The sequence below is a fragment of the Heterodontus francisci genome, chromosome 2, assembly GCF_036365525.1.
Source record: "Heterodontus francisci isolate sHetFra1 chromosome 2, sHetFra1.hap1, whole genome shotgun sequence".
Classification (NCBI taxonomy): domain Eukaryota; kingdom Metazoa; phylum Chordata; class Chondrichthyes; order Heterodontiformes; family Heterodontidae; genus Heterodontus; species Heterodontus francisci.
The window spans coordinates 218,807,904-218,951,139 of record NC_090372.1 but is presented as its reverse complement, the minus strand read 5'-3'; the positions used below and the strand labels follow the sequence as shown (position 1 = coordinate 218,951,139).

The window sequence follows — 143,236 nt, the reverse complement described above, 5'->3', positions numbered from 1 at the left end:
CTGCAATGTCGGAGGGTCAGTACTGAGAGAGCGCTGCACTGACAGAGAGTCAGTACTGAAGGAGTGCTGCACTGTCGGAGGGTCAGTACTGAGGGAGCGCTGTACTGTCAGAGGGTCAGTACTGAGGGAGTGCTGCACTGTCGGAAGGTCAGTACTGAGGGAGCGCTGCACTGTCGGAGGGTCAGTACTGAGGGAGTGCTGCACTGTCAGAGGGTCAGTACTGAGGGAGTGCTGCACTGTCGGAAGGTCAGTACTGAGGGAGCGCTGCACTGTCAGAGGGTCAGTACTGAGGGAGTGCTGCACAGTCGGAGGGTCAGTACTAAGAGTGTGCTGCACTGTCAGAGGGTCAGTACTGAGGGAGTGCTGCACTGTCGGAAGGTCAGTAGTGAGGGAGCGCTGCACTGTCAGAGGTTCAGTACTGAGGGAGTGCTCCACTGTCGGAGGGTCAGTACTGAGGGAGTGCTGCACTGTCGGAAGGTCAGTACTGAGGGAGTGCTGCACTGTCGGAGGGTCAGTACTGAGAGAGTGCTGCACTGTCGGAGGGTCTGTACTGAGGGATCAGTGCACTGTTGGAGGGTCAGTACTGAGGGAGTGCTGCACTGTCGGAGGGTCAGTACTGAGAGAGTGCTGCACTGTCGGAGGGTCAGTACTGAGGGAGTGCTGCACTGTCGGAGGGTCAGTACTGAGGGAGCGCCGCACTGTCGGAGGGTCAGTACTGAGGGAGCGCTGCACTGTCGGAGGGTCAGTACTGAGGGAGAACTGCACTGTCGGAGGGTCTGTACTGAGGGATCAGTGCACTGTTGGAGGGTCAGTACTAAGAGAGTGCTGCACTGTCGGAGGGTCAGTACTGAGAGAGTGCTGCACTGTCGGAGGGTCGGTACTGAGGGATCAGTGCACTGTTGGAGGGTCAGTACTGAGGGAGTGCTGCACTGTCGGTGGGTCAGTACTAAGAGAGTGCTGCACTGTCGGAGGGTCAGTACTGAGAGAGTGCTGCACTGTCGGAGGGTCGGTGCTGAGGGATCAGTGCACTGTCGGAGGGTCAATACTAAGAGAGTGCTGCACTGTTGGAGGGTCGGTACTGAGGGATCAGTGCACTGTTGGAGGGTCGGTACTGAGGGAGAGCTGCACTGTCGGAGGGTCGGTACTGAGGGAGTGCTGCACTGCCGGAGGGTCGGTACTGAGGTAGTGCTGCACTGTCTGAGGGTCAGTACTGAGAGAGTGCTGCACTGTCGGAGGGTCAGTACTGAGGGAGTGCTGCACTGTCAGAGGGTCAGTACTAAGAGAGTGCTGCACTGTCGGAGGGTCAGTACTGAGGGAGTGCTGCACTGTCAGAGGGTCAGTACTAAGGGAGTGCTGCCCTGTCGGAAGGTCAGTACTGAGGGAGTGCTGCACTGTCAGAGGGTCAGTACTAAGAGAGTGCTGCACTGTCGGAGGGTCAGTACTGAGGGAGCGCTGCACTATCGTAGGGTCGGTACTGAGGGAGTGCCGCAATGACCGAGGGTCATTACTGAGGGAGTGCTGCACTGTCGGAGGGACTGTACTGAGGGAGCACGGCACTGTCGAAGGATCAGTACTGAGGGAGTGCTGCACTGTCGGAGGGTCAGTCCTGAGGGAGCACTGCACTGTCGGAGGATCAGTACTGAGGGAGCACTGCACGGTCGGAGGATCAGTACTGAGTGAGTGCTGCACTGTCGGAGGGTCAGTCCTGAGGGAGCACTGCACTGTCGAAGGATCAGTACTGAGGGAGTGCTGCACTGTCGGAGGGTCAGTCCTGAGGGAGCACTGCACTGTCGGAGGATCAGTACTGAGGGAGTGCTGCACTGTCAGAGGGTCAGTACTGAGGGAGTGCTGCACTGCCGGAGGGTCGGTACTGAGGTAGTGCTGCACTGTCTGAGGGTCAGTACTGAGAGAGTGCTGCACTGTCGGAGGGTCAGTACTGAGGGAGAGGTGCACTGTGGGAGGGTCAGTACTGAGGGAAAACTGCACTGTCGGAGGGGCAGTACTAAGAGAGTGCTGCACTGTGGAAGGGTCAGTACTGAGGGACCACTGCAATGTCGGAGGGTCAGTACTGAGAGAGCGCTGCACTGACAGAGAGTCAGTACTGAAGGAGTGCTGCACTGTCGGAGGGTCAGTACTGAGGGAGCGCTGTACTGTCAGAGGGTCAGTACTGAGGGAGTGCTGCACTGTCGGAAGGTCAGTACTGAGGGAGCGCTGCACTGTCGGAGGGTCAGTACTGAGGGAGTGCTGCACTGTCAGAGGGTCAGTACTGAGGGAGTGCTGCACTGTCGGAAGGTCAGTACTGAGGGAGCGCTGCACTGTCAGAGGGTCAGTACTGAGGGAGTGCTGCACTGTCGGAGGGTCAGTACTAAGAGAGTGCTGCACTGTCAGAGGGTCAGTACTGAGGGAGTGCTGCACTGTCGGAAGGTCAGTAGTGAGGGAGCGCTGCACTGTCAGAGGTTCAGTACTGAGGGAGTGCTCCACTGTCGGAGGGTCAGTACTGAGGGAGTGCTGCACTGTCGGAGGGTCAGTACTGAGGGAGTGCTGCACTGTCGGAGGGTCAGTACTGAGAGAGTGCTGCACTGTCGGAGGGTCTGTACTGAGGGATCAGTGCACTGTTGGAGGGTCAGTACTGAGGGAGTGCTGCACTGTCGGAGGGTCAGTACTGAGAGAGTGCTGCACTGTCGGAGGGTCAGTACTGAGGGAGTGCTGCACTGTCGGAGGGTCAGTACTGAGGGAGCGCCGCACTGTCGGAGGGTCAGTACTGAGGGAGCGCTGCACTGTCGGAGGGTCAGTACTGAGGGAGAACTGCACTGTCGGAGGGTCTGTACTGAGGGATCAGTGCACTGTTGGAGGGTCAGTACTAAGAGAGTGCTGCACTGTCGGAGGGTCAGTACTGAGAGAGTGCTGCACTGTCGGAGGGTCGGTACTGAGGGATCAGTGCACTGTTGGAGGGTCAGTACTGAGGGAGTGCTGCACTGTCGGAGGGTCAGTACTAAGAGAGTGCTGCACTGTCGGAGGGTCAGTACTGAGAGAGTGCTGCACTGTCGGAGGGTCAGTACTGAGAGAGTGCTGCACTGTCGGAGGGTCGGTGCTGAGGGATCAGTGCACTGTCGGAGGGTCAATACTAAGAGAGTGCTGCACTGTTGGAGGGTCGGTACTGAGGGATCAGTGCACTGTTGGAGGGTCGGTACTGAGGGAGAGCTGCACTGTCGGAGGGTCGGTACTGAGCGAGTGCTGCACTGTCAGAGGGTCAGTACTAAGAGAGTGCTGCACTGTCGGAGGGTCAGTACTGAGGGAGTGCTGCACTGTCAGAGGGTCAGTACTAAGAGAGTGCTGCACTGTCGGAGGGTCAGTACTGAGGGAGTGCTGCACTGTCAGAGGGTCAGTACTAAGGGAGTGCTGCCCTGTCGGAAGGTCAGTACTGAGGGAGTGCTGCACTGTCAGAGGGTCAGTACTAAGAGAGTGCTGCACTGTCGGAGGGTCAGTACTGCGAGAGTGCTGCACTGTCGGAGGGTCGGTACTGAGGGAGTGCTGCACTGTCGAAGGGTCAGTACTGAGGGAGTGCTGCACTGTCGGAGGGTCAGGACTGAGGGAGTGCTGCACTGTTGGAGGGTCAGTTCTGAGAGAGCGCTGCACTGTCGGAGGGTCGGTACTGAGGTAGTGCTGCACTGTCGGAGGGTCAGTACTGAGGGATCAGTGCACTTTTGGAGGGTCAGTACTGAGGGAGCGCTGCACTATCGGAGGGTCACTACTGAGGGAGCGCTGCACTATCGTAGGGTCGGTACTGAGGGAGTGCCGCAATGTCCGAGGGTCGGTACTGAGGTAGTGCTGCACTGTCTGAGGGTCAGTACTGAGAGAGTGCTGCACTGTCGGAGGGTCAGTACTGAGGGAGAGGTGCACTGTGGGAGGGTCAGTACTGAGGGAAAACTGCACTGTCGGAGGGGCAGTACTGAGATAGTGCTGCACTGTTGAAGGGTCAGTACTGAGGGACCTTTGCAATGTCGGAAGGTCAGTACTGAGAGAGCGCTGCACTGACAGAGAGTCAGTACTGAAGGAGTGCTGCACTGTCGGAGGGTCAGTACTGAGGGAGCGCTGCACTGTCAGAGGGTCAGTACTGAGGGAGTGCTGCACTGTCGGAAGGTCAGTACTGAGGGAGCGCTGCACTGTCGGAGGGTCAGTACTGAGGGAGTGCTGCACTGTCAGAGGGTCAGTACTGAGGGAGTGCTGCACTGTCGGAAGGTCAGTACTGAGGGAGCGCTGCACTGTCAGAGGGTCAGTACTGAGGGAGTGCTGCACTGTCGGAGGGTTAGTACTAAGAGAGTGCTGCACTGTCAGAGGGTCAGTACTGAGGGAGTGCTGCACTGTCGGAAGGTCAGTACTGAGGGAGCGCTGCACTGTCAGAGGTTCAGTACTGAGGGAGTGCTCCACTGTCGGAGGGTCAGTACTGAGAAAGTGCTGCACTGTCAGAGGGTCAGTACTGAGGGAGTGCTGCACTGTCGGAGGGTCAGTACTGAGGGAGTGCTGCACTGTCGGAGGGTCAGTACTGAAGGAGTGCTGCACTGTCGGAGGGACAGTACTGAGAGAGTGCTGCACTGTCGGAGGATCTGTACTGAGGGATCAGTGCACTGTTGGAGGGTCAGTACTGAGGGAGTGCTGCACTGCCGGAGGATCAGTACTGAGAGAGTGCTGCACTGTCGGAGGGTCAGTACTGAGGGAGTGCTGCACTGTCGGAGGGTCAGTACTGAGGGAGCGCCGCACTGTCGGAGGGTCAGTACTGAGGGAGCGCTGCACTGTCGGAGGGTCAGTACTGAGGGAGAACTGCACTGTTGGAGGGTCTGTACTGAGGGATCAGTGCACTGTTGGAGGGTCAGTACTAAGAGAGTGCTGCACTGTCGGAGGGTCAGTACTGAGAGAGTGCTGCACTGTCGGAGGGTCGGTACTGAGGGATCAGTGCACTGTTGGAGGGTGTACTGAGGGAGTGCTGCACTTTCGGAGGGTCAGTACTAAGAGAGTGCTGCACTGTCGGAGGGTCAGTACTGAGAGAGTGCTGCACTGTCGGAGGGTCGGTGCTGAGGGATCAGTGCACTGTCGGAGGGTCAGTACTAAGAGAGTGCTGCACTGTTGGAGGGTCGGTACTGAGGGAGTGCTGCACTGTCGGAGGGTCGGTACTGAGGGAGTGCTGCACTGTCGGAGGGTCGGTACTGAGGGAGTGCTGCACTGTCGGAGGGTCAGTACTGAGGGAGTGCTGCACTGTCAGAGGGTCAGTACTAAGGGAGTGCTGCACTGTCGGAAGGTCAGTACTGAGGGAGTGCTGCACTGTCAGAGGGTCAGTACTAAGGGAGTGCTGCACTGTCGGAAGGTCAGTACTGAGGGAGTGCTGCACTGTCAGAGGATCAGTACTAAGAGAGTGCTGCACTGTCGGAGGGTCAGTACTAAGAGAGTGCTGCACTGTCGGAGGGTCAGTACTGAGGGAGTGCTGCACTGTCAGAGGGTCAGTACTAAGAGAGTGCTGCACTGTCGGAGGGTCAGTACTGAGGGAGTGCTGCACTGTCAGAGGGTCAGTACTAAGAGAGTGCTGCACTGTCGGAGGGTCAGTACTGAGGGAGTGCTGCACTGTCAGAGGGTCAGTACTAAGGGAGTGCTGCACTGTCGGAAGGTCAGTACTGAGGGAGTGCTGCACTGTCAGAGGATCAGTACTAAGAGAGTGCTGCACTGTCGGAGGGTCAGTACTGAGAGAGTGCTGCACTGTCGGAGGGTCGGTACTGAGGGAGTGCTGCACTGTCGGAGGGTCAGTACTGAGGGAGTGCTGCACTGTCGGAGGGTCAGTACTGAGAGAGTGCTGCACTGTCGGAGGGTCGGTACTGAGGGAGTGCTGCACTGTCGGAGGGTCAGTACTGAGGGAGCGCTGCACTGTCGGAGGGTCAGTACTGAGGGAGCGCTGCACTGCCGGAGGGTCGGTACTGAGGTAGTGCTGCACTGTCTGAGGGTCAGTACTGAGGGATCAGTGCACTGTTGGAGGGTCAGTACTGAGGGAGCGCTGCACTGTCGGAGGGTCAGTACTAAGAGAGTGCTGCACTGTCGGAGGGTCGGTGCTGAGGGATCAGTGCACTGTCGGAGGGCCAGTACTAAGAGAGTGCTGCACTGTTGAGGGTCGGTACTGAGGGATCAGTGCACTGTTGGAGGGTCAGTACTGAGGGAGTGCTGCACTGTCGGAGGGTCGGTACTGAGGGAGTGCTGCACTGTCAGAGGGTCAGTACTAAGAGAGTGCTGCCCTGTCGGAGGGTCAGTACTGAGGGAGTGCTGCACTGTCAGAGGGTCAGTACTAAGAGAGTGCTGCACTGTCGGAGGGTCAGTACTGAGGGAGTGCTGCACTGTCAGAGGTTCAGTACTGAGAGAGTGCTGCACTGTCGGAGGGTCGGTACTGAGGGAGTGCTGCACTGTCGGAGGGTCAGTACTGAGGGAGCGCTGCACTGTTGGAGGGTCAGTACTGAGGGAGCGCTGCACTGTCGGAGGGTCGGTACTGAGGTAGTGCTGCACTGTCGGAGGGTCAGTACTGAGGGATCAGTGCACTTTTGGAGGGTCAGTACTGAGGGAGCGCTGCACTATCGGAGGGTCAGTACTGAGGGAGCGCTGCACTGTTGGAGGGTCAGTACTGAGGGAGCGCTGCACTATCGGAGGGTCGGTACTGAGGGAGTGCTGCACTGTCGGAGGGTCAGTACTGAGGGATCAGTGCACTGTTGGAGGGTCAGTACTGAGGGAGCGCTGCACTGTCGGAGGGTCAGTACTGAGGGATCACTTCACTGTTGGAGGGTCAGTACTGAGGGAGCGCTGCACTGTCGGAGGGTCAGTACTGAGGGATCACTTCACTGTTGGAGGGTCAGTACTGAGGGATCACTTCACTGTTGGAGGGTCAGTACTGAGGGAGCGCTGCACTGTCGGAGGGTCAGTACTGAGGGATCACTTCACTGTTGGAGGGTCAGTACTGAGGGAGCGCTGCACTGTTGGAGGGTCAGTACTGAGGGAGCGCTGCACTGTCGGAGGGTTGGTACTGAGGGATCACTTCACTGTCGGAGGGTCAGTACTGAGGGATCACTTCACTGTTGGAGGGTCAGTACTGAGGGATCAGTGCACTGTTGGAGGGTCAGTACTGAGGGATCAGTGCACTGTTGGAGGGTCAGTACTGAGGGAGCGCTGCACTGTCGGAGGGTTGGTACTGAGGGATCACTTCACTGTCGGAGGGTCAGTACTGAGGGATCACTTCACTGTTGGAGGGTCAGTACTGAGGGAGCGCTGCACTGTCGGAGGGTCGGTACTGAGGGATCACTTCACTGTTGGAGGGTCAGTACTGAGGGAGCTTCCTACACTGCAACAGTGATTGCATTTCATTCATGTTCTTCAGTAACTGGGAACTGTTTTGTGATATTCAGTGTTGATGAAAGGTTTGGAATAGTGAAGGAAAGCTGCAATAAACTGCAATCTGAAATCCTTCTCTACTCAATCCCCAGGTCGCCATCAAGGTCATCCCGATCTCTCAGACATTTCAGCAGTCTCGACGTTGCCTTTCCCGGGAGATCAATGCTCTGCAGACAACCTACAAACATCCCAATGTGGTAGGATGTATGAGCTTTATCTTGGAGCAGATTAATGTCCTCTGTCCCCCTACTCCTGCCCTTCCCCTGATGGCTCAGACCACCCAGTCTGGTTCGACATCGCCAGAGATAGTGACATGCTTCAGACCCTCCTGAATCCTGAGCAGGAGGAGGTGATCCAGGCTGCACTGTGTCCTTGGGTTAATGATCCTGAGGGATGGGGAAGGAGATATACCAATGCAAGAATAAAAACAGAAAGTGCAGGAAATACTCAGCAGGTCTGGCAGCATCTGTGGAGAGAGAAACCGAGTTAATGTTTAAGGTCAGTGACATTTCTGATGCTAGTTCTGATGAAAGGTCACTGACCTGAAACGTTAACTCTGCTTCTCTCTCCACAGATGCTGCCAGACCCGCTGAGTATTTCCTGCACTTTCTGTTTTTATTTCAGATTTCCAGCATCCGCAGTATCAATGCAAGTCTCGTCCTTGGCCTCTGTGGCCAGAGCATCCCCCTCTCCCCACCCACCTCCCCTCCCCCTCCCACTGGGACAGTCAATAATTCACCTGCCAGCCAACTCCGAATCTACAGACATGGGAATGTCCCAAGCTGCTGCCTCTGGCTTGTACGAGTCAGACCATCACTGTTAGGATCCAGACAGAACTTGGGGGGGGGGTGGGGGGGAGGGGGGGAGTGGGAAATGATCAACATTTCCCCTCATGCAGTAACAACTCCAGCACCCCATTGGAAAGGGCTCACAGGCCACTGGGCGTAGGGTGTGCGATGCCCCCATGGTCAAACAGTCCACCTGCAGTGAGTCGTTGGCTCCTGTGTGACTGTACGCCAGAGGGAATCAGCATCTTCAGCAAGCTGGGTGGGAGGTCAGGATCTTTTAGACGGATATAAAGAGATTTACTTTCCCTCCCTCTCTACCTATCTCCCTCTCTACCTACCTCCCTCTCTCCCCCTCTCTCCTCCCTCTCTCCCCTCCCTTCCTCTCTCCCTCCATCCTTCTCTCTATCCCCTCCCTCCCCCTCTCTCTCTCTCTCTCCCTCTCTCCCCTCCCTAACTCTCTCCCTCCCTCCCTCTCTCTCTCTCTCCTCTCCCTCCCTCCTCTCCCTCCCTCTCTCTCCCCTCTCTCCCTCCCTCTCTTCCTCCTCTCCCTCCCTCTCCCTCTCTCTCTCATCTCCCTCCCTCTATCTCTATCCCCACCCTCTCTCTCTCCCCTCTCTCCGCCCTCTCCCTCCCTCTCTTCCTCCTCTCCCTTCCTCCTCTCCTTCCCTCTCTCCCTCTCTTTCTCTTCCCTTCCTCTCTCTCTCCCTCTCTCCCCTCGACAGATCCAGCTGTATGAAACATTCCACTCTTCATCCCGCCTGTACCTGATACTGGAGCTGGCATCTAAAGGTGATCTGCTGGAACACATTAACCGAACCTCCAATAAGAAGATGGCGCTGGGGCTACAGGAGGCCGAGGCCAAGCAGCTTTTCCACCAGCTGGTGGGAGCCGTCTCCCACTGTCACACCAAACACATTGTGCACAGGTAAAGGGGGATCAGCGGGACTCCCTCCCCACAGCAGCTCCCCACTATATCCCTGACCCCTCCATGACCCCCTCCTCAAACCCTCCATCGTCCCAACCCCACTGTGCTCTCCTAAATCCACCCTGCACTCCCCCTATCCCAACCTCAACTTCTCCCCACGCCAGCAAAGTGTTGGAAGGTGTCATCGACAGTGCTATCAAGCAGCACTTGCTTAGCAATAACCTGCTTAGTGACGTTCAGTTTGGGTTCCACCAGGGCCACTCAGCTCCTGACCTCATTACAAACATGGACAAAGAGCTGAACTCAAGAGGTGAGATGAGAGTGACTGCCCTTGACATCAAGGCAGCATTTGACCGAGCCCTAGCAAATCTGGAGTCAATGGGAATCAGGGGGAAAACTCTCCACTGGTTGGAGTCATACATAGCGCAAAGGAAGATGGTTGTGTTTGTTGGAGGTCAATCATCTGAGCTCCAGGACATCACTGCACCTAGTGTCCTAGGCCCAACCATCTTTAGCTGCTTCATCGATGATCTTCCTTCAATCATAAGGTCAGAAGTGGGGATATTCGCTGATGATTGCACAATGTTCAGCACCATTCGTGACTCCTCAGATACTGAAGCAGTCCGTGTAGAAATGCAGCAAGACCTGGACAATATCCAGGCTTGGGCTGAAAAGTGGCAAGTAACATTCGCACCACACAAGTGCCAGGCATGACCATCTGCAACAAGAGAGAATCTAACCATCTCCCCTTGACATTCAACGGCATTACCATCGCTGAATCCCCCACTATCAACATCCTAGGGGCTACCATTGACCAGAAACTGAACTGGAGTAGCCATATAAATACTGTGGCTACAAGAGCAGGTCAGAAGCTGGGAATTCTGCAGTGAGAACTCACCTCCTGTCTCCCCAAAGCCTGTCCACAATCTACAAGGCACAAGTCAGGAGTGTGATGGAATACTCTCCACTTGTCTGGATGGGTGCAGCTCCAATAACACTCAAGAAGCTCCATCCAGGACAAAGCAGCCCGCTTGATTGGCACCCCATCTACAAACATTCACTCCCTCCACCACTGATGCACAGTGGCAGCAGTGTGTACCATCTACAGGATGCACTGCAGCAATGCACCAAGGCTCCTTAGACAGCACCTTCCAAACCCGCAATCTCTACCAACTGGAAGGACAAGGGCAGCAAATACATGGGAACACCACCACCTGCAAGTTCCCCTCCAAGTCACACAAAGTTCCGAAGAAGGGTCACTGATCCGAAACGTTAACTCTGCTTCTCTTTCCACAGATGCTGCCAGACCTGCTGAGTGGTTCCAGCATTTCTTGTTTTTATTTCTGACTTGGAACTATATCGCCGCTCATTCACTGTCGCTGGGACAAAATCCTGGAACTCCCTTCCGAACAGCACTGTGGATTAAAGCCTGGCTCGGGTATAAAATTAAAACCCGACCTGGGCCTGACCCGACAACAACCAACCCGGGCCCGAGTCCTTTAATTTTTTTAAATGCCCGATCTGACCCGAAAATAACAAACATATTTTTGAAACAGAGAAAGATCATAGACTAAAACAAAAACAATATGGAAGAAAGCTCAACCCGAGCCGAGCCGGATGCTGGATGCTAAATACAGACCCAATCCGACCCGAACCCGACACATGTAGACAGGTTTGGTCGGGTTCAGGTCGGGTGGCCAGGCTTTACTATGGGTGTACTGACCTCACATGGACTGCAGCGGTTCAAGATGGCAGCTCACCACCACCTTCTCGAGGGCAATTAGGGATGGGCAATAAATGCTGGCCTGGCCCTATCCCATCAAATGAATATAAAAACTATGCCCCCAATCCCTCCACCCACACCCTACCCACTCTCCCCCCACTCTCTCACCTGCCCTCCCCCAGCCTCACCCCACTCTCACTCTGAGAGAGTATCGACAGGATGACAAGGTATAATCGTCGCCACTTTCCCTCGGAATGTTAAAACCCAGCCTCTGGTCCCAGCCAGACTACCATCGGTTCTGGACAGGCCGGTATCACAAGCTGCCAGAGACCAACCAAGCATAACTCTCCCTCCCCTCTCCCACATTCCCTCTCACTTGTGCCAGGCTCATCACTTTACTCTGTATCTAACCCCGTGTTGTACCTGTCCTGGGTGTGTTTGATGGGGACAGTGTAGAGGGAGCTTTACTCTGTATCTAACCCCGTTTTTTTTTTTTTTTTTTTTTTTTTTTTTTTTTTTTGATGGGGACAGTGTAGAGGGAGCTTTACTCTGTATCTAACCCCTGTACTGTACCTGTCCTGGGAGTGTTTGATGGGGACAGTGTAAAGGGAGCTTTACTCTGTAGCTAACCCCCGTTTTTTTTTTTTTTTTTTTTTTTTTTTTTTTTTTACAAGGTGACCTTTATACCCCAGGCCCCTTTTATATTTTTCACATCGAGGGGGCCTTTATCCCTCAGGCCCCCTTTATGTACATATTTACAGTTTTAAAATAACTTTATTAAAAACAGAAATAAACAAAAAAACTCAAATTAAAATGCCATTCTCGGCGTCGACAATGCACTCCAGTCCCTGCGGTGCCCACCGGTCGCGGAAGGCCTCAAGCGTACCGGCGGACACCGCATGCTCCTTTTCCAGGGACACCCGGGCGCGAACGTAACCGCGGAAGAGGGGCAGGCAATCGGGGAGGACGGACCCCCCGACGGCCCGCAACCTGGACCTGTGAATTGCCACCTTGGCCAGGCCCAGGAGCAGACCGACGAGGAGATCCTCCTCCCGGCCCGAGCCCCTCCGCACCGGGTGCCCAAAGATCAGGAGCGTGGGACTGAAGTGCAGCCAGAATTTGAGGAGCAGCCCCTTCAGATACTCAAATAGGGGCTGCAACCTCGCACACTCCGTATAAATGTGGAACACGGACTCGTCCAGGCCGCAGAAAGTACAGGTGGCCTGGGAGTCCGTGAACCTACTTAAAAGCCTATTGCACGGGACTGCTCTGTGCAGCACCCTCCACCCCAGGTCCCCGATGTAAAGGGGGAAGACTCCCGCGTAGAGAGACCTCCATCGGGGTTTCCCCTCGCCGCCAGATGGCAACGCGGACCGCCAGGGCGTGTCCGGCCGGCTGACGAGGGCGAGGAAGTGGAGAGTGTGCAGGAACAGCCCGTACAGGAAACCCCTCCGCGCCGATTGGAATGGCACGGAGGGCATTTCCGAGAGGCGGCTCGGGTTGTGCGGGACCGGCTCCCGAGGAGGGTTTCGGGGCCTGGGTCCGATGAGCAGTTCCGGCCGAGCGGGGGTCAACTCGGCTGGGATCGCTCCGCACTCCCGAGCCCCCTCGCCACCCGCAGTGAGGGGCGCCCCGGGGGTTTCGGCTACTCCTCCGCCCGCCGGACCGTCCCCGGAGTCGGCCGCCCGGACAGCCGAGGCGCTCTCCTCCGCCGGCGGGGGAGCGCCCTGACTGGAGGCGACCATGTTCCAGACTCGGAAAAGATCCCGGTAAAAGACAGGCAACTCCCTCAGAGAGGCGCGGCTAACGGACTCCACCGGGAGCTGCGTGTCGTCTTGAAGGCAGTGACACTGGCGGAAAAAATACGTCGCCAGCGCACACCATCTGGGTGGACGCTCGACGTACAGGTATCTCTGCAGGGTCCGAAGGCGGAGAGTCGCAGCCTGGGTGCGGACGCACACCAGCGACTGACCGCCCTCCTCGATCGGGAGACTCAGGACCGCGGCAGAGACCCAGTGTTTCCTCTTGCCCCAGAAGAAATCGACGAGTTTCTTCTGGATCTTGGTGGCAAATACAGGGGGCGGGGCCAAAGTGACCAACCGGTACCACAGCATGGAGGCCACCAGTTGGTTTATGACCAACGCTCGGCCCCTGTAGGAAAGCACTCGGAGCAGTCCTGTCCAGCGCCCCAGCCGAGCGGTGACTTTCGCCTCCAACTCCTGCCAGTTTGCCGGCCAGGCTTCCTCAGCGGGGCTAAGGTGGACTCCCAGATAGAGGAGGTGCGTGGTGCTCCACGCAAAAGGTGTCATCTCCTCCGGCAGGGAGTCCACCCGCCACTGACCAACCAGGAGTCCGGAACATTTCTCCCAATTGATCCTCGCGGAGGACGCGGCAGAAAAGGTCTGCTGGCAGTCGCGCATCCTCCGCAAGTCAACGGGATCTGTGATTGCGAGGAGCACGTCGTCGGCGTAAGCCGAGAGGACGACCCGCATGGCCGGCTCGCGCAGAGCCAATCCCGTCAACCTCCTGCGAAGCAGGCACAGGAAGGGCTCCACGCAGATGGTATACAATTGGCCGGACATGGGGCACCCCTGACGCACTCCTCTCCCAAATCGAAGGGGCGCCGTCAAGGACCCGTTAACTTTGACTAGACACTCTGCGGCGGCGTATAAAAGTCGGACCCGGGCCACGAAATGCGGCCCGAGTCCGAAAGCGCGCAGAGTCCCGAAAAGGTAATCGTGATCCACCCTGTCGAACGCCTTCTCCTGATCGAGGGAGAGAAAGGCGACCGACTGACCAGTCCTCTGGGAAAGATGGATCAGGTCCCGGACCAGGTGGATGTTGTCCTGGATGGACCGGCCCGGGACCGTGTAGGACTGGTCGGGGTGGATCATGTGGGCCAGCACGGAGCCCAGGCGGGTAGACATAGCCCGGGCAAAGATCTTATAATCCGTGCTGAGGAGGGAGACCGGACGCCAGTTTTTAAGCAGGCGGAGATCGCCCCTCTTCGGCAGCAGGACGATGACCGCCCTGCGCCACGAGAGGGGCATCTCCCCGGTCGCCAGGCTTTCCCCCAGGACCCGCGCGTAATCGTCCCCCAGGACGTCCCAGAACGCCCTGAGGAACTCCACGGTCAACCCATCCAGCCCTGGGGATTTGCCCCTCGAGAGCTGGTGGAGGGCGCCAGTCAGCTCCGCCAACGTGAGCGGAGCCTCCAATCCTTCGGCGCCCTCCGGGCTGACCTGCGGCAGGTCCTCCCACAAAACTCTGCGCGCATCCTCGCTGGACGGATCCGGAGAGAACAACGCACTGTAATACGTCCGGACCAGGAGGCCCATTCCCTCCGGATCCGTGATGGAGGATCCGTCGTCGGCCAGCAGCTCAACGAGCTGCTTACGGACCCCCCGCCATTTTTCCAGCGAGTAGAAGAAGGGTGAGGCGCGGTCCAAATCTTCCAGGATCTGGATCCGCGACCTCACGTACGCGCCTCGGGACCCTATGAGCTGCAGGTTCCTCAGCGCGCCCTTCTTCTCTTTGTACGCCTGCCACAGGGCCGGGTCCGCGACGGCATGACCGAGGCGGGATTCCAAGTCGAGCACCTCCCTCTCAAGGCGCCCGACCTCGGCTTCCCGCCTCTTGGTCGACCCCTTCGCATACTCCTGACAGAAGACGCGGATGTGAGTCTTGCCCACATCCCACCATAGCCTCAAGGAGGGGAAGCCCCCCTGCTTCCTTCTCCAGTCGGCCCAGAATCGACAGAACGAGTCCCGAAATCGCACGTCCTCCAGCAGCCGGTTGTTAAAGTGCCAGTAGGCAGACCCCGCCCGCGTGCGGAGCGGAGTGAACTCCGCCCACACCAGGCGGTGGTCCGAGCACGGCACCAGCCGCATGGAGGCCGCCGAGACGCGGGAGACCTGTGAAAAGTAGAGACGGTCGATTCGCGACCCTCCTCCTCCAGACCTCCATGTGAAGGCGCTGGAGTCGGGATGGAGATTCCGCCAGACGTCCACCAAGTTAAGGGAGCTGATCAGTCCCCTCAACTTCTCCACCGACGCTTGGCCGTGCTGGGGACCGGAGCGATCCCCCACCTCGAGGGTGCAGTTAAAATCCCCCCCGAGGACGATGCACTCGCCGCTATCGATGGAGCTCAAGAGAGCAGACACTTCTTCAAAGAAGCGCGCTTGCAACGCGCCGGGCCTGGGCGCGTACACGTTCACAAAGTGGAGCGGCATGCTACCCAGGCAAACGGCGAGGTGGCGCAAGCGGCCCGGCACTAGCTCCTTGACCCCCAAGATCTCCGGCTGAAAAGTCGGGGCCAACAAGATAGCCACCCCACTAGAAATAGGGGTGACATGACTCATGTAGACCCCACCCTGCCACTCCAGGAGCCAGGTGGCTTCGTCTCCCGGAACGGTGTGGGTTTCCTGCAGAAAGCTCACCGCGTATCTCCCTTCCCTAAGGACTGAGAGATTGTGAAATCTGCGGTGAGACCCCCTGCTGCCGTTGATGTTGAGGCTGGCTAAGGTTATCTTCATGTCAAAGGTACTTAAAACCCGTCACCAACACCTCACTGTGAGGAGGGAGTGGAAGTGCACCTGGCCCTCCACTCCCCCAGCAACCCATTGAGGAACACATTAAAACGGCGCCTCTCAAACAGTTTCACGCCCGCGCGCTTGCCCGCTTTCTTAAGGGCGGCACGGACGGACTGGATGATCAGCGCCAGATTCGACCAACGGCTGAGGGCCAGCTGAACTTTATTGCGGCAACCCCTGCAGACCGCGAGGAAGTCCCGGAGTTCCGCCGTGGGGATGAGGAGAGATTCGGTGGGAGGCACAAGGGACTCCACCACCTCACTGGCGATGGAATCAAGGTCATCCTCCGTGCCCCACACCGAATCCCCATCCTCCTCCGGGTCATCACCGCCAGGGGCCGACACATCCACCACACACTGTGGGGCGGACGTCCCGGCCGCGCCAGATGGTCCTGCCTCCGTCATGATCCCACCCCGAGGATCGATGGTGGAGGAGTCCTCTCTGGGTTCTACTGTGAAACTGGAGCCTGTGGGCGCCAGCAGTTCAGGACCCCCCTCCACCCCCGTCCCCAGGCAAATGAGTGGTCCAGGGGAGACATAAGATCCCGACTCCGGAAATCCAGCCGGAGCCGAGACCGGAGGCAGAGAGAGGAGGCCATCTCCCGCTCCGACAGCACCCACAGGCCCAGCAGATGGGGCAGCATTCTCGGTTATAACCGGGTCGGGTGTCTCCTGGTTGGTGGAGGGCTCCAGCTGGGAGGGCCGACCCTCTGGGGCCTCGCCCTCCCTCCCTCTCAGGGCACCCGACCCATTGGCACTGGCAGAATGGGCGGCGTCCCCAGGCTCCCCCACCACAAGCAGGGCTCCACTGGCTTCCCCCGGAGGGGCCACATGTACAGGTGTCTCCCCCTCCACTCCATCCTGAGGAATAGGGAGCTCCTGCCCGGACTTTGTAGCCTTGGTGGTGGCGGTAGGGGAAACCTGGGGACCCGAAACAGGAGACAGCTCCCCTCCAACAGATGGGCCCTGCGCCTCAGGGCCCCTCGTTACCTCTGTGGAGGGGTGCCTTCTCCTCTTTTTCCCACTAGGGCGCAGAGGCTCAGAGACCTCCATGTCATCAGAGGCCTCCGCCTCCGCACCCTCCTTTTTTTTAGTCACCCTGGGCCTGAGCCCAGCCCTGGGACAGGTGGATTCCGTGAGAACGGGCTTTGGGCTGAGCTCAGGCTCGGGTTGTGTCAATGTGTCCAGGGGACGCACCTCTTGATGTTTCTTTTTCCTCCGCGTCTTCCTTTCACTTGGACGGGCACTCCACTCCCCGCCGGAGGCTGTGAAAACCACAGCCTCCAGAAGCGACTGAGCGGTGTCTGTTGGATGTGTGGGGGGAGTGGGAGGAGGTGCTGTGGAACCACCCTGGGCCGCCGAGGTGGAGCTGGCGGCCGGGAGGTTGGGGCAGTTCTTACGAACATGCCCCACCCCCTTGCAGACGTGGCACCGCGCCCCGTCCGAGGTCCAAAAGACACGGTAGGCCGTCCCCTGGAACTCCACATTAAATTGGCCTTCCGAGTACTCCTCCCGCGCCAGCTGCATAAATAACTGGCGTCGGAAGGAGTAGACATGTTGGAGGCTGTGTTCCCGAAGACCAAGCCGGACTGGGGTTGTGGTGCAGGTGGGGAAGGAGGAGCTCACTGGGAATAAAGGGCGGGACGTTTGATAACATTATCCGCTGCGCAGTGGCCCCTAGAGGGTCCACCGGCAGGAAAGTCCCACCCACAGTGAGCCCTTTATTCAGGGCCAGGGACACGGCCCGCTCGGTCTTCAGGAAGAACACAGCTTTCCTGTACATTGTTGAGGCTGCCACAATGGCCGAGGGGCCGACAACCTCGGCCATTGCCTTCACACAGGCCTCTATAGACATATTGGGGTGGGGATAGCTCTTTACCCCATGGCTCGATGTAATTAATTTAAAAGGTGACGGGGTCACACGGGTGGCCACCGAGGCTACAGCCGCATAGTTATGAGAGGGCCCCGCCACCAGTGATGATGGGCTTGCCATGGCTCAAGAGCCAAACCCACCCCCAAATTGCAGGCAAGCAAACAAACAAACAAACTGTAAACAAAGTGGAGTGGGAGTAGAGGAGAATAGGGGTAGGAAGGTAAAGGAAAAGGGGAGGATAGGTGACTGAGGCGACTGAGTGGAGGAAGGGAGAGAAAGGCTGAAAAGGATATTTGATCCAACTGTCAGTTGGAGCACCTTTGTAACAATTAGTCCAAAACTGTTTGTTGTCTTCCAGTTGGGGGAGGCTTCTTCGCCCGGGATGGCTGGAGCCGCCCGGTACTCTCCTCTTCTGCTTTTAACAAAAAAAGTCTTCACCCGGGCAACTCCAGCTGTCCCGAGCAGGCAGTTGGGGTGGGGAGGGAGCTCCTTGTGTGCAAGCACCAATACAAATACAGGGGCCCCCTACTGGATTGGGCAGCCCCACCCAAGTCTTCCGGCCTCTTCTCCCTCCCCCAAACAGTCCAAACTTAAGAGTTCTTCAGGTGCCCTGACACCCACCTCTCCAAAACAATTGCAGCCTTCCTTGATGGTTTCTCTCCACTCTGCATTCACCTCTCTCCACTTTCTCCAATTACTCCAGTCTCCTCTCCCCAGTTTCTGCAGTCTCCAGTCTCCAGTTGCTGCAGCACAGGTGCAGCTGCTCCCCCTGATTGCTGGCAGGAAGGGCTCCAAATTGCCCAGCCAATCCCAGTGCTGTACCTGTCCTGGGAGTGTTTGATGGGGACAGTGTAGAGGGAGCTTTACTCTGTATCTAACCCCGTTTTTTTTTTTCTCTTTTTTTTTAGTCAATTCTGGCTCTGTCTGATCAGTACATGTGGAGAGAACGTTCCTTTGTATCGAACAAGTGCTGTGTCTAGACTGGGAGTGTTTGTTGGGACAGTGTAGATGGAACTTTATTCTTTATCTAAATCATCCTGTACCTGTCCTGGAAGCATTTGAAGGGCTGTTTAGAGGAAGCTTTACTCTGTATGTAACCCTTTTTTTTTTCTTTTCTTTACTTTTTTTTTCTTTTTTTTCCTTTTTTATCTAACCCCCGTGCTGTACCTGTCCTGGGAGTGTTTGATGGGGACAGTGTAGAGGGAGCTTTAATCTGTATCTAACCCCATGCTGTACCTGTCCTGGGAGTGTTTGATGGGGGACAGTGTAGAGGGAGCTTTACTCTGTATCTAACCCCGTGTTGTACCTGTCCTGGGAGTGTTTGATGGGACAATGAGTCCCTGAAGTGAAAAGAATCACATTCACAGGTGCTCAGGTCTCTCAATTTGAAGAGAACATAAGAACATAAGAAATAGGAGCAGGAGTAGGCCATTTGGCCCCTCAAGCCTGCCCCACCATTCAATAAGATCATGGCTGATCTGCCCCAGACCTCAACTCCTCTTTCGTGCCAGCTCCTCATAGCCCTCAACTCCCCGATATTTCAAAAATCTATCCAGCTCCTCTTTAAATACACGCAGTGATCTAGCCTCCACAACTCTCTGGGGTAGAAAATTCCAGACATTCACTACCCTCCTCTGAGAGAAGAAATCCTTCGCATCTCAGTTTTAAATGAGTGTCCCCTTATTCTGTAACTATGTCCCCTAGTTCGAGATTCCCCCACTAGTGGAAACATCTTCTCAACATCTACCCTGTCAAGCCCCCTCAGAATCCTGTACGTTTCAATAAGATCACCCTCATTCTTCTAAACTCTAATGAATAAAGGCCTAATTTGTTTAGCCGTTCTTGATAAGTCAACCCCTTCATCCCAGGAATCAGCCAAATGAATCTTTTTTGAACTGCCTCCAATGCCAGTATATCCTTTCTTAAATACGGGCACCAAAACTGTACACAGTACTCCAGGTGTGGCCTCACCAACACACTGTACATTTGTAACAAGACTTCCCTATTTTTAAACTCCAACCCCCTAGCAATAAAGGCCAAAATTCCATTTGCCTTCTTAATTACTTGCTGCACTTGCATGCTAACTTTTTGTGTTTCATGCACAAGAACACGCAGATCCCTCTGTGCCGCACCTTTTTGGAGTCTGTCTCCATTTAAATAACAGTCAGCCTTTTGATTTTTCCTACCAAAGTGCATGACCTCACACGTTCCTACATTAAACTCCATCTGCCAAGTTTTTGCCCACTTACTCAACCTATCTATATCCCCTTGCAGATTCCTTATGTCCTCATCACAACATGCCCTCCCACCTATTTTTGTTTCGTCAGCAAATTTGGATATATTACACTCTGCCCCCTCCTCTAAGTCATTAATATAGATAGTAAATAATTGAGGCCCTCGGACTGATCCTTGTGGCACTCGACTAGTTACGTCTTTCCAACCTGAAAAAGACCCATTAATCCCAACTCTCTGTTTTCTGTGTGTTAACCAATCCTCAATCCTCTCATTACCCCCAATACCGTGAGCTCCTATCTTATGCAATAATCTTTTATGTGGCACCTTATCGAATGCCTTCTGGAAATCTAAATACACTACATCTACCGGTTCCCCTTTATCAACTCTGCTTGTTATATCCTCAAAGAACTCCAGTAAATTTGTCAAACATGATTTTCCTTTCACAAAACCATGTTGACTCTGTTTGATTGCCTTAAGATTTTCTAAATGTCCTGCTATTTCTTCCTTAATAATGGACTCTAGCATTTTCCCAATGACCGATGTTAGGTTGACTGGCCTATAGTTTCCTGCTTTTTGTCTCCCTCCCTTCTTGAACAGGGGCGTCACATTAGCGGTTTTCCAATCTGCTGGGACCCTCCCGGAATCCAATGAGTTCTGGAATATTTCAACCAATGCCTCCACTATCTCTGCAGCCACTTCCTTTAAAACCCTTGGATGCAGGCCATCAGGTCCTGGCGACTTGTCTGCCTTTAGTCCCATTAGTTTGTCACATACTTTGTCCCTTGTGATAGAGACTGTTAAAGATCTTTCCTCCCATTAGCTCCTTGCTTATCTGATATCTGTGGGATGTTTATAGTGTCATAGAGTCATACAGCACTGAAACAGGCCCTTCAGCCCACCGAGTCTGTGCCGACCAACAACCACCCATTTATACTAATCCTACATTAATCCCATATTCCCTACCACATCCCCACAATTCTCCTACCACTGACCTACACTAGGGGCAATTTACAATGGCCAATTTACCTATCAACCTGCAAGTCTTTGGCTGTGGGAGGAAACTGGAGCATCCGGCGGAAACCCACGCGGTCACAGGGAGAACTTGCAAACTCCGCACAGGCAATACCCAGAACTGAACCCGGGTCGCTGGATCTGTGAGGCTGCGGTGCTAACCACTGTGCCACTGTGCCCTCATAGAGTGAAGACTGATGCAAAATATTGGTTTAAATTATCTGCCATTTCCCTGTTCCTGGTTATCAATTCTCCAGTCACATCCTCCAAGGGCCCCACACTTACTTTAGCTGCTCTCTTTCTTCTTATATACCCGTAGAAGCTCTTGCTGTTTGTTTTTATATATCTTGCCAATTTATTTTCATATTCAATTTTCTCCCTCTTTATTAGCTTTTTAGTCATCCACTGCTGTTTCCTAAAAAATGACCAATCTTCTGGCCTACTGCTAATTTTCGCCACTTTGTATCCCTTAGTTTTTGATTGGATACTCTCCTTGACCACCTTTGTTAACCACGGGTGGTTCATCCTTCTCATCGAGTCCTTCTTTTTGACTGGGATAAATTTTTGCTGAGCGTTATGAAATATCTGCTTAAATGTCTGCCACTGCTCATCCACTGACCTTCCCCTTAGTCTATTTTCCCAGCCTGCTTTAGACAACTCTTTCTTCATACCTCTGTAATTGTCCTTGTTTAAGTTGAGGACACTGGTTTGAGAACCCAGCTGCTCGCCCTCGAACTGAATGTGAAATTCTAGCATGTTGTGATCGCTACCCCCTAGAGGCTCCTTAACTACGATATTTCATTAATCCTACCTCATTACACATTACTAGATCTAAAATAGCCTGTTCCCTGGTAGGTTCTGCAACGTATTGCTCTAAGTAACAATCCCTGATGCACTCTACAAATTCCTCTTCCATGTTACCTCTGCCAATCTGACTTGTCCAGTCTATATGTAGATTAAAATCACCCATGACAATTGTAGCGCCCTTCTTACACGCCTCTGTTATTTCTCGATTTATGCTTTGTCCTAACGAGACGTTGCAAGGATTTGATGTTGTTGTGTAATATATGCTGAAAAAATTCTTTCACAGAGATCTGAAATGTGAAAATATCTTACTTGATGAAGGAGGATCCTTAAAGCTGACAGGTGAGAGAATGTAAACTGAGCTATTAATAGAATATTGATCAGGACAGCACGGCATGGGCCTGAGTTTTGTGTGGCTATTCTGACACTGAGACTGGCTGATACGGGCACAAAGGGTCACAGGGTGAACTAGCCACAAGCCCCGAGAACGTGCACCGAATCGACAACGTGAGTACAACATAAGACTGATATTTGGCAGATGAGATTGCGGAAACGTGGGTGTGAGTGATGTAAGCACGGTTTCTACATCTTGCTGATTTCTATGTTATCTTCCATGATGGACCGGCCGCCCACATTCACACCCCTTCTCAACGGGTTGTACGTTTCTGCTTCCAACACTCAACGCAATAAAACCCAAAGTCACATTTCTGTTTTCTCAGGTAGATGTAAACAATTCCATGGCCACTATTTCGAAGACGAGCAGGGGAGTTCTCCCTGGTGTCCTGGCCAATATTTATCCATCAAACACCATCACTAAAAAACAGATTATCCAGTCATTATCATGTTGCTGGTCGTGGGATCTTGCTGTGCAGAAATTGGCTGCCGCAATTCCTACTTTATAACAGTGACTACGCTTCAAAAGTACTTCATTGGCTGTCAAGTGCTTTGAGACACCCTGAGGTTGTGAAAGGTGCTATAGAAATGCAATTTCTTCCTCTCTTTAGTAAATTTTGTTCAATGATGGTTAAATTGTCCTGCTTTTCTTTCGAATAGTCGCCATGCAAAAGGTGGAAGCTCCAACAGTGCAGCACTCCCTCAATACTGACCCTCTGACAGTGCAGCACTGCCTCAGTACTGACCCTCCAACAGTGCAGCACTCCCTCAATACTGACCCTCCGACAGTGCAGCACTCCCTCAGTACTGACCCTCTGACAATGCAGCGCTCCTTCTGTACTGACCCTCTGACAGTGCGGCATTCCCTCAGTACTGACCCTCCGACAGTGCAGCACTCCCTCAGTACTGACCCTCTGACAATGCAGCGCTCCTTCTGTACTGACCCTCTGACAGTGCGGCATTCCCTCAGTACTGACCCTCTGACAGTGCAGCATTCCCTCAGTACTGTATTGGGAATGTCAGCCTGGATTTTGTGCTCATGTCTCAGGAGTGGGACTTAAATCCACAAACATCTGACTCAGAGACGAGAGAGACTGTGTCCCCACTGAGCCATGATGGAGATTAGTAACGTGTTTTTGAGGGAACTGAGTGGAACTGTGGATCAGCCACTGGTCTTTCACCTGTTGGACCTGACTTCAAGTCCAACTGATAGGATGAAAACCTGCTGTCATTAAAAGCTTGACCTGAGTTAGAGGAATTTCAATGTCGTTCTTGCAAGATTTGCATTTGTAGCATCAAACTGCCTCACTTTGTTACTGATATGTCTAAGAATGTCGGTTTGGGAAATGGGAAAGATGTCAATGTGGTGGGGCCTGATTTGAAATGTTTAAGTTGTGTTAAAATGTTGCCCATATAGTCAGGAGTTTATTGGGGAGTTTTGTTCTGTATGTGGCTGTCTTCTGACTCTGGTGGGTTCGATGCTCACACTGGGTTCATGAAGCGGAAATCAACATCACTGCCCCTCAAAGAGCATCTGAAAACTATATACACAATGTGCATTTATTTAGCGCCTCTCAAGGTGGTTCACAGGAGTGTTATCAGACAAAATTCGATACTGAGCCACATAAGGCGATATTCGGGTAGATGATCAAAGGCTTGTTTTAAGGAGTGTCTTTAAGGAGGAAAGCGAGTTGGAGAAGGGGCAGGGAGGGAATTCTGGAGCTTAGAGCCTTGGCAGGCACTGATACGGCCACCAATGGTGACGTGATTAAAATCGGGGATGCTCACAAAGCCAGAATTAGAGGAACGCAGAGATCTCAGAGGGTTGGGGACTGGAGGAGATTACAGAGATAGGGAGGGGCGAGGCCATGGAGGGATTTGAAAACAAAGATGAGAATTTTTAAATCGAGGCATTGTTGGACCGGGAGCCAGTGTAGGTCAGCGAGCACAGGCGGGGGATGGGGGAACGGGGGTGTCGGAAGCCTTTTTGGAAAAGATGACGGATGAAATTCTATTTGAACAAGAACGCAAGATGGATTAGCTGGGACTCGGTACCCGTTACACACAAACCCCATTAAGAGAAATGCATAGGAATGTTGGATGGGGGTGGGGAAGGGGGTGAGGGGGGGAACATCCAGAACAGGGGGGCTCATCAACTCCCATTCAAGTTGAATTCAACCCACACTATCATTCACTGGGAATCCTGTCATTATTAACTGGATTTCCTCTGTGACTGTGTTGTGTCTGTCACGGGAATCCCATTCCTGGGGTCCCTCTCTCAGTCAATATCGCCCCCTCCCCTCACCCACTCTGTTCTATTTCTGTCACTAATCGTACTGCAGTTGTCGCCCCTCAGATTTCGGTTTGGCCACCAGGTGCCGGAAGAACGGTCTGATGAGCACCTTCTGTGGCTCGATGCCATACACAGCACCAGAGATCCTCCAGGGCCAGAAGTACAAAGGGGAACATGCCGATATATGGAGCATGTAAGAGCAGGGAAACACATCCCAACTTAACTGTTAACCCTCGCGTTCCCCTATCCTCTCTCCCCCTCTCGCACACCACCTGCCCCAAAGTCTCAATTACAAACTTTCTCACTTCGGCATTGTATCTCGTCTGCATGTTGTCGCGGGATCGTGAGCTTTCTGCATTATATCCAGTTTGTATGTAGTTGCTGGGTTCCTGTTACCATGCTCTGCTCACCTGCGGAATTAGCTGCCCAACAGCTGAAAACTCTTCCGTCCAACACTGAAGTCTTTGTTGCCTTCCTCCTTTACAGCTTTTTGAGTTGATGTGTTTTTCTCTCTCTCCCACCCCAGGGGTGTTATTCTGTACGCCATGGTGACTGGAAAACTTCCATTTAATCAATTTCAGCCGAGTAAACTATTGGAGGAGATAAAAAGTGGCATACTTTTCCATGAGCGTTTGTCAATAGGTAACTAACTCCCTGCTTAAACCCTTTGATTATTTTTAAATGGACTAGTCTCATGGCACTAACCATGACGAGTTACAGCCAAAGGGGCGCATTCTCCCTCTCCATTGTGGTAACTTTAGCAGAAACCCCATCCACAAGTCCTGAGGAAATTCCCAGGTGAAGCAGGGTTTAGAGAGATGGGAATATTTGAACCAGGACACACAAACATAATTGAGTCCCCATTTTAAACGTGCGCTTTCTCTCCTTGCTTATCTCCATCATTAATTCCTTTGTCCACATTTTTAATGGAAATTGTCTATGTCAACTTGTCACGCTGTGATTACATCCTCCCACCTGTGGTGGTGCTGCATTGCCTGTACTGGCAGGAAGCTGTAATTAGACTCTGACCAGTTCACATGGAGAGTTTCTATTATGCATGTGGACATATAATTTATGATTTATGAAAAACTTAATAGGTGTAAGACTTTTGATTTTTTTAATTCATTCTCAGGATGTGAGCGTTGCTGGAAATGCCCATTTATTGCCCATCCCTAACTGGCCTTAACTGAGTGGCTTGTTGAGCTACTTCAGAGGGCAGTTGAGTGGTGTGGGTCTGGAGTCACATGTAGTCCTCAAGAATAGCTGCTGATTGGCTGGAGCGCTCCCTGGTTGTCCAATACCCCGGGTGGGGGGAGGTTCTGTGCACAGACACACTGTGTTCTTTGGCAGTTTAATGTGTTTTTAAGTAGAGCTGCACTCATTTCACTTTGGGAAAACTGGGTGCAATCCAGCTCGCTCTATATAAAAAAGAAGCCTGTGACTGAACAGTGACCCCCAAAAGAATCAGCCAGAACCTTTAGTGAACTCAATGGGTATAAATGGAGCTCCATGTAACCACAGCAATGCAGGAGTGGCACAACAGCAGAAACTCTGATTTGCAAAAAAAGGGTTGAACGCCATTACAAGGGCCATCCGACTAATAACTAGTGGGCATGGGAGGCTACTGCCAGGAACTCATATGTGCATCAAGGAGCAACAGAAACTGCAGCGATATATGAAGGAGTCCGTTCTAAAGGAAGATTGCTAGGTGGGAAATGAGGGTGCAGAATACACAGTCCACCATGGATGGAAGACAATGAACTAATCAAAGATGGAATACTGCATCCAGTTCTGGTCACCACACTTTGGGAAGGATGTGAGGGTCCTTGAGAGGGTGCAGAGGAGATTTACCAGAATGGTTCCAGGGATGGGGGATTTTAGTTACAAGGATAGATTGTAAATACTGGGTTTGTTCTCCTCAGAACAAAGGAGATTGAGGGGAGATTTAATAGAAGTGTACAAAATTATGACGGGCTTAGATAAATTAGACAAGGAAACACTGTTCCCATTAACAAATGGTACAAGGACTAGGCAACACAGATTGAATGTTTTGGGCAAATGATGTTCGGGGAATATGAGGAAGCACTTTTTTACACAGTGGGTGGGAATGACTTGGAACTTGCTGCCCACGAGGGCGGTGAAAGCGGAGACGATCAATGACTTCAGGAGGAAGTTGGATGGATGGTCACCTGAGAGAAATAGACTTGCAGGGCTATGGGGATTAAGCCAGGGAGTGGGATTGACTGACTGCATAGGTCTGTGGAGAGTGAGCATGGTCTCAATAGGCTGAATGGCCTCCTTCTATACCATAAATGACTATATGGCTTTCCTTCAGGTCTTTTGGATATTTAAGAAGCTGAACATTTGGGATGTTTCACAGATATTTGGACAGTCAGTGGCACTGGGCCATGTCACTCTATACCTTAGACACGCCAAAACTCTACCAGGCTCTCCTGTTGCTGCAGTGAAGTAAACAACATGTTCAACAGGGCTTCTGTGACCCTTGTTGTTCAGCGAGCGGCCCGAGACTCACCAGGTCTCCTGCGGTTTATCGCAAACAAACCATCAGCATAGATGCCAGGCTAGATGCAAATGACAATAGCTAACTGACCATATTTACCTCCTTGCTGAGGCATTGGCTGCTCACACAGTGCTCCCCAGTGAGGTTGTGGTAGCTCGACCACTTGTGGTAGTCACGGTGCCTGCCAATATAGGAACAGGAGCAGGCCATTCAGCCCCTTGAGCCTGTTCCGTCATTCTATTGGATCGTGGGCTGATCTGTACCTCAACCCCATTGCTCCAAATCCCGACATCCTTACACAACAAAATTCAGTTTCAATTGAGCCCCAGCATTCATGGCTTTTCGTGGGAGAGAGCTCCAGATTTCCACTACCCTTGATGTGAAGAAGTGCTTCCCGACATCACTCCCAAATGGCCCGGCTCGAATTTTAAGGTTCTGCCCCCTTTGATCTGGACTCCCCCCACCAGAGGAAATAGTTTCTGTCTCCCTATTAAATCATTTTATTATTTTAAACACCTCGATCAAATCACCCCTCGACCTTCTAAACTCAAACGAATACGAGCTAAAGTTTATGCAACCTATCCTTATAACTTAACCCTCTGAGCCCCAGATCCTGGCAGCAAGTCCTGCTAATGTTACCCCGACAGCCTGAGAATCCTGTTCACATCCAGTATGTCCAGCAATGTGAGACTTCTCCACCTCTCCTCTGTACCAGATCTCCTCTACTGTTAACTTTTGTACTGGCAGCTGTTAACGTGAATTGGTTTGGAAGGCGAGCATCAACAGATTTGGAAGTTTGCCTTTAATTAGTAATTAACGAATCCTTAATAAGCCAAAGGCACAATAAAGAAGGCCCCAGTGTGAGATAATTCAGTTTACAGATACACAAATCACTAAAAATAGCAATGAAGCTTAATAAGGCCATAAAAAAGGAAACAATGCACTGGGGTTCATTTCTAGAGGGATAGAATTGAAAGTCTGAAATGTTCTGTTAAACTTGTGCAGAACCTTGATGAGACCACAATAATAAAGCAGAAAATGCTGGAAATACTCAGCATGTCTGGCAGTATCTACAGAGAGTGAAACTAAGTAAATATTACAGATCAATGACATTTCTGACGCAAATTCTGATGAAGGGTCACTGACCTGAAACGTTAACTCTGCTTCTCTCTCCACAGATGCTGCCAGACCTGCTGAGTATTTCCGGCACTTTCTGTTTTTTATTTCAGATTTCCAGCATCCGCAGTATTTTGCTTTCGTCTTGGTGAGACCGCACTTGGAGCACTGAACAGTCTGCTCTCCATATTATAAAAAGGATATAGAGGCACTGGAGAGGGTGCAAAAAAAAATAGATTTACTAGGATGATACTGAGAGGTTATAACTGTCAGGAAAGATTGAACCGGCTGGGGTTTTCTCTAGAAAAGGGAAAACTGTGGTGCTGATCTGATGAAAGGTCTTGAAAATTATGAAAGGGTTTGATAGAGATGTTTTCATTTGTGGGGAGGACCAGAACTAGTTTAGTTTAGTTTAGAGATACAGCACTGAAACAGGCCCTTCGGCCCACCGAGTCTGTGCCGACCATCAACCACCCATTTATACTAATCCTACACTAATCCCATATTTCTACCACATCCCCACCTGTCCCTATATTTCCCTACCACCTACCTATACTAGTGACAATTTATAATGGCCAATTTACCTACCAACCTACAAGTCTTTTGGCTTGTGGGAGGAAACCGGAGCACCCGGAGAAAACCCACGCAGACACAAGTAGAACTTGCAAACTCCACACAGGCAGTACCCAGAATTGAACCCGGGTCACTGGAGCTGTGAGGCTGCGGTGCTAACCACTGCGCCACTGTGCCGCCCTTAGAGGCCATTAATATAAGATAGTCACTAATAAATCCAATAGGGAATTCAAGGAGAAATTTCTTGACCCAGAGAGTGGTGAGAATGTGGAATTCACTATCACAAGGAGTGGTTGCAGCAAATAGCATAGGTATCTTTAAGGGGAAGCTAGATAAACCGACAAGGGAGAAAGGAACAGAAGGATAATTTGATGGGATGAGTTGATGAAGGGTGGGAGAAGGCTCGTGTGGAGCATAAACACCGGCAATGTTCCCTTTAAAAATTACGTCGCTGTGCATGGCTAGTTTTAAAAAATGTGCAGTCCCTTTAAATTCTTATGCCCACCATGCACGGGCAGTATTTAAATGGAACACAGCCTGTGCAGTAGCTTCCAGGTGGTTTTTTAAGTCCATGCTGTTCTAAACAGAGCCGGGTCCTTGAGCCTACCTGAGTAACTGAGGATCTTTAAGATAAGGATCGTGCTCGTAGCTCTCCTCTGAACTTTCTTCCAAGGGCCTCTCTGACACCCACCATGTGAAGGCATCAAACTGGATGCAGTGCAACCTAGAACAATATCCTTTTATTTGTACTGAATGGTTCTGTTAATACTTCCTAGTTTGCTCTCTCCGAGTGATTGAAGGAAATGTATGTACAAACACATAATGTTAACACAACAGATCAAAAAACCTTTCATTTATTCATCTTGTAAAGCATTTAATCTCTTGTTTGACAAAGCCTGCCAGGACCTGATTAGTAAGATGCTAAAATGGAAACCGTCAGCCCGCCTTGCACTCAGCGAGATTCTCACACATCCCTGGATGCTGCCTGCCGCATCCATCCTCTTCCAGAAGGTCAGGTTCTTCATGGCCGGTTCCTCGGAGAAGCAACACAGAGAAACGACTGCCAAAGGTTTGCATGTTTGCTTGCTACTCTTGCTGCTTGAGGAAAGCTGGCTTCCCCCCCCCCCCCCACCCCGTGCTCGCTGACCCACATTGGCTCCCTGTCTGGCAATGCCTCCAATCTAAAATTCTCATCCTTGTTTTCAAATTCCCACCTCCCTGTCTCCGTTATCTCCGCCAGCCCCACAACCCTCCAAGATCTCTGCGCTCCTCCAGTTCTGGCCTCTTGAGCATCCCCGATTTTAATCACTCCACCGTCGGTGGCCGTGCCTTCAGCGGATAAAGCTATCCTAAACCTATCTTTCCTCCTTTAAGACACTCCTGAAAATCTACATCTTTGACCAAGCTTGAGGTCATCTGGCATAATCTTTCCTTATTGGGCTACAGAAGGACTTGAAAAATGAAAAACATCGATGCATTGCCAGGCCATGAGCCTCTGTAGGCCAGTGAGCACAGGGATGACGGGTGAACGGGACTTTGCTGAGTTAGGACAAGGGCAGCAGAATGTTTGAACCAAGTTCGGTTTTTCCCCGAGAATCCGACAGCTTCATGGTCTTTACAATTAAATTTTTTGATGAAGTTACAGAGAAGGTTGATGAAGGGAATGCGGTGGATGTTGTCTATATGGATTTTAAGAAAGCATTTGATAAGGTACTACATAAACGTCTGGTTAACAAAATTGAGGCTCATGGAATAGGAGGGTCAGTGTCCAATTGGATAAAAAAATTGGCTTAAGGACAGAAAATAGCGAGCAGTAGTAAATGGTTGCTTTTCAGACTGGAGGATGGTAGACAGTGGTCAAGGGTCAGTGCTGGGACCACTGCTTTTTTGCTGTATGTAAATGACTTGTATCTTGAAATACAGAGTAGAACACGTGGCAGATGGAATTTAATACTGACAAGTGTGAGGTGATGCATTTTGGTAGAAGGGATAGGGAGAGGCAATATAGACTTCATTGCACAGTTCTAAAGAGTGTGTAGGAACAGAGGGACCTGGGGGTGCATGTGCATCGATCTTTGAAGGTGGCAGAACAAATTGAGAGAGTGGTTAGTAAAGTATATGGGATCTTGGGCTTCATAAATAGAGGCATTGAGTACAAAAGCAGGGAAGTTATGTTGAACCTCTATAACGCTCTGGTTAGGCCCCAATTGGAGTATTGCATCCAGTTCTGGTCACCACACTTCAGGAAGGATGTGAGGGTCCTTGAGATTTTGCAGAGGAGATTTACCAGAATGGTTCCAGTGATGGGGGATTTTAGTTTCAAGGTTAGGTTGGAAAAGCTGGGGTTATTCTCCCTGGAGTAAAGGAGATTGAGGGGAGATTTGATAGAGGTGTACAAGATTATGACAGGCTTCGATAAGTTAGATAAGGAAAAATTGTTCCCATTAACTGATGGTACAAGGATTAGGGGACACAGATGGAAGGTTTTGGGCTAAAGATGCAGGGGGAATATGAGGAAGAACTTTTTTATGCAGCGAGGTAATGACCTGGAACTCGCTGCCCATGAGGGTGGTGGAAGCAAAGACAATGATTTCAAAAGGAAACTGGATGGGCACTTGAAGGATCACTATCCCCAGGTATGTTCTGTCCAACAGGCAGGACAGACCCACCAGAGGTGGCAGCACAGTGGTATACAGTAGGGAGGGAGTTGCCCTGGGAGCCCTCAACATCAGCTCCGGACCCCATGTAGTCTCATGGCATCAGATCAAACATGGGCAAGGAGACCTCCTGCTGATTACCACCTACAGCCCTCCCTCAGCTGATGACTCAGTACTCCTCCATGTTGAACACCAGTTGGAGGAAGCACTGAGGGTGGCAAGGGCATAGAATGTACTCTGGGTGGGGGACTTCAATGTCCATCACCAGGAGTGGCTCAGTAGCACAACTACTGACTGAGCTGGCCGAGTACTAAAGGACATAGCTGCTAGACTGGGTATGCGGCCCAGGTGGTGAGGGAACCAACAAGAGGGAAAAATATACTTGACCTCGTCCTCACCAATCTGCCTGCTGCAGATGCATCTGTCCATGACTATATTGGTAGGAGTGACCACCGCACAGTCCTTGTGGAGACGAAGTCCCGCCTTCACATTGAGGATACCCTCCATCGTGTTGTGTGGCACGACCACCGTGCTAAATGGGATAGATTTCAAACAGATCTAGCATTGCAAAACTGGGCATCCATGAGGCGCTGTGGGCCATCAGCAGCAGCAGAATTGTACTCAACCACAATCTATAACCTCATGGCCAGGCATATCCCCCACTCTACCATTACCATCAAGCCAGGAGACCAACCCTGGTTCAATGAAGAGTGCAGGAGGGCATGCCAGGAGCAGCACCAGGCATATCTAAAAATGAGGTGTCAACCTGGTGAAGCTACAATCCAGGACTATCTGCGTGCCAAACTGCGTAAGCAGCATGCGATAGACAGAACTAAGCGATCCCATAACTTACGGATCAGATCTAAGCTCTGCAGTCCTGCCACATCCAGCCATGAATGGTGGTGGACAATTAAACAACTAACTGGAGGAGGTGGCTCCACAAATATCCCCATCCTCAATGATGGAGGAGCCCAGCACATCAGTGCAAAAGATAAGGCTGAAGCATTTGCAATAACCTTCAGCCAGAAGTGCCGAGTTGATGATCCATCTCAGCCTCCTCCTGAAGTCCCCAGCATCACAGATGCCAGACTTCAGCCAATTCGATTCACTCCACGTGATATCAAGAAACGACTGAAGACACTGGATACTGCAAAGGCTACGGGCCCTGACGATATTCTGGCAATAGTACTGAAGACCTGTGCTCCAGAACTTGCTGCGTCCCTAGCCAAGCTGTTCCAGTACAGCTACAACACTGGCATCTACCCAGCAATGTGGAAAATTGCCCAGGTATGTCCTGTACACAAAAAGCAAGACAAGTCCAACCCCATTACTGCCCCATCAGTCTACTTCAATCATCAGTAAAGTGATGGAAGGTGTCATCGACAGTGCTATCAAGCGGCACTTGCTTAGCAATAACCTGCTCAGTGACGCTCAGTTTGGCTTCCGCCAGGGCCACTCAGCTCCTGACCTCATTACAGCCTTGGTTCAAACATGGCCAAAAGAGCTGAACTCCAGAGGTGAGGTGAGAGTGACTGCTCTTGACATCAAGGCAGCATTTGACAGACTTTGGCATCAAGGAGCCCTAGCAAAACTGGAGTCAATGAGAATCAGGAGAAAAACTCTCTGCTGGTTGGAGTCATACCTAACGCAAAGGAAGATGGTTGTGGTTGTTGGAGATCAATTATCTGAGCTCCAGGACATCATTGCAGGAGTTCCTCAGGGTAGTGTCCTAGGCCCAACCATCTTCAACTGCATCATCAATGACCTTCCTTCAATCATAAGGTCAGAACTGGGGATGTTCGCTGATGATTGCACGATGTTCAGCACCATTCGCGACTCCTCAAATACTGAAGCAGTCTGTGTAGAAATTCTGCAAGACCTGGACAATATCCAGGCTTGGGCAGATAAGTGGCTAGTAACATTTGTGCCACACAAATGCCAGGCAATGACCATCTCCAACAAGAGAAAATCTAAACATCTCCCCTTGACATTCAATGGCATTACCATTGCTGAATCCCCCACTATCAACATCCTAGGGGCTACCATTGACCAGAAACTGAACTGGAGTAGCCATATAAATACCGTGGCTACAAGAGCAGGTCAGAGGCTAGGAATCCTGCAGCAAATAATTCACTTCCTGACTCCCCAAAACCTGTCTACCATCTACAAGGCACAAGTCAGGAGTGTGATGGAATACTCTCCACTTGCCTGGATGGGTGCAGCTCCAACAACACTCAAGAAGCTCGACACCATCCAGGACAAAGCAGCCCGCTTGATTGGCGCTTCATCCACAAACATTCACTCCCTCCACCACCGACACACAGTGGCAGCAGTATGTACCATCTACAAGATGCACTGCAGCAACGCACCAAGGCTCCTAAGACAGCACCTTCCAAACCCCCGACCTCTACCAACTAGAAGGACAAGGGCAGCAAATACTTGGGAACACCACCACCCCCAGTTCACCTCCAAGTCTCACACCATCCTGACTTGGAACTATATCGCTGTTCCTTCACTCTCACTGGGTCAAGATCCTGGAACTCCCTTCCTAACAGCACTGTGGGTTTACCTACCCCACATGGACTGCAGCGATTCACGAAGGCAGCTCACCACCACCTTCTCATGGCAATTAGGGATGGGCAATAAATGCTGGCCTGGCCAGTGACACCCACATCCCATGAATGAATAAAAAAAACTAAACTTGCTGGGCTATGTGGATCGAGAGGGGGAGTGGGACTGACTGACTCTGAGGAGAGCCAGCATGGACCTGATGGGCCAAATGGCCTCCTTCTATGCCATAAATGACTCTATGACCATGTACCAGCTTTTTAATATTTTCCAGCAGTGATCCCTGAATAATTAGAAGCTGGAAACCAGTCTAAATCTCCCCATAGCAGTGACACAGAGTTAATCACTCAGTGTTCTTGCCCTCCATCAGCATCCAGCGTCCATGCCAATGGTCATTGGGTACAGATGGGATCGAGCTTGCCAACCAACACAAGCCGACAGACATCAAGTGGCCACTTGGGCGAGACGCAAGAGCACGATCATCCAAGCACAACAGCACAGAAAAATTCCATTTGGCTAGTTGTGCAGGTGCTGCCTCTTTGAAAGAGCTATCCAATTCATCCCACTTCCCTGAGGATAACGAGAATTTCTTTTTAACGCAGCCAATTGTTGTGATTTGGAATTCATTGCCTAACGGAATGATGGAAACCGATTCAATAGTACCTTTCAAAAGGGAATTGGATAAATAATTGAAGGGAAAGCATTTTGCAGGACTATGGGGAAAGAACGAAGTAGTGGAACAAACAGCTGGTATAGACATGATGGGCTGAATGGCCTCCTTCTGTGCTGTAAGATTCTCTGATAAACATACCCAGACCAGTGGAAATTCCAACACAGAGGGTGTAACAATATCCATTAGCGTGTGCATGACTCTTTCTTGGGATCTTCTTGACATTGATTACACCCTTCAGTGCAGTCCATGTGGTCTTTGACTTTGGTCCAATAGAACAGTTGTTTGTTGGGTGTGGCTGAGGGTTCTCCCTCCTGCAGTGCAAGCAACTGGCCTCCACCTCCCCTACAGCAGCACAGTTAGAATCAGGAACTGAGCACATGGGCCAGTTCTCAAACATCTCTGTAGCCCAACCAGTGCAGCACGCTGGAATTGACCTCCAACACCACTCACCAACTCCTCCTTCAAACCAGTTTATTTTCACTGAACATTAATGCAAGTTTTTAAAAAACCCGACACGTATTTAATCATGACCTCAGGATGTGTTTTACAAGCATTGAAGCATTGCTTTTGAAGTGCCATCACTGTTGTAATGTAGGGAATGTGACAGCCAATTTGTGCACAGCAAGCTCCCACCAATAGCAATGAGGAAAAATGCACTGTTCATCTTAAAAAAGTGCCATAGGATCTTTTATGTCCATCTAAGAGGATGATGGGGCCTCAATTTAATGCCTCATCTGAAAGACGGCACTGCCAACCGTGCAGCACTCACTCAGTACTGCACTGGAGTGTCAGCCTTGATCACGTGTGCAAGTTTAACACTATAAGGAATGTCAGAAATAAGTCAGGATTAATGTTGTACCAATAAAAGGACAGACAGCACAACGGGGAGCTGCTGGTGCTCCTAGTTTGCAGACAATGACTTGCTCCCAGCTTGCTTCTGGGAGGTGCACAAGGGTCACAATGAATGATACAAACACCTCCTCCCCTACACCCAGCTTCAGACTCTACCCCACGTCCAATCCTCCCCTCCTCCAAATAATGGTGAAGGTTGCAACTATGTGGGAATTACTGTATTTTATTAACGTGGTAGAACATTCAGGTATGAAGATAGATTGGAGAAGTTGGGTCTGTTTTCCTTGGAGAAGGCTGAGAAGTGATTTGATAGAGGTATTCAAAATCATGAGGGGTCTGGGCAGAGGATATAGGGTACAACTGTTCCTAATCATGAAAGGATCGAGAACGAGACGGCACAGATGTAAAGTCATTTCCAAAAGAGGCAACAGCAGTATGAGGAAAACCTTTTCATGCAGTGAGTGGTTAAGGTCTGGAATGCACTGCCTGAGAGTGTGGTGGAGGCAGGTTCAATTGAAGCATTCAAAGGGAATTAAACTGCTATCTGAAAAGGATAAACGTGCAGGATTACAGGGAGAAGGTGGCGGAGTGGCACGAGGGGAATTGCTCATTCGGAGAGCCGGTGCAGACATGATGGGCTGAATGGCCTCCTTCTGCACTGTAACAATTCTGTGACTTCAGAGTGCCAAAATCCACAGCAACATCATGTAACTGAAGCCATGATTTGCTTTTAATTGTTCTTTGGGATGTGGGCATCGCTGGCTACACCCATCCCTAATTGCCCTTGAGAAGGTGGTGGTGAGCTGCCTTCTTGAACCGCTGCAGTCCATTTGGGGTAGGTACACCCACAGTGCTGTTAGGGAGTTCCAGGATTTTGACCCAGCGACAGTGAAGGAACAGTGATATAGTTCCAAGTCGGGATGGTGTGTGAGTTGGAGGGGAACTTGCAGGTGGCTGCAGCCCTTGTCCTTCTAGGTGGTAGAGGTCGCGGGTTTGGAAGGTGCTGTCTAAGGAGCCTTGGCGAGTTGCTGCAGTGCATCTTGTAGATGGTGCACACTGCTGCCACTGTGCGTCGGTGGTGGAGGGAGTGAATGTTTAGGTTTAAGATGTGCTTCTGTTACAAAGTGTTTTGTCTCTGCAGGAGGAAACCAGCCTGTAGCAAGAAGCCCAAAGGGAAAGAAAGTTTTCATCATCTGCGACTCGAGTGCAAACAAACTGAAACTCAAAATGGCGGCTGCGAGGCGGATCTGTCCTGGCAGCAATTCACCCCAGCTCAGGCAGGATGACTCCACAAGACCCCCGTCTCGCAAGCACCCACCCAGCATCGGTGACAACTCAGCCAAGCTCTTCACCCACATGCCAAGACCGCCGACTGATTCAAAACCTGCCCACAGCTTTAAGAGACCCGTATCGGCCTCTTTGCAGAACCCGGAGCGGGCCAGGAAACTCCTGGGCTCACAGGACTGGGTTCGCTGCCTCCACCTCTCCAAATCCAGCCAGCGAATCACCCCAATCACAGAGTTCCTGCCACACCGCCTGGAAGGATTATAAACTGGGAGCTGCTCCAGGCCTGCGTTCTTTCTCTCTTTGATTAGCTTTAAACAAATCCACTGGCGTTTACCAATTCTTGTATCAAGAAGTTGTTGATCAATAAAAAGCAAGAAATGGCAGCCAGCCGATGCCAAAGATTCGAGGGTTCATTTCCAGCTTCAGCTGGCAGGCTTGTGCTCCAAAAGGCTGCACCAGCCGTCTCCAGGCTTAATACAGCTCCGTCCGAAACCCTGAACTGGTGTGCAGTCCCCACCGTCTACAGTGGGCATGTGTGAATGGGATGTGCCTGCTATATATCGATGGTCAGTATAATGGGGAGGCATGAATGTTGGTGAGACTGCAAATAGCTTTATTTGGACTGCAGTCAGTACTTGGGTAATCCCAACCAGTTAAAGTGGATTAGAAGGGTTTAAGCACACAAAAGGTGACCGAACATTAACCGTTATTTGCTTATACTTTTCTCTTGCATTCATTCAGGGCATCTTAAATGAGGTGTGACTTGTGCGTAAACACAACTGTTTCTACCCAAAATAAACAGAGCTCTTCAAATGCTACAACTGACAAATACATCCTGCTCACCGCTTTCTGTCCATTTTAATTGTAGGCATGTTAAGTGGTGAGGACTGTAGATCACGTGATGCTTCTGAAGAGTTTGATACTTGTTCGGAACAGATCACAAACCCAGCACAAAGCATCTCTCAATCAGCTTCAGATTTCAAATTTAAAACAAGGCGTTTCATTTTATTTGGGCAGGGGATAGGAAGGGAACATTCATCATTGTCCATTACTGGAGGAGTAAACCGGCTCGTGTGTTTCTCAGCTAAGACACGAAAAGATGCCGAAACGCACTGACAGGAGAGATACCCTTCACTCCTCAGAACCTTCATTCTTTATTGATGGGGGTGGTGGTGAAGAAGAGTGTTTATACTGACAGTATAGCTGCGATCAAATCGGGGAAATCGGACCAATATCCTGCCAGTTTGCAGGCATTACCTGTGAATTATTCTCAGGTGCCACATCTGTTGAGGGATAAAGGTTTACCTGCAATTCGGGATTGGCACTAAATGCTGACCTTGCCAGCAACACCAATATCCCAAGAACAAACATAAAACATTGCCTTAAGAAGGGGTGCTAGATCGATTGCTCGGATGAGAGGGCTGTCCTATAAGGAGAGATTGAGTAGACTGGGCCGATATTCCCTGGAGTTTAGAAAATTGAGAGATAATATTGAAATGTAGAAGATTCTTAGATGGCTTGACAGGGTAGACACTGGGTTGGGGAATCTAGAACTAGGAGGGGTCATAGTCTCAGGATAAGGGGTTGGCCATTTAGGACTGAGATGAGGAGAAATCTCTGCACTCAGAGGGTTGTGAAATTTTTCAAATTCTCTCCTGTTAAGGGTTGTGGATGCTCAGTCGTTGAGTATATTTAAAATTGAGATAGACAGATTTTTGGACACCAGGTCAATGAAGGGATATGGGGAGTGGGTGGGAAAGTGGAGTGGAGGTAAAGGTCATCCATGATTGCATTGAATAGTGCAGCAGGTTCAAGGGGCTGAATGGCCTACTCGTACATCAACAAAGTCCTTTTTAAAAGGAGTCAGGACTGAATGTCATTGGGAATGATGGCAGAGAATGAGAGACTGCTGTGGTGGCCAAGAGGATTACTTTATTCACAGTTATCAACAAAGTTCAGCAATTCCCAGAGAAACCTGTAACGGGCATGGTGGCCTCAAAGGGACATCAGGCGTCAGCCTACCAGATTTTAAAGGGAAGAGACAGGCTGCTTAACCGGTCAACGAAAGAAAAACAAGCGGACATCTCTGTGACACCTTTCATGACCTCAGGACATCCCAAAGCACATTGCAGCCAATGAATTACTTTTGAAGTGGAGTTACAGTTGTAAAATAGGAAAAAAGGCAGCCAATCCCACACAGCTAAATCCCACAAACAGTAATCAGTAATGACCAGATAATCAGTTTATTAGTGATGTCAGTTGAGGGATAAATATTGACCGGGACATCAGGAATAACTCCCCTGCTCTTCTTCAAATAGTGCCAAGGGATCTTTCATTCATGTGACAGGACGGATGGGGCCTCGATTTTAAAGATGGCACCGCTGACAGTGCATCTCTCCCTCAGTACTGCACTGGGAGTGCTAGTCTGGACTATGTGCTCAGGTCTCGAGTGAGGTTTGAATGCATGTCCTCCTGACTCAGAGGAATGCTACCCACTCAGCAATGGATGACAAAGAATCAGAAGGGGACTGGGGTGGGAAGGAGTGCGATCAGCCATTCAAAGACCACTATTGACCCACAAGAGTTCAGACTGGTACACTTGCGGGAATGGTGGTGGGCGGGGGGGGGGGTTGTAGTTTGGGGGGGGATGGTGGGTGGAGGTCGGCAGTGCTGGTGTTAGTTCAGACAGCACTGCAGTTTGGTGGCAATTCAGATGGCTCGCAGTCTCTCAGCATGCACCAGCACAGAGATGGTCGTAGGGAGAGGAGAGCAGAGGGGTCCTGCACTCCATCCGAGATGGCCATGAGGACATGGGATCGTTCCTCCATATCCTGCAGTCTCCATTCATTGAATACCTTCCATCTTTCCTCTGCCAAATCTCCACACACTCTGTTCTCCCATGAGGGGACAGACGAGCGGGTTCCTCCCAGTCCTGGCTCAGCTGTGAGGAGGTGCATGGGGTGGTCTGACAGGGAATTCCTAATGGGGTAGGGCTGTGTCTCTTTGCCAAGGCATCACAGTGGGTACTGGAGAAGGGCTGGTGCGATCCCAAGTGCTACCATACACGACCATGTCACTTTGTGAAAATACTTACAAACACCAGACGCCTGCTAACTGAACTGCAGTGAATAAAGGATCACATAGCACTCTTCAGATGAAGCTTTGCAAATGCTATACACTCAGCCCAGGCCATTACATCACCTCTCCAGTCCCTCTGGGCTTTCCCCTCGCACTCTCCTCCCATGCTCTCTCCCCCCCACCCTACTCTTCAGTAACTCTTCTTTTTCCTTTGCAATCCGCTCCTGCTCTTCATCGTCCTGCTGCCTCAGCTTCCCTTCTATCTCCTCCGGAATCTCCACCTCCAGCAGATTCTCCATTCCAGCCTCGGGCTCATCGGAGATCAACACCTGGGTAAAGGGAACACAATCATCTGATGGTCACCAGCATCATGTGGTACAGCTCAGTGGGCAACACTTCCACCTCGGCGTCAGAAGGTTCGAGTCCCATTCCAGAGCCTTGAGTACACAATCCAAACTTACACTCCCAGTGCAGTATTGAGGGAATGCTGCACTGTCAGAGGTGCCATCTTTCAGATGTGATGTCAAACCAAGGCCCTGTCTGCCCTCTCGGTTGGGTGTAAAAGGGTCCACGGTATCCTGACCAGTATCAAACAACATCACTCAAACAAATTATCTGGTCACTATCACATTGCTATCTGTGGGATCTTGCTGTGTGCAAATTGGCTGCTGTGTCATTATACTTCAAAAGTACTTAATTGGCTTTAAGGAGCTTTGGGATGTCCTGAGACTGTGAAAGGCTCTATAGAAATGCAAGTTCCTTCATTTAATGTGTTGGTCTTTCTGTATTTATTAATTAGGGGTTGAGTTATTTTCAGCCTATGCGGAAAGCCAGCCCTACCTCCGTGGCTCAGAAAGGTGAGGCAACTCTCTGCATGGCAGCAGGGGGAGCCAGTGGTTTGATCCGTGCTCTGTGCCAAGTTAACTGATCGCTGCAGGATAGCACTGGGTCATGCTGCAAATTTAGTCTAGGGGTGCCTGTATTCAGGGAATTAGCCACGATTTCACTGCTGATCTTCGCCAGCCGAAACCACGTGCGTTTGCACATCCAGTGAGTGCAGGATCAAGCTTGATTGACCCCGCCCGGCCCTTGCTATCTTCAAATATCCTGCCGTGTGCTGCTGCCTAGACTAGTGAAGAATGGTCAAAATGATAGATTCACAACCCTCTGAGTGAAGAAATTCCTCCTCATCTCAGTCCTAAATGGCTGACCCCTTATTCCGAGACTGTGACCCCATGTTCTAGATTCTCTGTCAAGCCCCTTAAGTGTTTCAGATGTTTCAAGTGAAGTGTAGTCACTGTTGCAACATAGGAAATGCAGCGGCCAATTTGCACACAGCAATGAAATAAACCGTTAGTGGTATCGGCTGACATATATACGTTTGTCAGGACACTGGGGAGAGAATTAACCTGTTCTTCCAAGTGGAGAGGGGGCTCAGGCCCACAATTATGTGTCTGAGGTATGAATGCCATGCACTGAGTCATGGCTGACAGAACAGCTGCTTGGGTGAATGCCAACAACAGCCGCTATGTTTGGAACTGTATCCCAGCTGCAGTCAGCATCATCAGAACAGGAAGCCAGGGAGGGGGAGAACAATTCCCCCACCACCACCACCCCTCACGTCTCCTTCACCACCCACCAGCATCCCCCCCCCCCGAGTGAAACTCTGCAAGACCCGTACCTCAATCAGCTTCTCACACGCAGCACCAACGTCCGGCTCCTTCTCCCACTTGTGCAACTCTCGCAGGATCACATAGGCATTCTTCTCCTTCACCATCTTACGCCCATTTCTCGTCGCCGTAAGCTAGGAAGGAAAGTAAGTGGTGGTTTATCCGGAGATACCAAGAGACAGACGCTCCAAAACAACTCCGTGCATCTTCCGATCACATGGAGGAACAGATGGAATACTTTGGGAGATAACACTTTAATTGCACTTGTAAAGGTGAAAGGAATATTATCTTATTTGGTCACAGCATCAAACTCTCCCAGCGCAGGTACAGCACGGGGGTTAGATTAAAAAAAAACTGGGTTAGATACAGAGTAAAGCTCCCTCTTTTTCTTCTACCTTTCCACCCCTACTCCCACTCCCCATCATACTGTTTAAAGTTTTTCAAAAAAAACCTGTCATTTGCTTTGTTTCTTATGGGTGGGCGTGGCTCTTTGAACCCATGGCAAGCCCTTCTGTACCGGCCGCACGTATGCTGCTGTGGCTGCTCCTGTTGCCCCGTCACCATTTGAGCTGATAACATCAAAGCATGGGGTCAAGACCTACATCCACCCGAACATGATAATAGAGGCATGTGTAAAAGCAACAGCCGAGGCTCTTGGCCCCTTGGCCAAATGTATGGGAAGGCTGTGTTTTTCCTGAAGACCGAGCGGGCGGTGTCTCTGGCCCTGAACAAGGGGCTCACCGTGGGCAGGATCCTTCTGCCAGGGGACCCCTGGGGGGCCAGCGCGCAGCAGGTCACCTTGCCAAATGTCCCGCCCTTCATTCCTGGCGAGCGCCTCCTCCCCCACCTGCACTATCTGGGGGAGGTAAAGACGGGGCTCACCCCAGTCCTGTTTGATCTTCAGGAGAACAGCCTCCAGCGTGTATACTCCTTCCACCGCCAGCTCTTTATGCACAACATCCACCTGATCCGGGACCTGATCCATCTTTCCCAGAGGACTGGTCTTTCGGTTGCCTTTCTCTCCCTCGATCAGGAAAAGGCATTCGACAGGGTGGATCACGAATATCTTTTTGGGACTTGACACACGTTCCGACTCGGGCCGCATTTTGTGGCCCGGGTACAACTTTTATACGCCTCCACAGAGTGTCTGGTCAAAGTTAACGGGTCCTCGACGGCACTCCTTTGCTTTGGGAGAGCAGTGCATCAGGGATGTCCAATGTCCAGCCAATTGTATACCAAATGCGTGGAGCCATTCCTGTGCCTGCTTCGGAGGAGGTTGACTGGATTGGCTCTGCGCGGGCCAAGCATGCGGGTCGTCCTCTTGGCTTACACCGACGACGTGCTCCTCACGGTCACAGATCCCATTGACTTGCGAAGGATGTGCGACTGCCAGCAGACCTTTTCTGCTAAATCCTCCGCGAGTATCAATTGGGAGAAACGTTCCTGACTCCCTGGTGTGTCAGTGGCGGGTGGACTCCCTGCCGGAGGAGTTGACACCTTTTGTGTGGAGAACCACGCAGGCTCCTCTATCTGGGAGTCCACCTTAGCCCCGCTGAAGAAGCCTGGCCGCCAAATTGGTAGACGTTGGGCGAAAGTCACCACTCGGCTGGGACATTGGACAGGACTGCTCAGAGTGCTTTCCTACAGGACCTGAACACTGGTCATAAACCAACTGGTGGCCTCGATGCTGTGGTACCGGTTGGTCACTTTGGCCCCGCCCCCTGCATTTGCCACCAAGATCCAGAAGAAGCTCATCGATTTCTTCTGGGGCAAGAGGAAACACAGGGTCTCTGCCGCGGTCCTGTGTCTCCCGATTGAGGGGGGCGGCCAGTCGCTGGTGTGCATCTGCACCCAGGCTGCAACTCTCCGCCTTCAGACCTCGCAGAGATACCTGTACGTCGAGCATCCTCCCAGATGGTGTGCGCTGACAACGTATTTTTTCCGCCAATGTCATTGCCTTCAAGACGACACACAGCCCCTGGCGTAGATCGTTAGCCGCGCCTCTCTGAGGGAGTTGCCTGTCTTTTACCGGGATCTATTCCGAGTCTGGAACATGGTCGCCTCCAGTCAGGGCGCTCCCCTGCCAGCGGAGGAGAGCACCACGGCTGTCCGGGCAGCCGGCTATGGGGACGGACCGACGGCGGAGGAATAGCCGAAGCCCGAGATGCCCCTCACTGCGGGTGACGAGGGGGCTCGGGAGTGCGGAGCGCTCCCGGCCGAGCTAACGCCCGCTCGGACAGAACTGCACATTGGACCAGGCCCCGAAACCCTTCTCGGGAGCCGGTCCCACACAACCTGAGCCACCTCTTGGAAATGCCCTCCATGCCATTCCACTCGGCGTGGAGGAGTTTCCTGTACGGGCTGCTCCTGCACACTCTCCACCTCCTCGCCCTCATCAGCCGGCCGGACACGCCCTGGCGGTACGTGCTGCCATCTGGCGGCGAGGGGACTCCCCGATGGAGGTCTCTCTACACAGGAGTCTGCCCCCTTTACATCGGGGACCTGGGGTGGAGGGTGCGGCACAGGGCAGTCCCGTGCAATCAACTTTTAAGTAGGTTCATGGACTCCCAGGCTGCCTGTAATTTCTACAGTCTAGACGAGTCCATGTTCCACGTTTAAATGGAGTGTGTGAAGTTGCAGTCCCTGTTTGGGTATTTGAAGGGGCTGCTCCTCAAGTTCTAGTTGCGCTTCAGCCCCATGCTCCTGATCTTTGGGCACCCAGTGCGGAGGGGCGTGGGTCAGGAGGAGGATCCCCTTGTCGGTCTGCTCCAGGGCCCGCCCAAGGTGGCAATTCACAGGTCCAGGCTGCGGGCCATCGGGGGGGTCCGTCCACCCTGATTGCCTGCCCCTCTTCCGTGGTTAGGTTCGTGCCGGGGCGTCCCTGGAGAAGGAGCATGTGCTGTCCACCAGTTCGCTTGAGGCCTTCCACGTCCGGTGGGCACCGCAGGGGCTGGAGTGCATCATTGATGCTGAAAATACTATTTTAACTTGAGTTTCTGTTTTATTTATTCAATTTTAATAAAGTTATTTATTTAAAATGTATATAAAGGGGGCCTGGGAATAAATGCCCCCACAAGCAAAATAAAAGGAGCCTTGGCCACCAAGAAGAAAAAAAACGGGTTAGATGCAGAGTAAAGCTCCCTCTTCGTGTGCAGTGTGGGTATGCATTGTTGGAGCATATCTCCTTCCCTCACACTATTGTGCAGTCTCTCCGAGAAAGATGATCATTTATTCTGAGTAAAGGAATTCTTTGGGCTGCAGACTTGTATTCACCAGTTTAAAGCTACCCAAACTCTTCCAGAGCCAGTGGAATCCAAGTTTACTTTCGCCTTTTTGATTATCGGTCTGTCCTCTGAATGTTAGTCTTGGTTTAAAATAGATCCCGCCCTTTAAAATATGTTCAGGAAAGATTACAATTGACAGCTTTTCAAGTTTATGGGGTTCCTTATTCTGTAAGTGTAGAGGTGTGACAACTGGCATTTGCCCCCTTGGGCTGGGGAGGGTGGTGGGGGGGGTGGGTGGGGGGGCGTTGAAGCCAGTCGAAATTTCCACAAATCATGCAATAAAATCAGCTGTATGTGTAGGAGGATTGTGCACGGCTGCGATGCCCAAAATGCTCGGGTAGCCGAGATTCACACCTGGACATTTTTGGGCATTTGCACATGAACAAATCACAACAATAAGCAATCTAACATTGGTTTGCATTCTCGCACCAACCTGACTTTATCATGGACTTTTAGATTTGTGTTTTGAAACTCGTAGATTGAATGAGAGAAACACACTATAGGTTGGACTGAATCTCCTGGTATATGCACTCTTACCCTGATTAACAGAATTTGTCTGGAGATTTTGTAGGTTCTTAGTAGTAATCATATTTCTATCTAACGTACAGGAACAGCTGCCAAAAAAGCCTTAATTCAATTTACCGTTTGTTTAATGTACTTTTATGTACTCATTCTAGAGGTATCAGTGAGCTGCCTGTGGCTTGGGCAAGCCAGCTCCTGTGAGAGTCAACACCTTCAGGAGCTGTCCCCCAGTGAGAGTCAGCACCTTCAGGAACTGTCCCCCAGTGAGAGTCAGCACCTTCAGGAACTGTCCCCCAGTGAGAGTCAGCACCTTCAGGAACTGTCCCCCAGTGAGAATCAGCACCTTCAGGAGCTGTACCCCAGTGAGATTCAGCACCTTCAGGAGCTGTACCCCAGTGAGATTCAGCACCTTCAGGAGCTGTACCCCAGTGAGAATCAGCACCTTCAGGAGCTGTACCCCAGTGAGAATCAGCACCTTCAGGAGCTGTACCCCAGTGAGAATCAGCACTTTCAGGAGCTGTACCCCAGTGAGAATCAGCACCTTCAGGAGCTGTACCCCAGTGAGAATCAGCACCTTCAGGAGCTGTACCCCAGTGATAGTCAGCCCCTTCAGGAACTGTACCCCAGTGAGAATCAGCACCTTCAGGAGCTGTACCCCAGTGAGAATCAGCACCTTCAGGAGCTGTACCCCAGTGAGAATCAGCACCTTCAGGAGCTGTACCCCAGTGAGAATCAGCACTTTCAGGAGCTGTACCCCAGTGAGAATCAGCACCTTCAGGAGCTGTACCCCAGTGAGAATCAGCACTTTCAGGAGCTGTACCCCAGTGAGAATCAGCACCTTCAGGAGCTGTACCCCAGTGAGAATCAGCACCTTCAGGAGCTGTACCCCAGTGAGAATCAGCACTTTCAGGAGCTGTACCCCAGTGAGAATCAGCACCTTCAGGAGCTGTCCCCCAGTGAGAATCAGCACCTTCAGGAGCTGTCCCCCAGTGAGAATCAGCACCTTCAGGAGCTGTACCCCAGTGAGAATCAGCACCTTCAGGAGCTGTAGCCCAGTGAGAGTCAGCACCTTCAGGAGCTGTACCCCAGTGAGAATCAGCACCTTCAGGAGCTGTACCCCAGTGAGAATCAGCACCTTCAGGAGCTGTCCCCCAGTGAGAATCAGCACCTTCAAGAACTGTCCCCCAGTGAGAGTCAGCACCTTCAGGAACTGTCCCCCAGTGAGAGTCAGCACCTTCAAGAACTGTCCCCCAGTGAGAGTCAGCACCTTCAGGAACTGTCCCCCAGTGAGAGTCAGCACCTTCAGGAACTGTCCCCCAGTGAGATTCAGCACCTTCAGGAACTGTACCCCAGTGAGAGTCAGCACCTTCAGGAGCTGTACCCCAGTGAGAATCAGCACCTTCAGGAGCTGTACCCCAGTGAGAATCAGCACCTTCAGGAGCTGTCCCCCAGTGAGAATCAGCACCTTCAGGAGCTGTACCCCAGTGAGAATCAGCACCTTCAGGAGCTGTCCCCCAGTGAGAGTCATCACCTTCAGGAACTGTCCCCCAGTGAGAGTCAGCACCTTCAGGAACTGTATCCCAGTGAGAGTCAGCACCTTCAGCAACTGTCCCCCAGTGAGAGTCAGCACCTTCAGGAACTGTCCCCCAGTGAGAATCAGCACCTTCAGGAGCTGTACCCCAGTGAGAGTCAGCACCTTCAGGAACTGTCCCCCAGTGAGAATCAGCACCTTCAGGAACTGTACCCCAGTGAGAATCAGCACCTTCAGGAACTGTATCCCAGTGAGAGTCAGCACCTTCAGGAACTGTATCCCAGTGAGAGTCAGCACCTTCAGCAACTGTCCCCCAGTGAGAGTCAGCACCTTCAGGAACTGTATCCCAGTGAGAGTCAGCACCTTCAGGAACTGTATCCCAGTGAGAGTCATCACCTTCAGGAACTGTCCCCCAGTGAGAGTCAGCACCTTCAAGAACTGTATCCCAGTGAGAGTCAGCACCTTCAGGAACTGTATCCCAGTGAGAGTCAGCACCTTCAGGATCTGCCCCCCCAGTGAGAGTCAGCACCTTCAGGAACTGTATCCCAGTGAGAATCAGCACCTTCAGGAATTGGCTTCCGATTTCCCTACAACAAAAGCTTCAAAAATGTACGTTTTGTCTGTGAAATACTTTGTGACGTCCTCAGGTTGTAAATAAAGCTTTATAATTTCAAACCTTTCTTTCTATCTACGCTAGCCAGCAGATACATACTAGGTTGATGGCCTCGAGGAGCATTTTGCGGATGTCTGGATCTTTCTCCCGCTGCTTGTCCTCTGGCAGGTACTGCAGGTCCACAGGCAGCCCTACATCATGACAGAGAGAGAAGCGAAAGGTCAGCAGGGGGATATCAGTTCTCACTACATGCAATCAAATCATTACTGAGAATCTGGGCGGACAGTTCAAATGTCGTCAGCTGACCTGGGCTACTCTCTGAACTTTCCCACTGTCTGCGCCCCCTTGACCATCTCCAAAGGCCCATCAGGGGCAGTCAAGATCCCGGCCTTCTACTGAAATGCAGCTCACGGGTGGCAACACCATCCCCCTTTCCAAAACCACCGATACATTTCACCATCTGTCCTGCCCAAAGCACTGCCATGGCGTCCATTACCTTCTTCTCGATGCCTTCTCCTCCTTCCAGCACCTCATCTTGTTCCAACCCTCTTGTCACTCCTTCAAAATCCTTGCCCTCCATCATCCTCCCATGCGTTATTCACCAAGATATCCTCCTTCCTTTCCTCTATCAGCCTCAACACTGAGAAACTCCTCATCCTCCATGACTTCATTCATCTTCTTCCCTCCTCTCGCTCTCTCCCCGACGTCACTGACCTCCTGCTTTCTTCAAACCTCTCCCTCTGTTTAAACACTTACCAGGGCGGCACAGTGGCGCAGTGGTTAGCACCGCAGCCTCACAGCTCCAGTGACCCGGGTTCAATTCTGGGTACTGCCTGTGTGGAGTTTGCAAGTTCTCCCTGTGTCTGCGTGGGTTTCCTCCGGGTGCTCCGGTTTCCTCCCACATGCCAAAAGACTTGCAGGTTGATAGGCGAATTGGCCATTATAAATTGCCCCTAGTATAGGTAGGTGGTAGGGAAAATATAGGACAGGTGGGGATGTGGTAGGAATATGGAATTAGTGTAGGATTAGTATAAATGGGTGGTTGATGGTCGGCACAGACTCGGTGGGCCGAAGGGCCTGTTTCAGTGCTGTATTTCTAACTAACATTCGCAATTGTGCACACCCTGCCCCACTGTCTCCTGTGGCTTCCCTCCTCCCAAGTTCTTGCTCACTGACACGGCCATGTCTTAATTACTTCCTCGTGTCTTTCACTATTCACATCCCCCTACCCCCTTTCTAAGACCACTTCCTTCACTGTCCGTCCCTGGAATAAACTCTGCCCCAAATCTCTTCCAACTGCAACTTTTAAACCTCAACTGTCTAGACTTTAACCCTCCATTCATCACAATAATTCTGCAGCTGTCAATCTGATTAAACACTGTGTCAAGGTACGCCATGGCAGTACTTTGGGCAGGACAGGTGGTGAAATGTGTCGGTGGTTTTGGAAAGGGGGATGGTGTTGCCAACCGTGAGCTGAGTTTCAGTCGAAGGCCGGGATCTTGACTGCCAGTGATGGGCCTTAGGAGCCGTTGTGGCCAGTCAAACTGTTACTCTCTCCCATCGCAGGCAATCCCCCTACTGCAACACCCAACTTCACTCCCTCAAATCCAAGGGGTGCAGACTCGAGTGTAACTATTTTAACCATCCACCACCAGATCCAACTGGTCCAAATTGTGCTAATGGGCCACAATCTCCTCCACCAGGATTATCCAAGAGCAAAGATAACCCCTAGTACCTTTTCTCCAACACCAAATATCATCTTAAACACCCCTCCCACACCAACAATAAGTGCGAGAAGCTCATTGACTTCTTTATCACTAAGATTGAGGTTGTCCATTCAGCTGCCTCTGCTGCGCCCTCCCTTCCTCTTCTGCATCAAGGCAAATCTCCCAATGCTTCCCCACCACCTCCCTGCTATGTCTTCTCATGCCCCGCCAGAGTTCATCTTGCCCATGAGACCCATCCCCTGCTCCCTTGACCCCCATTCCCACAAATCGGCAGATCACCAACTTCCGTTCCCGGCTCCTCCCTCCACGTCAGCTGACATTGTAAATGGTTCCCTCTCATTTTGGGAAAAAAAACCCTTCTAAAAATTAACACTCCTGAGCCCTCTGTCCTTGCAAACTAATGGCCAAACTCCAACCTCCCTTCCCCTCTCTAAAGTCCTTGAACATGTTGTCAGCCAACAAATCCATGCCCATCTTCCCCGCAACTCCATGTTTGAAATCTCTCCAATCAGGTTTCTGTCCCTTAATTAATCCAGAGGTAAAATTTCATGGTGTAAATCTGATGATTTTGTTTCCTAGATCACGGATCCTCATTAGCTCTGTGCCAGGAACCCCAGAAGCAGCAACTTGCTCAAGGGCCTCTCTCATCTGGCAATTCTGTGGCCTGGTACAGATTCAAAAAAGCCTTCTATAACTATTAATTAAGATGTTACAAATGCTGATTGTGAACACACATCTGTCACACTTTGTTGTGGATTTAAAGTGATCTATTAAATGCTGCATGCTGGAACCTGAAACTGATGAACGTATTCCAATTCGCAAAGGTCGCTGACCACGCAGCAATTAAGCTCTGGATGACCCGAGGGGTTAGGGGTTTGTGCACAGAATCACAAATGACGATGCCCTTCACAGTTGAACAGCATGTTGCCATTTGGTGTCTTGGCTCACAAAGGAAAAATGTCTACTTGAGTCAGACATCACTGCCCCCAGTTACGAGTCAGTGCCTTCAGAGAAGGGCGGGAATAAAATAAAATTTGTCCAACTCAGAATTGCTCTTTGGGCGGGTGACCGTAAACTCCGTCTCCGCCAGCACAAAGCTTTCAAAATCTCTTCTGGTGCTAACACCACATGCCCCGTTCCTCCCTACCTTCCATTTCATCTTCGCTCAACTCCTCAGGACCAGCCAGCGGCAGCAACAGGAATGGAAGAATGTCGACTTCGCTGCCAAGCAACCACTGGTGATATGCTATGGGAGGGAGACAAAGAAAGACAGGATCACTGAACAGCACCGTTGGTCCATGCAGGAGGCAAGCGAGCTCTACTCAAATAACCAGGACCCATTTTAGCGCCAGCAAATCTACAGCAGGAGTCTTCCACCACGACACCCCTTCAATTCGAGGAACCAAGTAGCTCATCTGAAAGACAGCATCGCTGACAATCCAGCAGTCCCTCCAGATCGCACACGCTGGAGACTGTGCTCCCTTACAGAGTCATTTACGGCATAGGAGGAGGCCATTCGACCCATCGAGTCCATGCCAGCTCTCCACGAGCAATCCAGTCAGTCCCATTCCCCCGCTCTATCTCCGTGGCCCTGCAAGTTTATTTCCTTCAAGCGCCCGTCCAACTTCCTTCTAAAATCATTGATCATCTCTGCTTCCACCACCCTTGTGGGCAGCGAATTCCAGGTCGTTGCACCCGCTGCATAAAAAAGTTCTTCCTCATATTCCCCTCGCATATCTTCCTCAAAACCTTCAATCTGTGTCCCCTAGTCCTTGTACCATCAGTTAATGGGAACAGTTTTTCCTTGTCTAACTTACCTAAGCCTGTCATAATCTTGTACATTTCTATTAAATCTCCCCTCAATCTCTTTTGCTCCAAGAAGAATAACTCCAGATTTCCAACCTAACCTTGTAACTAAAATCCCCCATTCAAGGAACCATTCTGGTAAATCTCCTCTGCACCCTCACAAAGGCCCTCACATCCTTCCTAAAGTGTGATGACTATAACTGGATGCAATACTCCAGTTGGGGCCTAACCAGAACTTTATAAAGGTTCAGCATAACCTCCCTGCTTTTGTACTCGATGCCCCTATTAATGAAGCTCAAGATCCCATATGCTTTACTAACCACACTCTCAATATGTCCTGCCACCTTCAAAGATCGATGCACATGCACCCCCAGGTCCCTTTGTTCCTGCACACTCTTTACAACTGTGCCATTAAGTCTGTATTGCCTCACCCTATCCCTTCAGCCAAAATGCATCACCTCACACTTGTCTGTGTTAAGTTCCATCCGCCCATTCTGCTAGCTATGTCCTGTTACAGGCAGTTCGTATCAGCCTCAATGTTGCCACTGTTCCAAGTTTGGTGTCATTGGCAAATTTTGAAATTCCACTGTGTATTCCAAGATCCAAGTTATTTATATATAGCCAAAAATAAAAAGCAGTGGTCCCAGCACTGATCCTTGGGGAACATGATTGTCTACCATCCTCCAGTCTGAAAAACAACCATTTACTACAACTCACTGTTTTCGGTGCTTAAGCCAATTTTTTTATCCAAGCTGACACTGACCTTCCTATTCCACGAGCCTCAGTTTTGTTAACCAGACTTTTATGTGGTACTTTGTCAAACGCATTCTTAAAACCCATATAAACAACATCTATTACATTTCCTTCATCAACCTTCTCTGTTACCTTATCGAAAAATTCAATTAGATAAGCCAAACACAATCTGTCTTTTACAAATCCATGCCGGCTCTCCTTAATTAACACAAACCTCTCCAAGTGGATGTTGATTTGTTTCCCCGAGTATTGTTTTTAAAACCTTACCCACTACTGATGTTAAACTAAGTGGCCTGTAGTTGTGCGGACTGTCCTTACACCCTTTCTTGAAGAAGGGTGTCACATTTGCCACTCTCCAATCCTCTGGCACCTCCCCCATATCCAGGGAAGATTGCAAGATTTTGGCAAGCCCTTCCGCTATTTCCATCCCCACTTCCTTTAGCAACCTGGGATGCAAGCCACCCGGACCAGGAGACTTAACTACCCAAAGCATAGCCAGCCTTTTTAGTACATCCTGCCTATCAATTTGTACCTCATCCATTAACTACACCATCTCCACTTCTTTCGAGAGCACAAGATTTATTTTATTTTTTAATTTGGGACCGGACAGGTCTCTCAGTTATACAGTTGTGTTCCCGTGATGATGACTGAGGAGATCAGATAAAGTGAGAGGGTGGAATCATGGAAGAGTTGGGAGCTCCAAGTGCAGAGAGGACCTCCACTTACAGAGCACCTTAATGATGTCTCTGAGAAACATCCCTAAGCAGAGGGTGCCAGCACTTTTGAAGGACTACTCAATTAGTCCCACTCCCCTGCTCTTTCCCTGCAGTCCTGCAAATACCTCCTTTCTGAGTATTTATCCATTTCCCTTTTAAAAGTTATTATTGAATCAGCTTCCTTTCAGGCAGAGGAGGATTTCCTTATGTTCTTCTATGTAATCCACTAGCCCCAGGTACAGGAACACAGGAAACTCTGCCCCAGTTCTCTTATGGATCTCAACACCCTGCCCTTCCACAGCTCTTCATCTGAAAAGGCTGAGTGCAGCATGCAGTGTTACAGCACCAGCAGAACTCCACAAAGGCCAGTCATCAGGCCGAATTGAGAGTGGGGAAGGGCAGCACGACTGGGTTTACATACTTTTCAGGATTGATGCCCACATATACCCACTATGCCACCAGACTGCTCTGTGCTTCAGCTGTCACTCAGTGGGTAGCACTCTCACCTGAGTGATCAGGTGGTGGTTTCAGGTCTCATTCAAGAAATTGGAACACAAGTTTCAGACTGACACTCACAGCATGGTGCCGAGGGAGTGCTGCACTGGCGGAGGGTCAGCGCTGAGGGAGTGCTGCACTGGCGGAGGGTCAGCTCCGAGGGAGCGCTGCCCTGCCGCAGGGTCAGCGCTGAGGGAGCGCTGCCCTGGCGGAGGGTCAGCTCTGAGGGAGCGCTGCCCTGGCGGAGGGTCAGCGCTGAGGGAGCGCTGCCCTGGCGGAGGGTCAGCGCTGAGGGAGCGCTGCCCTGGCGGAGGGTCAGCGCTGAGGGAGCGCTGCCCTGGCGGAGGGTCAGCGCTGAGGGAGCGCTGCCCCGTAAGAGGCGCAGTGCAGGAGGAGCACTGCACTGTCAGACGAGCAAGCTCCCACAAGCAGAAATATGATAATGACCAGATTATTTGTTTTTGTGATATTAATTCAGGGGTAAATATTGACCTGGACACCCAGGGAGAACTACCTGATCTCCTGGGCACCGACTTGAAAAGTTCATTTGCTGTAAAGTGCTTTGGGACATCCTGAGGTACTGAAAGGCGATACAGAAATGCAAGTTCTGTCTTTTCACATTGCCTCACAGCCAGTCGAACTTCGGTCCGTTACCTGCCCCCTCCTTGGACAGGGTGCATGGGGGCTAACACTGTGCCACTGACTGAGATCAACACAGACTGCATATTGAACCTGGAGACTTCCCAATCACAATATATTGTGAACCTTGTGTTCACCTTGACAGATGTCTTCACCCCAGTGTTTACACAGCCCAAGTTACTCTCTCTGCACCGAGCCCAGGTTTGGAAGGACACAGGAATATGAAGGGGGCCTCTCAGTCCCCTTGAGCAAGTTCCATCATTCAGCTCGGTATCTTAACTCCATCTTCCTGCCTTGGCCACAACCTATCACGTAATGCTGGTGGGTTTAGAGAGCTCAGATACACATTGAAGGCGTGCAGCCTTTACATCTCCCAAGTGACACTGCCAACCAGCTCCCATCAGCAAGGTGGGATACTCACAATGGTCAAAGCAGCAATTGCGGAGCGTGCCGACAACTCCTCCTCTCCGCACACTGGAATCCTCGTACTGTGTGTAGGGAAGAAGTCGCTGAATAACACATCTGTGGGACAAGGAACAAATCACAGAGTTTGGCATGGGGAAGCTGGAATAGGACTCACCACATGTAATAACAGCTCCATGTGACTCACCTCTCCACCAATAAACTCTCCACAAAATATCCGTATGCCTCACTGATGAGGAACTGGGCAGTCTGATTAGTTTTTGTGTTCATCTCGGTAAAGGATGAAGTGCTGAGAGATATTCCCTACGTGACATTCGATTTCACAGAGTTTATGGTCAGGTTACATACAGAGTAAAGCCCCTTCTACACTGTTCCCATCAAACACTCCCAGGACAGGTACACACACTTCTCGGAAGCTTCTGGAGCTGGCGAGGTGCCGCGACGCCCCTCCTTGTCGAATTGCCGAGCTGATTTCACACTTTGTTGGAGATGCACTGGTTAATTCAGGGACAGGTGTGGGAGGAGGCAAGGTGGCCGCTTCTTCGGCCAAGGTTCAGAGTTCATGGACCCCGTCACTCACCACCACACCTCCATCTCTGTCGTCGTCATCTTGGTCCACACAGCAGGGCACGGAGGAGAGGGGCGCAGACCCGAGACGCAAGCAAAATCCTTTGCTGACACCCCTCTCCCAGCGCTGCAGACCCCCCCCCGCCCCCACTCCCGCCAGCACGCCCACCCCCAACAAGACGACAATACTTGTTTCTCAAACACGTTTGGCGCGCACTTCAAAATGGCAGCACGAGGAATCGCCTTGTATAAAGACTGCGATTTCCCCCAGCGCCCTTCTGCCCACGTCCGGGCATCTGAAAAGTGCTACACAGCCAATAAAGTAACTTTTTTTTTTAAATCGAAAAAAAAAGCGGGGTTAGATACAGGGTAAAACTCCCTCTACACTGTTCCCATCAAACACTCCCAGGACAGGTACAGCACGCGGTTAGATACTCCGAAAGAACAATTCCCTCAGTTTCATTCCCCTGCTTTCTCTCCGTAACCCTGCACATTCTCCCTTTTCATATAACTGTCTAATTCCCTTCTGAAAAAGAAAAAAAAACGGGGTTAGATACAGAGTAAAACTCCATTTATACTAGGGTTGGTCAACTGTTTTGGGCGGAGGGCTGCATTGCGATTTCAGCTCGGCCCGGTGTTTGGGGGGGGTGAGAAATTTTCAAAAGATAAAGGCATTAAAAATTTATCTTACTAATAAAAACAACAAATGCACATTTTTGTGAAGAAACTTTAAATGAGAAGACTGATTTATTGAAGTTCTTTCTTGTCGTTATACTGAAAACTGGTTTAGTGACATACCTGGTATTGTTTTTGCTTTAATAAGTAATCAATCTCTGTCCACACACTTGATGTAACAATGCAGAGTATTCCAGATAGATCTCTCTTTCCCCGTGCTGTGTGTTTATGTCTCATTGTCTCTTCCCTCCCCACTCCCCTTGGACTTTTTTTCATTCATTCGTGGGATGTGGGCATCGCTGGCTAGTCCAGCAGTTATTGCCCATCCCTAATTGCCCTTGACAAGGTGGTGGTGAGCTGCCTTCTTGAACCGCTGCAGTCCACGTGGGGTAGGTATACCTTCAGTGCTGTTAGGGAGGGAGTTCCAGGATTTTGACCCAGCGACAGTGAAGGAACGGCGATATAGTTCCAAGCCAGGATGGTGTGTGACTTGGAGGGGAACTTGCAGGCGGTGGTGTTCCCACACATCATCTGCCCTTGTCCTTCTAGGTGGTAGAGATTGCGGGTTTGGAAGCTGCTGTCTAAGGAGCCTTGGTGCGTTGCTGCAGTGCATCTTGTAGACGGTACACACTGCTGCCACTGTGTGTTGGTGAAGGGAGAGAATGTTTGTGGATGGGGTGCCAATCAAGTGGACTGCTTTGTCCTGGGGGACACAGATTGAAAGCTTTGTGCAAAAGATGCAGGGGGAATATGAGGAAGCACTTTTTTACGCAGTGGTAGTAATGGCCTGGAACTCACTGCCCACGAGGATGGTGGAAGTGGAGACGATCAATGACTTCAAGAGAAAGTTGGATGGCCACCTGAGAGAAATAGACTTTCAGGGTTGCAGGGCTATGGGGATAGAGCCAGGGAGTGGGACCGACTGCATACCTCCGTGGAGAGCTGGCATGGGCTCGATGGACTGAATGGCCTCTTTTTGTGCCGTAAGTAAATGACTTGGACTCTCTCGCCCCCATCTCTCCAGTGTCCGTCCCCCTCTCCGCTCTCTGTCTCCCCCCCTGCCCCCCCCTCTCTTCCCTCTCTATCCTCCTCTCTCTCTATCTGTCCCCCCTTTCTCTCTCTCTGTTCCCCCTCCTGTCCCTGTCTCTCCCACTCTCTCTCACACAGTTGCAGAGAGTGGAACGCTCTTTTAGAATATTTGGAAAAGTCAGTTCTTTTAAAAACATCGGCCTGTCAGTTTCACAGGTGACAGCCACTGACATCGGGAACAGCTGTTTTCCAACAGACTCGGGGTTTTCCAGCCAGCTTTTAAAAAAAAAGGCATAAGCCGCCGGAAAACCCCGAGTCTGTTGGGAAACAGCTGCTCCCGATGTCAGTGGCTATCACCTGTGAAACTGACAGCGTAATAGTTTAAAAGCCGGACTGACAATGGGAAATTTCTTATCTCCAGTCATGGTGAGGATGAGGAACGGCCCCGGGAATAGTTTACACCCGCGGGCCAGAAGGAAACGTTTGGTTGGCCGGACCCTGACCTGCGGGCCGTATGTTGGACAACCCTGCTCTACACTGTCCCCATTAAACACTCCCAAGACAGATACAGCACGGGGTTATATACAGAGTAAAGCTCCCTCACAGCTCTTAACAGCCAAACACCGATTGAAATCACAGTGCACAGCCTGACCTTCACAAAACGCCAACCCACTGCATAGTAGAATCAGGCCGGAGGATGCCATTCGGCCCATCGTTCCTGTGCTGGCTCTTTCAAAGAGCTATCCAATTCGTCCCACTCCCCTGCACATCTTCCCCCCCCCTCCCCCCATCCCAATAAGTATTTATTTTGAAAGTTCCTATCGAACCTGCTTCCACCGCCCCTTCAGGCAGTACTTTCTAGATCACAACAACTCGCTGTGTAAAAAAACACTTCCATCTCTTAGCCCCTCTGGTTCTTTTAACTTAAATCTGTGTCCTCTGGTTACCGGCCCTCATTTCGGTGGAAATAGTTTCTCCTTATTTACTCTATCAAAACCCTTCTTGATTTTGAATGCCTCTGTCAAATCACCCCCTTCACCTTCTCTGCTCTAAGGAGAGCAATCCCAGTTTCACCAGTCTCTCCGCATAACTGAAGTCCCTCATCCCTGGTACCATTCTGGTAAATCACCTCTCCACCCTCTCCAAGGCCTTGACATTCTTCCCAAAGAGTGGGGCCCAGAATTGGGGAGGCGGTGGCATAGTGGTAGTGTCACTGGACTAGTAATCCAAAGCCCTGGCTAATGCTCTGGGGACATGGGTTCAAATCCCAGCACAGCAAATGGTGAAATTTGAACTCAAGTAATAAATCTGGAATTAAAAAGCTAGTCTAACGATGACCATGAAACCATTATCAATTGTCGTAAAAAACCCATCTGGTTTACGGAAAGAAATCTGCCGTCCTTACCTGGTCTGGCCAACGTGTGACTCCAGACCCACAGCAATGTGGTTGACTCTGAAATGGCCTGGCAAGCCACTCAGTTCAAGGGCAATTAGGGATGGGCAATAAATGCTGGCCTAGCCAGCGACGCCCACATCCCATAAATGAATTTTAAAAAGGAAGCAAAACTTCATCTAAGCCATAACCAGTTTTTTCAAAGAGACTTGGGTGCCCTTGTTCATGAGTCACTAAAAGCTAATATGTAGGTGCAGCAAGCAATTAAGAAGACAAATGATATGTTGACCTTCATTGCAAGGGGGTTTGAGTACAGGAGTAAAGATGTCTTGCTGCAACTGGATAGTGCCTTGGTGAGACTGCACCTGGAGTATCATGTACAGTTTTGGTCTCCTTATCCAAGGAAGAATATATTTGCCACAGAGGGAGTGCAATGGAGATTCACCAGACTTTTGTTTTTATATTTCTTCGAGGGATGTGGACATTGCTGGCTAGGCCAACATTAATTGCCCATCCCTAATTGCGCTCGGGTTGTAGGTACACCCACAGTGCTGTTAGGAAGGGAGTTCCAGGATTTTGACCCAGCGACAGTGAAGGAACGGCGATATAGTTCCAAGTCAGGATGGTGTGTGACTTGGAGGGGAACTTGCAGGTGGTGGTGTCCCCATATATTTGCTGCCCTTGTCCTTCTAGTTGGTAGAAGTGCATCTTGTAGATGGTACACACTGCTGCCACTGTGCGTCGGCGGTGGAGGGAGTGAATGTTTGTAGATGGGGTGCCAATCAAGTGGGCTGCTTTGTCCTGGATGGTGTCAAGCTTCTTGAGTGTTGTTGGAGCTGCACCCATCCAGGCAAGTGGAGACTATTCCATCACACTCCTGACTTGTGCCTTGTAGATGGTGGAGAGGCTTTGGGGAGTCAGGAGGCGAGTTACTCGTTACAGAATTCCCAGCCTCTGACCTGCTCTTGTAGCCACAGCATTTATATGGCTGGTCCAGTTCAGTTTCTGGTAAATGGTGACCCCTAGGATGTTGACAGTGGGGGTTTCAGCGATGGTAATGCCAAGGGGAGATGGTTAGATTCTCTCTTGTTTGAGATGGCATTGCCTGGCAGTTGCGCGGCGCAAATGTTACTTGCCACTTATCAGCCCAGGCCTGGATGTTGTCCAGGTCTTGCTGCATATGGACCTGGGTTGCTTCAGTATCTGAGGGGTCACGAATGGTGTACATTGCACAATCGTCAGCGAACATCCCCACTTCTGACCTTATGATTGAAGGAAGGTCATTGATGAAGCAGCTGAAGATGGTTGGGCCTAGGACATTACCCTGAGGAACTCCTGCAGTGATGTCCTGGAGCTCAGATGATTGACTCTAACAAACACAACCATCTTCCTTTGCGTTAGGTATGACACCAACCAGCGGAGGGTTTTCCCCGATTCCCATTGACCTCAGTTTTGCTAGGGCTCCTTGATGCCATACTCAGTCAAATCCTGCCTTGATGTCAAGGACAGTCACTCTCACCTCACCTCTCGAGTTCAGCTCTTTTGTCCATGTTTGAACCAAGGCTGTGATGAGGTCAGGAGCTGAGTGGCTATGGTGGAACCCAAACTGAGCGTCACTGAGCAGGTTATTGCTAAGCAGGTGCCGCTTGATGGCACTGTTGATGACACCTTCCGTCACTTTACTGATGATTGAGAGTAGGCCGATGGGACGGTAATTGGCCGGGTTGGATTTGTCCTGCTTTTTGTGTACAGGACATACTTGGGTAATTTTCCACATTGCTGGGTAGAAGACAATGTTGTAGCTGTACTGAAACAGCTTGGCTAGGGGCACAGCAAGTTCTGGAGCACAGGTCCTCAGTACTATTGCCAGAATCTTGTCAGGGCCCGTAGGCTTTGCAGTATCCAGTGCCTTAGTCGTTTCTTGATATCACGTGGAGTGAATCGAATTGGCTGAAGTCTGAGATCCTGAGGACTTCAGGAGGAGGCCGAGATGGATCATCAACTAGGTGCTTCGGGCTGAAGATGGATGCAAATGCTTCAGCCTTGTCTTTTGCACTGATGTGCTGGGCTCCCCCCAACGTAGAGGATGGTGACATTTGAGGAGCCTCCTCTACCTGTCAGTTGTTTAATAATTGTTCTCCCCAATTCACGTCTGGATGTGGCAGGGCTATAGAGCTTAGATCTGATCCGTTGGTTGTGGAATTGCTTAGCTCTATCACATGCTTCTTCTGCTGTTTGGCATGCAAGTAGTCCTGGGCTGTAGCTTCATCAGGCTGACACCTCATTTCGAGGTATGCCTGGTGTTGCTCCTGGCATGCCCTCCTAGACTCTTCATTGAACCAGGGTTGGTCTCTCGGCTTGATTGTAATGGTAGAGTGGGGGATATGCCGGGCCATGAGGTTACAGGTTATGGTTGAATACAATTCTGCTGCTGCTGATGGCCCACAGTTTTGAGTTGCTAGATCTGTTTGAAATCTATCCCATTTAGCACGGTGGTAGTGCCACACAACACGATGGCGGGTATCCTCAATGTGAAGATGGGACTTTGTCTCCACATGGACTATGCGGTGGTCATTCCTAACAATGCTGTCATGGACGGATGCATCCGCGATAGATAGATTGGTGAAGGCGTGGTCAAATAGGTTTTTCCCTCTTGTTGGTTCCCCCACCACCTGCCACCGACCCAGTCCAGCAGCTATGTCCTTTAGAACTCGGCCAGCTCGGTCTGTGGTGGTGCTACCGAGCCACTCTTGGTGATGGACATCGAAGTCCCCCACCCAGAATACATTCTGTGCCCTTGCTACCCTCAGTGCTTCTTCTAATTGGTGTTCAACATGGTGAAGCGCTAATTCATTAGCTAAGGTGGGGGGGTGGTAGGTGATAATCAGCAGGAGGTTTCTTTGTCCATGTTTAACCTGATGCCATGAGACATCATGGGGTGGGGAGTCAATGTTGGGGACTCCCAAAGCAACTCCATCCCGACACTATATCACTGTGCCGCCACCTCTGGTGAGTCTGGACATACCCAGGGATGGTGATGGTGGTGTCTAATAAGACTAATGCTTGGGATGGCAGGATTGTCTCATGAGAGATTGAGGAGACTGGGCCTGAATTTATAAGAGTCTTGAAGAATGAGAAGGGATTTCACTGAAACCTACAAAATTCTTAAAGGGCGTGACAGGGTAGACTGAGATAGGATGTTTCCCCTGGCTGAGAGTCTAGAACCATGGACATAGTCTCAGAATAAGGGGTAGGCTATTTAAGACTGAGACGAGGAGAAATTTTTTTACTCAGAGGTTGGTGAATCTTTGGCATTCTCTACCCCAGAAGGCTGTGAGAGCTCAATTATTGAGTATGTTCAAGACAAAAAAATAGATGACTGCATACTAATGGCATCCAGAGATATGGGGATAGTGGGGAAAAATGGCGTAGAGGCAGATGATCAGCCATGATCTATCTAAATGGTGAGCAGGCTCAACAGGTCGAATATCCTACTCCTGCTCCCATTTCCTATGTTCACAAAGATTTAGCATAATTTCCCGGCTTTTGTATTCTATGCATCTGCTAATAAAGCAAAGATCCCCATATACTTTATTAACAGCCTTATCGATGTATCCCGTCACCTTCAAAGATTTATGGAGGTGAACCCCAGGATTCCCTGTTCCTGCAGCTCCATTAAAATTGTTAATACTGCTTTTAGTCAGAACTAGTTTGTATATTGAGGGAACGTGTAATGCAGCAGACCTGTCCTTATCCAGTATGAACTGCCTGGTTTCCGGTAACTGTGTCAGATTAGATAGCAGTGGCCCCAGGTAGTGGAGTTCCACCTTGTTGTTATAACTGTCTGCGCAGAAGATGTCTACGATCTTCGCCAAGCCCGGGCCCTCGTCCTGAATGGCACGGAACACGTCCCCACACGTGTCCTTATTCCGCGAGAGGTTGGACAAGATCGAACAGATCTGGTCAGAGAAGTCATACTCAGGGTCCAAGAGGCTCTCCAGCAGTGCGGGGACGAGGTTGACATCCTGCACCAGAGGCCTGTGTGTCATCTCGTCGGCAGACAGATTGACCAGGGCGTAGTAGCAGTCCTTCACCACGGCCCGAGAAGTGTCCTTGGTCAGCGTCAGCAAGGCCCGCAGGATGTCCACACTCTCTCCCAGGAACCTGCGGCCGTCCTTGCTCCCCGTCAGGCCCAGCACGCACTCGGTGGTCTGACCTTTGACGTCCACCCGCGTCTCGAGGGTCAGAAACCCCAGCAGCTCCTGGGCCTGCTCTTCATCCAGCATGGCGGCTGTCTGTAGCTAGTCTCTGGCAGGGCAACACAAAGAACAACAAATGAGACACCGTGCAGTCCACAGGGTGAAGAGAAAGAGCAAATTTTCATTTCTATAGCAACCTCAGGCAGTCCCAATGCGGTTTGCAGCCAATGAAGGACTTTTTGAAGTGTCGTCACTGTTGCAATGCAGCCAATTTGAGCACAGCAAGATCCCACAGACAGCAATGTGACAATGAGCAGATAATCTGTTTGTGGGACGTTAATTGAGAGATAAATACAGAGAATTCCCCTGCTCCTTCCTTGAATAGATGGGATCTTTCACGTGCGCCAGCGAGACTTGCTCCCCCGGCCCGGCTCCCAACTCTCTCCCCACCCTCACGCCTACCTCCAGCCTCTCCTCCCCGTCTCACCCCCGCGAACCTGCGGAGCCTCAGGCCACACCGGAAGCACCGCCCAGTTTTCAGTGATTGACACCCCAGACTGACCAATAGGAAAGCGGATCGGCTGCTGTAAACGACGCATGCGTGAGGCGGACACGCGGTCCAGCCGGAAGTGACCGCCAGGCATTGTGGGATTTGTAGTTCTGCTCGGCAAGGATTTCCCCAATGGCTGCGGCAGGGAATTTGGGCGGGAGTGGGGCGTGGGATGGGATGTTGGCCCAGGGCCTGGGGGCAGCATTGGGGTGGGGCCTGCCTGTACACCGGGAACCCCAAATTTCAGAGCAAAACCCCAAATTCTGCCATGACTCCTCAGCCACATGCTGTCCAGCAGTAGTCACTGGACAAAGTCTCTCCAAGATGTACAGACAATGTCTCCTGAATGGAGACACAGGGCTGGGATCCACTATGATATTTCATAGAATAGTTACAGCACAGAAGGAGGCCATTTGGCCCATCGTGTCTGTGCCGGCTCTCTGCAACACGAGCAACTCATCTGGTCCCACTTCCCCACCTTTTCCCCATGGCCCTGCAAAAAATTTTGCTTCAGACAATTATCTAATTCCCTTTTGAGAGCCTCGATTAAATATACCGACACCACAGTCTCTGTCAGTGCGTTCCAGATCCTAACCACTTGCTGCATAAAAAGGGTTTTCCTCATGTTGTTGTTGCTTCTTTTGTGAATTATTGCCCTGTATCCTTTGGCCAATGGGGACAGTTTCTCCCTAATATAAAATAAAAAGAAGAAATGCTGGAAATACTCAGCAGGTCTGGCAGCATCTGTGGAGAGAGAAGCAGAGTTAATGTTTCAGGTCAGTGACCCTTCATCAGAAAAATTTCTCCCTATCTGTCCAGCCTATGAAGACCTATCAATTTTTTAAAAATTCATTTCATGGGACTTGGGCATTGCTGGCTAGGACAGTATTTATTGCCCATCCTTAATTGCCTATGAGAAGGTGGTAGTGAGCTGTCTTCTTGAACCGCTGCAGTCCATGTGGGGTGGGGTGGGGACACCCACAGTGCTGTTAGGAAGGGAGTTCCAGGATTTTGGCCTGCCGACAGTGAAGAAACGGCGATATAGTTATAAGTCAGGATGATGTGTGGCTTGGAGGGGAGCTTGTTGGTGTTCCCACACATCTGCTGCCCTTGTCCTAGGTGGAAGAAGTTGCGGGTTTAGAAGGTGCTGTCGAAGGAGGGGTGGTGAGTTGCTGCAGTGCATCTTGTAGATGGTACATACTGTGTGCTGGTGGAGGAGGGAGTGAATGTTGAAAGTGGTGGATGGGGTGCCAGTCAAGCAGGCTGCTTTGTTCTGGATGGTGTTGAGCTTCCTGAGCTTGGAGCTGCACCCATCCAGGCAAGTGGAGAGTATTCCATCACACTGTGCCTTGTAAATGGTGGACAGCATTGGGGAGTCAGGAGGTGAGTTACTCAGCGCAGAATCCCCAGCCTCTGACCTGCTCTTGCAGCCACAGCATTTATATGGCTGGTCCAGTTCAGTTTCTGGTCAATGGTAACTCTCCCCAGGATGTTGATCATGGGGAATTCAGCAATCATAATACCATTGAATGTCAAAGGGAGATGGTTAGATTCTCTTTTGTTGAAGATGGTCACTTGTGTGGCATGAATGTAACTTGCCATTTATCAGCCCAAGCCTGGTTGTTGTCCAGGTCTTGCTGCATATGTACACTGTTTGCTTCAGTATATGAGGAGTTGCGAATCTCCTCTGAATCTTCTCGTCTCCAAGGAGACAAGCCCCAGCTTCTCCAATCCATCCATGGAATTGAAGTTCCTCATCCCTGGAACTATTCTTCTGTATCTTTTCTACATGCTTTCTAAAGCCTTAACATCCTTCCTAAAGTGTGAATCTCAGAACTGATATTGGGGATTATTCCTGCATATTCTGCAATTGTTATGGGAATTAATCCTGGACATTCTGCCTAATATTGGAGATTATTCCTGCATATTCTGCATTGTTGTTGGGAATTAATCCTGGATATTCACTAATATAGATATGATTCCTGGATAATCTACGTATGAATTAGGAGCAGGAGTAGGCCACTCGGACCCTCGAGTCTGCTCCGCCATTCAATAGGTTCATGGCTGATCTGATTATAACCTCAACTCCACATTCCCGCCTACCCCAGATAACCTTTCACCCACTTGCTTATCAAGAATCTATCTACCTCTGTCTTAAAAATATTCAAAGACTGTGCTTCCACCACCTTTTGAGGAAGAGAATTCCAAAGACTCACCACCCTCTGAGGGAAAAAATTTCTCTTCATCTCTGTCTTAAATGGGCGACCCCTTATTTTTAAACAGTGACCCCTAGTTCTAGATTCGCCCACAAGGGGAAACATCCTTTCCACATCCAACCTGTCAAGATCCCTGAGAATCTTATATGTTTCAGTCAAGTCGCCTCTTACTCTTCTAAACACCAAGGGATACAAGCCTAGCCAGTCCAATCTTTCCTCCTAAGACAACTCACCCATTCTAGGTGTTAGTCTAGTAAACCTTCTCTGTACTGTCTCCAATGCATTTACATCCTTCCTTAAATAAGGAGACCAGTACTGTACACAGTACTCCAGATGTGATCTCACCAATACCCTGTAGAACTGAAGCATAACCTCCCTACTTTTGTATTCAATTCCCCTCGCGATAATCGATAACATTCTATTAGCACTCCTAATTAAGTGCTGTACCTGCAAACTAACCTTTTGCAATTCATGCACTAGGACACCCAGATCCCTCTGCATCTCAGAGCTCCGCAGTCTCTCACCATTTAGATAATACGCTTCTTTGTTATTCTCCCTGCTAAAGTGGACAATTTCCCACTTTCCCACATGATACTCCATTTGCCAGGTCTTTGCCCACTCACTTAACCTATCTATATCCCTTTGTAGCCTCCTTATGTCCTCTTCACAAGTTACTTTCCTACCTATCTTTGTGTCATCAGCAAATTTAGCAACCATACCTTCGGTCCCTTCATCCAAGTCATTTATATAAATTGTAAGAATCAGAACCAGTTCTGATGAAGGGTCACTGACCTGAAACATTAACTCTGCTTCTCTCTCCACAGATGCTGCCAGACCTGCTTAGTATTTCCAGCATTCCTTGTTTTTATTAAGGCTTGGGCTGTTAAGTGGCAAATAACATTTGTGCCACCCAAGTGCCAGGCAATGACTATCTCAAAAAACAGAGAATCTAACCATTTCCCCTTGACATTCAGTGGCATTACGATTGCTGAATCCCCCCTATCAAGATCCTGGGGGTTACCATTAACCAGAAATTGAACTGGACCAACCATATAAATACCATGGCTACAAGAGCAGGTCAGAGGCTGGGAATTCTGCAGCGAGTAACTCACCTCCTGACTCCCAAAAGCCTGTTCTCCATCTACAAGGTACAAGTCAGGAGTGTGATGGAATACTCTCCACTTGCCTGGATGGGTGCAGCTCCAACAACAGTCAAGAAGCTCGACACCATCCAGGACAAAGCAGCCCGCTTGATTGGCATCCCATCCACAAACATTCACTCCCTCCATCACTGACGCACAGTGGCAGCAGTGTGTACCATCTACAAGTAGCACTGCAGCAACGCACCAAGGCTCCTTCGACAGCACCTTCCAAACCCATGACCTCTACCAACTAGAAGGACAAGAACAGCGGATGCATGGGAACACCACCACCTGCAAGTTCTCCTCCAAGCCACCCACCATCCTGACTTGGAACTATATCGCCGTTCCCTCACTGTCACTAGGTCAAAATCCTGGAACTCCCTTCCTAACAGCACTGTGGGTGTACCTACTCAACATGGAATGCAGTGGTTCAAGAAGGCAGCTCACCACCACCTTCTCAAGGGCAATTAGGGATGGGCAATAAATGCTGGCCTGGCCAGCGACACCCACATCCCATGAATGAATAAAAAAAACTCATCCAATTTCGTATCCGTATTGCCTCTGTCCCTTTTATTCCATGAGCTATAACTTTGCTCACAAGCCTGTTGTGCAGCACTGTATCAAATGCCTTTTGAAAGTCCATGTAAATCACATCAATAGCATTGGCTTTATCAACCCTCTCTGTTGCCTCTTCAAAAAACTGCAGCAAGGTAGTTAAACACAATTTTCCCTTAACAAATCCGTGATGGCTTTCCTTAATTAACCCACATTTGTCCATGTGCCTGTTAATTTTGTTTTCCCCACCACTCAAGTTATTCTGCACTCACAGTTTCTGTTTCACATTTTGTTGCAGAACGTCATCCCGGTCATGTGATTTCCAGTAAACAGTGACACGTCTTGAGTAACATTCTTTCATGCTGGGTCCTTATGCCTGCCAGTTCGATGACAATTTTCCAAAATCTGTTCTATCCACTGTGACGACATCTTCTTTCAGGGCATGCTGCTTGGGGTGTGCAGGAGCAGGAGGCTGAGTCTGTTTCTGATTTTCCACCTTTCATTGCAGGTAAACAGATTATTTCTGTTTGTACTTGCACATTGAATCACTCCTCAGTTCGTAGAGTCATTGAATCTAATCATAAGCCTGAATCCAATTGTGTTTCCACCCAGATTTAAATGCCCCTTTGGTTAAATACAGCACAGGTTAGATACAGAGTAAAGCTCCCTCTACACTGTCCCCATCAAACACTCCCAGGCCAGGTACAGCACGGGGTTAGATACACTACTGTGACCGGTGGGCACCGCAGGGACTGGAGTGCATCATCGACGCCGAGAATGGCATTTTAATTTGAGTTTTTTGTTTATTTATCTGTTTTTAATAAAGTTATTTTAAATATATAAGTATGTATATAAAGGGGGCCTGAGGAATAAAGGCCCCCTCGATATGAAATATGTAAAAGGGGCCTAGGGTATAAAGGCCACCGTATAAAGAAAAAAAAACAGGTTAGAGAAAAAAAAACGGGGTGAGATACAGAGTAAATCTCCTGGTACGCTGTCCCATCAAACACTCCTAGCCACCTCTGAAAGGCGTATTTCATTAACCTGTTGTGGGACTATAGAATCATACAGTACAGAAGGAGGCCATTCAGCTCATTATGCCTATGCCAGCTCTTTGAATGAGCTATCTAATTAATCCTACTCCCCCTGGTCTTTCCACAAAACCCTGAAAATTCTGCTCTTCAAGTATTTATCCAATTCCCTTTTGAAAGTTATTATTGAATCTAATTCCACCGCCCTTTCAGGCAGCGCGTTCCAGATCACAACAACTCACTGTGTAAAAAAAATAAATTCTCCTTATCTCCCCCTCATTTACCAATGATCTTAAATCTTTGTCCTTTGGTTACCAACCCTCCTGTCACCGAGATTTACAAAGGTGTTCTGCAAAAAAAAAAGGGAAGTACCAAGATAGGAGGTTTTCTGTTGAGAGAGAGAGAGGGACATAAAATAATAGGTGAATTTTGGTGATTGCTTCACTGTAAATGTAACCTTTAGATGCAATTCAACAAAGAATTTTTTACAGCCCCACCCAGCTCAAAAAAAGCATTAAGTAGAAGCAGGCTCTAGGACCCAGGGAGCAGCCTGTCAGGAAGTATTTAAACTGACGGGCAGCTTGCCCGAGTTACTGTTAGTTTCTGTACATCTGCAGGTGAGTCCAGGAACTATGCAGCTTTATTCAAGACTTTGATTTCTTCCTCTCTGTGATCTCTTGCTGTTTTGTCTGTCTTTCTCCCTTTCCGTTACAACAGTGATGATGTTATCAGTACTTCATTGGCTGTGAAATGCTTTGAAATGGACTGAGGTTGAAAAAGGTGCTTTAGAAATGCAAATTTTCCTTCGAACTCTCTCCTCTGTCTTTATTTCTCTTTTTTTTTCCCCCTGTTCTTCCCCCTCTGTCTCCACAGCTCTCTGTTAAAAATTTCGGGATCTGCCAAAGGTATTCTCTCAGTTACAGCAATGTTGCTGCCTCCTCTAAGTGGTCCAAGTGTCTTATGTTCAGGCAGTGCACCTGTTCTGTCTAATATATAATTCAGAGTAACTAAGGAGGAACTATTTCCAGTGGTAGGATGGTCAGTAATGCAGTGAGTTGTTGTGATCTGGAACGCGCTGCCTGAAAGGGTGGTGGAATTAGATTCAATAATAACTTTGAAAAGGGAATTGGATAACCACTTGAAGGGCGAAAAAATTTACAAGGCTACAGATGAAGAGCAGGGGAGTGGGGCCAATTGAATATCTCTTTGAAACAGCTGGAGCAGGCTCAATGGGCTTCCTCCTGTGCTTTACAATTCTATGATTCTAATTATACCAGCCACTTTTCCATAGCACTGTACACATAACAACATAAAAAATAGGAACAGGAGTAGGCCATTCAGTCCCTCGAATGTGCTCCGCCATTCAATACATTCATGGCTGATCTTTCATCTCAACTCCACTTTTGCCCTATTCCCTTGTCCCTTGATTCCCTGAGTGTCCAAAGGCTTATTAATCTCAACCTTGAATATACTCAACGACTGAGCATCCACAGCCCTCAAGGGCTAGAGAATTGCAAAGATTCACAACCCTCTGAGTGAGGAAATTCCTCCTCATCCCAGTCCTAAATGGCCGACCCTTTGTCCTGAGACTCTGTCCCTGTGTTCCAGACTCTCCAGCCAGGTGGAACCAGCCTCTCAGCATCTACCCTGTCAAACCCTCTAAAAACCTTGTACGATTCAATGAGGTCACCTCTCATTCTTCTAAACACGAGAGAATACAGGCCCAGTTTACTCAATATTGAGTGTAGTTTGCTAGTCAAGTTGACTTAGCAAGGAGAATTAGAGGGAGGTGGAGATGAGGAGGAGGAGGGGACGAGTGTTTAGGAAAATGAGAGGTACAAAAGGAGGGAGAGAAGAGGAAGGCCTGAATATTCTCTGAGGGTCGTGAATTGCTCTATTATTTGTGGTGGGGGGGGGTGCAAAAGTTTGTAGGGCAAACGCCAGAATTATCCTCAGTGTTTTCAATGGAAGTGTATGACACTGGTTGAGGGAGAAAGGGATGGGGGAGGGGGTGGTGATGAGGTCAGAATATTGTCGTAATGGCTGGAGGAGAGATAAAATTGTTGAATTCCCGTTCAGGAAATGTAAGGGATTTGGCAGACACCAGCCAGGTAAGGATTGGTAGAAATTCTACTCCGTGAGGGATGAGGGCGTAGAGGAGGGCCTGGCAAATTTTCTTTCTGACTGTAGCATGCTGAGCATTTCCTGTATTATATTTGAGCTGGGGAGGGAGGGAGGGAGCTGAGATGAGGAACCTTTGTACAACATTTTAACAATGTTGAACCTCCTACGGGGAGGGTGTGGGGATGGCGGTGTTGCGGACAGCAGGGGATTGGTTACACCACCCCGGTGTGGGGAGTGGGTTCAGGGCAGTATCTAATGTTCAGTGCACGCTGGTTGGCTGGGTTGCGCACTCTGGTTGGGTGTACTCCAGGAGTTTTGATCATGTGACCTCCTCTCTTGCACCTCCCCACCCCCATTCTTCTGCAATTGGTCCATTTCCATGGCCAATTGGAAAGGGAACAGACTCTTTGTAACCCAGTTGGGTTCATCTTCATTCTATTTCTGGTGACTCCTGGGCAGTTTGGAGGGTTGGCAACCCTTGCGTTGGCTGGTTTGTTTACTAGTTACAAGGAAGATTCCAGTGAGTATATGTCAGTCTGTGTCGTTATGGCAACCTCAGGGTGTGTGTCAGTCTGTGTCGTTATGGCAACCTCAGGGTGTGTCAGTCTGCATAGCTATGGCGTTCACTGCAATTTGTTTACTGTCAAAATTTCAGCGGAGATTTTAATAAAATCGCAAATAACCCATTCAAAAAAAAACTTCCCCCCTACAGTAACATGTATTCACCTACATTGGCTCCCAGCCCAGCAACACCTTAATTTAAAAGTTCTTATTCATGGACTCATGGCCTCGGCCTCCTGCCTATCTCTGTTATCTCTGCAGTGACAGTGGACATTGCGGAGGCACTAGCCATAATTTTTCAGTCTTCCTTAGACTCGGGTGGACCAGGGTGGCACGGAGGGAATGATCCCTTCGGAATGCTGACAGGGGAAGGGAGGGGAAGATGCGTTTGGTAGTGGCATCACGCTGGAGGTGGCGGAAATGGCAGAGGATGGTCCTTTGGATATGGAGGCTGATGGAAGGTTTGCAGTGGAGTTCCCCAGGAGTCAGTGTTGCTTTTCCTGATGTATATTAATGACCTAGACCTTGGTGTACAGGGCACAATTTCAAAGTTTACAGATGATACAAAACTTCGAAGCATTGTGAACTGTGAGGGGAATAGTGTAGATCTTCGAAATGACATAGACAAGTTGGTGGAATGGGCAGACAGGTGGCAGATGAGGTTCAATGCAGAGAAATGTGAAGTGATTCATTTTGGTAGGAAGAACATGGAGAGACAATATAGAATAAAGGGTACAATTCTGAAGGGGAACAGAGGGACCTGGGTGTATATGTGCATAAGTCATTGAAGGTGGCAGGACAGGTTGTGAGAGTGGTTAATAAAACATACAGTATCCTGGGCTTTATTAAGGACATAGAGTACAAGAACAAGGAAGTTATGTTAAACCTATTGGCAGGTGGGGGCCTGCATGACAAGAATGAGGCATTTTAATTTTGCCACATGGACATTTAAATTTCAAATTGTTGCTGGGAAGAGAAGGCCTGTTACAAGGACTGCCAGTCCTTGGCATGAAAAAAACATTCACATACTAACAGACATTGAAGGCAGGGAAGTGCATTCCATTCCCTGCTAAGATGATACAATACACTGTCAAGTTGTGGTCAGACCAGTCAGTCGCATGACTCACCTGCTTGGCAACCTGGGGAGTTTCTGAATTGTACCGTTTGAACTGAGAGCCTGCAGAAAGGCGAATGCTCCTGGACTGAAGCAGACCTCCTGTCTGAATGTCTGCTCCCAGCTCTTTATAACAGAACTCCAAATCCACTGAAGACACATGAGCCCCAAGAGAGAAAAGCTTCCTACGGAAAACAAGGTTTAAGAAGAATACTGGGCCCCAGTGAAAATCAAGATCTACCTACAATCAAGGAGTCTACAGTGAGCTCGAAGAACCGTAACACAAAAAACCTCCTCAGGTAGTGCCTCAAACTGTCTCAATCTGCATGTGTGTATCGCGAATACATGTTAGAGTGGGTGCAACATGTATCCATAGGCATCAACCGAATTAGAGTTTAAGTTTAATAAATTTCAATCTTTCTTCTTTGAACCTGAGAAGACTTATTTGTGCTGGTTTCTTTGCCTTATAATTGGAAAGTGGTGAACAAAATTAAAACCTGTTGCAGTAAGACCAGGTGAAGGCTGAGAGGGAACCCTAGACCTCTTTCTCACCTGTTCCTAACATTTATATAAGACACTAGTTTGGCCTCAACAGGAGTATTGCGTCCAGTTTGGGGCACTGCACTTTAGGAAAGACATGAGGGCATTGGAGAGAGTACAAAAAAGATTCATGAGAATGGTTCCAGGTATGAGGAACTTCAGTTATGAAGACAGATTGGAGAAGTTGGGACAGTTTTCCTTGGAGAAGAGAAGGTTGAGAGGTGATTTGATAGAGGTATTCAAAATCAGAGACAGGTTGGATAGGGAAAAGCTGTTCCCACTCATGAAAGGATCGTGAACGAGAGGGCACAGATTTAAAGTGATTGGTAAAAGAAGCAAAAGCGACATGAGGAAAAACCCTTTACACGCAGCGAGTGGTTTGGATCTGGAATGCGCTGCCTGAGTGTGTGGTAGAGGCAGGTTCAATCGAGGATTTCAAAAGGGAATTAGACTGTTATCTGAAAAGGAAGAATGTGCAGGGTTATGGGGAGAAAACGGGGAAATGACACTAGGTGAATTGCTCATTTGGAGAGCCAGTGCAGATACGATGGGCTGAATAGTCTCCTTCGGTGCTAGAATGATTCTGTGATCTCCCCCAGCCCCACAACCCTCAGATATTTGCCCTCCTCTAATTCTGGCCTATTCAGCACCCCCAATTTTCCACCATTGGTGGCTGTGCCTTCAGCTGCCAAGACCCGAAGCTCTGAAATTCCTTCCCTACACCTCTCCGCCTCTCAACCTCTCTCTCCTCCTTTAAGGCACTCCTTAAAGCCTACCTGTTTTGATCAAGCTTTTAGTCACCTGTCCTAATATCTCTTTTTTTTTTTCTGTGGCTGGGTGTCAAATTTTGTTTGATAATTGTTCCTGTGAGGCAGTTTAGATGTTTTACTGAGAAAGCTGCTATCTATTAGCATTGAAAGGGAGGAGGTATTCGCGGATTTGGTGGGCTTAAAAGCAGATAAATCCCCAGGCCCAGATGACATGTATCCCAGGCTATTATGTGAGGCAAGGGAGGAGATAGCAGGGGCTCTGACACAAATTTTCAAATCCTCTCTGGCCACAGGAGAGGTGCCAGAGGACTGGAGGACAACGAATGTGGTACCATTATTCAAGAAGGGTAGTAGGGATCAACCAAGTAATTACAGGCCAGTGAGTAGGGAAACCATCAGTGGTAGGGAAACCATTGGAAAAAATTCTGAGGGACAGGATTAATCTCCACTTGGGGAGGCAGGGATTAATCAGGGATAGTCAGCATTGCTTTGTCAGGGGGAGATCTTGTCTAACTAACTTGATTTAATTTTTCAAGGAGGTGACCAGATGTGTAGATGAGGGTAGAGCAGTTGATGTAGTCTACATGGACTTCACTAAGGTCCCGCATGGGAAATTGGTCAAGAAGATAAGAGCCCATGTGATCCAGGGCAAATTGGATTCAAAATTGGCTTAGTGGCAGGAGGCAGAGGGTGATGGTCAAGGGTTGTTTTTGCAAATGGAAACCTGTGATCAGTGGTGTAGCGCAGGGATCAGTGCTGGGTTTCTTGCTGTTTGTAATGTACATTTATGATTTCGAAGTGAATATAGGAGGTATGATCAATAAGTTTGTGACGCAAAAATTGGTTGTGTCGTAAATAGTGAGGAGGAAAGCCTTGGATCACAGGATGATATAGATGGGCAAAGCAGTGGCAAATGGAATTTAATCCTGAGAAGTGTAAGGTGATGCATTTTGGGAGGACTAACAAGGCAAGGGAATATACAATGGATGGTAGGACCCTAGGAAGTACAGCGGGTTAGAGGGATCTTGGTGTACTTGTCCATAGATCACTGAAGGCAGCAGCACAGGTAGATAAGGTGGTTAGGAAGGCATATGGGATACTTGCCTTTATTAGCCGAGGCATAGAATACAAGAGCAGAGAGGTTATGATAGAATAAAAACAAGAAATGCTGGAAATACTCAGCAGATCTGGCAGCATCTGTGGAGAGGGAAGCAGAGTTAACGTTTCAGGTCAGTGACCCTTCTTCAGAATTAGCAAATATTAGAAATGCAAAAGGTTATAAGCAAGTAAAGTGGGGGTGGGGCAAGAGATAACAAAGAAGGTGTAAATAGGACAAGGTCACAGAATAGCTGACCAGAAGGTCGTGGAGCAAAGGCAAACAATATGTTAATGGTGTGTTGAAAGACAAAGCATTAGTACAGATAGGGTGTTAACGGACTGAAAATTGAACAGCCGCAAGTACAAACATGAAAAAAAACAGTGGATAAGCAAACTGAACAAACTAAGATGAAAATTTTTTTTAAAAACACAAAAAAAGGAAAGAAAAAATAGCTAAAAATAAAAGTAAAATGGGGGGCCCGTCATGCTCTGAAATGATTGAACTCAATGTTCAGTCTGGCAGGCTGTAGTGTGCCTCTCTCCACAGATGCTGCCAGACCTGCTGAGTATTTCCAGCATTCCTTGTTTTTATTTCAGATTTCCATCATCCGCAGTATTTTGCTTTTATCTTAGAGGTTATGATGGAGCTGTACAAAATGCTAGTTAGGCCACAGCTGGAGTACTGTGTACAGTTCTGGTTGTCATAGGAAGGATGTGATTGCACTGGAGAGGGTGCAGAGGAGATTCACCAGGATGTTGCCTGGGTTGGAGCATTTCAGCTATGAAGAGAGACTGGATAGGCTAGGGTTGTTTTCCTTAGAGCAGAGAAGGCTGAGGAGGGACCTGATTGAGGTATACAAAATTAGGAGGGGCATTGATAGATAGTAGAGAAAAAACTATTCCCCTTAGTGGAGGTATCAATAACCAGGTGGCATTGATTTAAGGTAAGGGGCAGGTGGTTTAGAGGGGATTTGAGGAAAATTTATTTCACCCAGAGGGTGGTTGGAATCTGGAACACACTGCCTGAAGGGGTGGTAGAGGAAGGTACCCTCACTACATTTAGGAAGTATTTAGATGAGCACTTGAAAAGCCATAGCATACAAGGCTACGGGCCAAGTGCTGGAAAATGGAATTAGAATAGGTAGGTGCCTGATGGCCGGCACGGACATGATGGGTCGAAGGGCCTGTTTCTGTGCTGTATAACTTTATGACTAAGTTTTCTTTATTCATTTGGGGGATGTGGGTGTTGCTGGGAAGGCCAGCATTTATTGCCCATCCCTAATTGCCCTTGAGAAGGTGGTGGTGAGCTGCCGCCTTGAACCGCTGCAGTACTTGGGGTGTAGGTACACCCACAGTGCTGTTAGGAAGGGAGTTGACCCAGCGACAGTGAAGGAATGGCGATATAGTTCCAAGTCAGGATGGTGTGCGGTTTGGAGGGGACCTTGCAGGTGGTGGTGTTCCCAATGCAGCTGCTGCCCTTGTCCTTCGAGGTGGTAGAGGTCGCGGGTTTGGAAGATGCTGTCGAAGGAGCCTTGGTGCATTGCTGCAGTGCATCTTGTAGGTGGTACACACTGCTGCCACTGTGCTCTGGTGGCGGAGGGAGTGAATGTTGAAGTTTGTAGATGGGTGTCTATCAAGCGGGCTGCTTTGTCCTGGATGGCGTCGAGCTTCTTGCGTGGTGTTGGAGCTGCACCCATCCAGGCAAGTGGAGAGTATTCCATCACACTCCTGACTTGTGCCTTGTAGATGGTGGACAAGCTTTGGGGAGTCAGGAGGTGAGTTACTCGCCTCAGGATTCCTAAGCTCTGACCTGCTGTTCTTGTAGCCACGGTATTTATGTGGCTGGTCCAGATCAGTTTCTGGTCAATGGTAACCCCCAGGATGTTGATCGTGGGGGATTCAGACAATTCTCACTCTTAGGCTTTTTCCATCTTTCTATCTCTCTCAAGGAGAGATGGTTAGATCCTCTCTTGTTTGAGATGGTCATTGCCTGGCACTTTTGCTGATTGGGAGTAAACTGATGGGGCAGTAATTGGCCGGGTTTGATTTGTTGTCATAAACCCCGGTTTCTATGTTAAGAGGGCCTGTCACCCGAAATAGGCAGGCTATTTGGACATCACATGGTAGGCCCCTTTCAAAATGATGCCTGCTGCATCGCAGGTGTTAACACCATTAAATTTAGGTGAAGGAAGTGAAAATTGATCCCCCCCCCCCCCCCCATTTTTTGTCTGTCTCTCTCTTTCTCGTTCTCGGCGCAGGTGATGTGCACATTAACCCACAGAATCATAGGAGGAAGAGGTGCATTTTGGTAATTGTTACCAGGACTGAGAATCACAGACTGCTCTTGCAAACACCCAGGGCACAAACCCTGACAATAACTCAATCAGATACCTGGGCCTGACAGAAGACTAACTTTACCCCGGGGGGGGGGAAGGCACATGAGTTTTTAAAAAATCATGTTGCCACGTATTTTAAAAAAATGTTTCTCTGCTGATAACCATAACTTCCTGTATCTGTTTTTAACCACTGTTAGAACGAGCACAGCCATGTGAAACCCGTTCAGGAAGTGCGACAGCCAAGCGCACCTGGCGGCAAAGGGTTGCCAGCTCTGGTTACAACGTAGGTTCTGGGACTGGAATGAGCTGTACTGGTGGTGTGGCCAACTCTTAACAACTGGAGCTATTATACTTACAGGGAGGTTAAGCAGATCCATGGGACAAGAGTTTAACCTAAAGTAGCAGCGATGAAGGCACTGTGTATACGTGGATGGGAAAGAAAGCTTTCGGTGTAAAGAGAGAAAGTTACTAAAGCAAGTCAGCTCTGAAAAGATAGCAGCACAACAAGGTGTTCAACATCATGAGGGATCTTGATAGAGTAAATAAGGAGAAACTGTTTCCAGTGGCAGGAGGGTCAGATTTGCAAAAGAATCAGAGGCTGAAATGAGGGAAATAAACATTTTTACGCAGCAAGTTAAATGATTTTTTTTTGTTGCGCAGTGAGTTGTGATCTGGAATTCACTGCCTGAAAGGGCAGTGGAAGCAGATTCAATAATAACTTTCAAAAGGAAATTGGAGAAATACTTGAAAAGGAAAAACGTGTGGGACTACAGGGATAGAGCTGGGGGGCTGGACAGCTTTTTCAAAGAGCCAGGACCGGCAATGATGGTCCAAATGGCCTCTTTCTGCACTGAATAATTCTATGATTCCAGGAGGTTTCATCACCTGACCTCTCACCTCCAACCACCCCACCACCCCCCCCACTCTCTTGCCATTGGACGCCAGACACGCCCAACCTTCCTAAACAAATGGATTGGATGATTCTTAACTCAGTCAACCAGCATTGTTGTTGTCTTCCTACCTTCTCTCATGTATAACCTAACTCAGCGGCAGGAATGGTTTAAGGAAATTAGATAAATACTTGAAAAGAAAAAGCTTTCAGGGCTATGGAGAAAGAGCTGGGGTGTGGGATTAATTGGATAGCTCTTTAAAAGACGGGCCAAATGGCCTTCTCCCTTGCTGTTTGCTTCTATGATTAAGGGGGTGGGGGTCCCTCACAACTACCAGACGGGGGTATCCCGCTGGATGTTAAGGTGGAATTCTGAGCTGGAGCTCCAGTCTCCACTCACCGTGACTTTATGGACTGGGGTTCGCGACCCTTCACCTTCTGACCCAGAGGTGGCCAAAGGCTCCTTCCAAAACAAAGGGTGAAACTGTGAAAGAGGGAGCGATTAAATAAATCACGCAAAAATATATAACTGTATAAAATATATATATATAATATATATAAAACATATAAACGTTTTATCTGTTTGACCTCACAGCATAGGAAATCTCTCCCCGCTTCCAAACATGGACAGGAAGCGAAGAAGACCAGATAATTTTCACAATGGCTTTGGGAACCGCCCATATAAATTTCCTCGGGAATCTCCCAGAATAAACCAGGCTCAACTCGAAGGTCGATACCACAGGCAAGGAGGTCCCAACCTCCCAGAGGTCCCGCTGTCATTCTTTGACAAGCTAGAAAACATTGGTTGTCAGAAGTCAGTTTCACCGTTCCTTATCAAACATTGCGATGAAGTGACACGGATGCTCAATCACATGCAGTTGACGAGGTCTGAAGTCCACTGTTTGATCAAAGGTTTAAGGGCAGCAGCGGAAACAGCCTCCAGCAAAGAGGAGTCTCTATCTGTTCTTCAGTTAGTGATCCGCTCTTCATTCTTGGAGAGAAGCCTGCTTTGTTTCATAGCCATTCTCAATGACTGTGACCACCAAATCAACAGAGACGCCTTGGACAACGTCATCGCGCTCCTTCGACACCTGACCCTGGCATTTCCCAAGAACATTCAAGCCCTCATTTCCATCCCAGTGGATCTGCTGCATGTTAGGCTGCAGAGACTTCAGAGCTTGGGCTCTCAGCTTTCCTGGCCGATGAAGAAACAGTTGCTTGACCTCCAGCATGCTGTCAATGAGGTTTTCCCTGGAGAGCACAGCATGACGCAGTGCAGGATGTTCAGTGAGGAGCAGCCCAAAGATTTCCATGAGATTTCCATCTTTCCCAGGTCCAAGGATATGATCAGCCCTGCGAACCCCACGGTGCTCCCCAACAAAATCAAGGGACCATATGAGAGCAACTTTGTGTACTTGGACACCCACTTCCGTCTCGTGCGGGAAGACTTTGTGAAGCCTCTGCGAGAAGGTATTAGCAACTGCCTTGCCCCAAGGAGCCATTTTGTGGAGGCTTCTAGACAGACCAGCGAGCTGAGGATTTACAGAAAAGTCCAGGTTCTCCACCCAGTTTGTCAGTGGGAAGGAGTCACATACAAGGTCCAGTTTAATGCGCACAAGTTCCGCCGTGGCGTCTGGTTGGGGTGCAAAAGATTGATGAAAGGGTCCCTGGTTTGTCTCTTAGCTCCGGATTGTGAGGAGATATTTTTTGCCTCTGTAGCGAAGTGGAACGCCGAGTGGCTCAGCCAAGGCTTGATCTTGCTCAAGTTCTCCGTCAGCCACGCAGAACTGTCTAAGCTTAACAGGCACCAGTTCATCATGGTGGAGTCGCCAGCTTTCTTCGAAGCCTATCGACACGTCCTTCAGGGGCTCCAAGAAATGGACGTCAAGCGGGTCCCTTTCCAGAGATACATTGTAAAGTGTAAAACCACAGTCCGTCCACCTGCCTATCTCCAGCAGCGCAATGTCAGCCTCGATCTGCGGCCCTTGCTCAGAAACATCAATGGAGCAAACACTGCTGGAGCTGCAGATAAAGCTGAGGTAGGGCTTGTACTGTGACAGGTAACCATAGCAACCTGCATTTATATAGTGTCTGTCAAGTAGTAAAACCATCTTAAAGTGCATCACAGGAACGTAATCAGACAAAATTTGACACTGAGCCACGTGCAGAGATATTCACACAAGTGATCAAAAGCTTAGTAAAAGAGGTAGATTTTAAGGAGCATCGTTAAAGGAGGTAGACAAGCGGAGAGGTTTAGGGAAGGAATTCTAGAGCTCAGGATCTTGGAGGCTGAAGCCGCCAATGGTGGAATATTGGAAATTGGGAATGCGCAGGAGGCTGGAATTGGAAGAGTGCAGATATCTTGAAGGGTTACAGGGGCTGGAGGAGGTTCCAGAGATAGGGAGGGACAAGGCTGTGGAGGGATTTGAAAAGCAGGGTGAGAGATCATGTAGGTGCCTTAACAGCATCTTCCTCTCCTGAAGGTACAGAATCTCAGAATTGTTATAGTGCAGAAGGAGGCCATTCGGCCCATCACCTCTGCACTGGCTCTCCGAATGAGCAATTCACCTAGTACTATTCCCCGCCTTCTTCCCATAACCCTGCACATTCTTCCTTTTACATAAAACAGTCTAATTCCCTTTTGAATGCTTCAATTGAACCTGCCTCCACCACATTCTCAGGCAGCGCATTCCAGACCGTAACCACTCGCTATGTGAAAAAGTTTTTCCTCATGTTACTTTTGCTTCTCTTACCAAATTCTTTACATCTGTGCCCTCTCGTTTTCAATCCTTTCACAGTGGGAACAGTTTCACTCTATCTGCTTGATCCAGACCCCTCATGATTTTGAATACCTCTATCAAATCACCTCTCAGCCTTCTCTTCTCCAAGGAAAACAGTCATAACTTCTCCAATCTATCTTCATTTCTGGAACTATTCTCGTGAATCTTTTCTGCACTCTCTCCAATGATTTCACATCTTTCCTAAAGTGCGGTGCCCAGAACTGGACTCAATACTCCAGCAGAGGCCGAACTAGCGTCTTATACAAGTTCAACATAACCTCCTTGCTCTTATACTTTATGCCCCTATTAATAAAGCTCAGGATACTGTATGCTTTATTAACCACTCTCTCAACCTGTCTTGCCACCATCAAGGACTTATGCACATAAACACCCGGGTCCCTCTGCTCCTGCATCCCCTTTAGAATTGTACCCTTTATTTTATATTATCTCTGTATGTTCTTCCTACAAAAATGAATCACTTCACATTAAACGCATATGCCACTTGCCCACCCATTCCATCAACTTGTCTACTTCATTTTGAAGTTCACAGTTCACAATGCTTCCAAGTTTCGTCTCATATGCAAATTTTGGAATTGTACCCTATACACCAATTTCTAGGTCATTAATATATATCAGGAAAAGCAAGGGTCCCAACACTGACCCCTAGCGAACTCCACTACAAACCTTCCTCTAGCCCTAAAAATATCCATTAACCACTACTCTGTGCTTCCTGTCACTCGGACAATTTTATATCCATGTTGCCACTGTCCCTTTTATTCCATGAGCTATAATTTTGATCACAGGTCTGTTGTGTGGCACTGTATCAAATGTCTTTTGAAAGTCCATGTACACCACATCAACAGCATTGGCCTCCACAACCCTCTCTGTTACCTCTTCAAAAAACTCCAGCAAGTTAGTTAAACATGACTTTCCCTTAACAAATCTACACTGGCTTTCCTTAATTGGAGCGGCATGGACAGAGTGGATAGTCAGAAGCTTTTTCCCAGGGTGGAGGAATCGGTTACTAGGGGACATAGGTTTAAGGTGCGAGGGGCAAAGTTTAGAGGGGATGTGCGAGGCAAGTTTTTTACACAGAGGGTGGTGAGTGCCTGGAACTTGCTGCCGGGGGAGGTGGTGGAAGCAGATACGATAGCAACGTTTAAGAGGCATCTTGACAAATACATGAATAGGATGGGAATAGAGGGATACGGTCCCCGGAAGTGCGGAAGGTTTTAGTTTAGACAGGCATCAAGATCGGTGCAGGCTTGGAGGGCCGAATGGCCTGTTCCTGTGCCGTACTGTTCTTTGTTCTTTGTTGTTCTTTGTTCTTAACCCGTATTTGTCCACGTGACCATTAATTTGGTCCCGAATTATTGTTTCTAGAAGTTTCCTCACCATCAAAGTTAAACTGACTGGTCTGTGGTTGCTGGGTTTATCTTTACATCCTTTTTTGAACAAGGGTGTAACATTTACAATTTTCTAGTCCTCTGGCACCACCCCTGAGTCTAAGGAAGACTGGAAAATTATGGCCAGTGCCAATTTTCACTCTCATTTCCCTGAGTATCCTTGGATGCATCTCATCTGGCCCTAGTGCCTTAGTAACGTTAAGTTCAGACAGCCTAGCTAATACTTCCCCCTTATTAAGGGCGGCACAGTGGCGCAGTGGTTAGCACCGCAGCCTCACAGCTCCAGGGACCCGGGTTCGATTCTGGGTACTGCCTGTGTGGAGTTTGCAAGTTCTCCCTGTGTCTGCGTGGGTTTTCTCCGGGTGCTCCGGTTTCCTCCCACAAGCCAAAAGACTTGCAGGTTGATAGGTAAATTGGCCATTATAAATTGTCACTAGTATAGGTAGGTGGTAGGGAAATATAGGGACAGGTGGGGATGTTTGGTAGGAATATGGGATTAGTGTAGGATTAGTATAAATGGGTGGTTGATGTTCGGCACAGACTCGGTGGGCCGAAGGGCCTGTTTCAGTGCTGTATCTCTAATCTAATCTAATCTAATCTTATCAATTTTAAATCCTTCCTGTGTATATAAATAGTTGTTTAGCAGTACAGAACTTGAGTATTGCTGAAAATAGAGACATGTTGTCGAAGCTTTTCTTGCACTCATCAGGACAATCCGCAAGAATAGCCAATTTAAGGGAAAACAACAACTTATATTGCATGAGAAGAGAGTGCTGATTGATTGGCAAGTGAACTCTGGTAGAGGCATTGCCTTGGAGAATGCACCAGTTTACGATGACTGACAGTTAACTGCCAAGCTTTGTTTGAAATTTAAACCAGACAGCTTGACTCTGGTCAAGGTATTATCCTGATGAATGAACCAGCGAATGGCTGTCTTTTATTTTGTTCAGCTGAAACAGACACAATGTTTGTACATATTCTTTCTGTCTGCCAAGAACAGGGTCCTGTGTATTAATATATGTAGCTTCCAGCAAACGCAAGTGCGTCACACTGCGAGCCCTACTGACAGTCTTAAATTGGTTGTCAGTGTAATTCTTAGCACACTGTGGATTATTTCGCAAAGAACATAGAGTCATGGAGCAATACAGCACTGAAACAGGCCCTTCAGCCCACCAAGTCTGTGCTGACCAACAACCACCCATTTATACTAATCCTACATTAATCCCATATTCCCTACCACATCCCTACCTACCTACACTAGGGGCAATTTAAAATGGCCAATTTACCTATCAACCTGCAAGTCTTCGGCTATGGGAGGAAACCGGAGCACCCGGCGGAAACCCACGTGGTCACAGGGAGAACTTGCAAACTCCGCACTGGCAGTACCCAGAACCGAACCCGGGTCGCTGGAGCTATGAGGCTGCGGTGCTAACCACTGTGCCGTCCACATGTACACACATTGAGCCTGTTTCAGCCGGACAAAATAAGTGTCAGTATTTATGTGGCCGGTCCAGTTCAGTTTCTGGTCAATGATGACCCCAGAATGTTGATAGTGGGGGATTCAGCAATGGTAATGGCATTGAATGTCAAGGGGAGATGGTTAGATTGTCTCTTGTTGGAGTTGGTCATTTCCTGGCACTTGTGTGGCACGAATGTAACTTGCCGCTGATCAGCCGAAGCCTGGATATTGTCCAGGTCTTGCTGCATTTCTACAGCGACTGCTTCAGTATCTGAGGAGTCGCGAATGGTGCTGAACATTGTGCAATCATCAGCGAACATCCCCACTTCTGACCTTATAATTGAAGGAAGGTCATTGATGAAGCAGCTGAAGATGGCTGGACCTAGGACACTACCCTGAAGAACTCCTGCAGTGATGTCCTGGAGCTGAGATATTTGGCCTCCAACAACCACAACCATCTTCTTTTGTGCTAGGTATGACTCCAACCAACGGAGGGTTTTCCCCCAATTCCCATTGACTCCAGTTTTGCTCGGGCCCCTTGATGCCATACTCGGTCAAATGCTGCCTTGATGACAAGGGCAGTCACTCTCACCTCACCTCTTGAGTTCAGCTCTTTTGTTCATGTTTGGACTGAGGCTGTAATGAGGTCAGGAGCTGAGTGGCCCTGGCGGAACCCAAACTGAGCGTCAGTGAGCAGGTTATTGCCGAGGACAGAATCAATTTGGTTAGAGTTAAGGAACAAAAAAGGTGCAGTTACATTGCTCGGTGTTGTCTATAGGGCACCAACTAGTGGGAAGGACGTGGAGGATCAAATTTGCAAGGAAATTACAGGCAGGTGCAAAAATGGGGGTAGTTATAATGGGGGACTTTAATTATCCAAACATAGCCTGGAATAATAGTAATGTAAAGGGCAGTGAGGGGCAAGAGTTCCTAAAGTGTGTTCAGCAAAATGTTCTACAACATTATGTTGCTCGTCCAATGAGAAAAGAGGCACTGCTAGACCTGGTTCTTGGGAATGAGGTGGGCCAAGTGGATCAAGTATCAGTAGGAGAACATTTAGGGGATAGTGATAATTTTATCATAAGATTTAGGCTGACTATAAAAAAGGACAAAGAGCAATTGAGGGTAAAAATAATTGACTATGGGAAGGCCAACTTCAATGGGGTAAGAATGGAGCTGGGGCGAATAAATTGGAGTCAAAAGCTGAGAGGAAAACCGGTCGAAGAACAATGGGCAACCTTCAAAGAAGAGATAGTTCAGGCACAGTCAACGTATGTTCCCTCAAAGGGGAAAAGTAGGGCAAACAAATCCAGAGCTCCTTGGATGACAAAAGAGGTAGAGATTAAGATAAAGAAGAAAAAGTGTGCTTCTAACAGATGCCAGGTAGAAAATACTATTGAGAGCCAGGCTGAATATAGAAGGTCCAGAGGGGAAGTGAGAATGCAAATAAGAGAAGCAAAGAGAGTGTATGAAAAGAGACTGGCAGCTAACATTAAAGGAAATCCCAAAGTTTTCTATGGGCATATAAATAGTAAAAGGGTGGTAAAAGGAGGAGTGGGGTTGATCAGAGACCAGAAAGGGGGATTTACATGGGGGCAGAGGGCATCGCTAAGGGATCAAATGAATACTTTGCATCTGTCTTTGCCTGGGTTGCATTTTCTTTCTTGGTAATGTTGAAAGAGGAGATAAGTCAGACACAGGAGGGGTTTAAAATTGATAGTGGAAGTACTAGATTGGCTGTCTGTACTTAAAGTGGATAAAGCACCAGAACTGGATGAGATGCATCCAAGGTTACTGAGGGAAGTGAAGGTGGAAATCGCAGAGGCACTGGCCATAATTTCTCAGTCTTCCTTAAACTGCGGGGTGGTGCCAGAGGACTGGAGAATTGCAAACGTGACACCCTTGTTCAAAAAAGGGTGTAAATATAAGCCCAGCAACTATAGGCCAGTCAGTGTAACTTCAGTGGTTGGAAAACTTCTAGAAAAAATACTTCGGTACAAAATTAATAGTCACATGGACAAATGCGAGTTAATTAAGGAAAGCCAGCATGGATTTCTTAAGGGAAAATCATGTTTAACTAACATGGAGTTTTTTGAGGAGGTAACAGAGAGGGTTGATGAGGGCAATGCTGTTGATGTGGTGTACATGGATTTTCAAAAGGCGTTTGATACAGTGCCACAGAACAGACTTGTGAGCAAACTTGTAGCTCATGGAATAAAAGGGACAGTAGCAACATGGATACAAAATTGTCTGAGTGACAGGAAACAAAGAGTAGTGGTTAATGGATGTTTTTCGGGCTGGAGGAAGGTTTGTAGTGGAGTTTCCCAGTGGTCAGTGTTGGGACCCTTGCTTTTCCTGATATATTCTAATGACCTAGACCTTGGTGTACAGGGCACTTAAGGAAAGACGTGAGGGCATTGGAGAGAGTACAGAAAAGATTCATGAGAATGGTTCCAGGGATGAGGAATTTCAGTTATGAAGACAGACTGAAGAAGTTAGGACTGTTTTCCTTGGAGAAGAGCAGGCTGAGAGGTGATTTGATAGAGGTATTCAAAATCATGGGTCTGGACAGAGTAGATAGAGAGAAACTGTTCCCACTTGTGAAAGGATCGAGAATGAGAGGGCACAGATTTAAAGTATTTGGTTAGAGAAGCAAAAGTGACACGAGGAAAAACTTTTTCACGCAGCGAGCAGTTAATGTCTGGAATGCGCTGCCTGAGCACGTGGTGGAGGCAGGTTCAATCGAGGCATTCAAAAGGGAATTAGACAGTTATATGAAAAGGAAGAACGTGCAGGGTTATGGGGAGAAGGCAGAGGAACGGAATTGAGGGAGTTGCTCTTTCAGAGAGCCGGTGCGGACACGATGGGCCGAATGGCCTCCTTCTGCACTGTAACAATTCTGTGAGTAAGTGCCGCTTGAAAGCACTGGCACCTTCCATCACTTTGCTGCTGATTGAGAGTAGACTGATGGAGTGGTAATTGACTGGTTTGGATTATTCCTGCTTTTTGTGGACATTTGAAATGTAGTTACAGTTGTAATGTGTGTGGCTACATGTGTATGCACTTATGTGTGTACACCTGAATGTGTGTGTGCATGTATATGCATATATGTGCGCGTGTGTGTAACAGTTCTTGTATTTTTCTTACTCTTTGGACGTTTTCTGCCTTTATTTCTAGATGGAGAGTGATCTGGAGGAGGACGTCAGCCCATTCGAGCAGCCAGGACTGGAGCAGACCCTTGCTGCAGAGGAGTGTGCCAATGTGATAGAGGAACAGGACGGCCTGACAGAGGATTCCTTTGCTCTACCTGAGGGTAGGGTTAGCCCAGCAGAAAGGACAATGGAAGCAGCAGGAGAGAAGGTAAACCCATCGAGAGAGGGGACACAGACTGGAGAGGAGTATATTCACCTTGCAGTTGACAGTGACAGTAACATGGAAGAGGAGCATCACTCAGCAGCAGAGCAAAGCTTCAGCCGTGCAGAAGAGTATATTAGCATCACAGGGCAACAGCTCCAATCAGCGGTGGAGAGACCTGGCCCAGCAGTGCTGACTGTCAGCCTCACAAGGAGGGGCACCAGCACCAGCCCAGCAGAGATGAGCATGGATCCCATACAGCAGAGGGGCAACCCAGTGGGGCATGGTGTAAACTTAGCGGGGCATGGTGTAAACCCAGTTGGACAGAGTGGCAACCACTTGCATCAAGGTGACAAATTCACAGAGAAGAACAAGTATGAGATCAATCCATTTGAACAAGACTTCCGGTCCCTGCGATGGTTGAAGCATTTTGACAGATCTCAGCTGAAGGCTCTACAAAAGGCCCTTACCCGGGAGTTCGCACTAATTCAGGGTCCTCCTGGGACAGGTATGTGGGCCTGGTTATGTATCTCTGCTTGGAGCGTACTGAGAGGGCTCCAGACGTTGCCGATCCACAGGGCCCAAAAGAAGCTGCTTTGGGTATTAATTTTGTTTTATTAAAAAGGCGAGGGTGATAGCTCAGAAACCAAAGTAGGAAAGAGCAGCACTCAAGGATCAGGTAGTGGTGGGGAGTGTTGATTGGGTAGCACCAGGCTTGAGTTTTAAAGCCAGTGGATTTTAGAAGGTAAAGAACAAAGAACAAAGAACAGGACAGCACAGGAACAGGCCATTCGGCCCTCCAAGCCTGCGCCGATCTTGATGCCTGCCTAAACTAAAACCTTCTGCACTTCCGGGGACCGTATCCCTCTATTCCCTTCCTATTCATATATTTGTCAAGATGTCTCTTAAACGTTGCTATCGTATCTGCTTCCACCACCTCCCCTGGCAGCAAGTTCCAGGCACTCACCACCCTCTGTGTAAAAAAAAAAAACTTGCCTCGCACATCCCCTCTAAACTTTGCCCCTCTCACCTTAAACCTATGTCCCCTAGTAACTGACTCTTCCACCCTGGGAAAAAGCTTCTGACTATCCACTCTGTCCATGCCGCTCATAACTTTGTAAACCTCTATCATGTCGCCCCTCCACCTCCGTTGTTCCAGTGAAAACAATCCGAGTTTTTCCAACCTCTCCTCATAGCTAATGCCCTCCAGACCAGGCAACATCCTGGTAAACCTCCTCTGTACCCTCTCCAAAGCCTCCACGTCCTTCTGGTAATGTGGTGACCAGAATTGCCCGCAATATTCTAAGTGTGGCCTAACTAAGGTTCTGTACAGCTGCAACATGACTTGCCAATTTTTATACTCTATGTCCCGACCGATGAAGGCAAGCATGCCGTATGCCTTATTGACTACCTTATCCATCTGCGTTGCCACTTTCAGTGACCTGTGGACCTGTACGCCCAGATCTCTCTGCCTGTCAATACTCCTAAGGGTTCTGCCATTTACTGTATACCTCCCACCTGCATTAGATCTTCCAGAATGTATTAAAAGTTAACAGGCATAATAGGACCAAGTGGAAAGGTGTACTGAGCCATGGCTTTTATCATCCACTGACGAATGTTGTACTATAGCAGCTAGTTTGTGCACAGAAAGCTCTCACAAACAGCAACAAGATACATAACTGTTTGTGATGGTAGTTGAAAGATATATGGGAATGGTAGTTATGTTACTGAGCTAGTAATGCAGATGCCTGGACTAATGATGAATTCAAATCCCACCATGGCAGCTGGGGGAGTTTTAAATTCAGCTTCTTAATAAATCTGGAATTAAAAACGAGTCTCCGTAATGGTGCCATGATCTACTGGATTGTCATAAAAATCCATCTGGTTCACTAATGCCCTTTAGGGAAGGAAATCTGCCATCCTTACCTGGTCTGGCCTACATGTGACTCCAGCAATGTGGTTGACTCTGAAATGGTCTCGTAAGCTGCTCAGTTGTTAAAGGCAATTAGGGATGCACAATAAATGCTGGCCTCGCCAGTGCTGCTCACATCCTGTGAATGAATAAAGGATAATCGTTTGGATGCAAGGGTGAACTCCTCTGCAGCTGTTTGAATAGGGGCGTTGGGATCTTTTACATCGAGAGGGCGGGTGAGCGAGAGAGAGAGCACTCCTCGGTGTTGCACAGGAGGGTCAGCCTTGAGATTGTGCTCTCAGTCTCCACGGTGGCACTGGGAACCTACCTTGCTACCCAGTGGGCCACAGCTGACGCCTAGTCAACTTTAGCTTGTTCTAGACACAAACTCAAGTGTATGTTGTACTGTGAGGCTAGTGGAGGCCAGTCACTGGAGCAGTAATGAGTGTAACCTGCGGTCTGGTTGCCATTGTTACAACAGGAAAGACCTTCCTTGGGTTAAAGATAGTGGAGCTGCTGCTACACAATCAGAGTCTCTGGCAGAAGAATGATGGGACAATGAATCACAGCCCCATTCTGATCGTCTGCAACACCAACCACGCCCTGGATCAGTTCCTGGAAGGTGAGGTGTTTCTATTCAAGATAAGGCTTGTGACGAGTTGAGAACAGCTTTTAAAAAGTAAAAAATGTTGGTGTCAGTAACAGTGACCATGAAGCTGTCGGATTGTTGTGAAAACCCAACTGGTTCCCTGCCGTCCTTACCTGGTCTGGGCCTTTATGTGAATCCAGTCCCACACCAGCATGGTTGACTCCTAACTGCCCTCTGTAATGGCTCAGTGAGCCTCTCGGTTGTATCAACCTGCTACCATCGTGGGAGCACCTTCATTACTCCGTTTAAGGAGGAGGCAGCCCACCAGCACCTTCTCAAGGGTAACAATCAAATCATAAAATCTTACAGCGAAGAAGGAGTCCATTCAGCCCATCATGCCCATGCTGGCTCTTTGAAAGAGCTATCCATTTAGTCCCACTCCCCTGCTCTCTGTCCCCAAAGTCCTGAAAATGTTGCCTTTTTAGGTGTTGTAAAGGACAGAGGAGGTTAAAGGGAGATTTAATTGAGCTGTTCAAAATTAAGAGGGGTCTTGACAGAGTAAATAAGGAGAAACCTTTTCCAATGACAGGAGGGTTGGTAACCAAAGGGCACAGATTTCAGGGAATTAGCAAAAGAAGCAGAGGGGAGTTGTTGGAGATTTATTCTTAACACAGCAAGTTATGATCTGGAATTCACTGCCTGGAAGCAATGGTAACTTCCAAAAGGAAATTGGATAAATATTTGAAGGAGAGGATTGCAGGGCTAAGGGGAACAAGCAGGGGAGTGGGACTAATTGGATAGCTCTTGGGCCGAATGGCCTCCTACTGTGCTTTACAATTCTATACGTCAAATTCCCAGGGCGGGACAGAGTCCACGGCAGGGTAGATTGTCCCAGGTTTGTATCAGGAGAATGATGGATGTGCTGGCTAGATCGTGCAAGGTCTATGGGAGGACTTTGGTTGCTGGGGTAGAGTTTGCATGGTTGGGGACTCCATGCTACCTCATCTTCCAGTCTCCGTCTGTATCTTTCCAGCTGCTGTGTGAAGGACATGCTGATCGACAAGGGTGGTGTTCACTAGCTGTAGCACCAGTAAGTAACCAAGTGTTGCTCCTTTTTTCAGGGATTCTGGAGTTTAGATGCACAGGGATTGTGCGAATTGGGGGATTTTGCAGAAACAAGAAGCTTCAAATGTTTTCCCTGGAGGCCATTCGCAAGGCTACGTTGCAGAAGGTCCTGACTATCTCACAAAGGTGCAGATTCAAAGAGGTGGGTCTGATGAGTGACCCCAGCTCCTGTAATCTTGGTATATCCATAGAGTCATTACGGCACAGACAGAGGCCATTCGGCCCATCAAGTTCAGAGAAATCCAGTCAGTCCCATTTCCACCCCCCCCCCTCTATCCCCGTAGCCCTGCAAGTTTATTTCCCTCAAGTGTCCATCCAATTTCCTTTTGAAATCATTAATTGTCTCTTTTCACCACCCTCGTAGGCAGCGAGTTCCAGGTTGTTACCATTCGCTGTATAAAAAGTTCCTCCTCCTATTCCCCTTGTATCTCTTGACCAAAACCTTCAATCTGTGTCCCATTGTCCTTGTAACATTTGCATGAATGCAGTGCCTGTCAGAAAGATCTCAAACACGACAACTTCACAAACTCTGCTGCCTGTGTCTGGACTCGTATCAATTCCCGTTCACCTGTCACCCCTGTGCTAACTGACCTACACTGGCTCCTGGTTAAACAACATCTTGATTTTAAGATTCTCATCCTTGTTTTCAAATCCCTCCATTAGCCTCAACCCCCCACCATTGCTGTAATCTCCTCTAGCCCTACACCCTCCGAGATCTCTGCACTCCTCTAATTCTGGCCTCTTGAGCATTCGTGATTTTAATCGCTCCACCATTGGTGGCCGTGCCTTTAGCTGCCTGGGCCCTAAGCTCTGAAATTCCCTCCTTAAACCTCTCTCCCTCTCTACATCTTCCTCCTCTTTCAAGAGGCTCTGAAAAATCTACCTTTTTGACCAAGCTTTTGATCATCTGCCCTAACATCTCCTTATGTGGCTCAATGTCAAATTTTGTCTGATAACACTCCTGTGTAGCACCTTGGGATGTTTTACTGCACTAAAGGTGCTATATTAATGCAAGTTACAGTTGTTAACTTGTCATGGTGAACAATGACATGAGTGCCGAATACATCTTGGGTCACGTTGGTTGCGGGGGGAATGTTGGCTTGGGGAATTCCCACTGAAACAGGCTGACGAAAGGTTGTCAACCCTCCAGGACACATTAATCTCCAGGACAGGGCTGGGAGCAAATCCAGGATAAAAAAAAACCATAGGGGCCTTTTGAAAGAAAATGACACTCGTTCAAATCCCGCCACGGCAGCTGGTGGAATTTAAATTCAATTAATTAATTTTTAAAAATTAAAATATGGAATTGAATGAATCAATTAATAAATTCAATTCATTAAAAAAAAAATCTGGATTTGAAAGCCAGTCTCAGTAATGGAGCCATGAAACTATCATCTGGTTGACTCTTAACTGCCCTCTGAAATGGCCTAGCAAGCCACTCAGTTTAAGGGCAATTAGGGATGGCCAACTAATGCTGGCCTTGCCAGTGATGCCCACTTCCCATGAAAGAATATTTAAAAACAATTGGTGCGGGAAGAGGATGGACGTGTCGGCTGACCAATGGCAATGTGTTGGGGGAGGGACAGTTAGAAGCAGGAAGACCCATGATGAAATCTCCAGGAATACATCCGACCAGAGGTGGCACCCTGAGGCTGACGAGACTCTCAGCCTGTCTGAACAATGGCACCTCCTGAAATGGAGAGTCAGTGTGTACTAAAACCACAACTTCTGGCACCCACACTACCCATGAGCCAAGTAATAGGTCATTGATGTGTCCAAAAAGTTAGAATTAAGTGTTACCAAAAAGAGATATTATGTGATGTTACCCTGATGGGGTGTTCCCCTATAAACTATAATGTGAAACAGTCTAAACCCAGTAAACTAGCCCTAATTTGACATCACTTTGACACCAAATTGCAGACAAAGCAGGGGTGTGGGGAATTGAAAGAAAATGCCAATGATTTTTCATGTCTGCTCTTTGCTTTTCTAATTTCCTTTTTTTACTTCACCCCTGCACTTTCTATACTCCCCTAGGCTTTCTAAAGTATGAAGATTTTTGTAATCATCATCATCTTCCTTTTCTGCTTTAACTTACCCTGTAAGCTTCTAGATAACCAGGGGGCTCTAGATTTGGCCGTACCACCCTTTATCTTTGTGGGGACATGTCTACACTGTGCCTGTCGTAATCTCGCTTTTGAAAGCCTCCCACTGGTTTGCCACTGATTTTCCTTCAATTAGCTGTATCCAGTCCCCTTTCACCAGGTCACATCTCAGTTTCATAAAATTTGCCTTCCCCCAATTTAGAACCTTTACTCTTGTTTTATCTTTGTCCTTTTCCGTGGTTAAGCAAAATCAAGGTGAACCCAAAGATGTTTTATCAATACATTCAGAGTAAGAGGATAACTAAGGAGAGAGTAGGGTCCATAAAAGACCAAAAAGGTAACCAATGTAAAAGATTGGAAGATATTGGTATGGTTCTTAATGAATACTTTGTGCCCCTGTTCACAAAAGAGGGGGACGATGCAGATATTGTAGTTCAGGAGGAAGAGTATGAAGTATTGGATATGATAAACATAGGGAGAGAGGAAGTATTAATAGGATTATCATCCTTGAAAGTTGATAAGTCACCAGGGCCAGATGAAATGTATCCTAGGCTGTTAAGAGAAGCAAGGGAGGAAATAGCAGAGGGTCTGACCATCATTTTCCAGTCCTCACTGGATACAGGTGTGGTGCTGGAGGATTGGAGAGTTGCTAACGTATCTCTGTTTAAAAAGGGAGCGAAGGATAGACTGAATAGTTACAAGCCAGTTTACAGATCCCTGAAGGTAGCAGAACAGGTTGATAAGGTGGTGAAGAAGGCATATGGAATCCTTTCCTTTATTAGCCGAGGTATTGAATATAAGAGCAGGGAGGTTATGCTGGAACTGTATAACTCATTGGTTAGGCCACAACTTGTGTACTGTGTGCAGTTCTGGTCACCTCATTACAGAAAGGATGTGATTGCACTAGAGAGGGTACAGAGGAGATTTACGATGATGTTGCCAGGACTGGAAAAGTGCAGCTATGAGGAAAGATTGGATCGGCTGGGGTTGTTCTCCTTGGAACAGTGAAGGCTGAGGGGAGATCTGATTGAAATGTACAAAATTTTGAGGGGTCTGGATAGAGTGGAGGTGAAGGGTCTATTCACCCTAGTAGAGAGGCCAGTGACAAGGGGACATAGATTTAAAGTGATTGGTAGAAACATTAGAGGGGAGATGAGGAAAAACTTTTTCAACTAGAGGGTGTTGATGGCCTGGAACTCACTGCCTGAAAGGGTAGTTGAGGCAGAAACCCTCAACACATTCAAAAGGAGTCTGGCTAAGCACCTTAAGTGCCGTAATCTGCAGGGCTACGGACCAAATGCTGGAAGGTGGGATTAGAATAGGTGAATCGTTTTTCGGCTGGCACAGACATGATGGACCAAGTGGCCTCTTTCTGTGCCTTAAATATTCTATGATTTCTGTGATTCTAAAGCTAACTGTATTATGTTCACTATCTCCAAAATGGTCACCCACTGTTACTTCATCCACTTGCCTAGCTTCATTACCAAAGACTAAATCTAGAATTGTGCCCCATCTCGTTGGGCTTGTTACATGCTGACTAAAAAGGTTCTCTTGAATACAGTTCAAGAATTTTGTCCCCTCTGTGCCCTTCACACTGTTTGTATCCCAGTTGATATTGGGGTTGTTGAAATCCCCAACTATTATTGCCCTATTGTTTTTGCACTCAGAAATTTGCCTACATATTCTTCTATCTCCCTTGCATTATTTGGGGGGTCTCAAGATATCACATGGAGGATTGGGGTGGTGGGAGGATCTCCTCTATAGTGGAGGTTGAGGCATGCTGTTGGAGCAGAGTAGAGAGAACGTTGCATGTACCTGATTAAGGTTGCAAGCGCCTGTCACATCTGAGTCAGAATATTATGGGTTCAGATCCCAACCCTGTGAATTTAGGGCACAATCTAGAGATTACACGACAGTGCAATACTGAGGGAGCGCTGCACTGTCGGAGGGTCAGTACTGAGGGAGCGCTGCACTGTCGGAGGGTCAGTACTGAGGGAGCGCTGCACTGTCGGAGGGTCAGTACTGAGGGAGCGCTGCACTGTCGGAGGGTCAGTACTGAGGGAGCGCTGCACTGTCGGAGGGTCAGTACTGAGGGAGCGCTGCACTGTCGGAGGGTCAGTACTGAGGGAGCGCTGCACTGTCGGAGGGTCAGTACTGAGGGAGCGCTGCACTGTCGGAGGGTCAGTACTGAGGGAGCGCTGCACTGTCGGAGGGTCAGTACTGAGGGAGCGCTGCACTGTCGGAGGGTCAGTACTGAGGGAGCGCTGCACTGTCGGAGGGTCAGTACTGAGGGACTGCTGCACTGTCGGAGGGTCAGTACTGAGGGAGCGCTGCACTGTCGGAGGGTCAGTATTGAGGGAGCGCTGCACTGTCAGGAGGGTCAGTACTGAGGGAGCGCTGCACTGTCGGAGGGTCAGTACTGAGGGAGTGCTGCACTGTCGGAAGTGCCAATTTTTGGGTGAGACGTTAATCTGAAGCTCCCGTTGCTCTCTCAGGTGGACATAAAAGATCCCATGGCATTATTTTGAAGAAGAGCAAGGGAGTTCTTCCTGGTGTCCTGGCCAATATCTATCCCTCAACTGACATCATTAAAAAGTCATTTATCACATTGCTGTTTCTGGGAACCTGTTGTGTGCAAATTGGCTGCCACGCTTCCTACCTTCCAACAGTGACTACTTTCTAAAAGTACTTCATTGGCTGCAAAGTACTTTGCGATGTACTGAAGTGGTGAAAAGTGGAAATTTCTTTGTTTCTATATGTCCCTATGTCACAGCATACGTGTGTTTATCTGAGTGCAGTTGCGTCACCATGCAGTTGTCATCGTGCAGACGCGTCGCTGTTCAGTTGCTTCGCTGAGCAGATGCGTTGCTGTGTGTGTCTTTGACTGTTAGTGCATTTCACCACTGTAATGTGTTTCAGCTAAAAGCGAAAATTGAGTTGACTAAAGCAGAGATCTTGTACTGCTCCAAGATTCTGGAACGGCTCCCAGTGGGAATCCTACACGAGGAGGAACTGAAACCAGAAATGAATACGGACATGGATGAGTTAGGCCTGACATCGGTAATTGTACATCAGCAGTCACTAGTTACCAGACTGATGGTTAAAGGCTTTAATCGCTCTGATATAGGGCAGTCTGTGATGTATCAGAGTGTTAATGTGGTGGGTTGGGGTTATATCCGGGATTATAGAAAGTGGGGGGGGGGTGTCATTCGGGATTACAGTGACAGGAAGGTCAGAAATGGGACTTTACGCTGATGATTGCACAATGTTCAGCACCATTCACGACTCCTCAGATACTGAAGCAGTCCATGTAGAAATTCAGCAAGACCTGGACAATATCCAGGCAAGTAACATCGCGCCACACAAGTGCCAGGCGATGACCATCTCAAACAAGAGAGAATCTAACCATCTCCCCTTGATATTCAATGGCATTACCATCGTTGAATTTTTTTAAATTCATTCATGGGATGTAGGTGTCACTGGCCAGGCCAGCATTTATTGCCCATCCCTAATTGCTCTTGAGAAGGTGGTGGTGAGCTGCTGCCTTGAACTGCTGCAGTCCATGTGGGGTAGGTACACCCACAGTGCTGTTAGGAAGGGAGTTCCAGGACTTTGACCCAGCGACAGTAAAGGAACGGCGATATAGTTCCAAGTCAGGATGGTGTGTGACTTGGAGGAGAACTTGCAGGTGATGGTGTTCCCATACATTTGCTGCCCTTGTCCTTCTAGTTGATAGAGGTCGCGGGTTTGGAATCCCCCACGATCAAGGGGGTTACCCTTGACCAAAAACTGAACTGGAGTAGCCATATAAATACCATGGCTACAACAGTAGGTCAGAGGCTAGGAATCCTGCAGCAAGTAACTCACCTCCTGACTCCACAAAGCCTGTCCACCATCTACAAGGAGCAAGTCAGGAGTGTGATGGAATACTCGCCACTTGCCTGGATGGGTGCAGCTCCAGCAACACTCAAGAAGCTCGACACCATCCAGGACTAAGCAACCTGCTTGATTGGCACCCCGTCCACAAACATTCACTCCCTCCATCAACGACACAGTGGCAGCAGTGTGTACCATCTACAAGATGCACTGCAGCAATGCACCAAGGCTCCTTAGACAGCATCTTCCAAACCCGCGACCTCTACCAACTACGAGGACAAGGGCAGCAGATGCATGGGAACACCACCTGCAAGTTTCCCTCCAAGCCACACACCATCCTGACTTGGAACTATATTTCCGTTCCTTCACTGTTGGGTCAAAATCCTGGAACTCCCTTCCTAACAGCACTGTGGGTGTACCTACCCCACAGGGACTGCAGTGGTTCAAGAAGGCAACTCAACCTTCTCAAGGGCAATTAGGGATGAGCAGTAAATGCTGGCCAGGCCAGTGACACCCACATCCCATGAACACATAAAAGAGGAGGGGGGTATCTGGGATTACAGGGAGGGGGTGTATGGGATTACAGGGAGGGGATATCTGGGATTACAGGGTCAGGGTATCAGATTACATTGAGTGGGGTATCTAGGGTTACAGTGTGCTGGTATCTGGGTTACAGTGAAGGGCGTATCTAGGATTACAGTGCGTGGGGAGTGGGTATCTGGGATTCCTGTAAATCGGGTGGGTGGTTTATCTGGGATTACAGTGTGGGGAGTGGGGGTTTTATCTGGGATTACAGTGTGGGGAGTGGGGGTTTTATCTGGGATTACAGTGTGGGGAGTGGGGGTTTCATCTGGGATTACAGTGTGGGGAGTGGGGGGTTTATCTGGGATTACAGTGTGGGGAGTGTGGGTTTATCTGGGATTACAGTGTGGGGGTTTATCTGGGATTACAGTGTGGGGAGTGGGGGTTTTATCTGGGATTACAGTGTGGGGGTTTTATATGGGATTACGGTGTGGGGAGTGGGGGTTTTATCTTGGATTACAGTGGGGGGGGGTTTATCTTGGATTACAGTGTGGGGAGAGGGGGGCTTATCTGGGATTACAGTGTGGGGAGAGGGGGGCTTATCTGGGATTACAGTGTGGGGAGTGGGGGGCTTATCTGGGATTGCAGTGTGGGGAGAGGGGGGCTTATCTGGGATTACAGTGTGGGGAGTGGGGGGTTTATCTGGGATTACAGTGTGGGGAGTGGGGGTTTTATCTGGGATTACAGTGTGGGGAGTGGGGGGTTTATCTGGGATTACAGTGTGGGGAGTGGGGGGTTTATCTGGGATTACAGTGTGGGGAGTGGGGGGTTTATCTGGGATTACTGTGTGGGGAGTGGGGGGGGTTTATCTGGGATTACAGTGTGGGGAGTGGGGGGTTTATCTGGGATTACAGTGTGGGGAGTGGGGGGTTTATCTGGGATTACTGTGTGGGGAGTGGGGAGGGGGGGTTTATCTGGGATTACAGTGTGGGGAGTGGGGGGTTTATCTGGGATTACAGTGTGGGGAGTGGGGGGTTTATCTGGGATTACAGTGTGGGGAGTGGGGGGTTTATCTGGGATTACAGAGTGGGGAGTGGGGGGTTTATCTGGGATTACAGTGTGGGGAGTGGGGGGTTTATCTGGGATTACAGTGTGAGGAGTGGGGGGTTTATCTGGGATTACAGTGTGGGGAGTGGGGGGTTTATCTGTGATTACAGTGTGGGGAGTGGGGGGTTTATCTGGGATTAGAGTGGGTGGTTTATCTGGGATTACAGTGTGGGGAGTGGGTGGTTTATCTGGGATTACAGTGTGGGGAGTGGGGGGTTTATCTGGGATTACAGTGTGGGGAGTGGGTGGTTTATCTGGGATTACAGTGTGGGGAGTGGGTGGTTTATCTGGGATTACAGTGTGAGGAGTGGGGGGGGGGGTTTATCTGGGATTACAGTGTGGGGAGTGGGGGGTTTATCTGGGATTACAGTGTGGGGAGTGGGGGGGTTTATCTGGGATTACAGTGTGGGGAGTGGGTGGTTTATCTGGGATTACAGTGTGGGGAGTGGGGGGTTTATCTGGGATTGGAGTGGGGGGTTTATCTGGGATTACAGTGTGGGGAGTGGGGGGTTTATCTGGGATTACAGTGTGGGGAGTGGGGGGTTTATCTGGGATTACAGTGTGGGGAGTGGGGGGGTTTATCTGGGATTACAGTGTGGGGAGTGGGGGGGTTTATCTGGGATTACAGTGTGGGGAGTGGGGTGTTTATCTGGGATTACAGTGTGGGGAGTGGGTGGTTTATCTGGGATTACAGTGTGGGGAGTGGGTGGTTTATCTGGGATTACAGTGTGGGGAGTGGGGGGTTTATCTGGGATTACAGTGTGGGGAGTGGGTGGTTTATCTGGGATTACAGTGTGGGGAGTGGGTGGTTTATCTGGGATTACAGTGTGAGGAGTGGGGGGGGATTTATCTGGGATTACAGTGTGGGGAGTGGGGGGTTTATCCGGGATTACAGTGTGGGGAGTGGGGGGGTTTATCTGGGATTACAGTGTGGGGAGTGGGTGGTTTATCTGGGATTACAGTGTGGGGAGTGGGGGGTTTATCTGGGATTGGAGTGGGGGGTTTATCTGGGATTACAGTGTGGGGAGTGGGGGGTTTATCTGGGATTACAGTGTGGGGAGTGGGGGGTTTATCTGGGATTACAGTGTGGGGAGTGGGGGGGTTTATCTGGGATTACAGTGTGGGGAGTGGGGGGGTTTATCTGGGATTACAGTGTGGGGAGTGGGGGGTTTATCTGGGATTACAGTGTGGGGAGTGGGGGGTTTATCTGGGATTACAGTGTGGGGAGTGGGGGGTTTATCTGGGATTACAGTGTGGGGAGTGGGGGGTTTATCTGGGATTACAGTGTGGGGAGTGGGGGGGTTTATCTGGGATTACAGTGTGGGGAGTGGGGGGGTTCATCTGGGATTACAGTGAGGGGAGCGGGTGTTTATCTGGGATTACAGTGTGGGGAGTGGGGGGTTTATCTGGGATTACAGTGTGGGGAGTGGGGGGTTTATCTGGGATTACAGTGTGGGGAGTGGGGGGGTTTATCTGGGATTACAGTGTGGGGAGTGGGGGGGTTTATCTGGGATTACAGTGTGGGGAGTGGGGGGGTTTATCTGGGATTACAGTGAGGGGAGCGGGTGTTTATCTGGGATTACAGTGTGGGGAGTGGGGGGTTTATCTGGGATTACAGTGTGGGGAGTGGGGGGTTTATCTGGGATTACAGTGTGGGGAGTGGGGGGGTTTATCTGGGATTACAGTGAGGGGAGCGGGTGTTTATCTGGGATTACAGTGTGGGGAGTGGGGGGTTTATCTGGGATTACAGAGTGGGGAGTGGGGGGTTTATCTGGGATTACAGTGTGGGGAGTGGGGGGTTTATCTGGGATTACAGTGAGGGGAGCGGGTGTTTATCTGGGATAACAATGAGTGGTGTTGGGTTCTCCTGAGTTCCAAATGTAACTGATTTAAGCTTGTTGCTACCTTGTTGATATTTATCTCCCTCAGCTACCTCCTATTAAAAAGGAGGGGTCATTCATACTGGAATGGCTGAACATTCCCCATCGCCTGTGGCCACAGAAAGGAGCTGAGAGGAGGATGGCTCATTGGAGACAAGAGATAGAATCCGACAGATACTTTCCATCCTGTCCCGCAGAGAAATCACCTTCAAAAGGCAAGTCTGTAATTCCTCTATCCCTGCGTGTTCCGTATTCCCATTGATGTAGCTGATAATCATATTAATCTGAACCTCATTGTTCTGTTGGACAAATCACACAGACACACAGTATAAATACCTCAGTTTATAAACTGTGAAATGACTTTGTTAAGAAATATTACATTGATCGCAGCAAAAGCAAACACAGCGGATTTCACTCGATTACAAAACTGTATAAAATTTCCTTTTGAATGTTATTATTGAGTCTGTTACCTTGGCCGTTTCAGGCATCACAGAGCTGAGGAAAGACTGGATTGCAATTGAGCAGATGAGGCTGAGGGGAGATTTAATTGAAGTGTATAAAAATTATGAGGGCCCTCAATAGAGTGGATAGGAAGGACCTTTTCCCCTTTTCGCAGAGACACCAATAACCATCAGGCATAGAGTTGAAGTAATTGGAGGATTAGAGGGGAGTTGGGAATATTTTCCCCCGGGACGGGGAGTGAGGGGGGTGCCTAGATGGGATTTGAGTTTAAACTTTGTCTGGATTGTTAGTACAGTAACATAACCACTGGATCCATGGGTTTTATCTAATTCCTTAATGTATTTTCCTTTTTTAGAATTATAGAATGGTATCAGCACAGAAAGAGGCCATTCAGCCCATCATGATTGTGCCTGCTCTCTGCAAGACCTAGTGCCACTCATAATCATAGAAAAGTCATAGAGTCATTTCCATCGCCTTTTCCCTGTTGCCCTACAATTTTTTTCTCCTCGGATAATTATCCAATTCCCTCCTGAATGCCTCAATTGAATTTTTCTCCACCACGCTCTCAGGCAGTGCATTCCAGATCCTAACCATGAACTGTGTGAAAACATTTTCCCTCATGTCGCCTCTGATTCTTTAGTCAATCACCTTAAATCAGTGCCCTCCGGTTCTCTACCCTTCCACCAATGGAAGCAGTTTCTCCCTATCTACTTTATTCTGACTTGCTTTTCAGAATTTAACTCCAGGTACAGAGCATATGAGGATGAAGACGAGGAGAATGAGTGTGATCTGGACAGTAGTGATCCCTGTGACCCTCCGTGTAGTGCAGAGGAATGGGCGGGAGATAAATTTGCATACATCATGGACACTGACGTGAGGTATTGGTGACTACAACTTGCCTTTTTACAGCACCTTACAATGTGTCTTCTTGGGTCCTTTCTCCACAATCAAAAAACACTGAAAGGAGGAGATATTAGAATGAAGTGACCAAAGCGGAGTCAAAGAGGTGAATTTTAATTAAGGTCTTAAAGGAAGGGACAGATGGCAAGGCGAAGGGGTTTAGGGTGGGAATTTCGGAGCTTGGGTGCCTAGACACCTGAAGGCACAGCCACCAATGGTGCAGTGAAGGAGCAGGATGTGTAATCAGAGTTTGGAGGGAGGGGAGAAGGGGTGTTCTAGTGGTAGAGATTATAGCTGGGAAGGGGGTGAATTCGGATCCAAGGGACACAGTTCTGGTGGGGGTCAAAGGCAATGGCTTTGCTCTTCCCAGTATTCAACAAAAGGAAATTGCAGCTCATCCAAGACTGGACACACAGTCTGACAACACAGAGGCAGTGGAAGGGTCGAGAGGTGGTGCAGTGATAGAGCTGGATGTCATCAGCATGCATATGGAAACTGATTCCATGTCTGTAGATGGGGTCAAGGGGTAACAGATAGGTGAGGCAGAGGGGGCCAAGAGTTGGTACCTCCTTTCATTAGACGTTAATCACCTTCTCAAACTTCTTCCGGTAGGTCGATTGTCCGTCCACCATGTCAGTAATATATCTGCAGACAAAAACTGCAGCAGGTTGCACACAACCTCTGCTTTCTGAATCCCTCCTTAAGCCAGTCTGCAGTTGTGAAGCCTGTGTGGAGGATCGATCGGACAGGAATGTGTGGGTCAGAGAGGCTCTGTGTGGGTCAGTGTGGCCTGTCAGTGAGGCCTGCATGGATCGGGCAGGCCTGCATGAATGGAACAGGCCTGTATGAGTCAGTGAGAAATGTGAACAGGAAATGATTAACTAGCTCGCTTTCTTTTATTGTCGTAGTGATAATGAGGCATTGGGAATTAAGAAACGTTTGGCAGATCAAAGCATCATGGGGAAGAAGGAAGTCCAGAACGTTGAAGACGTGTGGGAGATAAATCTTGACGATCGGTGGCGTTTGTACAGGTAGCCTAACTCGAGCCTGATTGATAAAACTGCTGTAGTTACATGGGAATGGTGGTACCAGGGAGATAAACTGACATTAGAAATGAAAAGAAAAAAAGCCTTTCATTTATATAATTCCTTTCACAACCTCAGTCAATGAAGTACTTCCTTTTTTTGAAGTGTCGTCACTGTTGTAATGTAGGAAATGCGGCAGCCATTTTGCGCACAGCAGGATCCCACAAACAGCAATGTGGTAATGAGCAGATCATCTGTGTTGTTGGTTGAGGGATAACTATTGTCCAGGACACTGGGGAGAATCTTTATCTCCCCTTCAGATAGTGGCCATGGGATCTTTTACATCTCCTGAGAGGGCAGACGGATTGGGTTACCAACTCTGGGCGTATTCCTGGAGGTATCATCACATGACATCAGGCCACCTGCCCCTGCACTCCTGACATTGGTCAGAGAACATGTCCATCACGTGGCAGGGCGTCGCCTTCCCGAGCCAATCAGAAAGTGAATTGATTCTTCATTTCCTGATTGGATGATTCTCAACTGTCAATCAAACAGCATTTTTCCCAGTTTCAATATTTTGATATGTAGCAAACAAAGATCTTCAAATAAAACTTTTTAAAAAAGCCGCTTTTTTTTTTTTTACTGCCTCTATGATTTTTCTATGGGGTTTGCTCTTAGCTGTGCCCTGGAGGTTGGCCTTTAACTCTTGGGGGGTTGAGAACCCCTACAGACGGGGCCTCAGTTGAACATCTCACCTGAAAGACGGCACCTCTGACAGTGCAGCACGCACTCAGTACTGCACCTGGACTGTCAGCCAGGATGGTCTTTTCAACTCTCTGGAGTGGGGCTTTACTCTGTATCTAACTCCATTTTTTTTTTTCTAACCCCCGTGCTGTACCTGTCCTGGGAGTGTTTGATGGGGACAGTGTAGAGGGAGCTTCACTCTGTATCTAACCCCCGTGCTGTACCTGTCCTGGGAGTGTTTGATGGGGACAGTGTAGAGGGAGCTTCACTCTGTATCTAACCCCCGTGCTGTACCTGTCCTGGGAGTGTTTGATGGGGACAGTGTAGAGGGAGCTTCACTCTGTATCTAACCCCCGTGCTGTACCTGTCCTGTGAGTGTTTGATGGGGACAGTGTAGAGGGAGCTTCACTCTGTATCTAATCCCGTTTTTTTTTACCTGAGACTGAGTTGCTTAACTGAGCGAGTTTTATTCTGTATCTAACCCCCGTGCTGTACCTGTCCTGGGAGTGTTTGATGCTAAAGCCTGTAGCCCAGCACTATCATTCCTTACCTTGCAAAATACAAACACTGCAAGAAGATAGCCATGAAAATTATAATCTTGTCTATGAAAAGATAACAATATCTGAATTCTCACTGAAGTACAGCTTGGATGAGAACCGGAACTTTGTTTTATTTAGAAAATGGAAACTGGCCTATGAAGCAAAACTCAAAGCCTCAATAAACGAAAACCTGAACTTGTATGAGAAAATGGCACAGGATCTGTCAGCACTGAACCTAGAGGAAGATCTAACGATCCTTAAAACAGCTGTTGTGATTGGCATGACAACCACAGGTACAAGTATAACTGACTAAATTGGGTCTATACTCTCTGGAGTTTAGAGGAATGAGAAGTGATTTAATTGAAATACAAGATTCTGAAGGGGCTGGATAGGGGAGACACTGACATTGTTTCTGCCTCTCAGGGAACCGAGGGATATGGGGAGTGAGCGGGAAAGTGGGTTGAAGCAGATGATTAGCCATGGTAGTACTGAATGGCGGAGCAGGCTCAATCAGTCGAATGGTCTACTCCTGCTCCTATTTCTTATGTTCTAACAGGCACAGAGACGTATTGAGGTAAACAGCAATGAGGTAAATAGGATGTCCTAAGTTCTGTTGAAGTTCGGTCGATTTTCTTATACAGCAGCCAATCTGCGCACAGCAAGCTCCCACAAGCAGCAATGAGTTAGCCAATCAGGGACTGCGTTTATACTGATCTAGGTTGGAGGATAAATATTGGTGGCATGTGATATTTTACCTCCATGTGAGAGGGGAGATGGGGCCTTGGTTTCACATTTCATCTGGAAGACAGCACCTCCAACATTAATGCACTCCCTCAGTACTTGCCCTCTGACAATGCAGCACTCCCTCAGTACTGGCTCTCCGACAGTGCAGCGCTCCCTCAATACTGCCTCTCTGACAGTGCAGCGCTCTCTCAGTATTGACCCTCCAACAATGCACCACTCTATCCGTACTGCAATGCATTATATGAATATATGTATATATTGGATAGAAAAAGACCAGCTGATCAATCTGGACTGTCCCATACTGTTGCGATACCCTAGTCTTTAAAAATTAATTCTTGGGATGTAGCTGTCATTGGCTAGGCCTGAATTTACTGCCCATCCCTAATTGCCCTTGAAAAGGTGGTGATGAGCTGCCTTCTAGAAGCACTGCAGTCCATCTGGTGTAGGTACACCCACAGTGCTGTTAGGAAGGGAGTTCCAGGATTTTGACCCAGCAACAGTGAAAGAACGGCAATATAGTTCCAAGTCAGGATGGTGTGTGACTTGGAGGGGAACTTTCAGGTGGTGGTATTCCCATGCATCTGCTGCCCTTGTCCTTCTAGGTGGTAGATGTCGCGGGTTTGGAAGGTGCTGTCGAAGGTTCAAGAAGACAGCTCACCACCACCTTCTCGAGGGCAATTAGGTATGGGCAACAAATGCTGGCCTTGCCAGTGATGACTACATCCCAAGAAAGAATAAAAAGAAGGAGACTTGTTGAGTTGCTGCAGTGCATCTTGTAGATGGTGCACACTGCTGCCACTGTGCGTCGGTGGTGGATTAGACTGGTACTCTGATAGATACCATTTAGAAAGGCCTGTACTCTGATAGACTGGACATTGGATTGTCATTTAGGGCCAAAGATTGGCACTGGAGGGTTCCAGTAGGAAATGAAGCTGGGCAAGTGGAAGTAGTGGCAGTGGGAGAGCATTTTGGTGGTAGCGATGATAATTTTGGAAAAGGACAGAGATAGAACAGGAGCTAGAGTTCTCAATTGGGGCAAGGCCGATTTTACTAAGCCAAGGAGTGATTTAGCAAAAGTGGACTGGAAACCGCTACTTGAAGGTAAATCAGTGTCAGAGCAGTGGGAGATTCAAGGGGTTCAGAGTCAATATGTTCCCACAAAGAAAAAGGGTGAGATGGCCAAATCTAGAGCCCCATGGATGTCAAGGAGCTTACAGGGTAAGATAAGGAAGAAAAGGAAAGCTTATGTCCGACATCAAGAACACAATACTACAGAAAGCCGAGAGACGTACAGAAAGTAGAGGGGTGAAATCCAAAAGGAAATTAGGAAAACAAAGAGAGGGCATGAAGGAATATTGGCAAGCAAAATCAAGGTGAACCCAAAGATGTTTTACCAATACATTTAGAGTAAGAGGATAACTACGAATAGAGTAGGGCCCATAAAAGACCAAAAAGGTAACCAACGTGTAGGAGCAGAAGATGTTGGTATGGTTCTTAGTGAATATTTTGCGTCTGTCTTCACAAAAGAGGGGGACGATGCAGATATTGTAGTTCAAGAAGAGGGGTCTGAGGAAGAGAGGAAGTATTAATGGGATTAGTATTCTTGAAAGTGGATAAACCACTAGGGCCGCCGGATGAAATGTATTCCAGGCTGTGTAAAGAAGCCAGGGAGGAAATAGTGGAGGGTCTGACCATCATTTTCCAGTCCTCACTAGATACAGTTGTGGTGCCGGAGGATCCAGTCAGTCAGTCTAACCTCAGTAATGGGCAAATCATTGGAATCAGTTATGAGACAGGATAAACTATCACTTAGAAGGGCATGGATTAATCAAGGATAGTCAACATGGATTTGTTAAGGGAAGATTTTGTCTGACTAACTTGATTGAATTTTTTTGAAGAAGTAACAAGGAAGATAGATGAGCGTAATGCATTTGATATGGTCTACATAGATTTTAGCAAGGCTTTTGACAAGGTCCCACATAGCAGACTGGTTAAAAAAATAAAAACCCATGGGTCCAGGGAAATGCAGCAAGGTGGATACAAAATTGGCTCAGTGGCAGGAAACAAAGGGTAAATGTTGACAGGTATTTTTGCGACTGGAGGGCTCTTTCCAGTGGTGTTCCGCAGTGCTTAGTACGGGGTCTCCTGCTTTTTGTGGTATATATTAACGATTTAGACGTAAATGTAGTGGGCATGATCAAGAGGTTTGCAGATGACACAAAGATTGGCCGTGTGGTAGATAGTGAGGAGGATAGCTGGTCAGATGGGCAGAAAAGTGGCAAATGGAATTCAACCCAGAGAAATGTGAGGTGATTTGGGGAGGTCAAACAAGGCAAAGGAATACACGATTAATGGGAAAATACTGAGAAGTGTAGAGGAAGTGGAGTGAATATCCATCGATCCCTGAAGTGAGCATGACAGGTCAATAAGGTGGTTAAGAAGGCATGTGAAGTTCTTTCCTTTAGTAGCTGAGGTATTGAATACAAGAGCAGGGAGGTTATGCTGGAATTGTATAATTCATTGGTTAGGCCACAACTTGAGGACTGTGTGCAGTTCTGGTCACCTCATTACAGAAAAGATGTAATTGCACTAGAGAGGGTACAGAGGAGATTTACGATGATGTTGCCGGGATTGGAAAAATGCAGCTATGAGGAAAGATTGGATAGGCTGGGGTTGTTCTCCTTAGAACAGAGAAGGCTGAGGGGAGATTGAAATGATTGAAATGTACAAAATTTTGAGGGGCCTGGATAGAGTGGAGGTGAAGGGTCAATTCACCTTAGCAGAGAGCTAAGTGATGAGGGGGCATAGATTTAAAGTGAATGGTAGAAAGGTTAATGGGGAGATCAGGAAAAACCTTTTCACCCAGAGGGTGGTGCGGGTCTGGAACTCACTGCTTGAAAGGGTAGTTGAGGCAGAGACCCTCAACTCATTCAAAAGGAGTCTGGATATGCACCTGAAAGTGCCGTAATCTGCAGGGCTACAGACCAAGTGCTGGAAGATGGGATTAGGCTGGGTGGCTCGTTTTTCATCTGGCGCAGACACAATGAGCCAAGTGGCCTCTTTCTGTGCCGTACACTTTCTATGATTAGCACAGTCTCATGCATCCATGCTTTTTATACTGCCCCAAACAAGACCCCTGCACGTGGGTCCTGAGCATCAGACTCAACAAAGTGTCTGACCTGTCCTTATCACTCTCCAATTCACCAGAATCATTCCAGGGCTGAAAGGGTTAAATTATTAGAACAGGTCACACAGACTCCGCTTTTACATACGCACATACGAATTAGGAGCAGGAGTAGGCCACTCGGCCCTTCGAGCCTATTCCGCCATTCAATAAGTTCATGGCTGAACTGATTACTCCACATTTCCACCTACCCCTGATGACCTTCCACGCCCTCGCTTATCAAGAATCTATCTACCTCTGCCTTAAAAATATTCAAAGACTCTGCTTCCACCGCCTTTTGAAGAACAGAATTCCAAAGACTCACCACTCTCTGAGAGAAAACATTTCTCCTCATCTCTGTCTTAAATGGGCAACCACTTATTTTTAAACAGTGACCCCTAGTTCTCGATTCTCCCACAAGGGGAAACATCCTTTCCACATCCACCCTGTCAAGACCCCTCAGGATCTTATATGTTTCAATCAAGTCGCCTCTTACTCTTCTAAATTCCAGCGGATACAAGCCTAGCCTGTCCAACCTTTCCTCGTAAGACAGCCCGCCCATTCGAGGTATTAGTCGAGTAAACCTTCTCTGTACTGCCTCCAATGCATTTATATCCTTCCTTTAAATAAAGAGACCAGTACTGTACACAGTACTCCAGATGTGATCTCACCAATGTCCTATATAACTGGAGCATAACCTCCCTACTTTTGTAATCAATTCCTCTCACGATAAACGATAACATTCTATTAGCTTTCCTAATTACGTGCTGTACCTGCACATTAACCTTTTGCGATTCATGCACTAGGACACCCAGATCCCTCTGCAATCTCTCATCATTTAGATAATATGCTTCTTTTTTATTCTTCCTGCAAAAGTGGACAATTTCCCACTTTCCCACATTCTACTCCATTTGTCAGGTCTTTGCCCACTCACTTAACCTATCTATATCTCTTTGTAGCCTACTTATGTCCTCTTCACAACTTACTTTCCTCTCGATCTTTGTGTCATCAGCAAATTTAGCAACCATACCTTCGGTCCCTTCATCTAAGTCATTATATAAATTGTAAGAAGTTGAGGCCCCAGCACAGATCCCTGTGGCACACCACCTGGTTACATCTTGCCAACCAGAAAATGACCCATTTATGCCTACTCTCTGTTTCCTGTTAGCTAACCAATCTTCTATCCATGCCAATATGTTACCCCCTACACCATGAGCTTTTATTTCCTGCATAACCTTTGATGTGGCACCTTATCAAATGCCTTCTGGAAATCTAAGTACAAAACATCCACCAGTTCCACTTTATCCAGAGCATATGTAACTCCCTCAAAGAACTCCAATAAATTGGTTAAACATGATTTCCCTTTCACAAAACCATGTTGACTCTGTCTGATTACCTTGAATTTTTCTAAATGCCTTGCTGTAACGTCTTTAATAATAGCTTCTAAAATTTCCCTAAGGCAGATGTTAAGCTAACTAGTCTGTAGTTTCCTGCTTTCTGTCTCCCTCCCTTTTTGAATAAAGGAGTTACATTCACTATTTTCCAGTTTAATGGAACTGTCTCTGAACCTAGGGAATTTTGGAAATTTTAAAAACTAACGTATCAACTATCCCACTAGCCACTTCTTTTAACACCCTAGGATGAAGTCCATCAGGACCCGGGGACTTATCAGCCCGCAGATCCAAAAATTTGTTCAGTACCACTTTCCTGGTGATTGTAATTTTCTCGGGTTCCTCCCTCCCTTCCATTTCCTGACTTACAGCTAATACTGGGATGTTACTTGTATCCTCAAAAGAGAAGACCAATGTAAAATATCTGTTCAATTCATCTGCCATCTCCTTATTATTCATTATTAATTCCCCAGACTCACTTTCTGTAGGACCAATGCTCACTTTTTCTTCTTTCTCTTTGTGTTTCTCACTCCTGTTTTGCCCTCTTTTTGCAGGAGCTGCCAAGTACAGAGCTCTGCTACAGAACATTAAACCACGAATTGTGATCATTGAAGAAGCGGCTGAGGTACTCGAGGCCCACGTGTTGACTATGCTGACTCCAGCCTGTCAACATCTCATCATGATTGGTGATCACAAGCAGGTAAAGGCAGCCTGTGCTGGGAAGGATCAGGATCAGTGATGTTTGCCTCATTCTCTCAGACAGCCAACCTCTCAATTTATTGTAAAGTCCTTATCTGATGTAACACTATACTTAAATTAAAAAATCTCATCCTAACTCTTTGCAACAGGACAGCCTGTAGGTGCCAGGGGTCAATTGAATTTTCCAGGACTGGATGGATAGAATTTTATTTGGTGAGGGTTGTTGAATGATGTGGAGCAAAGGTGGGTTAAGATACAGATCACCAGTGATCCAGCAGCAAGCTCAAGGGGCTGAAAGGTCTACTTCTACTGTGATATCCTGGCATCTCATCCTGCCTTCTCCTTCAGAAACACACCCTAGTCGAACAGATAGAATCACAGCACAGAAGGAGGCATTCAGTCGTTGTGTCTGTGCCAGCTCTCTGTAAGAGCAGCTCACTTAGTCCCACTCCCCTGCCCTTTCCCTGTAGCCCCGCAAATTATTTCTCCACATAATTATCCAATTCCCTTTTGAATGCCATGATTGAATCTGCCTCCATCACGCTCTCAGGCAGTGCATTCCAGATCCTAACCACTTGCTGCGTAAAAATGTTTTTTCTCATGTCACCACTGATTCTTTTGCCAATCACTTTACATTGGTGTCCTCTACTTCTCAACCCATCTACCAATGGGAACTCTTTTTCTCCCTATCTACTATGTCCAGACCCCTGATGATTTTGAACACCTCTATAAAATCTCCTCTCAACCTCTCTTCTCTAAGAAGAACAGTCCCAACTTCTCCTATCTGTCCACATCACTGAAGTCTCTCATCCCTGGAACCGTTCTCGTGAAACTTTTCTGCCCCCTCTCCAATGCCTTCACATCCTTCCTAAAGTGCGGTGCTCCAAATTGGACACGATACTCCGGTATGAGTAAATAAAGACTTGAGGCCGAACCAGGATGTATAAAGGTTCACCATAATCTCCTGGTTTTTGTACTCTGTGCCTCTATTCATCAAGCCCAGGATCCCACAGGTTTGTTAATCGCTTTCTCAACCTGCCCTGCAATACCACAGGTCCCTCTGCTCCTGCACCCCCTTTAGAATTGTATCCTTTAACTTATATTGCCTTTCCTCATTCTTCCTATCAAAATGTATTACTTTACACATCTCTGCATTAAATTTCACGTGTCTGCCCATTCCACCAGCCTGTCTATGTCCTCTTCAAGTCTATTACTATCCTCCTTACAGTTCACAATACTTCCAAGTTCTGTCTCATCTGCAAATTTTGAAACTGCCCTGTACACCCAAGTCTAGGTCATTAATATATATCAAGAAAAGCACTGATCCTAGTAGGGCCCCTTGGGCTCACCATTATATATCTTCCTCCAGTCTGAAAAACAACTGTTCATCACTATGCTCTGTTTCCTGTCACTCAGCCAACTTCGTACCATGCTGCCACTGTCCCTTTTATTCCATGGACTTTTCTGTTATGTGGCACTTTATCAAACGCCTTTTGGGAGCCAACTTCAATGGGGTAAGAATGGATCTGTCCCAGATAAATTGGAATCAAAGGTTGGCAGGCAAAAATGATAACTGAGCAATGGGCAGCCTTTAAAAGACGAGATAGTTTGGGCACAGTCAAGGTATATTCCCATGAAGGGGAAAGGTAGGGCAAACAAATCCAGACCTCCCTGGATAACGAAAGAGATCGAGATTAAGAAGAAGAAGAAAAAGTGTGCTTATGACAGATGTCAGATGGACAATACAATGGAGAACCAGGCTGAATATGGAAGGTTCAGAGGGGAAATAAATAAGCAAATAAGAGAAGCAAAGAGAGAGCGTGAAAAGAGACTGGCAGCTAACATAAAAGGGAATCCAAAAGTCCTCCATTGGCATATTAATTGTAAAAGGGTGGTAAAAAGGATGAGAGGAGCAGATTAGGGACCAAAAAGGGGATCTACGCATGGAGGCAGCATCATGGCTGAGGTATTAAAAGAATACTTTGCATCTGTCTTTACCAAGGAATAAAATGCTATGCAGGTCACAGTGAAAGAGGAGGTAATTCAGACACTTGAAGGGCTTAAAGTTAATAAGGAGGAGCTAATAAATAGGCTAGCTGTACTTAAAGTTGATAAAGCACCAGGACTGACTGAGATTCATACAAGGATCCTGAGGGAAGTGAGAGTGGAAATCACAGAGGCACTGGCCATAATTTTTCAGTCTTCCTTCGATTCAGAACATAAAAAAAGAACATAAACAGGAGCAGCAGTAGTTCATTCGGCCCCTCAAGCCTATCCCGCCATTTAATAAGATCATGGCTGATCTGCCCCAGTCCTCAAGTCCTCTTTCATGCCAGCTCCTCATAGCCCTCAACTCCCCGATGTTTCAAAAATCTATCTACCTCCTCTCTAAGTACTTTCAGTGATCTAGCCACCACAACTCTGTGGGGTGGAGTATTCCAGACATTCACTACCCTCTGCAAAGAAATTCCTTTGCATCTCTGTTTTAAATAAGTGTCCCCTTATTCTGTAACTATGTCCCCTAGTTCGAGATTTTGATTTTGATTCATGGTTGGGATTCAGAGGACTTGAGAATTGCAAATGTTACACTCTTATTCAAAAACGTATGTAAAGATAAGCCCAGCAACTACAGGCCAATCAGTTTAACCTTGGTGGGGAAGCTTCTAGAAAAGATAATTCAGAAAAAAGGTAACAGTCACTTGGGCAAGCCAGCATAGATTTGTTAAGGGCAAATCGTGTTTAACTAACTTGCTGGAGTTTTTTTTATTCGTTCATGGGATGTGGGTGTAGCTGGCTAGGCCAGCATTTATTGCCCATCCCTAATTGCCCTTGAACAAAGTGGCTTGCTAGGCAATTTCAGAGGGCATTTAAGAGTCAATTGTTGTGGGTCTGGAATCACATGTAGGCTAGACCAGGTAAGATTGGCAGATTTCCTACCCTAAAGGACATTAGCGAAACAGATGGGTTTTCACGACAATTGTTTCATGGTCACCATTAGACTAGCTTTTTAAAAAATTCCAGATTTATTAACTGAATTCAAATTTCACTATCTGCCATAGTGGGATGCAAACCCATGTCCACAGAGCATTAGCCTAGGCCTCTGGATTACTAGTCCAGTGACATTACCACTACGTCACAGCCTCCCCAAGAGGTAACTGAGAGGATTGATGAGGGCAATGCTGTTGATGTACTATACATGGACTTCCAGAAGGTGTTTGATAAAGTGCCCTACAACAGACTTGTAAGCAACATTATAGCTCATTGAATAAAAGGACAGTAGCAACATGGATAAGGAATTGGCTGAGTGACAAGAAACAGGGAATAGTGATTAATGGATGTTTTTCGGACTGGAGGAAGGTTTGTCGTGGGGTTTCCCAGGGATCAGTGTTGGGACCCTTGCTTTTCCTGATATATATTAATGACCTAGACCTTGGTGTATCGAGCACATTTCAAAATTTGCAGATGTTACGAAACTTGGAAGCATTGTGAACTGTGAGGAGGATAGTGTAGAACTTCAAAAGGACATAGGTTGGTGGAATGGGCGGACAAGTGGCAGATGAAGTTTAATGTAGAGAAGTGTGAAATGATTCATTTTGGTAGGAAGAACGCAAAGAGACAATTTAAAATAAAGAGTATAATTTTAAAGGGGGTGCAGGAGCAGAGGGACCTGGGTATTTTGGTGCATAAATCATTATAGGTGGCAAAACAGGTTGAAAGTGCGGTTAAAAAAAAGCATACAGCATCATGGACTTTATTAATAGGGGCATAGAGTACAAAAGCAAGGAAGTTATGTTAAACTTTTATAAAACACTTGTTCGCTCTCAACTTATGGTCGGCACAGTGGCGCAGTGACTAGCACCACAGCTCCAGCGACCCGGGTTCGGTTCTGGGTACTGCCTGTGCAGAGTTTGCAAGTTCTCCCTGTGACCACATGGGTTTCCTCCGGGTGCTCCGGTTTCCAAAGACATGCGGGTTGAAAGGTGAATTGGCTATTGTAAAAAATTGCCCCTAGTGTAGGTAGGTGGTAGGAGAATTGAGGGAAGGTGGGGATGTGAGAGGGAAAAATGGGATTAATATAGGGTTAGTCTAAAAGGGTGGTTGATGGTCGGCACGGACTCGGTGGGCCGAAGGGCCTGTTTCGGTGCTGTATCTCTCTGACTCTATGAACTGGAGTATTGTGTCCAGTTCTGGGTGCCGCACTTTAGGAAAGATATGAAGTCATTAGAGAGAGTGAAGAATAGATTCACAAGAATGGTTCCAGGGATGGGGAACTTCAGTTACATGGATATATTGGGAAGTTGGGACTGTTCTCCTTTAGAGAAGAGAAGGTTGAGAGGAGATTTGATAGAGGCATTCAAAATCATGAGGGGTCTGGACAGAGCAGATAGGGGGAAACTGTTCCCATAGGTAGAAGGAGTGTGAGCCACCTTCGTGATTCGCTGCAGTCTATTGTAGCGGTTTCGATATAACCAAGTGGGACTGGAGTCACCTATGGACCCAGACTGGATAAGCATAGCAGATTCTTTTCCCAATTAGACATTCATAACAATCCAACTGCTTTGTGCTTACTTTTTGCTGACAGCTGGGATTCTAGGATGGGATACTGGGATGGAATACAGAATGGGATGAGTACAGTTAGAAATAGAGGGAGGATCTGGGTTGTCTTGTTACAACTTCAGTTGAGACTGTTAACTTTAAAACACAAGATATGAAGCCCCTCCCCCAGACTGATTAAAGAGTCACACAAGATTTCACTTTTTAAGACTTTTACTACAACAATTAAACTAAAAACCAACATTAACTAAACAGCACTTAGTAGATAGCTAATTCACTAAATTATAGAGAAAGGAATTCCCATTAACTTGTTAACACACTGAAATCTCACACCACATTTACATGTTACACTGTGTTCTCATCGAAAAGGTATCCTTGCAGTTAAAATTTCCAGACTCCTCCCAGCTACAATGGGTTGGATCTCTGGGTTTTCTTCTCGAAGCCAACGTCCCCTTCACTCACATTCGACTGGAGTTCCATTAATAAGGCAATCTCTGGTCACCGTGTTGGTCTTTTCTCTTCCGCAAACCTCAACTTTTGAATTAGGTTCGAATCATAACAGCCATTTGCTGTATGGTTAATCGAAGAGCAGCTGTTTTGCTCTCTCTTTTGGCTGCACAGCTTTGCTTTCTGGTCTTCCTTTCTTCCTTTCAGCCTGTCTCCAGAGCAAGGCAAGCAAGCTGAATTTATCCATATCAAAAAGTCAATAGTTGTTTTCCTTTGACAATTCTCAGACCATAAGTCTGACTGTAGCAAAACCACCTGGGCCTTCCATTGTTTCAGATGCTAAAAATTGCAACTCAGATCTGCATTTGAGAGCCCCTGGCTCCCTGTTTACAAACTGTGCGTCAGAGAGAGTGAAACCTATTGTTATTACAACCTTGCACCTTGCTTTCAGAAGGGTCTTTGATCTGGGTTCCTTGTTTCCCTGGTAACTGGCTTGTCTCTGGGCAGAATTTACACTGCAATAAAGATCACAGTTTAAAAAAAAATAACCATACTTCAAAGTGCAGCATTCATAATAGGCTATATCAGAGCAAAGCCTGGGGTCTGTGTTCCCTCCATGTGAATCACTCATGTTGTTTTCATATTTCCTGCAGCTGAGGCCAAAGTTAGCAGATTACGAGATGGGGGCCAAGTATCACCTGGACGTGTCGCTGTTTGAGAGGATGGTTAAAAATCTGGTTCCGTTTGTGCCACTGAGTCATCAGGTACGAGGGCGGAGATTCCCAGGTTCTCTGTCAAATCCAGTGCCAATCCAGATGGGAAAAGCTTCTTAGCAAATCAGTGTTTTAGACACTGGCCTTCCACTTCCAAGCCTGGGATTAACTCTAGTTAAAGCTGCTGGGATGAAAATTCCTGTCTGTTAGTTGTAAGGATTCTTTTGGGTAGAGGGAGATACTGTGTGTGGCACCACACACACAGGCCCCAATACCCGCTGATGGGGCAGATCAAAGTGTTGGCCTTGGATAAGCATTTTGCCCCTTGGTAGGGGGAGGGGAATTTCCTGAATATTCGCGGAAATCTCAGAAACAACACCAATTCTGTTCGAACCAGTTCCGTAGAGTTTTTGCCAAAAGTACAGCTCAGAAATTCAACACAAATAATCAAGGCCAATACTCCCAGCGAAGTACTGAGGGAGTGCTGCACTGTTCGTGCAGCGCTGCCTCAGTACTGACCCTCCGACAGTGCAGCGCTGCCTCAGTACTGACCCTCCGACAGTGCAGCGCTGCCTCAGTACTGACCCTCCGACAGTGCAGCGCTGCCTCAGTACTGACCCTCCGACAGTGCAGCGCTGCCTCAGTACTGACCCTCCGACAGTGCAGCGCTGCCTCAGTACTGACCCTCCGACAGTGCAGCGCTGCCTCAGTACTGACCCTCCGACAGTGCAGCGCTGCCTCAGTACTGACCCTCCGACAGTGCAGCGCTGCCTCAGTACTGACCCTCCGACAGTGCAGCGCTGCCTCAGTACTGACCCTCCGACAGTGCAGCGCTGCCTCAGTACTGACCCTCCGACAGTGCAGCGCTGCCTCAGTACTGACCCTCCGACAGTGCAGCGCTGCCTCAGTACTGACCCTCCGACAGTGCAGCGCTGCCTCAGTACTGACCCTCCGACAGTGCAGCGCTGCCTCAGTACTGACCCTCCGACAGTGCAGCGCTGCCGCAGTACTGACCCTCCGACAGTGCAGCGCTGCCGCAGTACTGACCCTCCGACAGTGCAGCGCTGCCGCAGTACTGACCCTCCGACAGTGCAGCGCTGCCGCAGTACTGACCCTCCGACAGTGCAGCGCTGCCGCAGTACTGACCCTCCGACAGTGCAGCGCTGCCGCAGTACTGACCCTCCGACAGTGCAGCGCTGCCGCAGTACTGACCCTCCGACAGTGCAGCGCTGCCGCAGTACTGACCCTCCGACAGTGCAGCGCTGCCGCAGTACTGACCCTCCGACAGTGCAGCGCTGCCGCAGTACTGACCCTCCGACAGTGCAGCGCTGCCTCAGTACTGACCCTCCGACAGTGCAGCGCTGCCTCAGTACTGACCCTCCGACAGTGCAGCGCTGCCTCAGTACTGACCCTCCGACAGTGCAGCGCTGCCTCAGTACTGACCCTCCGACAGTGCAGCGCTGCCTCAGTACTGACCCTCCGACAGTGCAGCGCTGCCTCAGTACTGACCCTCCGACAGTGCAGCGCTGCCTCAGTACTGACCCTCCGACAGTGCAGCGCTGCCTCAGTACTGACCCTCCGACAGTGCAGCGCTGCCTCAGTACTGACCCTCCGACAGTGCAGCGCTGCCTCAGTACTGACCCTCCGACAGTGCAGCGCTGCCTCAGTACTGACCCTCCGACAGTGCAGCGCTGCCTCAGTACTGAATCTCTGTCGGAGGGTTAGTACTGAGGGAGTGCTGCACTGTTGGAGGGTCAATACAGACAGAGCACCGCACTGTCGGAGGGTCATTACAGAGGGAGTACCACACCTTTGGAGGCTCAGTACTGAGGGAGTGCTGTACTGTCAGAAGGTCAGTATTGAGGGAGTGCTGTACTGTCAGAAGGTCAGTATTGAGGGAGTTTGGATTTGCCATCTTTTGGATGAGATGTGAAACCAAGTCCACGCCTGCCCCCTCAGTTGGACAGAAAAGATCTCATGCCCACTGTTTTGAGGAAGAGCAGGGCTGTTCCGCCCCGGTGTTCTGGCTGATAATCATCCATCATTCAGCAGCCCTAAAGGAAAAACAGTTGGTCTGGCCATTTATCTCTTTGGTGTTTGTGGGATCTTGCTGTGCACAAATTGTTTGCTGCATTTCCCTACATTACAACAGTGAGTACACTTCAGAAAGTACTTCATTGGCTGTAAAGCACATGGTCAGGCCATGAATCCGGCAGTCTGTTCTTCCCCAGAGAGTGTCGTGATTTTCACCTTCATCCTGATTCAAGTTGGAATGTTGAGTGGGAAACTTTAGAAATGATCAGTTGTAAGTTGCACTCATTTTTTAATTTGCTTTCAGCACCGGATGAGACCCGAAATCTCCCAGTTAATGGTCCCAACCTTCTACTCGAACCTTAGAGATCACAGATCAGTGTCACTATATGAAGATATCAAGGTACGAATCTCAACAACACTTGGGCAACACAACACAAAGCACCTTATTCATTCATTATGGAATCCGACAGCACAGAAGGAGGCCATTTGGTCCATCGTGCTTGGGCCAGCTTTTTGAAAGAGCTATCCAATAAGTCCGTCTCCCCTGCTCCTCCCCCTGCAAATGTTTCCTTTTTATGTATTCTATTCCCCTTCGTAACTGTAAACCTGGATGAAATTCAAGAGGATATTAATGTTATATTTTCCCCAAAGCCCACCCTCCCTTCTTCTAAAGATAATGAAAACTAAAGCAGAATACTAACGAATAACAGAAAACACAGGGAGACACTCAGCCGGTTAAGCAGCATCTTTGAGAGAGAAAAACTGGGTGAACCAACCCCACGACCTGTACCACCTAGAAAGGATGAGGGCAGCAGTTGCATGGGAACACCAGCACCTGCAAGTTCCCCTCCAAGTCACACACCATCCTGACTTGGAACTATATCGCCGTTCCTTCACTGTCGCTGGGTCAAAATCCTGGAACTCCCTCCCTAACAGCACTGTGGGTGTAGTTACACCCCAAGGACTGGCAGTTCAAGAAGGCAGCTCACCACCACCTTCTCAAGGGCAATTAGGGATGGGCAATCGTTACAACTGAGGTGGGAGGAGTGCGTTGACTTTTCTAGTTCCACTTCTCCACAGGTCACAACATAGATTCAAATATTTACCCAGTTACTGATTCGTTCAATCATATCCTCTACTCTTTATCCCAGAATAAAATACACCAACCAGGTTTCTTTAATAATCAACAAAATTATCAGTTTATTATCAAACAAGGCTTATCCAGTAACGAAGCAAAGCATTAACACACCGATTGAAATATGAAAGTTCCCTTTTTAAATTCCCCACACACACACACTGAAAAGTATACAGAAATTCTCTCTGTAGAGCTCTGTTACAAAAAAAAATACTTTGCCCAAATACTTGCTACTCTTTGAAGATAAAAGAGAAGATATGGAAAGATGTTAGTTGCCCCATTTTGGTCTGGCATCCCAAATATGCCTAAACGGCTGTCACTGGGATCTTTCTAAAGCAGTTCTTTTCAGGCAACGTTGAGGATCAGTTTGGCAGGCTTTCTGGGAGAAATGCGGCATCAGTTTCTCTATTTCTTACACTTGATTCTCAGTAAGTTCTCAAAGTGATGGAAGAGGGTGAGCTGACGGTGACAACAATCATATTTTGTTTGAAATGATGAGTTAGCCCCTGAGTGTTTTTAGGGTCAAATAAACAGACAGTTACAGGTTTTCTTGTAGGATATTAACTATTAACAGGATATTAACTATTTATTGAACAATATTTATTCCCCAAAATGTTTGCAACAGCACTCACGCACGCATTCACTCTCGCATCCAAGAGAAGATAGATAGAAGGTTAAGGGTAAGAGTTCAAGGTACGGTAGATGTTCATGGTTTACTGGTAAACCTTCTAAGTAGAACAGTCTCTTTTAAAGATAAAGGCCTGGGTGTTTGTAGTCTTGAACTTGTTGAGGTGTTGTAGATTTCTGGTGGTTAAGATTTCAGATTGGAGGTGGTGGTCACTTTCAGTTCTCTGCTGCACCAAGTTGAAGTGTAGAATTAGCAGCAGGGCTTCTTCTTGTTTAGGCTGGATCTATCCACAGCACCTGGCTGGACTGTCTTCTGTGATCCCTTCCTCTCTCTCTCTCTCTCTCTCTCTCTCTCTCTCCAGAGGGTTATCTTTTGAGGTCAAAATCCATCAAATTAGAGTCTCTGTTGGTTGACACATGGCCTTCTCCCCTGGTGTGACCACACAATGGACCAGGATGTGGAATCCATGGCCTTCCATTAATGTCTGGATGAGTATCATTCTGTTATTGATGTGTCTACTTTACACCTGACCTTCATCGACTATCTTGCAGCACATTGTCCACTTTTTCAAAAATGAAAAGTCAATTTCAAAGAGTCTACATTGCATGAAGTTTGTATCTTAAAAGTAGGAATATGATATGTCTTTACAAGGCATGACAACAGATATCAGATGATTGGTAAAAGAAGCAGAGGCGACATGAAGAAAATGTTTTTTATGCAATGAGTTATTAGGATTTGGAAAGCGTGATGGAAACAGATTCTATCGTAGCCTTTGAAAAGAGAATTGGATAAATACTGGAAGAAAGAAAAAAATTGCAGGGATATGGAGGAGTTGGGATTGTTTTCCTTGAAGAGAAGGTTGAGAGGAGATATGTTTTTTTTTATTCGTTCATGGGATGTGGGTGTCGCTGGCTAGGCCAGCATTTATTGCCTAGCCCTAATTGCCCTTGAGAAGGTGGTGATGAGCTGCCTTCTTGAACTGCTTGGGGTGTAGGTACATCAACAGTGCTGTTAGGAAGGGAGTTCCAGGAATTTGACCCAGCGACAGTGAAGGAATGGCGATACAGTTCGGTTAGGATGGTGTGTGGCTTGGTGTTCCCATGCATCTGCAGCCCTTGTCCTTCTAGGTGGTAGAGGTCATGGGTTTGGAAGGTGCTGTCTAAGGAGCTTTGGTGAGTTGCTGCAGTGCATCTTGTATATGGTACACACTGTGCATCGGTGAAGGGAGTGAATGTAGAAGGTGATGGATGGGTGCCGATCAAGCTTTGTCCTGGATGGTGTTGAACTTCTTGAGTCTTGTTGGAGCTACACCCATCCAGGCAAGTGGAGAGTATTCCAACACACTCCTGATTTGTGCCTTGTAGATGGTGGACAGGCTTTGGGGAGTCAGGAGGTAGTTACTCGCAGCAGAATTCCTAGCCTCTGACCTGCTCTTGCATTTATGGGGCTGATCCAGTTAAGTTTCTGGTGAATTTTAACCCCCAGGATGTTGATAGTGGGAGATTCAGTGATGGTAATGCTGTTGAATGACAAAGGGAGATGGTTAGACACTCTCATGTTGGAGGTGGTCATTGCCTGGCACTTGTGTGGCACGAATGTTACTTGTCTTAAAAATCCCAACTGGTTCAGTCATGTTCTTCAGGGAAGGGAACCTGCCATCCTTACCCAGTTGGGCCCCAAACATGACTTCAGCCGCAAACTATGTGGTTGAGCCTTAAATCTTCAGGGGATTTAGGGATGGGCAATTAAATTCTGCCTTGGCAATGTTGGCCACGTACTAAGAATAAATCTGATCAGCGTGGCTCTGAGCAATTCCTCTGAGCATGTGCTGGGCTTGGGAGGAGGGACAATTAACCTAATTTCCCAGTTCCCTTCAGTTAGTATGCGGCTACAGCAAGTGATTAGGAAGGCAAATGGAATGTTGGTGTTTAATGCAAAAGGAATGGAGTATACAAGTAGCGAAATTTTGCTACAGTTGCACAGGGTGTTGGTGAGACCACATCAGGAGTAATGTGTACAGCTTTGGTCTCCTTACTTAAGAAATGATATAATTGCATCAGAAGCAGTTCAGAGAAGGTTAACTCAATTGATTCCTGGGATGAGAGTGTTATCTTATGAGGAAAGGTTGGGCCTGTATCCATCGGAGTTTAGAAGAATGAAAGGTGATCTTAGTGAACCATATAAGATCACACGAACATATGAATTAGGAGCAGAATTAGGCCATTCGGCCCCTCGAACCTGCTCCACCATTCAGTAATATCATAGCTGTTATGTTTGTGTCTCGAATTCCACACTCCCATCTACCCCCGATTAACCTTTTGATTCCCTTGCCTAACAAAGAATCTATCTCAAACAGTGGCACAGTGGCGCAGTGGTTAGCACCGCAGCCTCACAGCTCCAGGGACCCGGGTTCGATTCCGGGTACTGCCTGTGTGGAGTTTGCAAGTTCTCCCTGTGTCTGCGTGGGTTTTCTCCGGGTGCTCCGGTTTCCTCCCACAAGCCAAAAGACTTGCAGGTTGATAGGTAAATTGGCCATTATAAATTGTCACTAGTATAGGTAGGTGGTAGGGAAATATAGGGACAGGTGGGGATGTTTGGTAGGAATATGAGATTAGTGTAGGATTAGTATAAATGGGTGGTTGATGTTCGGCACAGACTCGGTGGGCTGAAGGGCCTGTTTCAGTGCTGTATCTCTAATCTAATCTAAATCAAATCCACAGATCCTTCGATGATGAAAGAGATTGAGAGTAAGGTGAAGAGAAAGTGTGCTTGTATGAAAGGAATCTGGCAGCTAATAAAGGGAATCCAAAAGTCTTTAATAGAAAAGGATGGTAAAAGGAAGAGTGAGGCTGATTAAGGAACAAAAAGGGGATTTATACTAGAGGCAAGGGGCATGGCTGAGGTATTAAGTTAAACATTTGAATCTGACTATACCAAGGCCGAAGATGCTGTGCAGTTCATGGTGAAAGAGGAGGTAATTCAGGGACCTGAAGGGTTTACAATTGATGAGGAGGTATTAGATAGCCTAGCTGTACTTAAAGTTGAAAAGCCACCAAGAACGGATGAAATGTATCCAAAGACACTGAGGGAAGTGAGAGTGGAAATGTGGAGGCACTGACCATTCTTTTCCGCTCTTCCTTAGATTCAGGGGTGGTGCCAGAGGACTGGAGAAATGCAAATGTTACACCCTTGTTCAAAAAAGGGTGTGGAGATAAGCCCAGCAACTACAGGCCAATCAGTTTCACCTTGGTGGTGGGGAAGCTCCTAGAACTGATAATTTAGGACAAAACTAATAGTCACTTGGGCAAACGTGGGTTAATTAAGGAAAGCCAGCATGGATTTGTGAGGGAAAATCATGTTTAACTAACTTACTGGAGTTTTTTGATGAAGTAACATAGAAGATTGATCAGGGAAATGCTGTTGATCTGGTGTACATGGACTTCCAAAAAGCGTTTGATAAAGTGCCGCACAACAGACTTGTGAGCAAATGTATTGCTCATGGAATAAAAGGGACAATAGCAACATGGATATGAAATTGGCTGAGTGACAGGAAACAAACAGTAGTGGTTAATGGGCTAGAGGAAGGTTTGTAGTGGAGTTCCACAAGGGTTGGTGTTAGGACCCTTGCTTTTCCTGATATACATTAATGACCTAGACCGTGGTGTACAGGACACCATTTCAAAATATGTGGATGATTCAAAACTTGGAAACATTGTGAACTGTGAGGAGGGTAGTGCAGAACTTCAAAAGGACATAGACAGGTTGGTGGAATGGGCAGATGAATTTCAATGCGGAGAAATGTGATGTGATTCATTTTGGTAGGAAGAACGTGGAGAGACGATATAAAATAAAGGGCACAATTCTAAAGGGGTGCAGGAGCAGAGGGACCTGGGTGTATATGTGCATAAATCATTGAAGGTGGTAGGACAGGTTGAGAGAGCGGTTAATAAAGCATGTAGTATCCTGGGCTTTATTAATAGGGGCATAGAGTACAAGAGGAAGGAGGTTATGTTAAACTTGTATAGAACAGTGGTTCAGCCACAACTGGAGTATTATGTCCAGTTCTGGGCGCTGCACTTTAAGAAGGATGTGAAGGCATTGGAGAGAGTGCAGAAAAGATTCATGAGAATGGTTCCAGGGATGAGGAATTTCAGTTATGAAGATAGATTGGAGAAGTTGGGACTGTTTTCCTTGGAGGAGAGAAGTTTGAGAGGAGTTTTGATAGAGGCGTTCAAAATCATGAGGGGTCTGGACAGAATAAATAGGGAGAAACTGTTCCCATTAGGGGAGGGATCGAGCAGAAGAGGGCACAGATTTAGGGTAACTGGCAAAAGAAGCAAGAGTGACATGAGGAAAAACATTTTCATATAGCGAGTGGTTAGGATCTGGAATGCACAGCCTGAGAGTGTGGTGGAGGCAGGTTCAATCGAGGCATTCAAGAGGGAATTGGATTGTTATCTGAAAAGGAAGAATGTGCAGGGCTATGGGGAGAAGGCGATGGAGCGACACTAGGTAAATTGCTCTTTCGGAGAGCCAGTGCAGACACGATGGGCTGAATGGCCTCCTTCTGTGCTGTAACATTTCTGTGATTCTTGAATTCTATGGTCAGTGATTACATATTAACTGGATAACGTTCAGGGGAATGTCCCTCAATTCATATAGTAACAGAAAACACTTCACAGGGATATGGGCCTCCCGTTTTGGGGAGACTGGAGAAAGAGATTGTACTTAGAGTGGAGAAGGTTAAGAGGAAATTTAATTGAGGTGTTCAGAATCATGAAGGGTTTTGACAGGGTAAATAAGGAGAAACTGTTTTCACTGGCAGGAGGTCAGTAACCAGAGGACACAGATTTGAGGCGGTTGGCAAAGGCACCAGAGGGAAAATTTAGGAGATAGAGGGAAAATACTGCGGATGCTGGAAATCTGAAATAAAAACAGAAAATACTGGGAATACTCAGCAGGTCAGGCAGCATTTGTGGAGAGAGAAACAGAGTTAACATTTCAAGTTGATGACCTTTCATCATTCAGTGCTCAGCTGCCAGAGATGCAGGGGGAATGTGAGGAGGAACGTTTTTACACAGCGAATGGTGATGACCTGGAACTCGCTGCCCACAAGGGTTGTGGAAGCGGAGACAATCAATGATTTCAAAAGGAAACTGTATGAACACTTTAAGGAAATAAACTTGCAGGGCTACGGGGATATTGAGTGGGGAAGTGGGACTGAATGGATTGCTCCGTGGAGAGCCAGCATGTACTTGATGGGCCGTATGGCCTCCTTCTGTGCCGTAAATGACTCTGACTCTACCTCCACCTTAAAAAATACTCAATGACCCCACCTCCACCACCTTCTGAGGCAGAGAATTCCAAAGTCGCACAACCCTCTTAGAGAAAACATTTCTCCTCATCTCTGTCCTAAAAGGGCCACCCATAATTTTAACACAGTGCCCCCTAGTTCTGGACTCACCCAGAAGAGGAAACATCCTTTCCACATCCACCTTGTCAAGACCGTCCAGGATCTTATAAACGTCAATCGAGTCTCCCCTCACTCTTCTAAACTCCAGTGAAAACAAACCCAGTCTGTCCAACTTTTCCTCATAAGACAACCCGCTCATTCCAGGTATCAATCTAGTAAACCTCCTCTGAACCACCTCCAATGCATTTACATCCTTCCTTTAAAATAGGAGACCAAAACTGCACACAGTATTCGAGATGTAGTCTCACCAATGCCCTGTATAACTGAAGCTTAACATCCTTTTATTTTCAATTCTTCTCATTATAAAGGATAGCATTCCATTAGCCTTCCTTATTACTTACTGTACCTGCATACTAACCTTTTGTGACTCATGCACTAGAACACCTGGATCCCTCTGCACCTCGGAATTCTGCAGTCATTGCCCATTTAAGTAATACTCTGCTTTTTTGTTCTTCCTGCCAAAGTGAATAACTTCACATTTTCCCACATTATACTCCATCTGCCAGATTTTTGCCCACTCACTCAACCTATCTATACTTTCCTACCTATCTTTGTGTCATTTGCAAATTTAGCTACGATGCCATCACTCCCCTCATCTAAGTCATTGATATAAATTGTAAAAAGTTGAGACTCCAGCACAGACCCCTGCGGGACTCCACTCGTCATATCCTGCCAATCAGAGAAAGACCCATTTACGCATACACTCTGTTTTCTGCCAGCTAGCCAATCTTCTATCCATGCTAATATGTTACCCCCCACACCATGAGCTCCTACTTTGCGCAATAGCCTTTTATGTGGCACCTTGTAAATGCCTTCTGGAAATCCAAGTACAGTACGTTAATGGGCTCCCTTTTATCCAGAGCGCATGTTACGCCTTCAAAGAACTCCAATAAATTGGTTAAACATGACTTCCCTTCCTGATTACCTCGAGTTTTTCTAAGTGCCCAGCTACAGCCTTCTTAATGATCAATTCTAACATCTTTCCCATGACAGACGTCAAGCTAACTGGCCTATAGTTACCTGTTTTCTGTCTTCCACCCCCCCCCCCCCGGGTTATATTTGCTACTTTCCAGTCTGATGGAACCTTTCCAGAATCCAGCGAATTTTGAAAAGTTAACACCATCGCATCTACTACCTCATTAGCCCCCTCTTTAAAGACCCTAGGATGAAGTCCATCAGGACCCGGGGACTTGCACAGCTCCATCAGTTTGCTCAGTACCGCTTCCCTGGTGATTGTAATTTCACCAAGTTCCTCTCTTCCTTCCTCCTGATTTACAGCTATTACTGGAATGTTTTTTGTATCCTCTATAGTGAAGACAGAAGCAAAATATTTGTTCATTTCATCCGCCAATTCCTTATTATCTACTCTTAACTCCCCATTCTCACTCTCTAGAGGACCAACACTCACTTTACTTACTCTTTTCCTTTTTAAATACCCGTAGAAACTCTTGCTATCTGTTTTTACATTTCTAGCTAGCTTCCTCTCATACTCTTGATTTCTTTCTCCTGTTTAACCTTTTAGTCATTTTCTGCTGGTCTTTATATTCTGAGCAATCAGCTGACCTGCCACTCATCTTTGCGCAATTATATGCTTTTTCCTTAAGTTTGATGCTTTCCTTAACTTCTTTAGTTAACCGCGGATGGTGGGTCTTCCCCTTAGAATGTTTCTTTCTAGTAGGAATATACGTATTCTGAGTGTTGAGGGGATTTGACAGGGTGCATGCTGAGAGGATGTTTCCTCTTATGAGAGAGACTAGAACCAGGGACACAGTTTAAAAATTAAGGTGAAGATGAGAAATCTTTTCTCTCAGAGGGGCGTTAGTCTGCAGAATTCTCTTCCCCAGAGAGCAGTGGATGTTGAATATTTTTAAGGCTGAGTTGGATAGATTCTTGATTGACAAGGGAGTCACGGGTTATAGAGGGTGGACAGGAAAGTAGGATTGAGGCCACAATCAGATCAGCCATAATACTTCAAATGGTGGAGCAGATGCGAGGGGCCGAATGGCCTAATCCTGCTCCTAATTCGTATGTTCATATGTAATTAGCCAATGGATCACAGGTTGACCACTGGGGAGGACAGAGCCAGCTTTGACTGTGATAGCACCCATAGTTGAATAGCAGGTCGACAGCCACTTTCTCAGCCTGTAAGTACTGAATGAGCAGTGGGATGAGGTGGTGTGGGGAATGTGGGCAGTACCTCAGCAAGCGAGTATTCCGATCAGAGTCCACTCGATACTGACTGTGTTTTTCTCGATCCTCCCCAGGGCCTAGCGACAAATATCTTCTTCATCCAGCATCAGGTGGACGAGGACCGCAGCACCGAGACTCTAAGCCACAGCAATGAGTACGAGGCCCAGTTTCTGGTTGGACTCTGCCAGCACCTTCTGAAGCAGGGCTACACCATGCAACAGCTCACTGTCTTGACTCCCTACACGTCCCAGGTGCTGAGGATCCGTGCATTGGTCCGGGAGCGAGGGATGGCAGAAATTTCTGTCAAGGCCATTGACGACTTTCAGGGTGAGGAGAATGACATTGTTCTGCTGTCTCTGGTCCGCAGTAACCGCGAGGGGAAGATTGGCTTCTTGAAGGACAAGAACCGTTTATGTGTGGCATTCTCCAGGGCTAAGATGGGATTCTACTGCATGGGGAACTTCCAGAACCTACAGCGGAGCCCAGAAGGGCAGATGTGGGAGAAGCTTCTTCACCTGCTGCACGAGAGGGGCCTGACGGGGGAAGGTCTCCCTCTGCTGTGTCCAAACCACTCAGAAGGCCGCTTAATTGTGGAGTCCCCCGAAGACTTTCAGCGGATCCCTGACCGGGTCTGTGACCGTCCGTGCCGCTTCCGGCTGGAGTGCGGGCACCTCTGCAACCTCCGCTGCCACCTGCAAAATCGAGAGCACCGGGGGTACCGGTGCCAGGAGATCTGTGGCCGGACGCACTGTGATGGAGGACACAGGTGTCCCAAGCGCTGTTGGGAAGAATGTGGCCCATGTGAGCAGACGGTGGAGAAGATTGTGCCTGGGTGTGGGCATGGCAAAAGGGTAGCGTGCAGCCTCCCGCCAGAGGCCATCTCCTGTGACCACCCATGCAAAAGGGTCCAGGACTGCGGGCACAAGTGCCAGCAGCAGTGCAGCAAAAACTGTACCGATTTCCTTTGTACGGCCAAGTGCACAGAGGTGCTGCAGTGCGGGCACCCGTGCAAAGGCAACTGCAGTGACTGCATCCAGGGCAGGCTACACCATGGCTGCAATAGAAGGTGTGGGCGGGTCCTTCTGTGTTCTCACCAGTGCAGGGAGCCCTGCACCGACAGCTGCCAGCCTTGCCGCCTGCCGTGCGCCAACCGGTGCGAGCACAGTCAGTGCCAGAAAAGGTGCAGGGAGATCTGCGACCCGTGCCTGAAGCCATGCCTGTGGAAGTGTAAACACCACCGGTGCAGTCGCACTTGCTCTGAGGAATGCGACCGCCCTCGCTGCGACCAGCCCTGTGACCGGACTCTTCCCTGCGGGCACCTCTGTGCCGGCCTGTGCGGGGAGGTGTGCCCAAGGCTGTGCCGCATCTGCCACACACCCATGCTTACGGCTGCCTTCTTCGGGACGGAGGGCGACCCTGGCGCCCGCTTTGTGGTATTAGGCTGCGGCGACACCCTGGAGGTGGGTGGGCTGGACCAGCTGATGGACAGGGGTCCGTCAGAGCTGCGGCCCCTCCGGCTGGAAGCTTGCCCAAAGTGCAAGACCCCCATCTTTTGGCACACCCGCTACAACACTGCCATCAAGAGAAGGTGGCACAGCATCAACCAAGTGAAGAGCATGATCCTGGGCAGCTCGGAAGAGATCGAGGAAAAGAAGAAGCAACTAACTGAGGGCATTCTTGCAGCATCCGTTGACCGGCACTACATAGAGCAGAGGTATGACATTCGAAAGAAAGTTGAAACCTCCCAGTTTCTCCCAGAACTGGTGATACTGGAGAGAGCTCTTGGCATCTACAAATTTCTGGATGTCGTGAGGAAACAAGCCAAAGCTTGCAGTTCAGAGCACCGGCTGAGTTTGGAGTTGATGCTGACCAGACTGGACTGGTGGCTGAGGTCCAAGCAGGCATCCTTCACCTGCCAGCAGCTGACCGAGTGCAGGAACGAGATCACCAGGATATCCTACCTGGCTGACTTGATGCGGTTGCTCAGTCACTGTGAGGCCGGGAATGCAGAACAGTTGGGGAATGTGCTGAGGGCTGTCGATCCACTGCTGAGAAACCTGGCTGGAAAACTGATCGAGGACAAGGAGCAGATCAAACGGGATTTGGAGAAGATCGGGGAGCTCTTCCCCTGCAGAGATCTGTGGATTTCAGAAGAGGAGCGCTTGTCAGAGGGCAAAGATGTGGCGATGGCAAAGGGAGACTGGTACCAGTGCCCCAACGATCACCTGTATGCTGTCGGAGAGTGTGACCCATCAATAGATGGAGCAGCATGTCCGGAGTGCCCACTGATGATCGGAGGAGAAAGCCGTCCTCTCGAGGGGGCCAGTTCTCAAGCTGCTGAAGTGGACGGCAGTTCTTCGGGTGCCAGCAGTGGCTCAGTGGGTAGCTCTCCCGCCTCTGAGGCAGAAGGTCATGAGGCCAAACCCCACTCCAAAAATTTGAGCCCGTAGTTCAGGCTGACACTCTCCGCAGCAGTACAGAGGGAGTGCGGCACTGTCGGAAATGCCATCTTTCAGATGAGACGTTAATCCAAGGTGCAGTCTGCTTTCTCAGGGCGGATGTAAAGGATCCCATGTCACTGATTTGACTAAAATCAGCAGAATTCTTCTCTGCGTCTTGGGAAATATTAATCAACCCAACGTGGCTGAAACATCTCAAAGAGAGAATCTAACCATCTCCCCTTGATGTTCAATGGCATTACCATCACTGAATCCCCCACTATCAACATCCTGGGGGTTACCATTGACAAGAAACTAAACTGAACCAGCCACATAAATACTGTGGCTACAAGAACAGGTCAGAGGCTGGGAATTCTGCGGCGAGTAACTCGCCTCCTGACTCCCCAATGTCCATCCACCATCTACAAGGCACAAATCAGGAGTGTGATGGAATACTCTCCACTTGCCTGGGCGAGTGCAGCTCCAACAACACTCAAGAAGCTCGACACCATCCAGGGCAAAGCAATCCGTTTGATTGGCACCCCATCCACCACCTTCAACATTCACTCCCTCCACCACAGCTGCAGCAGAGTGTATCATCTACAAGATGCACGGCACTGAATGAATAAACAAAAACAGATTATCTGGTCATAATCTCAATATTTTTATTCATTTCATGGGATGTGGGTGTCACTGGCCAGGCCAGCATTTATTGCCCATCCCTAATCGCCCTTGAGAAGGTGGTGGTAAGCTGCCTTCTTGAACCACTGCAGTCCATGTGGTGTCAGTATACTTACTATCCTAATTGGCTTATATCTCTGATATACTGTCCAACAGCATTGGAAAGACAATGGACTCCCCACACTAGGAGGATTGGAGATTGAGAACAGTTCTGCTGAGACGCAAGACAAGTTTTAGATTCCATTGGCGTTGAATAAACAGGATGACTGAATCTCCAAAATGTTTCCGCTTGCTATCTTATGTTTTCTTTTGTTGTTCTGTGACCCGCAATGACCAAGTAAAGGTGCGAAAGGGGTGAAATTGTCAACTTAATGGGCTTTAGATGGGAGGATGCCCCTGAGCTCAGTCAGGCTTATTCAGTCATGGAACTTGACAGCACACGAGAAAACCATTCAGCCCATTGCCCCAGTGCTCTCCCTCTGAATGAGTTCTCCCCTCAGCTCCATTCTCCTGCCCTTTCCCTATACCCTTTTAAATTTATCTTACTCACTTATCTATTTTCCTTTTAAAATCCGTCAGTTTCCGTCTCTGGTTACATTCCATGTCGAAACAACCCTCTGTGGAAGGACATTTGTCACAAAGTCCCATTTTGTCCTGTTACCACTGCATGGCTTTAGTCAGAAAAACATTTGTTGTAAAATTCATTCTTGCAATGTGGGTGTCTGGCAAGGCTGGTATTTTTTTGCCCATCACTCGTTAGAACAAAGAACAAAGAAAATTACAGCACAGGAACAGGCCCTTCGGCCCTCCAAGCCTACGCCGATCCAAATCCTCTATCTAAACCTGTCGCCTATTTTCTAAGGGTCTGTATCTCTTTGCTTCCTGCCCATTCATGTATCTGTCTAGATACATCTTAAAAGACGCTATCGTGCCCGCGTCTACCACCTCCGCTGGCAATGCGTTCCAGGCACCCACCACCCTCTGCGTAAAGAGCTTTCCACGCATATCTCCCCTAAACTTTTCCCCTCTCACTTTGAACTCGTGTCCCCTTGTAATTGAATCCCCCACTCTGGGGAAAAAGCTTCTTGCTATCCACCCTGTCTATACCTCTCATGATTTTGTACACCTCAATCAGGTCCTCTCTCAACCTCCGTCTTTCTAATGAAAATAATCCTAATTTACTCAACCTCTCTTCATAGCTAGCGCCCTCCATATCAGGCAACATCCTGGTGAACCTCGTCTGCACCCTCTCCAAAGCATCCACATCCTTTTGGTAATGTGGCGACCAGAACTGTACGCAGTATTCCAAATGTGGCCGAACCAAAGTCCTATACAACTGTAACATGACCTGCCAACTCTTGTACTCTATACCCCGTCCGATGAAGGAAAGCATGCCGTATGCCTTCTTGACCACTCTATTGACCTGCGTTGCCACCTTCAGGGAACAATGGACCTGAACACCCAAATCTCTCTGTACATCAATTTTCCCCAGGACTTTTCCATTTACTGCATAGTTCACTCTTGAATTGGATCTTCCAAAATGCATCACCTCGCATTTGCCCTGATTGAACTCCATCTGCCATTTCTCTGCCCAACTCTCCAGTCTATCTATATTCTGCTGTATTCTCTGACAGTCTCCTTCACTATCTGCTACTCCACCAATCTTAGTGTCGTCTGCAAACTTGCTAATCAGACCACCTATACTTTCCTCCAAATCATTTATGTATATCACAAACAACAGTGGTCCCAGCACGGATCCCTGTGGAACACCACTGGTCACACGTCTCCATTTTGAGAAACTCCCTTCCACTGCTACTCTCTGTCTCCTGTTGCCTAGCCAGTTCTTTATCCATCTAGCTAGTACACCTTGGACCCCATGCGCCTTCACTTTCTCCATCAGCCTACCATGGGGAACCTTATCAAACGCCTTACTGAAGTCCATGTATACGACATCTACAGCCCTTCCCTCATCAATCAACTTTGTCACTTCCTCAAAGAATTCTATTAAGTTGGTAAGACATGACCTTCCCTGCACAAAACCATGTTGCCTATCACTGATGAGCCCATTTTCTTCCAGATGGGAATAGATCCTATCCCTCAGTATCTTCTCCAGCAGCTTCCCTACCACTGACGTCAGGCTCACCGGTCTATAATTACCTGGATTATCCCTGCTACCCTTCTTAAACAAGGGGACAACATTAGCAATTCTCCAGTCCTCTGGGACCTCACCCGTGTTTAAGGATGTTGCAAAGATATCTGTTAAGGCCCCAGCTATTTCCTCTCTCGCTTCCCACAGTAACCTGGGATAGTCTCAAGAAGGTGCTCGTGCATCATCTTGAGCTGCAGCAGTGTGAGTGGTGAAGGTACTCCCACAGTGCTGTTGGTTTGGCACTTCCCAGATTTTGACCCAATGCAGATACATAGAAACTGATGCCTCTGGTGGGGAAATCCAGAACAAGGGGCACAATCTTAAAATTAGACCCCGACCACTCGAGTGAACATATGGATTAGGAGCAGGAGTAGGCCACTCGGCCCCTTGAGCCTGCTCCACCATTCAACAAGATCATGGCTGATCTGATTGTAACCTCAACTCCACATTTCCACCTACCCCCAATAACCTTCCACCCACTTGCTTATCAAGAATCTATCTACCTCTGCCTTAAAAATATTCAAAGAATCTGCTTCCATTGCCTTTTGAGGAAGAGAGTTCCAAAGACTCACGACCCTCTGAGAGAAGAAATTTCTCCCCATCTCTGTCTTTAATGGGCAACCCCTTATTTTTAACCGTGACCCCTAGTTCTAGATTCTCCCACAAGGGGAAACATCCTTTCCACATCCACCCTGTCAAGACCCCTCAGAATCTTATATGTTTCAATCAAGTCTCCTCTTACTCTTCTAAACTCCAGCGGATACAAGCCTAGCCTGTCCAACCTTTCCTCGTAAGACAACCCACCCATTCCAGGTATTAGTCTCGTAAACCTTCTCTGAACTGCTAACAATGTATTTACATCCTTCCTTAAATAAGGTCACCAATACTGTACACAGTACTCCAGATGTGGTCTCACCAATGTCCTGTATAACTGAAGCATAACCTCCCTACTTTTGTATTCAATTCCCCTTGCAACAAACGATAACATTCTATTAGCTTTCCTAATTACTTGCTGTACCTGCACACTAACCATTTGCGATTCATGTACAAGGACACCCAGATCCCTCTGCATCTCGGAGCTCTGCAATCTCTCACCATTTATATAATATGCTTTTTTATTCTTCCTGCCAAAATGGACAATGTCCCACATTATACTGCATTTGCCAGGTCTTTGCCCACTCACTTAACCTATCTATATCCCTTTGTAGCCTCCTTATGTCCTGTTTACAACTTACTTTCCTACCTATCTTTGTGTCATCAGCAAATTTAGCAACCATACCTTCATTTCCTTCAACCAAGTCATTTATATAAATTGTAAAAAGTTAAGGCCCCAGCACAGATCCCTGCGGCACACCACCTGCTGCATCTTGCCAACCAGAAAATGACCCATTTATGCCTACTCTCCGTTTCCTGTTAGCTAGCCAATCTTCTATCCATGCCAATATGTTACCTCTTACACCATGAGCTTTTATTTTCCACAATAACCTTTGCTGCGGCACCTTATCAAATGCCTTCTGGAAATCTAAGTACAGTACGTCCACCACTTCTCCTTTATCCACAGCACATGTTACTTCCTTAAAGAACTCCAATAAATTGGTTAAACATGATTTCCCTTTTGCAAAACCATGTTGACTCTGTCTGATTACCTTGAATTTTTCTCAGTGCCCTGCTATAACGTCTTTAATAATAGCTTCTAGCATTTTACCTATGACAGATGTTAAGCTAACTAACCTGTAGTTTCCTGCTTTCTGTCTCCCACTCTTTTTGAATAAAGGAGTTACATTCGCTATTTTCCAATCTAATGGAACCTTCCCCGAATCTAGGGAATTTAGGAAAATTAAAACCAATGCATCAACTAACTCACTAGCCACTATCTTTAACTTTTTTAGTTAACCACGGATGGTGGGTCCCACCCTTGGAATTTTTCTTGAAATTGAGAAAAACGCATTCCTGAATGGGCATGGGAACTCTGGGACTCTCCCACAAAATGTTCTGGGCACTGAATCAATTGGAGTTTTCAAAGACAGGGATCAAGACATTTTTGTTGGGTAAGGCTATCAGGGGATAGGGAAGTGGGTAGATGAGAGTAGAGGCAGCAATATGATCGAATTGAATGGTCAAACAGGCTAGAGGGGCTGAATGGTCTCCCTCCTGTTCCTGTTAAAGACTTCCAGAATATTTTCAGAATTTTGCATTACGTCAGATTTCCAGGATTTGATTTTCTGTGGGGGGTTTTTTATTGAGTCTTTGCATGCTTTCTGAAACACAAATCTATGAAATGTAAATTTTTATTGGAATTTCCCTCATCAAAAATAAATGTAATTCATAGAATCATAATGACAGATTTATGTAAATACATGGTAATAAGCTTGGTGAGCTGCAGGTGCAGATAGCCACATGGGTACTAAATATTCTTGGATACAAGGAACTGAACTTTGTCTGGACCTTGGGGACAGGAATAGAGATGGTGGTGGGGGGGGAAGGGGGTGGCATAAAATTGGGACAGGAGCCGTCCAACGTCGTGGCGCCCATCCCAATTTTATCAATAGTGTCAAAGATGGAGGGTGGAGTTCAGACATAGACGTGGTGGGCAGGCAATTCTGGTATTTAAGAGGCCGACTGAATGCGATTTTAGTCATGATTTATAATTTTAGAAATGCCTTTGGGATTTATGGGGCTTCAAAGTATCGCCCGCTTCAAGGAAGCGACATGGAGGTGGGAGTTCGTTGCTGGTGGCAAGGGGATGCTATCGGGAGAGGCAGCATCAACTGCCAGGCAGTGTGGAGAAGAGAGGGCATCGTCTGAGGAGTGGGAGCAAAGGGCCCAGAACTGTGGGGCTGCCAGTGCAAGGGGGACAACGGGCAAGTGCCAACTTGTCAGAGGTGACAAGTGGGGGGAAGGAGGTGGGATGCTGGCAGTGAAGGATTTGTACTGGGGGGAGGCCACCTACCTCATTCATCCAGGCTTTGGGGATCCCATTGAAGTGGAGGTGCAGCAGAGTGGGAGGGAGGGCCAGGTACCTGCAGTGGCACCAGAACAGCCAGTGAGAGCACAGGAGGGTCAGCAGTGACCTCCAGACAGTGAAGAAGGGCACAGAGGGGAAAGACAGAAGGAGGTACCCTCCAGAGAGAGTGTGTAGGTTGAGGCTCAACTACCTGCAGATGTCCGAGAAGCAGTGCCAATGAAGACTTTGCCTCCCCAGGGAAGCCATCACTGACCTATGCGCTCTGATGCAGGACGAGCTGTGCCCCAAGGAACTTGGTGGAACTGCAATGCCAGTGGTGCTGAAGGTCACCGTGGCACTGAACTTCTATGTCTCTGGATCATTCCTGGTAGAATCGGGCAGAGTCAGCATGGATTTACGAAAGGGAAATCATGCTTGGCAAATCTACTAGAATTCTTCGAGGATGTAACTGGTAGAGTTGATGAGGAGGAGCCAGTGGATGTGGTTTATTTGGACTTTCAAAAGGCTTTCGACAAAGTCTCACATAAGAGATTAGCATGTAAAATTAAAGCACATGGGATTGGGGGTAGTGTATTGCGATGGATAGAAAATTGGTTGGTGGACAGGAAACAAAGAGTAGGGATAAATGGGTCTTTTTCTGAATGGCAGGCAGTGACTAGTGGGATACCGCAGAGATCGGTGCTAGGACCCCAGCTATTCACAATATACATCAATGATTTAGATGAGGGAACTAAATGTAATATCTCTAAGTTTGCAGATGACACAAAACTGGGTGGGAGGGTGAGTTGTGAGGAGGATGCAGAGAGGCTTCAGGGTGATTTGGAAAAGTTGAGTGAGTGGGCAGATGCATGGCAGATGCAGTATAATGTGGATAAATGTGAGGTTATCCACTTTGGTAGCAAAAACAGGAAGGCAGATTATTATCTGAACGGCTATAAACTGAGAGAGGGGAATATGCAGTGAGACCTGGGTGTTCTCATACACCAGTCGCTGAAGGTAAGCATGCAGGTGCAACAGGCGGTAAAAAAGGCAAATGGTATGTTGGCCTTCATAGCGAGAGGATTTGAGTACAGGAGCAGGGATGTCTTGCTGCAATTATACAGGGCCTTGGTGAGGCAGCACCTGGAATATTGTGTGCAGTTTTGGTCTCCTTATCTGAGGAAGGATGTTCTTGCTATAGAGGGAATGCAGCGAAAGTTTGCCAAACTGATTCCTGGGACGGCGGGACTGACATATGAGGAGAGATTGAGTCGGTTAGGATTATATTCGCTTGGGTTCAGAAGAGTGAGGGGGGAATCTCATAGAAACCTATAAAATTCTAACAGGACTTGACAGGGTCGATGCAGGAAGGATGTTCCCGATGGTGGGGGAGTCCAGAACCAGGGGTCACAGTCTAAGGATACGGGGTAAACCTTTCAGGACTGAGATGAGGAGAAATTTCTTCACCCAGATAGTGGTGAGCCTGTGGAATTCGCTACCACAGAAAGCAGTTGAGGCCAAAACATTGTATGTTTTCAAGAAGGAGTTAGATATAGCTCTTGGGTCTAAAGGGATCAAAGGTTATGGGGGAAAGCGGGAACAGGTTACTGAGTTGGATGATCAGCCATGATCATAATGAATGGCGGAGCAGGCTCGAAGGGCCAAATGGCCTACTCCTGCTCCTATTTTCTATGTATGTTTCTATGTATTCCAGGGATCCACTGGGGACATGTGCGGGATCTCACAGTCAGTGGCATATCAGTGCATCAATAAGGTCACCAATGCCCTTTCTAGGAGTGCCAGCGACTATGTGCGCTTCTGCACAGATCCCAACTCTCAGGCTGAGAGGTCCTTCGGTGTCGGGGCTACTGCAGGATTCCCCTAGCTGCAGGGTGCCATTAACTGCACGTATGTAGCCATCCTGGCTCCTGAACACCAGCCAGCGGTCTTCATCACCGGGAAGGGCTTCCACTCCCTCACCATAAACGGATCCTGCAGGTATGTGCACACTTCCCGGGAAGTTGCCATGATGCTTACATTTTGAGGCAGTCCCAGGTGCCAGAGCTTTTCCAGCCTCCCTCCCACCTTCAGGGATGGATCCTTGGAGACAAGGGCTACCCACTGAGGACATGGCTACTGACGCCTGTGAGGAGCTCACACACAGATGCAGACGAGAGGTGCAACTCCTGTACGGGACAATGCAAGTGACCATAGAGCAGGCCATTGGTCTGCTGAAGATGAGATTCAGATGCCTAGATTGATTTGGTGGAGGCCTTCATTATGCCCCAGCAAGGGTCTTTCATATCGTGGTGGTCCGCTGTGCACTGCAAAACCTGTCACTACAGAGGGGAGAGGCCTTGAACAACAAACGCTATCCTTTCCATCGACAACACACTATCACCTGTGAAAGCCCTGTGATTCTAGTTGTACTTCTTTATGCTTTTGTGTGCATTGCTATGTGGTGCTCCCCCTGCTCTGTCAGCTGAGGTGAAGGATGGCTACTGACCTCGCTGCACCTTGGCTAGGGATGACCTTGGGGGTCATCCTCTGGTTGCCTGAGGCCTGGTGGGCCCCAGAATGTTGAGGTCCTCCTGTACAGAAGCAGTAGCACCCTCTGTCGTCAGGGATGATGGAGGCCCCAGTGTCACTGGCAGAGGGGCTGAGGAACAGTTGGCCGTACCTGGAGCACTCTGAGAGGAGCCCTCAGCAACAGGCGGGCAGCAGCTTCTCCTCCCTTGCTGACCTGAGAGGGTAGAGGACCTGGTGGTGACTCCAGGTCTGTCTCTGCTGCCTTGCACCCATGGTCAAGACGAGGGTGTGCAGGTCTGCATGAATGTCCTGCAGATACTGAGTGCTCTGCTAGATGTGGCTGTCCATCAGAGCCGCCAGTCTCTCAATGGAGGATGCCAACTGTGCACTAGTCAGAGACAATGCAGCACTCAAGGCCTGGATGAAATCCTTTATCGTCCGCGCTTGGGCATACACATCTGCCCAGATGTTGCCTGACCTCTCGCTGCAGCTGAAGCATTTCTTGTGATGCTGGTGACACCAAAGGCACGCCATCAGCCTGGGCTCAGCATAGGCCTGGACTCCAACAGACCTCCAACGGTTGAAGCCCTGGGATGTAAAGGCCTGCTCTGCAAAAAAAAAAACCCGACCCAAGCCCGACCCGGCCCGAGTCCTTTCATTTTTCCCGACCCAACCCAACCCGAACTGACCATCGTTAACTTACCTTCCTTTTTTCACTTTGTTGCTGATCTGCACAAGCTTAAAATAACTGTAACAAAACCACCTTTCGAGTCCAAAAGTTAAATTAACAGTGGAGCCACTTACCTGTGATAGAGCGTGTCCGACCCGGCCCGACCCGAGCCTGAATGTTGGACCCTGAAGTGCGACCCGACCCGAACCCGACACATGTCGTCGGGTCCCATCGGGTTTGGGTCGGGTAGCAGGCCTTTACTGGGATGTCAGAGCCTCTGTCAGCTGCTTGGGCATGTGTGCGCTGTGCTCACCAGGTTGTGTGTCGGAATCTAACAGCGAGCACATACCCACCGACGTGGGAATATCTGCGCTGGTGGAGGGTGTGGGGTTTTGAGGTGACGATGAACCCTCTGAGGCTCTGTCCTCCCCCTCAGAGGTGGCAGAGTCTCGGACTCTTGGAGGCTCTTCCAGTAGGCACCGTGTGACCAGCATGAGAAACATTGAAGAATCAAGGGCCTCCCCTCCCGACATAGCACACACCGCTATGTTGGAGATCCCTGTAGTCATAGGGACTACATCCTCCATCACTGCAACCTTAGTATGATCGTTAACGTGAAAAATGCGAGATATGAACCGCCAGACCAATTTAAAGAGTTTCACAGCACAGAAACCGGCCCAACACGCCTGCGCCGACCATCAAGCACCCGTCCAATCTAATCCCATTTTCCCGCACTTGGCCCGTAGCCTTGTATGCTATGGCATTTCAAGTGCTCATCTAAATACTTCTTAAATGTTGTGAGGGTTCCTGCCTCTACCACCTCTTCAGGCTGTGTGTTCCAGATTCCAACCACCCTCTGGGTGAAAAAGGTTTTCCTCAAATTCCCTCTAAACCTCCTGCCCCTTACCTTAAATCTATGCCCCCCTAGTTATTGACCTCTCTGCTAAGGGAAAATGTTTCTTCCTATCTATCCTATCAATGCCTCTCATAATTTTGTATACCTCAATCAGGTCCCCCCTCAGCCTTCCCCGCTCCAAGGGAAACAACCCCAGCCTATCTAGCCTTTCTTCATAACCGAAATGCTCCAGCCCAGACATCATCCTGGTGAATCTCCTCTGCACCCTCTCCAGTGCAATCATATCCTTCCTATAGTGTGGTGCCCAGAACTGTACACAGTACTCCAGCTGTGGCCTAACTAGTGTTTTATACAGCTCCATCATAACCTCCCTGCTCTTATATTCGATGCCTCGGCTAATAAAGGCAAATATCCCATATGCCTTCCTAACCACCTTATCTACCTCTGCTGCTGCCTTCAGTGATCTATGGACAGGTACACCAAGGTCCCTCTGATCCTCTGTACTTCCTAGGGTCCTACCATCCATTGTATATTCCCTTGCCTTGTTAGTCCTCCCAAAATGCATCACCTCACACTTCTCAGGATTAAATTCCATTTGCCACTGCTCCGCCCATCTTATCAGCCCATCTATATCGTCCTGTAATCTAAGGCTTTCCACCTCACTATTTACGACACCACCAATTTTCACGTTGTTTGCGACCTTACTGATCATACCTCCTATATTCACGTCTATATCATTAATGTACACTACAAACAGCAAGGGTCCCAGCACCGATCTCTGTGGTACACCACTGGTCACAAGCCTCCAATCGCAAAAACAACCCTCGGCCATCACCCTCTGCCTCCTGCCACTAAGCCAATTTTGGATCCAATTTGCCAAATTTCCCCGGATCCCATGGGCTCTTACCTTCTTAACCAATCTCCCATGCGGGACCTTATCAAAAGCCTTACTGAAGTCCATGTCGACTACATCAACTGCTTTACCCTCATCTACATATCTAGTCACCTCCTCGAAAATTTCAATCAAATTTGTTAGACACAATCTCCCCCTGACAAAGCAATGCTGCCTATCCCTGATTAATCCCTGCCTCTCCAAGTGGAGATTAATCCTGCAATTAAAATAACCAAACTAAATGAAATCCCCATTATTTAAACAGTTCTTTGTAAGTAGCTGATACCCCAGATTACAAAGAAAGGTATTTTTTTTACTTATTAAAAGACTTGAAAACCTCACACCACATTTATACGTTAAACTGTCCTTTTTGATGATGAAATCGTTTGCAATTAAAAGTCCCAAACTCCTCCCAGTTGCAATGGGTTGGATCTCCCAGACCTTTTCAAAAATCAATGTCCTATTTGCTCACTTCTCCGAGCACTTCCGACTTGGACGTCTGCGAATAAGGCGATTTCTGGTGATCCTGTTGGGTTTTTAATTCTCTGCAAACTTCAACTTTCAAGTCTTCACAGCCTTTCCCTGTATCAGTACTCCAAAAGCAGGTGTCTCCTCTCTCTCTTGAGGCCGCAACAGCTGGTTTCCTCTCTTAGAGCCTGTCTGCCTTCAGAAACTCTGTTAAATGTATCTGGACTTGAAAGTCAATAGCTTTTAGTACTGTTCCAATATGCAGAGTCTAGATGTCTGGTTTCACAGAGCCACTTAGGCCTTTCATTGTTCCCAGGGGTTAACAGCTGCCTGATACATTTGCCTCTTCCGAATTACTAACCCCTTGTTTTATGACCTGAAAGTCTGGGAGGGTGAAACCCATTGTTCTTCAAGTGTTAGCCCTGCAGTCTCTGTTTTCCCAAAAGAAAGTCTTTGATCTGTGTTCTCTGTTGTCCTGGTAACCAAGACTTCTGTTTTGTCCTTTTGCAGAGTGGATGTGAGGTCACCTGACCTTCCAGTCTCCATCTTGAACGTTTAAAAAGTCAGACTTTTTAAAACATATTCATGTTACAAGGTCCAGCATTCATAACATACCACACAAGCTGCTGGATGTCCAGCTGCCACTAATGTGGACACACAGATGCCTCCTGCTTTCAGCCCCTTTCCAGGAACCTCATGAGTGTCTTAAATGACAAATGGCCACCTTTCAGGGCCACTTCACCGTGCCCTCAGGCAATTTGCCTGCATCCCCTGACTCTATGCCCACATGTGGGTGGGCACTCCCTCTCTGCCCATTGCACTCCCCTGCTTTGCCAGATGCAAGGCCCATGAGGTGAAGGCATTAAGAGGCACTCACGGCTGCTGACCTCCTCCGCAATCTGCAGCCAGGCTTGCTTAGTTAGGCTCCCAGCTCTCCTCCTCCCGTCCCGAGGGAATAGTATGCTGCCTTTTCCTGGAAGCCTGGAGGGAGGGAGACATCACTGAAATGCGGGGCCACTCGGGGTCTACTTTCCACTATCACTCTGCAGCCTCTCTGAACTCTGCCTCTCCTCCGACTGCAGACATCAAGATTAAAGGCAGGGCTGGCAACCATTTAAAAATGGCACTAGCACCTGCTGTGGTGCCAGCATCTCCACCTCTGCCCTGCCACCTACCGCATAATTGGTCGGCCCCTGCTCCTCATTGCCCTAATTGGCTGGATGCTGCTGCAATGCATGTGGCCAGCCACTCCTGGCTCTGATGTGGCGCACGCCCACTTTCGGTCCCAATGATGGGGTCAGCATCTGCGAAACAAAATCTGGCCCAAGGTGTTCAGGAAAGATAGGGAAGGAAAGAAAGGAGGAGGGGTTGCAGTATTAATTCAGCAGAGGGGTCAAGACAGAATCTATTTTTAAAAATTCGTTCATGGGATGTGGGGCATCGCTGGCCAGGCCAGCATTTATTGCTCATCCCTAATTGCCCTTGAGAAGGTGGTGGTGAGCTAATTGAGCTAAGAAACAATGGAGGTACCATTACATTACTGGGTGTATTCTATAGGCCACCAAGTAGTGGAAAGATATAGAAGAATAAATTTGCACGGAAATTACAAAGAGGTGCAAATACTATAATGATAATGGAGGACTTCAATTATCTTAATACAAACTGGGATAGTAATATTGTAAAAGGAAGAAAGGAGAAGAAGGATGTGTTGCTGGATCTGATTCTGGGGAATGAGGTGGGTCAACTGGATGAAGTATAAATAAAAACAGAAAGTTCCGGAAATAGTCAGCAGGTCTGGCGGCATCTGTGGAGGGAGAAGCAGAGTTAACGTTTCAGGTCAGTGACCTTTCATCAGAACAACTGAATCAAATGTCAGGGAACAGTGATCATATTATCACAAAGTTTAGGTTAGCTATGGAAAAGGACAAGGAGCAATTCAGAGTAAAAATAATTAATTGGGAGAGGGTCAATTTCAATGGGGATGAGATGGATCTGTCCCTAGTGAACTGGAATCAAAGATTGTCAGGAAAACCTGTAATTATAACAATAAAGGAGATGGTTCTGGTACAGTCGAGGTACATTTCCATGAGGGGGAAAGGTAGGGCAAACAAAGCCAAAGAGCTCTCTGGATGATGAAAGAGATAGAGAGTAAGATGAAGCAGAAAAAGGGTGTGTATGTCAGATGTCAGGTTGATAATACAAGTGAGAACCAGACTGAATATAGAAAGTTCAGAGGGGAAGTGAAAAAACAAATAAGAGAGGCAAAGAGAGAGTATGAGAAGAGACTCACAGCTAACATAAAAGGGAATCTAATAGTCTTCTATAGGCATATAAATAGTAAAAGGGTAGTAAGAGAAGGAATGGGGCCGATTAAGGAACAAAAAGGGGAATTACACATGGAGGTAGAGGGCATGGCTGAGGTACTAAATGAGTAGTTTGCATCTGTCTTTACCAAGGAAGAAGATGCTACCCAAGTCATAGTGAAAGAGGGATTTGTTGAGACACTGGATAGGCTAAAAATTGAAAAAAAGGAGGTATTAGAAAGGCTGGATATCTTAAAGTTGATAGGTCACCAGGACTGGATGGGTTGCATCCGAGGATACTGTGGGAAGTAGAAGTGTAAATTGCGAAGGCACTGGCCATAATCTTGCAATTCTCCTTAGATACAGGGGTAGTGCCAGAGGACTGGAGAATTGCAAATGTTACGCACTTGTTCAAAAAAGGTGGTCAGGATAAGCCCAGCAACTACACACCAGTCAGGTTAACCTTGGGGGTGAGAAAAGCTTTTAGAAACAATAATCCAGGACAAAATTAACAGGCACTTGGACAAATGGGGATTAATTAAAGAAAGCCAGCATGGATTTGTTAAGGGCAAATCTTGTTTAACTAACTTGATTGAGTTGTTTGATGAACTAACAGAAAGGATTGATGAGGGTAATGCAATTGATGTGCTGTACATGGACCTACAAAAGGCATTTGATAAAATGCTACATAACAGGCTTGTCTGCAAAGTTAAAGCCCATGGAATAAAAGAGGAGGCTGTAGCGTAGTAGTAATATCACTGGACTAGTAACCTAGAGACCCAGGCTATTGCTCTGGGGACATGGGTTTGAATCCCACCACAGCAGATGGTGAAATTTGAATTCAATTAATCTGAGAATTAAAAAGCTAGTCTAATGGTGACCATAAAACCATTGTCGATTGTTGTAAAAACCCATCTAGTTCACTAATGCCCTTTAGGGAAGGAAATCTGTTGTCCTTACCTGGTCTGGCCTACATGTGACTCTGCGGCAATGTGGCTGACCCTTAACTCCCCTCTGAATGGCCTCGCAAGCTACACAGTTCCAGGGCAATTAGGGATGGGCAATAAATGCTGGCCTAGCCAAGTGACACCCACATCCCACAAATGAATTAAAAAAAGGTACAGTGGCAGCACAGATATGAAGTTGGCAGAGTGACAGGAAACAGAGAGTAATTGTGAACAGTTTTTTTCGAGCTGGAGGTAGGTATGTCGTGAGGTTCCCAGGGGTCAGTGTTGGGACCACTGCTTTTCTTGATATATATATTAATGACCTAGACTTGGGTGTACAGGGTACAATTTCAAAATTTGCAGATGACAAATCTTAGATGTATTATGAACTGTGAGGAGGATAGTAATAGACTTCATGAGGATATAAACAGGCTGCTGGAATGGGCGGAGAGATGGCAGATGAAATTTAATGCAGAGAAGTGTAAAGTGATTCATTTCAATAGAAAGAACTAGGAGAGATGATATAAAATACAGGAGCAAAGGAACCTGGGGGTATATGTGCACAAATCATTGAAGGTGGCAGGGCAAGTTGAGAAAGTGGTTAATAAGGCATACGGGATCCTGGGCTTTATAAATAGAGGCAAACAGTACAAAAGCAAGGAAGTTATAATAAACCTGTATAAAACACTGGCATATCCTCAGCTGGAGTATTGTATCCAATTCTGGGCAATGCACCCTGGGAAGGATGTGAAGGCAGTAGAGAGGGTGCACCAACGTTTCACGAGAATGGTTCCAGGTACGAGGAACCTTAGGACAGATTGGAAAAGTTGGGGCTGTTCTCATTGAAGAAGATGAAGAGATTTGATAGAGGTGTTCAAAATCATGAGGGATCTGGATAGAGTCATTTACGGCATAGAAGGAGACCATTCAGCCCATCAAGTCCATGCTGGCTCTCCATGGAGCAATCCATTCAGTCCCACTCCCCCTCTCAATCCCTGTAGCCCTGCATGTTTATTTCCTTCAAGTGCCCATCCAATTTCCTTTTGAAATCATTGATTGTCTCC

General features: G+C 48.3%; 3 protein-coding genes across 6 annotated transcripts in view; 2 read left to right on the top strand and 1 right to left on the bottom strand.

Annotated features, from left to right (window-relative positions):
* The window catches only part of LOC137381104 (testis-specific serine/threonine-protein kinase 5-like), a 28,803-nt gene extending 3,046 nt beyond the window's left edge, over positions 1 to 25,757 (top strand). The window contains exons 2-7 of the mRNA XM_068053495.1: positions 7,506 to 7,610; positions 8,924 to 9,126; positions 21,650 to 21,705; positions 24,113 to 24,242; positions 24,576 to 24,691; positions 25,618 to 25,757. Coding sequence (XP_067909596.1) covers positions 7,506 to 7,610; positions 8,924 to 9,126; positions 21,650 to 21,705; positions 24,113 to 24,242; positions 24,576 to 24,691; positions 25,618 to 25,757 — 750 coding nt within the window. The remainder of the gene's footprint in view (positions 1 to 7,505; positions 7,611 to 8,923; positions 9,127 to 21,649; positions 21,706 to 24,112; positions 24,243 to 24,575; positions 24,692 to 25,617) is intronic.
* Positions 25,758 to 38,208: 12,451 nt separating this feature from the next.
* Positions 38,209 to 66,237, bottom strand: hgh1 (HGH1 homolog (S. cerevisiae)). 3 transcript variants are annotated; one of them, XM_068015842.1, is made up of 7 exons: positions 66,152 to 66,237; positions 60,962 to 61,525; positions 53,552 to 53,652; positions 49,869 to 49,967; positions 47,094 to 47,185; positions 41,056 to 41,178; positions 38,209 to 39,703 (listed from the first exon to the last, which is right to left on the bottom strand). In XM_068015842.1, exons 2-7 carry the CDS (start codon positions 61,501 to 61,503, stop codon positions 39,494 to 39,496), a joined length of 1,167 nt encoding a protein of 388 aa, XP_067871943.1. In that variant the 5' UTR covers positions 61,504 to 61,525; positions 66,152 to 66,237; the 3' UTR covers positions 38,209 to 39,493. The 3 variants fall into 3 exon arrangements, with proteins under 3 accessions (XP_067871943.1, XP_067871935.1, XP_067871950.1); XM_068015834.1 differs by lacking the exon at positions 66,152 to 66,237 and adding an exon at positions 61,879 to 61,961; XM_068015849.1 differs by lacking the exon at positions 66,152 to 66,237 and adding an exon at positions 61,614 to 61,686.
* A 1,239-nt stretch (positions 66,238 to 67,476) lies between these two features.
* LOC137351371 (NFX1-type zinc finger-containing protein 1-like) lies at positions 67,477 to 129,297 on the top strand. 2 transcript variants are annotated; one of them, XM_068015825.1, is made up of 14 exons: positions 67,477 to 67,527; positions 76,938 to 78,381; positions 85,165 to 85,849; positions 87,735 to 87,875; positions 88,964 to 89,109; positions 93,989 to 94,129; positions 98,504 to 98,669; positions 99,650 to 99,794; positions 100,725 to 100,847; positions 102,263 to 102,417; positions 107,977 to 108,122; positions 113,776 to 113,886; positions 116,174 to 116,269; positions 125,370 to 129,297. In XM_068015825.1, the coding sequence occupies exons 2-14, from the start codon at positions 76,966 to 76,968 to the stop codon at positions 127,743 to 127,745; spliced, it is 5,847 nt and encodes a 1,948-aa protein (XP_067871926.1). In that variant the 5' UTR covers positions 67,477 to 67,527; positions 76,938 to 76,965; the 3' UTR covers positions 127,746 to 129,297. The 2 variants fall into 2 exon arrangements, with proteins under 2 accessions (XP_067871926.1, XP_067871920.1); XM_068015819.1 differs by lacking the exon at positions 67,477 to 67,527 and adding an exon at positions 69,217 to 71,008.
* Positions 129,298 to 143,236: the final 13,939 nt, after the last annotated feature.

Bases quoted from the DNA above. Each gene is read 5' to 3' on its own strand.
- LOC137351371 (XM_068015825.1), top strand. From the start codon at position 76,966: ATGGACAGGAAGCGAAGAAGACCAGATAATTTTCACAATGGCTTTGGG. The intron at 85,850-87,734 runs GTATGTGGGCCT...TTGTTACAACAG, and splicing joins TCAGGGTCCTCCTGGGACAG to GAAAGACCTTCCTTGGGTTA. The intron at 108,123-113,775 runs GTAAAGGCAGCC...TATTTCCTGCAG, and splicing joins TGATTGGTGATCACAAGCAG to CTGAGGCCAAAGTTAGCAGA.
- hgh1 (XM_068015842.1), bottom strand. From the start codon at position 61,503: ATGCTGGATGAAGAGCAGGCCCAGGAGCTGCTGGGGTTTCTGACCCTC. The intron at 47,186-49,868 runs GTAGGGAGGAAC...GTCATGATGTAG, and splicing joins GAGCGAAGATGAAATGGAAG to GGCTGCCTGTGGACCTGCAG. The intron at 39,704-41,055 runs GTACGGGTCTTG...CCCTTTACCCAG, and splicing joins CGTGTGAGAAGCTGATTGAG to GTGTTGATCTCCGATGAGCC.